The sequence below is a fragment of the Oreochromis niloticus genome, linkage group LG6, assembly GCF_001858045.2.
Source record: "Oreochromis niloticus isolate F11D_XX linkage group LG6, O_niloticus_UMD_NMBU, whole genome shotgun sequence".
Taxonomy (NCBI): Eukaryota; Metazoa; Chordata; class Actinopteri; order Cichliformes; family Cichlidae; genus Oreochromis; species Oreochromis niloticus.
Window position 1 is genome coordinate 18,070,807 of NC_031971.2, and position 106,871 is coordinate 18,177,677.

General features: G+C 41.6%; 5 protein-coding genes across 13 annotated transcripts; 2 read left to right on the forward strand and 3 right to left on the reverse strand.

Moving 5' to 3' along the window:
- The first annotated feature begins 4,541 nt into the window (after positions 1–4,541).
- Positions 4,542–47,670, forward strand: lef1 (lymphoid enhancer-binding factor 1). 6 transcript variants are annotated; one of them, XM_013275764.3, is made up of 11 exons: positions 4,543–6,118; positions 8,128–8,194; positions 9,379–9,506; positions 29,363–29,495; positions 32,290–32,380; positions 33,503–33,622; positions 34,381–34,543; positions 35,407–35,514; positions 37,398–37,440; positions 38,026–38,067; positions 45,983–47,670. In XM_013275764.3, exons 1-10 carry the CDS (start codon positions 5,918–5,920, stop codon positions 38,058–38,060), a joined length of 1,089 nt encoding a protein of 362 aa, XP_013131218.1. In that variant the 5' UTR covers positions 4,543–5,917; the 3' UTR covers positions 38,061–38,067; positions 45,983–47,670. The 6 variants fall into 6 exon arrangements, with proteins under 6 accessions (XP_025763634.1, XP_025763635.1, XP_013131218.1 ...); XM_013275765.3 differs by having other exon boundaries at positions 37,401–37,440; XM_013275763.3 differs by having other exon boundaries at positions 4,545–6,118; positions 37,392–37,440.
- Positions 47,671–58,653: 10,983 nt separating this feature from the next.
- hadh (hydroxyacyl-CoA dehydrogenase) lies at positions 58,654–64,275 on the reverse strand. Its single transcript, XM_003452225.5, has 8 exons — positions 64,072–64,275; positions 63,210–63,338; positions 62,955–63,112; positions 60,882–61,008; positions 60,487–60,576; positions 59,266–59,338; positions 59,049–59,165; positions 58,654–58,949 (listed from the first exon to the last, which is right to left on the reverse strand). Exons 1-8 carry the CDS (start codon positions 64,186–64,188, stop codon positions 58,831–58,833), a joined length of 930 nt encoding a protein of 309 aa, XP_003452273.1. The 5' UTR covers positions 64,189–64,275; the 3' UTR covers positions 58,654–58,830.
- Positions 64,276–65,319: 1,044 nt separating this feature from the next.
- On the reverse strand, positions 65,320–70,904 carry cyp2u1 (cytochrome P450, family 2, subfamily U, polypeptide 1). Of its 2 annotated transcripts, none has more exons than XM_005456985.3 (5): positions 70,371–70,904; positions 68,638–69,288; positions 67,644–67,805; positions 67,325–67,492; positions 65,320–67,243 (listed from the first exon to the last, which is right to left on the reverse strand). In XM_005456985.3, exons 1-5 carry the CDS (start codon positions 70,765–70,767, stop codon positions 67,044–67,046), a joined length of 1,578 nt encoding a protein of 525 aa, XP_005457042.1. In that variant the 5' UTR covers positions 70,768–70,904; the 3' UTR covers positions 65,320–67,043. The 2 variants fall into 2 exon arrangements, with proteins under 2 accessions (XP_005457042.1, XP_005457043.1); XM_005456986.4 differs by having other exon boundaries at positions 67,058–67,243; positions 67,325–67,428.
- A 668-nt stretch (positions 70,905–71,572) lies between these two features.
- sgms2a (sphingomyelin synthase 2a) lies at positions 71,573–83,766 on the reverse strand. 3 transcript variants are annotated; one of them, XM_005456988.4, is made up of 6 exons: positions 83,330–83,766; positions 77,386–77,889; positions 76,639–76,756; positions 74,874–75,027; positions 73,686–73,852; positions 71,573–72,288 (listed from the first exon to the last, which is right to left on the reverse strand). In XM_005456988.4, exons 2-6 carry the CDS (start codon positions 77,832–77,834, stop codon positions 72,103–72,105), a joined length of 1,074 nt encoding a protein of 357 aa, XP_005457045.1. In that variant the 5' UTR covers positions 77,835–77,889; positions 83,330–83,766; the 3' UTR covers positions 71,573–72,102. The 3 variants fall into 3 exon arrangements, with proteins under 3 accessions (XP_005457045.1, XP_005457044.1, XP_025763817.1); XM_005456987.4 differs by having other exon boundaries at positions 83,326–83,763; XM_025908032.1 differs by lacking the exon at positions 83,330–83,766 and adding an exon at positions 79,184–79,839.
- Positions 83,767–83,954: 188 nt separating this feature from the next.
- On the forward strand, positions 83,955–104,349 carry papss1 (3'-phosphoadenosine 5'-phosphosulfate synthase 1). The gene is made up of 12 exons (XM_003452227.5): positions 83,955–84,236; positions 85,726–85,840; positions 86,916–87,151; positions 87,349–87,487; positions 89,847–89,965; positions 90,206–90,319; positions 90,442–90,553; positions 92,263–92,468; positions 96,252–96,387; positions 96,801–97,069; positions 98,815–99,044; positions 103,330–104,349. The coding sequence occupies exons 1-12, from the start codon at positions 84,177–84,179 to the stop codon at positions 103,466–103,468; spliced, it is 1,875 nt and encodes a 624-aa protein (XP_003452275.1). The 5' UTR covers positions 83,955–84,176; the 3' UTR covers positions 103,469–104,349.
- The last annotated feature ends 2,522 nt before the right edge of the window (positions 104,350–106,871 follow it).

A 106,871-nucleotide genomic window follows, 5' to 3' on the forward strand; every position in this document is an offset into this window, starting at 1 on the left:
GATTTGTTAGCCAATGAGCATACCCCCATTAATAAGGAAGATTATCATTGCCAAGCTTATAATCAACAAGCTTTCATATTCAATATGACATGAAATTAACAATGAAACTCATTAAAGTCATCAGGAAAATGTTTACAGTGACATGGTAAGTGTGCCAAGAAGCTTTTTCTCACTACAAAAATAAAAAGGAAAAAAAAAAACACAACCGTAAATCTTTTTGTGGCCAGAGAAATAAACCTAACATCCTGCTGGCCCCCCGATCAAACAAAACAAACAAAAAAAACCCCAAAACAAACAACTAAGACAGCAACAGCCACAGTTCTAAAATTGAAGCTTCAAAACAAAATACATCTACATAACCTGACAAATTCCCCTTCCTTTCCATCAAGGAGATAATTTCATTTTAATGACAGTTTGTCTGAGACAAACTTCTGACAACATTGCCATAAATCAACAGATCACAGGCCTGCCTCTCACTTCCTTCACCTTACCCCCAAGACACTTTCCTTCCCTTCAAGAAGGTGACTCATCTTCCACCAATCAAAGGGCTGAACCAATAATCACTCAACCCGGACCTCCCCCAGTTTTGATTTGCACGTTTGATAAATGGTGTCTTTTCTCGGCTTTAATTGCAAGCCCTTTTCATCATAATTTAATGTTTGTTTCCTGTCGTTTTCTTGAAGGTGGCTGCGAGTGCAAGGGCTGTAATTTTTTTTTTACATGAAGGAAGTTGTTATGTGTGACTAGCAGGTGGAATAGAAGGCAGAGTAATGATTTCAGCACTGAAATCACCCGGCAAGTCATTTAAGTAACTGATAAGGACAAATGATAACACCGACTAGGCTGATTTCACACACACAGACACAGCACACATACACAGCACAGTGTGGGAACAAGAGATAATTAGGGTAATTTTTGTTTGAAGTGTTATGCATCGCAATGAAAATAGAACAGATAAAAGATGAGACAATAATAGATCTAAAGAGGACCTTGACTGAATGTTGTTCCAACAAAGAGCATTTTGTTTGACACGATTCATACTGTATGCGAAACCGAGATCCTGTCCCAACTTTACAAGAGGAGGAAAAACATCATATAAAACAAAATAAGCTAAATATGCATTATTAAGTTCATCAACACTTTGGGTCTTACCACAATGTGCAGACCATTAAAATATTTATTTCTTCCTTGAGATAGACTACCAGTCTTAAAGGAGGGAGAAAAGAAATCAGAATCCGCTGGTGATGAATTATGCCGTGTGTATAGATACATTTCTTCTTTTATATAACATGCAAAATTGAGTATCTAAAGTGAGAGACAACTGAATTCAGGTCACAGCGCTGCAGGAAATCTTCCTTTTCATGTGAGATCCAGAGGGGTCACTCTTATGAACTCATTAGGAGAGAAATGCTAATGTAGCTCTGTTTTTTTCCTCCCCTTCTTCCTTCTCTCTCTCTTTTCTTCCCACTTCAACTTTCCTGCTTGTTTTAACAACGAGGGCCGTGATGCATAGAGCCAAGCTGGAATATATAATGCAGTTTCATGTCAAGGGAAGGTGTGTTAGGTGGTTCTGACAGCAGTTCATTAGAGAGGCTGTCGCTGGTTGCCTTGTCATCAAGTCCCAAACTAGAATTATTACACAGCAAACAAAAGCTGTATGTTATTTGTTTGTTGTGTATGTATATATATATATATATATCACCCAGTGAACAAATAACCTCTCCTCTCAGGGTTGCTAATCAGGAAGATGGACTTCCTGCAGTGGTCTCTCATCATGTAGCAAAGGGTATTTAATAATGAATCTCTCCCTCACTCATGGCTTTCACAAACTAGCTTTCTTTCCAAGACCAGAATATTAAATTACAATAAACAAAAAAAATCCAAACCCAGCTGGAAACACAATTCAGCTGAGGCCAAACTAAGCTAATATGTAGCATTATGAAACATCTGCAATAACAATATAACATAAAAATATACACAGGTATTTGATAGTTGGCATTCAATTGTTTTACTGATAAATGTTTTTTATTTTTCCATAACTACTTCTGTCACTGATCCACTATGTTTCATAATTTTATTTTAAATTTTTTTTAGTCTGTCATGATGGAAAAATCTGTTTTATTTTCGTGATTCAATTGTGCAGATATTATTAGTTTTTCTTATTAGTGTTAATTTATCTTCAATCATAGTAAATGTCTTCTTGGTCTGGACTGCTTTGTTGCTGATTTATCTGCTCGCTGATAAGGGTTCCACAGATGCTGTGCTGTATATGCAAAAATCATTTTAGAAAGAAAAGTAAAGAAATTATCTCCCTAAAAATCTTTGATCTATTGCTGATTGTCTCTGTTTATTCGCACATTTAGTTTAAGAAGGTCAGAATTACCCTTTGCAAGAGACCTTTTGAGTAAAAAAAAGTTAAGCATTGTTATGGTTTTATATAATTGTTTGTTTTATGCATTTTACACATTGCATAGGCTATAATCACATCTTAATATACAAAAATTTATTTATTCTTTGGGAAGAGTTTTGCTGTGAAGAACTGTCACCATCTCCCTGCCAGTCTTACACCTGGCACTGGCACCAAAGTGTGCATTAAATCCACACTTCAATCAGTTTAAATCATGTTTGTATATAATTGTAATCAAATGGGAAACATAAAGTATGAATCTGTTGAGTGTGTTTTTAGACTGTTAAACTGGGGCCTACTGTGTCTCACTGATGCTGAAAACAGAGCATTAGGATTAAGGTTTATATGTTGCATTTTATCACGTATTTGAATGCCAATAAACCAAAAACCAAAGAATAAACATGAGTCATTTATGCTTGTGATTTATATTTAATCTGTTTCCTTTTTTTTAAACACTGTGGGATCTTTCCACTTCAGAGGCCCTGCAGGCCTGTACTCTCTCTTTTTTAGTATCTTAATAGGCCTTAATGCAACCAAAAGTCGCCCCCTCCTCTTCCCAGATTTTTCCCTTTCTACCAATTTTATCATTTAAAACCATATCCAAGGTGAATGCAGAACACATGCAGGAAAGAGAAAAAAAGAAAAATATATTTATACAAGTGTAAAAACGGTTAGGTTGCTTCTGTTAGCATGGCTTTAGGGTGTTGGTGGTGCTGTAGCATCATTTGAGATCGCGCCAGGAAAAAAAAATAGTGCCGGATAATTAAATTAAATACAATGTAATGAAGTAGAACCGACAGTTCCTACAGAGAGGGGAAGATTTCTTCTTTTTTTTTCTACCTTGTAGGCTATCACAGTTTTTGGCTGGAAACAAGAAAAAATACTGTTAAAGGGTCTTGTAAATGAAAGCTTTGCTTGTTCTTGTCTGCCTGTGTGAAATCTTTCTAATTAACTCTCTTTTTCACTGCTGTGTTTTTGTGCGCGTGTTAGTGTGCGTGTGCTGCGGTCGTGCGTAGCCTACTTGTGCGTGAATGTGTGTGCGTACGCGCGTCGCGCGTGCGGCGGCAGCAGCAGCAGCGCGCTTTCCGCTATACTCTGGAATGCAGCCAGTCTCGGCTCTTTTGAATCCACACTCGGCTTCCAAAACCCAAAAGCCTTTGATCTTTTTTTTTCCTCGCTGTCTCCTTACCCGGAAGAGAACCCCTTCTCTCTCTCTCTCTCTCACTCTCAGCTGGGATGAACGCACACGTGGAAATGTTGGCCCGACTCCACACTCAGACCAAATTTAGTCATACAAAGGCAAGGGAGAGCAGGAGGGGGAGGAGGGGATGGGGGTGGAAGAGGGAGGAAGGGAGAGAGGGAGGGAGGTGGCGGTGGAAGCGCGGGGTGGTGGGGGAGTCGGGGATGAAAGAGCCAGCCGCCGCAAGATCAAAGGCAGCCGCGGCTCCGCCCCGCTAACCCACCTCCGCGCTTTATAAAGATCTGCCTCCCCATCCCAACTTTGATTCTCACGCAATCTCTTAGTGCTCAGACAGACGCTGAAACTCAGCCACTTCCACTGCCTGTTTTGTTTACTTTCCTTTTTCTTAAAACAACAAAGCAACAACTGTATGTTCTCATTAAATACATCGGCATTAAAGTACTCTTTTTTTTTTCTTATAAATATTCTTCCGCTCGTCTGCAGCTTGATATATACGGTTTTTTTCAGTGGTAAAAGTAGCAAACAGACCAATCGCTGGTGTTTTCTATATTTTTGTTAATTTCAATGCGCATGTGCTAATAATGAATTAATATGCAAAAGGGACTTTAAATATAGGCAGGTAACCTGTGAGTACAATATGACATTTTCTTTTAACCTGGCCATTTTTGGGGGCGAAGACTTTCTGAATACGTTCTTGTTTGTTTGATGTAAGTAGAAAACACGGAAAGCACCATGTAGCCACAAATATGCCCACGGTATACCGCAAGGTAGTTTAAAGGGAGCTGAATAAATAACAGGCCTATGTCCCTTTATAGACATACACCTGATATATATATATATATATATATATATATATATATATATATATATATATAATTTTTTATTTTTCCTAACACTTGGAGCATACTTTGTGTGTTTTTCTTCCTCTAAACTTCCCTCAGCTTATTATTTTTTTGTTTCTGTTTCCAAAACAGGCCATTGCCACTTCTTGCAGATTTATTAAATCACATCTCCAGCACCAACAAAACAGGCTTAAGCTTGTCCAATATTTTTCCCTCTATATTTCAATTATCATTTTTTATTTCTCCTCATTATTTTTAACCCATCATATACACAGCAAGTTCCAGCCTCTCCGCTCATTCTCCTTTTCCTCCCCTCCTGTCTGCCCATTTGTTGTGAGCTGTGTATAAATCTCTCTCTCAGGAGGAGTGTCAATCGGTGCGGTGTCAATCAGAGCCTCGGCTTCCCTTTCATCTCTCTTTCTTCCCAGTGACTGAAGAGAGAGAAAAAGGAGGAGGAGGAGGGAGCACGGCTACATTACCAACACACACATACACACACTGGTTACATTACGCTGTGGAAGCGGTGCGGGAGCAGTGGGAAGTCGGGTCCACGGCGTTTTTCCACTCTTGCCTTCTTTTTTTGATTGTTTTCTGTGATTTTCTTCTTCTTCTTTTTTTGGTTTTTGCTTTTATCCCTCCTCATCCGAGCAGCTTCGAGGATGTATTTTTAAGCATCACGGCGTCTCGCTGCGTTGCTTGTCGCCCAAGTATTTGCTTGTTTAAAAAACCCCCAACAACAACTGCGTTTTCTTCCAGTTACGCATCCATCACTTAATTTTTTTCCTTTTCCTCGTCTTACTTTCCCCCTCCCTCCAACCTCTCCACACGCACGCTGAAGGACGCTCGCAGCTTCGTCTCCGGGACCACCGAGGAAATATCTTCTCTCACTTTTCTAAATGTACTTTTTCACGTTGAGTCGTTTTTACGGGAACGCGGCGGTCGTCGCGTGCTGACTTCAAACAGAAAAAAAGAAAGAAAGCGAGAGGGGAGGAAAAAAGATGGTGATGAGATTTTAACTCGTGGTTTGTTCCCCCTTTTTATGTTTTCCTCATGACATTGAGGCGTGCACTGGACTTCTCATTCCGACCCCTTTGCATCTCACTTTTTTTAGTGTGTGAGTTTCAAGCTTTGTAGTTAAACTCTCGTGACGGAAAAAGAGCAGAAAAGAGGGGAAAAAACAACAACAAAAGGACGCCGGCAGCAGCCTCGCGCCTCCTGTTGCTTCAGTAAAAACACACCGGCAGCGTGCTCACACGCCGCTTCCTCTCCGGGTGACTCTCCGGTGTGACACAGGGGAGGAGGTGGAGGGGGGGAAGGCAACGGTTCCCACTCCGTTTCGGTGGGAGGTTTTTTTTTTTTTTTCCTTTTTCATCTTTCCCCCTCTCTATCTCTGTGTAGTTTCGGGACAGTGGTGGCACGCGTTGTTGTCTTCGGTTTTCTCGGGGAAGCGAAACACTTTGTGAAAAAATGCCCCAGTTATCAGGCGGCGGCGGAGACCCGGAGCTTTGCGCCACAGATGAAATGATCCCGTTCAAAGACGAGGGGGACCCGCAGAAGGAGCAGATCTTCGCCGAGCTGAGCCACTCGGAAGAGGAAGGGGACCTGGCAGACATCAAGTCATCTCTGGTCAACGAGTCGGAAAGCAGCCCCAACAGCAACAGCCACGACGTGAGTAACTGCTGTGGGTTCACTGATGTGGTGGTGGGCATCTACTGAGAGCTCCCCAACAGAGAGGGAAGGTTAATAAAAATAGAAATAAAAAGCCCGCAGGAGCCTTTAAAACAAAAGTTGATCTCCTCTAATTAATAGTATAGTTTTTTACTGAGCTTTGGTTTACCTGAATGTCTTGTGCGCGAAAACGCCTCCTCTCCCTTTGCTTAGTTTTATAGACGAATCGTTTTTAGAGCTTTATTATTTATTATCATTATTAATTTACGATTTCCATTTTATTTTCCTTTTAATTGAAAATGTAACTTGAGCTGTGCCACTGATATGGCTATGATTCCTTAAACTAGAAAAAAAAGATGCTCCTATAAATGTCACAGGCCAACACTCAGCAGTCTATCCACTGTAATCAGTGCAGGCCTAAATTGTAATGTTCTATTACAGTTGTATTTTTCTCTAAATGAATGAAATTGCAGATTGAGCTAAATGCAAAAGATATTGTATGAGATGTGAGAACTGGGGCCTTGTGAAGCTGCCTGTGACAAGCAGGGCTCGGTGGCTGTGCTGGCTGTGGTACACCCTCAGCAGCTTAAACACCAGCACATGAATCCATTTAGCACACATGGCTTAAAACCTGTTTGCCAGCAATACTGTGAATTTCCTTAACATTCACAATTTTTAAAATTCTGCCTGGATGAAAGGATGCGGTCTTTTATTTCGTTTTCAAGATCTGATCTTCACACACTCCGGCTTATTCTGCTCATTATTTTTATTGCCTCTTTTAAACTGTGACTATAAATTATTCTTTTCAGTTTTTAAGGTTGGAATTGGGGGGGGGTGAGTTGTATAATAAAGATTTTTCTGCATTTGCTTTGTTCCATTTGATTAAACTGAAAGGATGCTGAGAGGCCAGATGGGTGCATGAGAAGAAATCCTTGCATGTGTGGATGTGCTGAATTTGTGGTGAATGTTAAATGGATTGAAAATCTCAGTGGAAAAATTCTTCGAGATTAATTTTTAATGATTAAAAATTATTGCAGTCGTGCTTTATATATCGCACTTGCAAGATGGCTTTTTTTTTTCTAAGCAGGGGAGAAGTGACAGAGCGTGAACCATCAGTGACTTCTTTTTTCCCCCCGCATCCATCAAGCCTACCTCAGGATGCAGGCTGCAGCATCCCCATCATTTAAGTTGGCTGTTTTGCCATTAACTGTGGTGTTAATCCATTTTCTTTCTTTCTTTCTTTTCTGATTTAAAAAAAATTCTACATGGCTACATCCTGAACGAAACTGTACGCATTCCCCGCCGAATGTCCTAGGGACACACGAGACAGAGGCTGAATGTTAATTAGGAATCTAGTGAAGTTCCCTCGCTCAGCTTGAAGCCATCCTGAGGGGTCTGAACTCTAAAAAAGAGGTCCCCTTCCCAATTCGGATTCGAAAAGAGAAAGGAAATGGGTGTTCAAAGTGCAGAGGATTTTTTTTTTCTTTCATTTTTTCATAAGCAGAAAATAGTCTGCACTGTTTCCCTTTTCGTTTTTTTATGGAGCGATTTTATTTCACTTTGCACACAGCCATTTCATTTATGACAGAAACACACTATTTGAATTTAGAAGGAGGCTCAGACTGGGAGATGAAAATGAGAGTGGACCTATGGTACTGAAAACAAGTTAATTTGTAAGCTCCTTAAGGACATGAAGCTTAATTAAGTGGTTCTTCTGAAGCTTTGATGCAGGCTGCTCCATCACTCTTCTATAGATAGTGGTGTGTGTGTGTGTGTGTGTGTGTGTCTGTCTGTCTGTCTGTAAGCTTTCTCTCCTTTGGTGACAGGCAAAGGGACGATGTTTGTCCCAGCAATGTTTGTGGCTGTCTGACCACATCAGCATGTGTGTAACTGTGTTTGGATGCCTTTCTAATTGATTCTTCTTCTTTTTTCCCCTCTCTCTCTCTCTCTCCCTCTCTCTCTCCCTCCCTCTCTCTCTCTTTTTATTTTCTTTCTTTCTTTTTTTACAGGCAGCTAGACAGTCCCAAATACCACAAGATTCATATCATGAAAAACACAGAGACCATCCGGAAGATGGTAAGAGACACAATCTGGAGCTTGTTAAATCAGCATGTGTTATAGGACAATCAGCGCTACATTTATTTGCAATAAAAGTCCTTTTTTTTTTTTCTTTTTCCTTTTGAAACATGGTTTGCTTTTGCTTTAGAAGATAAGGTGGAAGTAGTGGCCCCTCGTTTTCACCACGCAGAAGTGATGAAACTGTTGGTACTTCTCTTATCAGAGCCCCTGTTCCTGCTCATCCCAAGTCTAGTCAGGGCATGCTGTACCTTCATAAACACAGCTACCTGTTACCTCCCTCGTAGATGAGGGTACCTGCACAAATGGACATCAAAGAAAAAGGAGCAAAAATATGCACTTATGGCAGCAGCCTCAAGTTGAGCACAACCCAAAAGCAAAACTTTTGTCTGGATGTTTCGTGTCGTGTTTCCTCAAATATTTCCGTCGTATCCCTCAGCTCTCCGGTTGCATTGTCGCATGCAACATGTTGCGGCCTCTTGGGGCTTGTTGCTCTCTGGCTATTGTAGTCTGACCCCGCTGCTGCGGGTCATTATTAGGGCTTTGAAGAGGAGTATGCCTCCTCTTTGTTCCCCTTTCACTCCTGAATAGGATCCCCTTCAAATCAAACACTGGCTTTCTTCACAACAAGATCTATGTTGCTGTCGCATTGTATACCAGAAACAGCCCCAGCCCCTCCAGGCCTTATTACGCCGCGCACATTCGAGTGGCGAGTGATGCTGTATTGAAGCCTCTTGTGCAAAGCTTCCCCCCCCCTCTCAGGTCAAAGGCATAGAGGAACAGTTGGGGCGTCTCCTGTTTTGACACAGTCTGTATGTTCTTCTAATTGGTGCTAATTGGCACAGAGGGGCTCCATTGTTCCGCTGCATAATATGACCCGCCTCTGTGAGGCGGAAAGAAAAGGCACAAACAAAAGGCCGTGGCAAAATAGGGCAGGGGTTAAATCAATCGACAGCGATATCATTACTACATCAAAACAGCCAGGCCAACTTTGTGCTCGGCTTTGTTGTTGCTGCTTATCGAGTTTGTTGATTAAAATCAGCCATTTCGAAGATATGACTGTAATTAAAGCTATTGAATCTTTGGCTAATTAATCTTTTACTGGTGTTTGTGCTCTCTGTGCAAAAACACAGCGACCGACACACGTTTACTCTGTTTGTTTTTTTTTTAAATGTTTTTATTAGGAAAGCATCAAGACATGTACAGTAAAGGCCATCCGTACCCGGGCTACCCAGGTTACATCATGATGAGCAACATGAACACTGATTCCTACATGAACAATGGCTCCCTCTCGCCGCCCATGCCCAGAACGGTCAGTACCAGCTTTTTTTTTTTTTTCCTCTCCACAAGTCAGTATTGCAGTTTAACTTGTATTATTTCATGATGTGAAATGCAAACTTAAGCTTGAGGCGTGTTAGTCGGCATATCATTTGCCAGTGAGACAAAGAGTAATTTTCTAATTTTACGTCGTAAGAATATAAAAAATTATTTAGTTATGAGAAAAGTAAATAATTGACAGTCCTGAGTGATGAAATGAATACAAAAGCAGGGTGTTTTTAGAGAGAAATTCGTTTTTTTTGGATGGGTTAAAGCTTTTGGGTTTTTTTTTGTTTAGTTTTTTTTTTTTACTACTGTTAAATGATAGTAGATGTTAATAATGGTTTGGAACTTCTGTTTAATTAATTAGTGCTAGTGGGAAGGAAGGCAAAAACAAACATGATGGGTAACTTTAAAACACCAGCAGAGATTTAACTGCTGACTTTGCACCTGCTCAGATTTAGTCCAGGCTCGGGACAAAATTTCTCCTGACAAGAGAAACTAAAAAGCAAAACTGAAATTAAGTTATAGTAATGTCACATATCCTGCTAATGTAGCAAAGAGTGTGGTCAGACTGAAGGAGCTATTGCTTTACCTACCCGCAGACTGTCAAAAGGTAACCAAGAGGCAGCGGGACATGCTGTTTTTTTGGTTGCTGTTGTAGTTGTTTTGTTTTGTTTTGTTTTTTTTACTCATGACATTTTCACAGTGATCCCAGAAATAAATCAAATTTATGTGTCAGACGCTTGTTGAGGAGTGCAAGACTTAATCAAAAGTGTCACCTTAGAACAAGATTAGAGTTTTCAGGACCTTTTTTTTTTTAGTATTTACCATTTATGATGTATCAGCTAAAAATAACCTCATTGATCTTTTTGTAGCTGTGACTGCTGGTTTCTGTTTTTAACCACTGCAAATTCAGAACTTCATATTGTCGATTAGGTGAAATCTGTGGTCTCTGAGTTTTCGCTTGTGTTAAATTTAGGAGACGTATCAACACAACTAAAAAGATATTTGCTGCTCTTTGTGAGATAAATAAAAGATCCTTTGCCAATGTGGGACGCTTTTCGTGGTGTCTCTCAGGGAACGTTTAAAGATTTATTACAGAGATATCCCTCTTTAAGCTTTTGGGTAAAATTGACTCAGAGTTGGATATCAGCAGGTAAATCATTTTACAGAGTGATCTGATTGGTGGCTTTGAATTTTTTTTTTTTTTTTTTTTTTTTTTTTTAAACCATTTAGTTGCGAGAAAATAATTCCTGCTAAAAATTCAGCTCAGCCCAGAATACTTCCAAGAGTCGATTAAGAGGATTTAAGGAAAAAATCAGATTTCTCGGCTTTCTCGTTAGAGGCATAAACCTTATTTCATCATCAGAATAACCCCACAAAAATATTCCCTTTCAGTGTGTGTGATGTTTGATATTTGTCTCGCCGTTGTGTCGTGCTGATATCCGCCCCCTTGACAGCTATACGTGACCACTGAAAACCAAACGCCAGCCATACATTGCGAAAAGGTCTCTGTGAGATGTACACCATTTCTCATCTTGTTAAAATCTGAAGTGATGCATGCCTACATGACCCAAGTAAACCCTCTAATTAGCCCAGCAGAACTGAGGGAGCCAAAATCACGTCTCTGGGGCTACCCTGCAGAAGAGCTTATAGTACCGTGTTAGGGGTGGCGTGTGTTGCAGATATCGCCCCTGTGACGGTATTAATTTCAGGCCAGCTGCAGGTCTCTGACTGGCGGCTTCCTGTGTCTGTCCCGTTTGCAAATTTCTCCTCAAGACAGACATAAAACACAGGCCCACGAGCAGCTGTCCGGTCTGGCCCTGGTCTGCTCACGTCTCTGCAGCCAGCTTCAGTCTTGTCTACGGTGTGGCGTCTCTATACGGGAAACGCTCGGTTGTTGTGCTTTTGCAGTGCGTGCGAGTCGGTTTCATCAGGGTAAAGTTGTGAAATGTGAGCTCTGTGTTGTTGTAAGAATCGGTTTTTGGAAGCAGATGTGATTGTCGGGGGCAGATGCCACATGCTGTGTGTAAAGGATCTTCATTCACACGCAACTCTATCATAGAATGATGTTAAAATTGCAATGCTTCCTCCCTGCCAAAGTTGCAGAAGGTGAAAGTATGTGACATTGTGGATTGGGGGGGATCTTGATTACCTCATGCTTTTTGCTTTTTTCAGTTTACAAGCAGGATAGTGCAAAAGCGGGGTATGTTACCTTCCAAATACTGTTTTTGGCTTGTTTTGTGGTAGATTTTAGCTGTTATTTTATTGTATAGCACGAAGCTAAAAGAAAAACTCTTCTAAAATAGAAGTCTGTATGGAGACCAGCTGACTGTGTGAGAGGAAATTACCCCTCACTGCAGATGAATTAGGCCAGGCAGTTAGGCGGTATACTTGCTGCCAAAACTTCTAAAGCCACGCTTTCATTTCATTTACCATGGCTGCTTTTTTTTTTTTTTCTTCAATTTTCCTCCTTCCCTGTCTTCAATAAAACGGTAGTCATTTTATATACGTTTCTCTCACTTATCCAATAAAAAGAGCCAAGGCTTGGTGGAGGGATCACGGAACATGAGTCCTCTGGCTTTCTCACTGATGTCAGCTTGCTGCCTCTGCTGCTGGCCACCGCAGCCACAGTATCTGCAGGCCTGGGATCGGTTTTCACTGAGATCAAAGGCACATTCTCTCTTTCATTCTCTTCCATCCCCAGCCCCATCACCGCCCCCAATCCCAGTAGTTTAGATTGATTTCCATTGACCATGACATTCCTGCACATGCCGTCCAGTCACGACGGAGCTGTTGGGAGTTGCTGATTGTCAGCAGATTTTAGGACTTCCAGCTTGATAAGCTGACTCCGGCACAAGAGCTTAGAATTTGATGTGTGATGATGCCAGTTCCCCATACGTGTGGGTTTAAAACAAAGCTAGCCAACTTAAGGAGTCATTTATTTGTTAAGTGAACTCGCAGCTTTTGAAGATTTACAGTTTACAGTTCAAAGCATAAAAGTGTAAGGACTGTAATCTACACCTTGGTGATCATAAAGCAACAGAAACTTGAGTGTCTGGTAAATGCTAGTGGGAACTGCTGTCTAATTTGAAGTGTGTATTTTAAAGCCATTATCACATTTGTCCATATTGGACTGTTGCTCATTACCTTGGCTGTGATTATCAGCATACACGAAACCAGGTTAATGTGGGGGGAGTGCAAGCTTTTTTTGTCGACAAATTTGGCTGATTTACAGCTTTTGATTGACTTTTTAAGCTCAGTGCACTCTTTGATATGAACAAGTGGACATGTTTTAAAGGAATATACTGCATGTGAGGTCTTTTTCAAAGAGGTGAAGATCCTCTGTATGGCTCATCATTCTAACGCTCTTAGATGTCACTGAAACGATCTGTGACATGTCACAAGTCTAGAGGATACAGTCTTATCAGTTTCTGCTGACCCAAGGATGATGTGGATGGGAGTAAATCACACAGTATGCTTGTTTTATATCCCCGATCTAAATGTACTTAATTTTTGAATTTACAGCACAAATCTTTAACTTGTAGCACAATATTTTTTTTGTATCCTTTTGCCTAGGGATAACCAGCTCACTAGTTACCCAATGACTCCACACTGAGAAGCCCTGACTTAAGCAGACAGAAGCTAACACACATTTTTATTTGCTGTTGCCCACATCAGGATTCTGCTTTTTCTCTCCCGTGAACAGCCTTCCTGAGCATTTACAGAATCATCTGATAAGGCGAAAAGTGTTTTTCTGCCTGGAATAATTTGCATTTGTGCTATTTTAAACCTTTGCTGTGTAAAAACTAGAAGGACTGTCAAGAGCAGCAGGGACCTTCATTTGCTCAGTGTCTGCATCTGTACGTTGACAAATAAGATTTTTTTTTTTTTTTTGCAGTTTTGGTCAGAATGATCATAATACAAAGTTTGATCTTCAAAGCAGCACGGATGTCATCGCGCCAGGTTTGATGTGTGGAAGACGACGCACTCGGCGCTTGCTTATCATTGAATCGGGGGTTCTTTAGTCTCACAAAACAAGGCTGAGATTTAGAAATGACAGCTTCTAAAAAAAGATCGCAGTGCATGTGATGGGCAGCGCATATTTTTAAATGACCCAAAATCCTTTCTCGGAGCATGCTGCTGTTGTCACATAAACGCCCTCCCATTTGCAAAAACTCCTGTTCTACACGCTCTTTTTTTTTTTTTTTTAAAAGTTTAAACAAATCCCTAGAACCAATGAGCCCACGGCATTCTGCCATATCCCCTTTTTAATAAACATATGAATGCGTGCTTGACAAGATAAAAACGGTGCTGCGTGCTCTTAGTTTTAACGTGTTGATAGTGCAGACATAGAGTACCAGGTTTTTCCACCTTTTAGTTTGAAGATATGTTTGCGATCTCCAACTGTGAGAGCAGTCTCGTGAGTCTTGGGCATCAATTTGAAGAGAGAAGTGGATAGAATCACTGGGTTTTGTTGCTGCGGTTGAGGGGAGGGGAGGAGGGGGGTTTAGCGATCTCCCTCTCCATTGCCGTTCACTCCTTTTTTCCCTTTGGACCCTCAACTGCAAGATCCTCGTGGCGAGAAAGAGGGGGCGGAGGGGGTGCAGCACTGCACTTTCCTTTGATGTAGTGGGAACGTGACGGATCTGCTAGCCAGTGTCTCGCAGCGTGGAATCACTAACCCAGGCTTACCTAACGGGATTTGGTAGGACCGCTCTGGTATCCCTCAGTGCCATGTGTGTCCTAAGCTCATGCCCTCAGCACTACCGTGGAAGATCCCTGTTAAAGAGAACACTACATTTACCAGCAGCCTTCCATGTCCACACATAATGTTCTAGTTGGCAGCTTATGGCACCTTGAGTAGTTTTCTTTAAGTCTCACAACAGACTGGTCATACTTTGTGAAATTTACTAGAGCTCAATGTAGCATGTTTGCCTTTTAAGCAGCTGGCCTCCATATGATTATCTCAATGTCAGCTCATCTAATTTTCAGTATGCTGGCTTTAGTGCGTTGCTGTGCATGGTTGCATATTTAGTCTAAAAGTATAGAAAACACAACAACTGTCAGAAGACAGATACATGCCCCCACCCCTCTTTTTTTTTTTTTTTTTTTTTTTTTTTTTAACACCAATCTGGCAGCGTATGCATCAGAGCCACACTGACATTGATGTCATCTGCTGTGCAGATCCATCACGCAGTGAAATATGTGTGAACACATCAAGAACCACAGCAGGGACCTCACACAGAAGAAACACTTTTTTTTTTCGTAGTGTCATAGTGTTTTTATAAACCGTGCCATTTAATTGGCAAGGTTTCTTCCTGTTCTCAGCTCGTATGGCGATGGTGGTTGACACATTCGTTCCATATGCACGGCGCTAATGATGCCATGTGGTTGCAATCACCTTATCTGTGTTTTCATCTCATTAAATGAAGCGCAGCAGAGCAATCGTCTGTTGGACCAAGAGATATGGCCTTCTTTTTTTTTTTTTAAGATGAAAACCAAAACGAAGACAATCAAGGTTGAAGTTTCGGGATGATTTATTTTTCTTGGTAACGCGGTGGCCTGCTGGTTGATTTGTTAAGTCTCCTGTTTCTGTTTGTTTAAATTCTCAAATAAAGCTCTGGGTTGTTTTTGTGCTGTTGTATGACAATCAAAATGAACATGTTTTATGCTGCTTGACTAGCACGCAGGAGGCAGGGTCCAGGATGACCACTACACAGTGTTTACCTGCACTACACTCACACTGGCACAATCAATTGCACAATCTCACACATCACACAGACTTAGTGCTGGGGAGCTGACGGTTTATGAAACCGTTCAATGACCCATGTGGGTGCTGGACATTTGCTTTCTCACATTAACCCCCCGTTTGTTAATGTCTGGAAAAGATCAGCACTGCACTGCATCTGTTTAATTTGAAAAAGGGAAAAAAAAGTGGGCTGAGCGATCAGTAGATATAATCGCAAACTTGTGACTTCGTTCTTTATGTTTCCATTTGGAAAAAGCCCCCCAATGACAAAGGTGAAATTGTTAACTCTTTAGAACCTTGAAAAGGCGTCCGTGTCAAGAGAGGCAATCTGGGAGCGTCAAGGTCGTGAGCATCACATGCAGGCACGCTCTTGACACACCCTGTTTATGTTTATTTTGGGCACGTGTTCTTGCTCAAAGCAAAGCACTCATAGACGATGACACTTTCTTCGCTCCCGTTCGTCCCGCTGAATCGGATGAAGCTTAACCAATCAGGCAGTCCCGCCTGGAGCCAGCCAGCCAGGCTTCCATAGCCAGACTGCAGCTCAAGCCCACAGCACCTGCTCAGAGGGCTTCACTCCTCACTAACAGTCTGCCTCTGATCTCCTGGGGTCAATGGAGGGCCTCGCCAAGGTTGTCCCTCATGCCCAGTTCTGTTTGAATGGTCTGGGTGTGGATTTCCTGTAAGGGTGGATCAGAAATGTAGACTAGAGGGCAGTGTGTGTGCATGTGTGCAAGAGTTTTTGTTTTTTTGTTTTTTTTTTCTTTTTCTTCTTTTTCTCGTCAAGTTGTTTTGCAACTGTTGTCACTTTTGGTTATGACTGTGCGTAGTTAAAAGGGGTTAGTGGGAGAAGTCTCTGGGAACGGTTTTTGGAACTCAGTCTCGGCCTGAATGAGCTCGAAATGAAATAACATTTCCGAATCAGTCACCAAATCCTACTTTAGAGCTGCTTGTTTGTTACATAAAAAAGTGCGATTTATAAAACCCTACGGCACAAGTTGAGTCTTTAAAGCACTGATTGAAGCTTGGCAGAAGTTCCTTAAAAGAAAAACTGATCACAGTACCTCACTGTTGCCTGATATAGCCATAAAAAATGAGTTAAAAAAAAAACCACACATGAATAGCTTTATTGACTTCATCCTGACAGCTTGTAGGGTCTAGTTGGTGTAGGCGAACAGTGTTCCAACTAGTAAACTGCAGGAAGGGGAACAATAGGATCACAGGAGTGAAACATGGCTACAAATCCTGCCGGCTGCGTCCAGACTTCAGAGAAGCTCAAACAGCCCTCACTTTGTCCAGCTAAGAAACAGAGCTATGATCAATAGCTGCTCTGTTGTATGAAGTTGGTCAGTCCCGGGCGTGCTCTCGCCCTCCTCCCCCCTCCCTCTTTTTTTTTTTTTTTTTTTTTTTGCTGTTTCATATTTTCAGAAGCTCATTATTTCTTTCTGCTGTGGGTGTGAGTGCTAAAGAGGCTCACACATGCAATGTGTATCTGACAGCGCTGAAATATTAATGGTCCCCAGTGTAGGAGGTTGGTATAGGGCCGACATAGTTACAGTACAAAGGGTGCCTTCTTGCCACCAGGCTTTATTAGCCGAGCTATTAAATGAATAGATGGATATAGCTTGCGCTCTTTTTCTTCGTGCCTCCTTTTGTGTTTTCCGAGCTAGACATCAAACCACTTTCTTTTCGTCTTAACGGTTTCTGACGCACACTAAAGTGCTCACAGACGACACACACACACACACACACACACACGCACACGTGCTTCACTAAACTATTGAATTTTCTGTAGGAGGACAAAGAGGAGGGCTTTGCTATCAGTTCATTTTGTGTGGTCTTGGTCATAAAAAACACCCTGCTCTTTGACTGTGAAAGAGAGGAGGGGGGAAAAAGAGCCTGTCTTTAATTTTTGGGAAACCCATAAAAGTTTGTCGCTCCTTTCATATCGGCAGTGGAATTGAAAACAAATGCTACAGTCTCCCCTCCTCTCCTTTGAACTAGCCAATTATGGAGTTGTGAAAATAAAAATCAGTCTGTAGATCTCTTTACCCCCCTTTCTTTCCTCTTTGCCCCCCCACCCTTCTCTTGTTCAGGTTCTTTTTTTTTTTCTTTCCCTCTCTCCTCCCCCCCTTGTTTTTGAAGAAACCAAGGGGGATCACTGATGTCAAAGTCAAAACCAAGAGCATTAAGAAAACTGGCGAAATGCAATACAGCTGCAATCCAACATGACGCTAGAAAATAGGGCTGAGGAGCAGAAAGCCTCTCTCCCGTATTCCCAGGGCGCGCAACTGCTCCCGGCCTTGGCTTTGATCTCTTCAAAGCCTCCTGCCTCCTACTAGATGGAGAGTCTTGGCTGCCGCTCGTGAGCACTGGAGAGAGGCAGGCAGGCAGGCAGGGAGGTGGTGGGGGGTGTTTGGCTGGGGATGGGGATGCGGGGGGTGGGTGGGTGGGGGGGTCGTCTTTTCCTTTCCAGGGCTGAAATCAATCACGGTGCCGAGGCAATTATGTGTAATTCAACCCCAGCCAGATTAGTGACTCTTGTTACCTGAGCGACCAGAGCTCTGTAATCTGTGAGACACACCGGCCTCACCGGCAAAGGAGTAGCCAGGAACAGGCGAGGGCACTTGAGGGGAGAGAGGAGGGGATCGAGTTGGGGCGGGGGGGTGGTGAAAATCAGGCTGCCATGCTGCTGCCCAGCAGAGCAGAAAATCAGAGCACAATGGAGTGATTACACTTGCAGATGTAGCCGTATTTATGACGACGTGGACAGAGGGGAACGGAGAGAATGAGGAGCGCTGATTGCCATGGAGCTCGCTAGTTAGCGCGCTAACGAGCCAGGTCCCTTTTTGTGTTAAAACATGTGCGTGATGTCACCTCTGCTGTGCTTCGGAGTCCTCCCCCGCCCTACCCCACCCCCCGCTTCAGTGCCATATCTCTATCCCTCATGCCCTCCACAGTGAGCTCCGCCGAAATGCAAGCTCGGCCAAGGCTCCTGCCCCAGGCGCCCAATTTACTATGGCTGGAGAAAAACTCAGTGGCCCCAAGTCACAGAGGAAAACAGCGAAGCAATGAATGCTGTTCTTTTCCTGCTGCTGCAGTTCGTCTGATCTCTGCAACAGTTTCAGTGTCTTAACACACAGCGGTGTAACAATTTACGCCCTTCTGCTTTTTCATTTGGCTCACCGAGGAGATTTCTACCAATTACGCTTGCTCCTAGTTTAGTCAAATCTAGGGCGGGCTCCGAGTTTGAACCTTGCGACTAGTACTGCCTAACCTGCATTAAGATGTTATGTATTCCTATTTCTCTTAATAATCTGTGAGGTTTTAGAAACCATTAATTAGACACTGGGTGGAGGGCAGAAGGAAAAATTGCAGATTCACTTTTTTTTGGAGGGGGGGGGAGGCGGTTAATTGGAAATATATGATCGCCCTGGCTTTGAATCCTCCTTTGCACTCTGTCTGTAAGCGCTGATGTCACAGGGATGAGAACAAGGCTTTGTTTTTTCCCCCAGCAGTCACTTGATGCAGGATGATGAAACCCACAAAGATATCTAGCAAGAATGTGTTTGTTCATCTGATGAGCTCGCCTTGTGCTCCATGTTTCTTTTGATCATCGGACAGCTCGGCAGTGATGGAAAGCTTTTATTTTCCTCATGGGATGCGCGCATTAAATAAATTACACGTACAGTTACACAATGTAGTTGATCAGGACCGTAATGGCTGCGATCGTTTCAACCAGACCGGCTGACGGGGAAGTGGTACTGACTCTAAAAATATAAAAGGTCACGCTGAATGGATTATGTGGCAAGAATGGAGCCACCGTCCAGCTCGGCGGGAGCCCTTAAATCCACTATCAGCCATAACCCTCGGCTCAGGGGCCAGGTGACGCTTTTCATGTCCTCCAATGGACAGACATCACAGAGGCATCCTCCACTTTGAGCTGCCCGTCATCAAACAATGCATCAAAACATCAAATCAATCCACCCCCACTGTACCCCTATCTCAAGATGAAAGATGCGGGTGGGGGGTTCAGGGGGGGGTACAAGAGCACACCACACCCCCGCATGTCAGTTCTGCACTTCCACTCCTTTCGTAAGCTGTGGCACTTCCACGCAGAGGCAACAGTGCAGTGGAAAAGTGGCATTTGACTTTTATTTGGACTAGTTTAACATCAGTTATCCAAATATGTCCTTGCATCGCTTCGTTTGTTACGAATGAGTGAGAACAGCTTATTTAAATTGCGTCAATTCACTTTTGCCTGTGTTTGAAACCTTTTAGCGCTTGTTACACATTGGTTAGTTTTGTTTATTTATTTACTTGTCAGTCTAAAACAAATAGTTAATTCCACTGATTTTTCCAAAGCAAAAGACTCTTCTTTAAACCCATTACAGTGCAAAAGTTGTCTGTTAAGTAGATGAAAAAATGAAATCACTCTTGCTAGTTATTCATATTTTATTGTTTGTTGATCAAATAAAATCAAAGTTGCAGCTCATTCAAATGAGACAAATGAGATTATATTAAGCATGTGAGAAGCCCAGTATTAATAAATCCAGCTAAGAGCTGAATTACAACCTTGTTGTGTTCATTATATGACTAATCATCCAGATTTGAGGCATCAGGTGCACAAGCGTGCTGTATGTCGCTGTAACCATATGCCCTGAGCCTAAGAAGTCCCTTTTGTGCCCCAGAAATTCCCCATTACCATTTCTTTAGGCATATCAAGGGATAAGCAGACGTTGTCCATTGCCATGTTGTACATGGTCATTGTTTTGTTTGTATTAAAGCCCACTAAACCCTGCCACAAAGCTAATTGACGGGGTGGAGTTTTCTTGTGACCGTTCAGATCCTTGGAGAGGTTCTTTAAGTGTTCCCGGCTTCTGTGGGGATGGAGAAAAGCCATTTGTTCGGAGGGGATCAGATTTGAATAGCTTTGTGCTTGCCATTCAGATCTTAGCAGGGGCGTGTGCACCCAGCTAGGAGAAAAAAAAAACCTAAAATGTGTGGTTTTGATTAATGACTAATTCCACCCTGAAAGGCAGTTGTTGGTAGTCTTTACCAGTTAATCCCTTAAAACGTGGAATCACACCCAAACAGTGGGCTGCTGGTATTGTTGCACGGCCCATAATGCGAATGAGAGGAAAGGTTTGCAATGGGATCCACAGCCGTGAATGCTCCCCCTAGCTCTGCAGCACGATGCCTTATACCCTGTTCGCACAGGTTGTGACATAATGAAAAACAGGATGGGGAAATAGATGGATCGCGCACATCTTCAAAGGCAAAGGTGCACTAAGGTGAAAAGGGTAGTGATGATGATGTGATGGCGGGGTCAGAAGTTCAGATCGATGCCTGAACTCAGGTGTCGTGGCACCCGAGGCAAAAAGGGTTTCTTGTGGTCTGCGCTTTAAAGATTACATAACCTCACTGAACCCTCTTACTAGAAACTGAATCCATACCTCTTTTTCCCTATTAATTTTCCTTCTTTGTTCCATTAAGTCATCAGTGTTACTCACTAAGCCATCAATATTTTTATTCTTTCTTTTCTTACGCACCATGTGGGTGGGTGTGCATCAGTCTGAGTGAAATACAGAAGGAAAACTAGGTCAGTCCTCTCTTCAGCTCAGGCAGAAGCGGCTCACATTCAAATCGCCTCCCCATCCACATTTTTCCTGGTGTGTGTGCCACTGAAAACCTTCCCAGCAAAAACACATCAGCGCCTCTACGCCCGGCCACCGCCTGACTTCGCCCATCTCTCTTTGGCTAGTTCGCAAGGCTAATGTTAACCTCCTCCTGTCTGCAATGTGAAATCCTGTATCGCCGCTCCTTTCTGTGCTCTTCTCTGCTAGCTGCGGCTTAGCGAGAAGAGCACTGTCTTTCGCGCTCGTCTCCACAAGTAGAGACACACAAAGACCCCCACCAGACTCTATTTTCCCCCCTCAACGCTGAGCTCCCAAATCCAAACTGACAGCCATTCATGCCCAGAATACCTGGGCGAAAGCTGAGGGGGGGAAACACTATCTAGGTGTAGCAGGCAAATCCGCTCTTGTTCGACGGATCTATGAAGCCTCCTGCATAAGGCAACTCATCAGCACTTTTCCTCCTATTCTGCACCTCGTTTTCTCTCCTCCCTTTCTCGCCTACTGTCGTATTGTACGGAGGCTAAGGTTTTAGCCCACTAGCCGCACAGAGTTAGCTTGTGCTGCGATTTTATTTGTGTACATGTCTTGGGGCCTTCGAGTGTTGTTGTTGAATGTGGATGTTGGCACCAACGCGTTGCCTGGCATGAATGTAGCTACTCAGCAGACCAGAGCCTGTTTCTAATGATAAATCATGCAGTGTGTTAATGCAGCAGTGGGATTTCTATAAATAGTTGCAGAGGGAGGGATGCTGATTGATTCAGAAGGGTGTGGGGGGAGGACTCCAAACATTTTTGTTGTATTCAAACACAGGGCTCCAAGATCTTCGTTCACCATGTGTGGTTTTTAAGTGCACAGCTGATCAGGTAGATGCATCATCAACACTTTTTTTTTCTTTTTTCTTTTTTTTTCCCACAGTCATTACACAAATCCACTGCTATACTAGCTGATTGGATTTTAAGGTAGCGCATCTCTAGAGTTTCGAAGCAAGTGATGGTTTTAGAAAAGCTGCCATGTTCTTTGTGAGGGGATAGATGCCTAGTGTGTGCTCGAGTGTGTGTGCGGTCTGTCTTTTTGTGTATGTGTTTGCAAGTGCGCTCGCAGGCCTGCTGACAGTGGCACTTCAGCAGAATGTTTGCCCTTTCCTTAGTCCTTTGATGTGACCAGGTCCCGCTGTGATAATGAGCCCTGTGCCCCGCCGCAAGGTGAACATCCTGCAGTTCGCCCGGGGCTCTGCCAGAGCAGCAGCCCAACCCCCCACCACCACCACACCGCACCACCACCACACACACAGAGGCACAGAAGAATGGAGAAGCCGATCTCTGCTCAGCTTCCACACAGTGCATCATATGAACACACTGACAGCATTGGCTTGACACAGAAGCATCTTATGTAAAAATTCCAATGACTACTTAAATAATCTATAGGATGAGTGTGGTGACTTATATATAGTTTTTCTTCTATATCAGTAAATGTATTGAAAAATCTACAGCCTGCTACTACCTAGAGATGCATTGATTGCAATTTTTCTCAGCGAATGCAGATATTTTATTTTTTATTTTATTTTTTTTAAGTGAGGCCTTGCGTACCAGCTTTCTTTCTAAGAACTATAATTGACAGCATAGCCAAACAAAAATCTACTTTTCTTCTTTATAGTCAAATAAATTATTAAACTTTACTCAAAGCTGCAGTAAATTGTAGGATCTTTTCTCATTTAAACAACTAAAAATAAGGTGCTCTGTTGCAGTAAGGAGTTACAGATAAAGAAAATGTGTTGCTGTATGCTCACCTTTACCTATCATATTTTACCTTAAACAAAAGCAAGTGCAAGAGATTTGTATAACAAAACAAATGCCAGTTACTGAAATTGTTTTCCAGGATCACCAAATCACCAGATAAGTCTGAACAGGATATCAACCCTTTGAGTTGATTTTCTGAGTGAGTTTAGTGTTTAGGTTTGTTGTTACATTTGTTTTCTTTTTTCTGTTCTTTTTTTTTTTTTTAACTTTTTACTGTCTGCAGTTTTTTTTTCTCCTTTATCTGCTTTGATCTGTTGCTCATATCGAGGCTGCTAGCTTGTGACTGGCTCTGAGCTCTGGATAGCTTTAGCCACTTTCCCTCTGTTAGCTTCTTTAAAATGTCCGTCTTAAGTGACTGAGGGTGAGTTAAATGTTTAGGTTTGCTTTTACATACGTTTTCACGGTCTTTTTTCACTCACACTGAAAAACTCTCAAATGACCATATCCACTCGCTTACAACATGTGACTGTGCATGGCACGTGCCTGTGTGTGTGTGTGTGTGTGTGTGTGGTGTGTGTGTGAGCTGTGCCTGAGCTGTGCCTGTACCACTGTGTGCGTGTTCTGCATACATGGTGAGAGCCGGTTCGTAATCAGACATATATGACATTGGCTGATTTTGGTCCCTGGACAGTCGATGTCTGCTGCTAACAATGGTCTATAAAGCCTGTTCCTCTGCGCTTCATTTTTCTATTGTTGTCCAACATTTGTTAAAAACACAAACCAGTTGGTAATCAAGCAAATACGGACATTATACTTTATTGAGTACACCCAATGCTATCTTGTTGCATTAAATGGGTTCCAAGAGGTAGAGGTGTAACTGAGGCCTTCATAGTTCAAATGTGTTCCCAGTGGGAATTCTGGCTGATAGTCTGAAACAGGGTTGCCATCTTTACCTCTCATCTCAAGCATGACATGTCTTAATGTGCTTTTTTTATTCTTTCACCACAGCAATCTGACCAGATCAGATCTACACACACCTGATGTATCGCTTTCAACATGACAGAAGTCACAGTAGTGGGTAGTGGCCTTGTGCCTTTGTGAGCTTCTTTAAATAAAAGATTGCCCTACACAGCATAAATAAGAGAGATTTCTCCCAGAACGCTTTCGTCATTCGCCTACCATTGTTGTAGCAATACCGCTCTGACCTCATCGACTACAAACTGCGTGATGTACTTACCCAGGGCTTGATACCTATTCTGGAATATCTTGCATCACAGTCACGTCTGACTGAACCTGTGAAGAACATGATTGATGGTACATATGTCATGTCTGAAAAGGTTTTAGCACGTTGCTTGTTGTTGTTCAGAGAAAAAATGCAATACAAAGAGTCTCATTCTTTATTTATCTGATGAAACCCTATAAAATAAAACCCTGATTTTGCTTCAGTTACAGGAAGGAATTTGGACTACAGTTACCGTAAAACATAGTTTCACAATATGGAATAGATCACATGGCCCTATTCAAACCCTCTTCACCTCCTGTGTGCACCTTTTTACAGCCAGAGCTCTTTAAAAACAGACTCCCTGTCGTCACATCACTTCCATCCTACTTTCTGTGGCTTAACGTGTAAGGAGCAAAATGGCACCTGGATCATTTCTAATGTTCTGTTCCTTTTCCACTCTGTTTTTTTTTTTTTTAATAGCACCGCAACATATAGAAATTAAGAGTTGAACACTTTAAAAAGCGGATAAAGTCTTTTCATGTGAGGCAGGCACATTTCACACAAATTATCATCTTTGCTTGTTGAGAATGTCAGCGCGAGAGCCAGCTGCGATTGGTTTGCTCGGAGCGCACGCTTTTCATGCCAGCTGAGGGATGATGGGTAATCCATCTCGTCCTATTCTGACGCGGTGAGGAAAGAGACACTTGGCTGTTATTAGCTCTTTTGTGTTCACGTGCAGCATTTGTGTATTTAAGTTATTAAACGTGTGGTTAACACAACCTTCATGTAGCTTGAAATATTTTAACGCACGTCGTGTGTGTGTAGGTGGGGTTACTTAAAGTGTTTGACATCAGCTATAGCTGTCATGTCTGTGGGTGCAGTGTCGGTATTTAGAGGGCAGCATGACAAGTTTCCTTGCCTGATACATTTACGCTGCAACTTGGCCACTAAAGCCGTGAAATTGAACATATGGAGCGTGGCTATTTTTGCGCTAAACTCCACTCAGCTGCAAGTATAGGTTACCCTTTATATACCTCCTCTTTATTTTTAGTAACAGCCTTTAGTGTCACTGCACGTCTTCAACTACAGGAACCCTCAGCAGCGCTAAGAGAGAATACGGGATTTTTTTGATTGGAATATAATGAGGAGAGGGCAAAGGAGACATTTGGGAGGGCATCGCAGATGTATACTTCTCTCTGGGGCATGCTTTTCCTGTTATTCGTAGCCTCGTCCGCTGCTGTCCCTGTGGTTAGCTTCGCTTGTTCGTCTCATTACCCTCGGCACGTGGCGCTCCTTCACTCGCCGCCGGCCCGGCTTTCTTCTCCATTAATTGGGTTTCGTTACATTAAGCCCCCTGGCCAAGGGGCCATCCTGCCAATAAAACATCCCATTTTTAGCGCTCCTCTCAAAGCTGGTGGGGTTCAACCTGCTCTGCGAATGGTAATTGGTTATTTACTTAAGCTTCCTCAGGTTGGTCTCTGCTGATTTTTTCTTTTTTTTTTTCTTTTTTTGCTACAAGGGGGAGGTACAGTGCCTTTTCATTCCCGTGCTGTAAAGCTACTACAGGAGAATGTTTGCTCACTTTTGTTGGGTAAAGGTTGCACAGCTTGCGCACAAACACACCTGAGAGTGAACACCTGGTTATGAGGGCGACTCTGTAGGATTTCAGTAGTGGACACACCCTCGCTTCATACTCCCAACTACTGACATTTACAGAGCCTTTGTGTCTGTAATCTTGTCTTCTTCTTTGAGCCCATTATCAGTGGAAACAGTAGCTAAAGATGTACTTAAACAGTCAAAGGAGGGTGTGGAGGACCTGTGATTCACTGTTGCTGAGAATCATATGTTCTTCTTTTAAAAACTTTTTAAGTGAAAATTTTCCTGCAAATCTTTGTTGATGGGGTTTATAATTACAGGCCAGTCCCATGTTGCATTTTCTCTCTGTGTTTCATTCACATCCTCGGCCCTCGCCTGCAAACCCTTTCCCTCCAGAGTGCAGAAAATCCTGCGAGGTGAGGTTGGGTTTTGTGGTGAGGAGGGCTTCTCAGCGAATAGACTTAGCAGCATGAGAATCCATAGCCGCCGTTTGAGCTGACATCTCCCCAGCTGTTTGTGAAACACCTCACACGGTTTCTACACACTTGATTGTAGCTGCGGGCGCAGAGAGTCCTCATTGCATATAAATTACAGAAGTGGGAAGTGATTATTATAAAATTCCCGCTTTCCCTTTTTTCCACTCCACTCTGCAGAAGTGGTATAATTGAGTGGAGTACAAAAGCTGTGCTGTGAGGGGAGAGAGATGCTTTAAAAAGGCAATATTGCAGGGATGGCTGTTCCGTACACCACGCAGACACACGTATAAACGTGCAAATTCTTGTTTTACCGACCGTGACACGATGTTGGTGGAATATGACAGAATACAAGATCACAGACGTCGGCGTGTCGTCAGAAAAATCAAGGCGGGAGGGTGGGGGACAAAAAAACAACCCCAACAAAAACAAAACAAAAGTGAAACGTCCCATTTTTCTTCCCCACCCCCAATTTCAGACGGCACGCCAAGTCACTGGCTCCCCTTGCTGAAACACACTGGAGTGTCTCCTCCATGGAGGGCTTCCTGCCAGCTCCAGTTCCGCACAATGAATTTCTCTTAAAACCACATCTGAAGGGTTTTTATAAAAAAAAAAAAAAAAAAAAAAAAAAGAGGGCCGGCCAAGCCTGGATATGAAATTCCAAATGGAACGTTTTTCTTTTCAATCCTCGCCGCCTCTCTTCTTTCACTCTGCCTGAAAAATATGAATAGAAAGATCTTAAGCCTATTATTTCTCCTGTACAATAAAAGGGACCTCCAAAATGGATGCCCTCCATTGCAACAGTGCCGCTACTGCTGCAGCCAGTATGGCTTCATGAAGGGTATGAGAAGGAATCAGATTAGGACATGGCATGACCCTCATGGCTGTTGTCAGGAGTTGGGTGTCTCCAGCTCCTTTATTCAGGAAATTGATAATGGTGTCAGTTTTTAATATGTTTTTAAAAAAAAATTTTTTTATGGTGGTAAAATGTTGCCCCAGTGATGCCTCTTTGCATGTAATCAAATAAAAAACCATCTAAACCAGGATTTGGCTTGACCCTGATACGGTTTGCACAATCAAATTTTATGTATATCTAGAGTATAATGAAGCTGTTGGAAGCCTGAAGGACAATTTATTTCCTTTCCTTTTCGAAAGTAAACTACGGTTAGGCCATGCAATTTGCGTAAACTGTGCACCCGAAATGGGCATAAATTTGCTATTGGTCACATAGGCCTGCAGGTTTTTCCCTGGTGGATCTTTTTTTTTTTTTTTTTTCTTTCCCCCCACAATGGAAGCAGTTTATTAAGAAGTTGAGAAAAATGGGATTTGACAGCTGTAACTGGGAAGAGCACAAAAGAGGGCTTCTCCACTGTGGCAGTAAAACTCAAGCTTTCTTAGGTGCTAAGAAGTTAGTCGCCCTGCTTTAAAAGGCTGTTTTAAATGTTTGTTTTTTTTATCGTAGTTCTGTGTGTACGAACAAACATGAACTTTTTTTTTGTTTCCAGCTGGCTTGTCTTTCAATATTGGGGAGCATGGCAGGTTTTAAAGATAGCCTTCCAGGTTCTTATCTCATTCCCACAGCGTAACAAATGGGAGTGGAGAGGCGTAAAATAATATGTGTGAGAATGCTGTCATTTAGCCCCTGGTGGAGGCATGTCTCAGCCACTGTAGGCCTAGTTAGTCCCCTCTTTTTAGGCTTAGCAGCCTTGCTAATAAGCCTAACCTTCTTAAGGATGAGGCTGGACACTAACCTTTGGCTCTTTGTTGACCAGGGTCAAAGAATGCAACACACCTGGGCTGGTGTGAGAAAATTACACCTCTACATCCTTGGCTTAGTTTTCAGGCAGGGCTTCTCTTGTGTGAGAACAAACTTTACCACATGTGCAGTGCAACCTGTGCTTTATGGTGCCGTAACAGCCCCGTCTCCAAACCGGGAACTGAATTGGCCTGAGGAGATGAGATTCCCGGCATGATTTGGGACCCTGATGAGAATGGTTCATGCAGCTGGACACGTGCACACACATACCACACGTACTGCTCTTTGAGGACATTCCCAAAAGGTGGTGAGATGGGGGGAGGATGGCTGGGTTCTTAAGTTGAAGCTGGTGCCAGTCTGCGAGAGGTTCAGAAAAACTCAGACATTCCAGCCACCCCTGTGTCCGAGGGGTTTTTCTGTGTGTGTGTAAGTGGGTGAGGCGGGGCACCAGTCACCACTTAGCACTGCAGGAATGTCACCTTGGCACACATGTCGCTAGACAACAAAGCGAGGGCTAATAAAGAACAGTCCATTTATTATTATCATCCTGTCATAATTTGATTCTTATCCTAAATTTAGATGGGTATCTTTAACAACGCTGCTAATCATGTGACTGTTTCTGGGAACGAAATCGATTTGAGTTTCCTAAAAACTCGGGAGAGCTCATTGGGAGCCGCCCGGTGTAAGTGGCGTCTCACCCATCGGTGCACCGCCGTCTCTCCCGATTAGCCATATATCCTGTGGAGGTGATATTTTGACTTCAGCTCAGCTCTGGGCTCAGATTGTAAATAGTAGATTTAGCATGGCTAAGCATTACCATGTGTTCAGTGCAGCTGAAGCATGTAAGCGCTGTTGGCTGGGGGTTGGGGGGTTTTCGGGCCTGGTTCGATCTATTTTAGTTTTCCAGAGGAAGCTCTCTCTCACTCTTTCTCTCGCTCTCCGTCTCTCTGAGTCAGCCTGGGATGAGGGGTCTGTGGCCAGGCCACTGTTGACGTGATTACCCCTGCATTAAGTACCGCTGCAGACATCTGTCTCACTCACGCTCTCTCTCCATAGCCAGAACCCCCACCCGCACCCCACCCCACCCACCTTTCTCCTCCTCCTCCATCCCTCATCTCTTCTTCCCCCGGCTCTTGGTCTGTAATGAACTCCCCTTATTCACCAGCTAATGACTGCCTTTGATCTCCCGCCTAAGACCTCTGCTCTGACTCTACCCTGCAAGTCTCTCTTTTCTCTCCCTTCCCTTTGCTCTATCGCTTGCTCGCTTCTATTCGCTCCACCTCTGTTTGCATCTTTCTCCCCTTTTCTGTCTCAGACATGCTCGCGCACCTCTTTTGACTTGTTTCTTTTTTTTTTTCTCCTTTGGGGGATGTGGGGATTTTCAAACCTGCTGACCTAAGCTAAACAAAGTTTTGAGCTGCTGTGCCCAGGATAGTAAAAAGAGAAGAAATTCAAGGGATGCTTTTAAAAATATATATATTTTTAGTAACTTCTTGACCATCCAATTAAAATCAAGAAGGCACTGTGCTGCTGCAGAGCAGACCACCTGTACTGTATGAATCATGTGTGAGGGAACAGGGCCCCTTTTTCAGATGGAATAACGTAATAAAAGGCATCATCTTTTCACAGCATTTAAAAAAAAAAAAAAAAATCTTTTTGCATTTTTCTCCACAGTCCAACAAAGTCCCGGTGGTGCAGCCGTCTCATGCAGTCCACCCGCTCACCCCCCTGATCACGTACAGCGACGAACACTTCGCTCCAGTGTCCCATTCTGGCCATCACCCCCAGGATGCCAACAACAAACAAGGTAAGACACCAAAGAAATGCCACAGCAGTATCTGCTGTTCTTATCCCACATTTGAAATCCTTTTATCACACTGCGTGGAACTAAAAGGGATCATTTCTTTATATATGTCTATGTAAAAGTGAGCACAAAAACCGGGGTTTGCTGTGGCACTGAACACTTTGTTGTCAGCAAGCTTTTACTGACTGAAAGAGTGAAAACTGTAGAAGGATATGATGAAGAAAGCCGTCACCAGTGCTCCTAATGAGGTCACAGACACATTATAGGTCACCTGTACTTCTTAATGCAATAAAATGTGACATTGAAATGGATTTTTGCACCGTATTCGCTTCCAGATGATCACATGGCAGCTTGATATGGAGGCATCGATGAACCCTGACTGCATTTAGTTCTTTTTGCATACATGTCTGGATAGACAGGAATCAGGAGAGAGAGGGGGAAAAAAGTGTCGCAGTAAAGTCATCCTTCCTATCATCTCAAAGTGTGAGCTCATTTGAAGCAGCCTGTGGGATGGCACACTGAGCTCTGCTGCCCTCTCCCTCTGCACTCTTTGCCTCTCAGTTATAACATCAAGCTGCAGCTCTGACAGCTGCGGAGGAGCTCCTGAGCCATTTGGGAGCAAGCTCCTCAGCCCTGCACAGCTGGAGACTTTGGCAGCTTCTCGCTAATGCAAGGAAGAAAGGAAACAAAAAAAGACGTGGCCCATCCGCAGTTTTGTCCCGCACCTTGTCTCTTTTCCCTGCTTTCTTCTCCTGCGGCTGGCAGTTGAAAAAAAAGAGGAGGAGGGATCAGACAAGATGTGGGCGATGATGATGATGACGATGATGATGTTGAGGCTCGGAGGTTCTGAGGGACCAGCTATAAATAACAATGTGGAAATGAGCACAGGAGTACACAGAGTAGCAGAGATGAAGGGAGCGGGGACATTTAACGAAACGGTGCTCCACATATGTCAGAAAAATCACACGTCTGACATGTTTTGTCGAGGCAGGAGAGGATAAACAGGTAGCAGAATGAAATAATGAAGGCGCCGAAGATTTAACAGTTGTGTTGTCACGTTGTACAGTCTGAGGAAAAACGCTTCACACCCGTTTCACTGTTCACGTTGGGTCTCTGACAATCAAGAGCTGAAAAGAGCCCTGGAGGTCCTTCTTCTCCTTCTTTTTTTTTTTCGTACTATTTGATCTTTTTGCACCCGCAGCCCAACAGAAATCCATGTCCAAGCGATCCGGTTGCAGAATTAGCAGCAAATGATTTCCCTAGGCATATTCATGTGTGTGGATATCAGAAGAGCTAAGCCAAAATGCTTAAAACGAAATCTCTCTTATTCTTTTTTTTCCCCTCTCTCTCTCTCACTCTCTCTCTCTCTCTCTCTCTCTCTCTCTCTCTCTTTCTCTCACACATATCGACCAATTGCCGCTCTGCACTCCTTAGTGGGCTCAGACTTTGATCTGCTCGTTAATTATGAAAAACAATCATGGATTTTCTCATTATGAGCCCTAATATGCACAAGGCCTGCAATGAGGGATGGAAGGTCGAGCGGAGGGGAAGAGGAGGGTAGCGGGAGGTGTGGGGGTGGGGTGGGGGGGTAAAGACATATAACATGAATTTGATTAGTGAATACTTTTTTAAAATCCTCTTTTTATTTGTTTGTTTTGTTTTTTATGGTGACAGTCACATCGGTGTCACATGTTCAGAGTGGAAACGGGAGCGTGAAGCTTTGTTGGGATGTCAACGGGAACTGAAAAGGGGGGAGTGAGTAATTAGGCACCTTAGGGGTGTGAGTGACAAGGTTAACACGCCGGGGCGCTCTCTTCTTCCCCTGCTGCTTCAGCTATCGCCTGCTTCTCTTCTGCCCTCAGGAGAGCCCTAAAGGAGTGTTAGGTGGTGGATTAGTAGGCAGGGGAGTAGCGCTATCCGTGCTATGAATCCAGCGTTGCAACACTGGCTTTGGAGATATAAGCCTCCCACTCGGGCAGCCTCTCTGAGGAGGGAGGCCCCCTTCAGACCCCAGCCTGGAGAGAGAGAGAAGGAGGAAGAGAAAAGATAGAGGCAGGGAGAAAAGGCTGGCTCCAGCAGGGATTAGAAGATGGTGTTAATCTGGAGGCATTTGCCCTCTTTTCTTTGTGTGTGTGTCTGCGTGAGCACACATGTAGGCACATTCCAGTTGCCTGTGTATAAACCGTATTTGCTGATATCTTCAGATTTTTAAGTCTTATTGTTACTTGCACAACTGTGAAATAAGAAGGGGGGAAAAAATGTGTGTTAAGACAAGAAAGCGTGAAACCTTACAGATGTTAAGCGTTCGTCGCCCTGCAGCCCATTTCTCACTAAATCTTCTCACAGAAAGATACCCCTTGACCTTGAAGCCCAGCAAGAGCAGGCGAGCTGGAGATAGAGGAGCTTAGTCCTGGAGATCCACAGACAGCTAGTCGGTGTCAATCCTGTGTCTACAGGGAGAGCCACAGCCTCTGTCATAAAGATGAAGCCTCAATTATCCAGCTTAAAGATGCTGAAACACACTGGAAGGAGTCGAGCTTAAGCGGGGAAAATATTATCCCCCCTTTCACGGGTTGATAATGTGAGGTCAAGAAGCCATGCTGATGCCCCGGTGTGTGCCCTGTTCTGAAATTGGCAGTTCATGACTTTAACCAGAATGTGTAGCTGAGGAATATGCAAACCTGATGTTAATCCTAACTTTAGGTTTTTGCTAACCTGCTGCTGGTGTTGTTTCCTTCTTATCTGCATTCTGTCTATCTAATAGTTGTGTGTTGCTTTTTTTCTTTTGTTTGACCAGGAATGCCCAGGCATCACCCCGGACCAGACATGCCCAACTTCTACTCCTTGTCTCCTGGAGGAGTTGGGCAGCTCACATCACAGCTGGGATGGTGAGTCACAGGCAGATTAAAGCAAAAGCCTGCACGACTGATTCATGCAAACAGGGACCAGAAACTATGCAGCGTTTATACATCTTATGGACAGTGACACTGTACCAGCTTTGTGTACTGAATAGAGAAGTACTGGCCTGGAACAGCAGCTTCCTCTGGGAGGTCCGCCTCCGGTGGTTTGTGCTGCGCTGCTGCGGCCACAGCCACACCACTCGACTGTGTGCCCAGCACATGTCAAACACATCACCGCATTCGTGCCCCTGCATAGCCATATGGCTGCTTAACCATCATCAAAGCTTTCTGGAAGCGCTTCTCTCTCTTTCTTTCTCTCTGAGACTTACTTTAAGTGCTTTTCTTCAGCCCTGTTCCACTGCATCCTTGTTACTTCCTGTGCTTTTTTTTTTTTCTATCCCCCAAACATATCTCTCTCACTTTCGCCACTATCTCTTTCTCTGCTGGCTTTAGGGCAAACACTGAGTGAAGACAGATGTAAAGTCCAGGATCAGGACACTTGATCACACATGACCAGAAGTCTCCACCGCCTTTCCTCCTCATGCCCTTGTAAATCTGACTAACCCACTTTTAATTTAAGAAGTTAGGCTAAGGACACGCGGCTGTTTAATTTAAAAACAAATTCACGTTTTTCTACACCCACTGATTTTTGGTTTCTTAGGCAGAGGCTATACCTAGCAACAAGTCTGTTGGAGTGAGGGAGTGGTGCATTTGCACTTTAGAACCATGTTGTTTGACACTTCACTTTAATTTTTTTATTCATTCATTAAAGAGAAGCTATAGCCATGTTGTTAAAATCTAACAATATTATAAACTGATAGAAATTGATAGAAAAGTTTGAAAAGTGAGATCTAATCACAAATTCTGAAATATGACAGTAAAAACACGGTGCTTGATCTTGAGGTGCAACCAATCATTGGCTATAGTCATGCAATTGTCACACACACCATATGCAGTCATGCATATGGTGTGTGTGACAATTTCTAAAGTCATATAAAACAGTTCCCAATCTTTTTTTTTTTTTCTCACTTTAATGCCATTTGGAACATATTTTCCACTCCTCTGATCCTCTTCTTAGTCTTTAATAATCAAAATCTCCTGTTATTGCAGGTTCCCACACCACATGGTGCCAGGTCCCCCAGGTCCTCACGCCACAGGAATCCCTCACCCGGCTATCGTCAACCCACAGGTCAAACAGGAGCCGCCTCATGACGGTGACATCATGCACATGTGAGCCCTGCAAACACAAAAAAAAATGCCTTAAAGCTCATGTTGTCACTCCTCTATCAGCAGTTTTTGAAACAACAAACTTCCAGGTATTTGTGTTCTCCTCCACCCGCTACAGGAGGGTGATGTAGCGCCTCGTTCTCATTCTCTTGATGCGAGCAGATAAATGGCGAGGGCCCACGCTCTGCTGATAACAGGCCTATGCTTCATTTGGCCTCTGGGATCACAACACTCTTAGCCGACAACAGATACAGGTCCTAGATTAGTGCTCAGAATTCACATCCCCAGCATGTGCAGTGGGAAGTGCTGTGAGAGCCCTGAAGTGGTTATCACTGATATTTCCATTATTCATGGACATCCTACCAAGACTGTACTGGTATCAAAAAGGTTGTTAGAAAGTAAGTCGAGCAGTGTTTTCTTTTAGCGCGAGAGCATTTGGTTTTAAGCATTCACCAGTGTGCTGCGGACAAGAAAGTTTGGTTGCCATTACTGGTGAAGTAATCTCTCTGCATGAAGGGCTGCAACTGTACAACTGCACATGATTAAAGAGGCCGGGGCCCATGGCGTGGCAGCCCCTCTCACGCTGCCTTGCCATTGGTTGAGAGCAGCCAGACCCTCACTGCTTTTGTCGCCAAGGCGGCACCATAATTTCCTTCTTCCGTTGCTTTGCATTTTTATTTATTTTGCTTATTTTCTAACTTTTTTAGCGTTTTCTTTTTCTCACCTCCTCCACGTTGTTGTCGTATTCCGTTTCTCTACAGGAAGCCGCAGCACGAGCAGAGAAAGGAGCAGGAGCCCAAAAGACCGCACATCAAAAAGCCGCTAAACGCCTTCATGCTCTACATGAAAGAGATGCGTGCAAACGTGGTTGCCGAGTGCACGCTGAAGGAGAGCGCCGCCATCAATCAGATCCTGGGACGAAGGGTGGGTCGCGCAGTATACCGATACGCCGATCTCGGGCTTTCTTTCTTTTTTTCCCCTAGTTTATCTTTGCTGATTGAGTTGAATCGTGGTGAGATCATAGTTTATGTCATGTTCTCTGAGGAGGCTGCCCGATTAGCTGAAAAAGTGAAAAGATTTCTCCCCTTTATTGACAGTCTTTATAAACTGGTTGTGATTATTGTCCTGATGATTGCCCAAGCCAATTACTTCCCCTTTCCCCCTAAAGCCCCACACCCACCTCTCTCTGTCTTTCAACAGCACAGACACAGGCTGCCTGTCTAACTGACATTTAATCAGATTGGCTTTAATAAAATATGCCTGGATAATGGCACGGTTGGAAATGACAAAATTTGTTCCTTTTGAGGATTGGGAAAAGAGTGGAACCACAGAGCCATGTTAAAAGCCTTAACGAATAGGCCTGGCGGTTGGGGCAGCCAGCCACAGCAAAGCCTAGTTTGTGGCCTGCGTAGGGTAATTGCTTGCTGACATAGTTTGAATAAAAAGCACTGCTAAATTGGAAGCAGTGTTTTGATATGAAATCAAAGTTTTTTTTTTCCCCCTTCTTGTCTCCACCCCCCTCCCCCCTACTTTTTTTCCTCTCTTTCCCTCACTCTTGCGCATGTTAATCTCTTCATCATGTCCCCCCCCCCCCCTCTTCTTTGTGTCTTTCATCCCCCGCTTTTTTTTTCTTTTATACACATGTGGAAGTTGAAAAGTTTTTTTTTTCCCCTTCTATACCAAAACACCAGCGCACGCCTCTACGCAGAGAACATGCAAGTGCATGCCAGTAATTGACTGTATGCTATTTTTTTTCCTCCCCCTTAATCTCCTTTGTACTGAAACAGTGGCATGCTTTATCTCGAGAAGAGCAAGCTAAGTATTACGAGTTAGCCCGCAAGGAACGGCAGCTCCACATGCAGCTCTACCCAGGCTGGTCCGCTCGAGACAACTATGTGAGTATCAACAGAACAGACTGGCAGAGGTGCGCGTGCGTGCGTGTGTGAACGTATTTGTGTTGATTCATGTTTGTTTATGTCAGCGTTGCATGACTTGTTCTTAAAATGCCACACAGGAATGACACACACACACACACACACCAACACACTAATTTGCACCAGTCCTCCTCCATGCTAATGGGGTCCATTTGTAGACCCTTTGTTTCAGCCTAATGTGTAATTCATAACGCTGTGATTCACTGTTATAGTGCCATCCACACTAAAATGGATTGTAGTATCACGGACACTATTATTGCCATTGTGAGTGAAAATTGCCTGGTAATGGTTACGGCGCTCTTTGATGTTCCATATCGGCTTCGGATGTAGAAAGCAACTGTTAGACTGAGTCGAGGAGGCTGGATTATACATGCAGCGTTCAGCAGTAGCAACCTCTGCTCCCCCAGCTGCCCGTTTTGTTTGGTTTTTTTTGTTTATTTTTTTGTTTGTGAATCTGGGCGGTTCAGCTGGATTTTTAGGATGAAGCCTGTGTTTATTATTACAGCATTTATGTGTGCTTACGTGCTGCTGGATGAGAGTCTAAATGTGTTATTGAGTGACGTGTGACGTGTATGAATCTTTGTGATTGTGTGTGTTTGGGAGAGAGAGAGAGAGAGAGAGAGAGAGAGAGAGAGAGAGAGAGAGAGAGAGCGAGCACCAGCCTTTATTTAAAAGTGTGGCTCCAGCACTCACATTCACTCCACCACCAAAGTGCTTTGTGGTGTTTATCTGCCTCCCCTCGGACACCGACAGCATCCCTCCTCCTTCTGCCTCCACGGCTCCACTGCCAAAATGCCTCGCTGAGGTGGGGTGTGTGTATGTGTGTGTGTGGGGCGGGGGATTGTTCATAGCTCTGCTCCCAGTGAAGCACAGCAGAGTTAAAGATGCGCATCATCGCTGCATTGGTGACATTTGGGCCGGATCCTGTTGAATTTCCTGTTTTCTCAGTAGTTTTGATGTTTAGAAGGGGTTTAGAGGAATGGCTTTGTATGTGGCACACGACGAAGGTAAAGATAATGGGTAGTGCAAAGTAAATGGTGTATCCTGGTGGAATTAGTTATTCTGTGACCGCTCCCACAATCAGTGTCTTACAGACAGAGCATCGTGCCTGGAAACACCCAAAATAGGTAACACACTGGTGTGGAAAAATCGCGTATCATTCATAGTTTTGCCGTGCACCCCCTCCCATCTCTCCCCACCCTTTCTCTCACCCACACTCACTCAGCTTCTCTTCTTCCCTGTCTGCCGCAGCAGTAGAAGGCAGATTAGCTCATGAATAAGTGGATTAGCAGACTTTGCAGCAGGAAACCAAAGTGCTGCTCATATTTGACTAGAACGACTCTACACTGCTATCTATACCTATAGTCTCCCCCCTGGGGATTTAGCATAAGCTAAAAAATCCTTACGCACTCCCACCACCTCACTGGAAAAACGAGTGCCACTCTTCACAGCCTAATTGCAGTGAGCGTTTTTAATTGCACTTCATGTTAATGTTTGTCATTTAAAAATTACGAGGGGGGGGGACTTCAAAGGTAGACGCGGAGCTGTCATAACAGCAGAACTTTCACTCGGCCGGGGATGGCCACACTTCAACAGGCCTGAAAACTATGGAAAGGCGGTCGAGAGGAGGTAGAGCACACTCGATACGAGATCAGGCTCTCCATCAGCCCGTCCCTCAGTGTCGCAGTTTGTGGTGGAGTCCAGAGTCTGGGTTGATGCTGGTTGGATGCCCAGCAGGGGATGAGTGAACATGGCAGTCAGCAGCAGGATATCAAGAGTGGTCTAGTGAGCGTGAGTGCTGGAGCCACACTTTATGCGTTCCTCTGTATATTTTTTAGGGAAAGAAGAAGAAGCGGAAGAGGGAGAAGATGCAGGAATCGGCCACAGGTAAGAGATGCTTCCAACTCCTGCCTCCTCGCTCATTTGGGAAACGCCGTTGTTTGTTGGTTTCATTGTGCAGTTGGGAATCACTTCCACCATCTTTCTGTGGGGTCGTGTTTTACAGCAAATTGCCGCATTTGCAGTAATGTTCGCCCTGTGAAACAAACCACTAACCTTCCATTGACTGACAGCTAGTAGAATCAGACTAACCAAACTAACCCACTTACTATGCTCATTCTAGCCTCAGACTTGACTTGTGTACACCCCTTCATTTATATGTCTCTATCCCCGTCTTCTCATATTACACCTACTTTGGGATTAGTCTGTCCATTCTATACGACTGCTTACGGATTTCTGGGCTTTGCATTATTTGTTTGCCTGCTGCTCCACAGTGTGTCTTTCTGCTGACCTTGTTTAGCTGCGCTTCTGAGCCTCTTCCTTACCACTGCAACTGTAATCCACTGAGAATTACTTCTTAAGTAAAATGTCAGTACTTCCTTTTGGTCTGTACAACTGTATAGGCCAGATGGACGGTTATGATCTTTTGCCGTCCGGATACCCTTTTTTAAAAAAAGATGCAATTTTCTGCAGGTACAGGCCAGAGAATGAAAACGGCGTACATCTGAGAATATGGTAAGACAACCCCCCCACCTCTATGCCCTCCCTGTCTGGTCCAGTTTGATATATGTCAAGCTTTTTCTTTATCCTTCTTTTTGTTCTTTAAAAAAACTGCTAAACACTGACTTTGAGAGAGTATGTGCTCACAGACTAATCCTAAAAAGGTCCACCCTAACCATAGTCATTGTGTCAGCTGTGTTAAGGCCTGAAGAGGGATTGTGGTGTGTGTGTTTGTGTGTGCGTGTGTGTGGTTTGCTCAATGGCCTCAACACAATATACATTGAATTTTCTGCATGCAAGCGTATGTATGTACTGGTCAGTTCAGTGTCTTTGTGTTGGAGCTGGTTGGATGAGAACTCGTACGCTGTTCGGGGGTAAAAGTGTCCAAATAAAGTAAAAATATTGCTTAATAAATCATGCAGCTCATGAACTCAGTGTTTTCTAAACATGGCATAAATAATACATCTGAAACTTTTTTCTTTTTTTTTTTTGCTCTGGTGGAGGCTAGGATATCAGCTCAGCCCCATATGGGCTACATGTGTTGTCTTTCTCTGCGTCTTTGTGAAGCAGGGCAGGATCCAGCAGCTTGTCTGGCAGGAACTTAATGAGATGCTATACCTTTAATAAGATTTCATGGTATCTGGGCTTTCAGGGTGTCTATAATGCTCTCATAACAAAGGCACAATGTAGTCTCTCGCTCCCTTGCTTTTTCAACACGTTATCAATACGTAGAGAGATATCGATCCACACCAAATGTCAAAAAAGGCCTCACTGAATTGTCACCTGTCCTTTTTTCTTCCTTTTTTCTTTTTCTTAAGAGGAGGATTACTAGTCCCAGTATGTGGTAAAGGCAACTCTATTCCCCCCTCTCGATCTTCCTGACTCTCCTTGAGTCGTTCCTCTGCTTCCCTGTCTCTCCCTCCCTGAGAGTCTGGTAGCATCCTGTTATTCCGCTTCCTTTTGGCAGCAGAAAAAGCCGGGCAGATGTGACAAATCTGGTCTTACGTCGAAATCACCCCTAACCAGACAAAGGTTTTCCACTTGATCGATTCCTGACCCAGTGGCTCTGCGAACCCAAAATTGGGCTTCTTTTCTTTCTCTGTCTCTCTCCTTTTTTTGTGACCACAGCCAGTTTTCAAAGAACAGAGAGCGCAAGCGCTAAAAAGCACTTTATCTCTGATCCAATAATTAGCAGTGCCTAGCCGCAGCGGGATGGACACCCTTGCTGATTCTCAGTGACAGCCTTAAACTAATATGCATAATACCAAGGATACTGCCACAACTCCCCAAGCCCTCAATTTATGCAGATCCCAAAGAGCTGGATTGAGGTTAGCTTGCTGTAGACGCCAAAAAGCATCTTTAAATGAACTCGTTTGTCTATTCCTTTTCATCTGTCCGCGCCTCTAACCCATCTGTCTCTCCCCCGTTATGCAGAATCTGCAAAGAAATCTGTTAACGAGTTAATTTTGGGGACTCTGTTGTGAACACCTCTATTGTACGGAGGTTCAAGCAAACGTTTGCTTTGTCAGATTTTATTTTTAGCATTCGGACAGTCGTGATGAAGAATATTCTGGTGACTTGCTGCACTGACTTTGTGCATTTTCATATTAAATGACTTTTTTTAAAGGCCTGGCCAGCCAGGAGTTGAGCCTCAGAGCAGCATTTTATGGCGTGATGTCGGTTCCCTTTGTTATCTTTAGCATGTCAAACAGTGGGTCCACCACACAGCTGGCTCTCACCACAGTACAGCAGCTCTTAGAGAAGTCATTACTCTGACATTGTGAAATTAGAGTTTCCGCCCGTCTCTCTTGCCGCTCTACACTGAGTGGAAATTACTCTTTTTGCACTTTTTTAAACTCCTCTCCTCTTCGCTGTTTCTACACCTCTTTATTTTGGTTCTGTCCATCTTGCTTCCTCTCGTGCTGTTAGCCTTTTGTCTGACTAAGCCCTCTGATTCACAGCCTTTGAGATAGTTATCTGGCTGAGACCCCTACATGCCCCCGAGGCTTTCTCCCGTTTCAGCCACTGCACATTTTTTTCACATGGGGGAGACACTCCTAACAAAGGTGGCTTTTTAATCTGGCTAACAAGGGCCCCCAGAGTCGCCGTAAAGCTGCATGCAAGTTCACAGTTTTTGTTTGTTTGGGAGTTGCCACAAACTAGGCACGAGGTGGTATTTTTTTTTTTTTTTTAATCAGGTGGTCCTGGATATGCATTATGAACATCTGCAGAGTGTATCAAAGGTCATTTGGAACCACACGCCCTGCTCCAGAAGCATAAAAAAAAGTGTTGTTTAAGCAGAAGCTTTGGTGGCCACTCTCGCTCATCTCCTCTTGTCCGTCTCGGTCGTGCTCCAGCTCTGCTCCCTCTGATGTGTGCAGCAAGAAGTCAGCTGTCAAAAGACTTTGATGAGCGAGGAGGGAGCGAGCGCGTTAGGGGAGAGCGAGGGCTAGAAAAGGCCCAGAAGAAAATCCCCCAGCAGACCCCATTCTCCAGAGTTCGGAGTTTACCCAATCTCAGTCAACCGCCACTCATCCTTCAGTCTCTGTTCCTCATTTTCTGCCCCCCCTCCCCTCTGTCTTTATTTGTCGCCTCTCATCTTCTCCCTCTCTCAGACCCTCATCACTCTCAACACATTGCACAAAATCTGAGCAGCCAGCCACACACTCAGGCTGCAATTAGGCAAGATTCAGCGTCTGCCTCCATTTCCAGAGTCATTTCAATTTGGCAGCGAGCCTCTAGGCCACTGCGGCACAGCCCAGTGCCTCCACACCCTGCCTTATTAGTGACCTGGGATAATTGGGGAAGGAATCCGGATTGCGAAACTGACTGTGGGTCTCGCTCTGAGCAGCACGCGGGAGATCAGAGGATGTTTTTAAAACTGTACCCAGAAAAAAAAAAAAAAGTGGTGGGGGGATAGTTATGTGTAGGAGGTGGAGGAGAGATTTTAAATCAGAGTGACGCCCCAGCTAATGTTACTTTAGGTAGGAAATGGAATCGGAAATGTCTGCCCCCCTCCACCCCCACCTCCACAAAGCATACACTGTGAAGTAAAACTACTCTCTCAGCACTTAGCATGTGAAGCCTCAGTTAAGTGTGTGGTTTTCACTCAGAAGTAAAAAAATCTTTCACCCTGACATAGTTGTCTTATCCTGGCTTGGCAGCCTTATTTCACACCTTTTTCTTTTCTCTTGGGGGGTCGGGTGGGGTGGGACAGGGGACGGAGTAGAAGGCTTCACATGGGAATAAATGAAGCTGTACTTCTCCTGTTGTTTAGACTGGGGCCTGGAATTTGTTTTGATTGAGTCACGGGCCTATTGTGTCGTGGTTTGGCCAGCTGCGGTAACAGCATGAGGGTCCAGTCTCATGGCTTTTTTGTGATGACTTCTCTACTTCCTCTCCTCCACCCCCCTCCATCATTCCCCCTCCGGGGCTCCTCGAGGCATTGCAGCCTCTCGGAAGAGGCAAAAAATATGTGACCTCCATAAAACGCTCCCCTTGTGAGATGCTTATCTGTGAATTATCAGAATGAAAGAGCCCCAGGTAACACGGCGCAGGCAGGAAAAGGACGGAGTCGTGTTTATTTTTATTCTTCTCCAGTCAGTTTTGGTTGTTAAGGAGGCTAAATGACTATCCCAGCTCTTCTTCCACTCGTTTTCGCTGCCTCGTTTCGCACTACTCCACCTCTTCCTGCTCCACTCCTCTGTCCTGATGCTGAATATAAGTGGCGGCGGAGGCCCTTTGAAGCGAGACCACAGCAGAGGGAACAGTCATTGTGCAGGCTCTTTGAATGTGCCGCACCACCACCACCCTCCTCCCTGACGTCCCCCGGCCTGCAGTGGCTCAGACTGAGCTGTGCGGGGGCACATGGCCAGACTTCACCCCCCAGCAATGCCTCCTCAGATGTGGGCAACACCTCACCACTCCTCCCCACACCCTCCTGTGCTCCCCCCTAGTCTCACCCACACATGCCTGAGGTTTGGGCTTTTGGGTGACTCCCCCTCTTCCTATTCCCCCATTTGACCACAGCCAGACCCCACCCTTCCTCACACTCCAATATTTTATGCAGGCACTTTTTTTGCTTCTCATATTCCTTTTTAAACTGTTAGTTTCTGATAACGCTTGTGAAACCAATACAAACCAATGTTTTCACTTTTTCCCCTTTTTTAATGGGTATTTTCTTTCATGTCGAATGTCTCAGAGCTGAACATAGTGCTGACCGTGCAGACCCTTTTGTTCATAGAATTGCCATCTTCCAGGTGTTTCTTCTAATGGGCCGTCTATTACAGTTTCTCCCTTTCTCCCCCCCTTTTTTTTTTTCAAACATTTTTTTTGTCATTAAGAGCGTCACTGTAACACTTTTTATAGAGCTGTGGCTCCTTTGAAAAGCTGCCACCAAAGCTGGTTGTGCGATACAAGGCCAAGGTCATAGCCGAGACACTCCAGCACACCAGGCTCGAGTCTGGGCCTGAGAAACAAAGCAGCTTAGGTAATCTGCCTGCACTGCTGGCTTGTTTACAGCCTAAAATCATCCAACTGTACTTGTTTCTCCCCTGTCAGAGAGCAATACAAGAAAAGTTTAAAAAGGTGATTCCTGCTCAGTAGCATCAGTGGACACATCTCCCAGCCACAGAGTCTTTCCTCTCATGGTAGAGTCTGCACCTTGGCATGCTCTGGAGACACCCCTCTCCTGTTGACTTATTTTTAGAGTAATTTAGCAATTCAGCAATGTTTTCCTCCTTAATGGCACTGAAAAGAAACCCCAGCGCTTGTGTGCTGGGATTGAGGGGAGTGGGGTGGGGTGACGGGATGGAGGTCAGGGGGCTATAAGGCGTGTGGGCCCCAGCTGCGGGTGCTTTGATTCGGCCCGAGAGGTGAAAGCGGCGATTGAGGCGCGAGGCCGTGCCAGTTATCTTAACCTCCCACACTTCAAAAGCCGGGCGAGGGCTCGTCCCACTCCTTCCTCCCTCCCTCCCTCACATAGAGGCAAAGGAATTGGGGGAGAGTGAGAGAGAGAGAGAAAGGGGGGAGACTAAACCTTCACTCACCCTCTGAACAGAGGAGCGTTTCATTTCCTGCAAAAAAGACCGGCCAACATTCCTGAGCACTAATGTGGACGGAGGCGGAGGAGGAGATGGAGGGAGGCGAGAAGAGAGGAGGGGTCAAGTTGCTCCTGAATCCAAGTGTTTGTGTCGGCTGGACCTTGTGAAACACTGGCCTGGTGCCCCCTATAACCAACCACCACCACGCAAGCACACACCCCTGCTGTTAGCACTAGCTCTTTTTGAAAGACTCACACACACACAGGCACACACACTCTTCTCGCCCGCCGCCCCTCAGGACTCTTCCCCAGGCAGGAAGGCCAGCGCTTTTCATGTCTGCGGTGGGGGGAAGGAAAAATGCTCCCCAGGAAACTGGGTGCAGGGCCGGGCGTGCGGGTCCGCTTTGAGATCTTAGGATGAAAAGAGGGAGGGCGGCGGAGGTAAATAAAAGCGACAGGAGCTCTCTCTTTTTCTCCGAGCCCTGTGTTCCTTTCAGTTTCTGTCCTGTGCCGCTCGCAGGTCAGCTCTTTTTGGCAAAGGTGGCCTCTGTCCCGTTCTCTTTTATCCACATGTGGTGAAGCAGTCAGCGTGGTGGCGCATATTTGTGTGTTTGTGTGTGCTTAAGACAGTTTTAAGTGTTAAGATGCAGCGAACAGCAGTAGCACTCACCTGACTTCTCGCCTACAAAAACACACTCTGCTTTGCCACAAGGGAGAAGCAAACTAATACCGTTTCTCTTCCTCTTTTCGTCTTCACAAAACATCCATCTTTTTAGTCGCAGGAGACATCCATCCACCTCTGTCTATGCCTCTCCACTTTGATCACTGATTCTATTTGATGCTGCTTGGGTCCAAAATAACTCCTTGGCTTGTCAATAACTGAAGCTAACTTTGTTATGTTAGCCCAAGCTTGGATCACGAAAGGGGAAAAGAACACTTTTGCAGCTTGACAAACAATTTTCCCTCGTCAGGGAACCGGGGCCGATTTCATGAAGGTCTTGTGAAGTGGAGTCGCGCAACATTTTTACACCCTTGTGTCGACCTCTGTCTGAACCACGCAGGTTTGGGTAATTAACAACATAGCTACATGAACTATGGCAGTCTCCTGTGCAGGATAGTGCATCTGTGAGTCAAGTGCCTGTTGTGCGACATAGTTTACATGATAGACACAGTTCTCACGTGCCTCTTAAGACTGCAGGCCCTGTGGAGGTTTATCCAAGCTCATAGGGACACAGCTGGGGTGATGAGTACATCCTGTCGCTTTTGAAATTACAAATAGACAAATGTTCAGGATTATTCACATTGAGAAGAAAAGACTACTGTTATTATGTGATAAAGTTCTGCTATAACTCTGATTGGACACAAATATAAATATTCAAGCTGTCATCAGCTTCACTGTCATCTGGTCGGTCGATTAATATCAGCTGTAGCAATACACGGGCACTAAATATGTATAATCTTTAAAAGTACGCAAGTGCTCTTAATAGGTTGTCCTAACAGAGGGGGATACTGAAAGAAAATTCAACACAGTCAGGCTTTCTTTGCAGAGGTGATGGGCTTTATGGCAGTGGTTATCAGCTTTCTTTGTTAAGCCCAGTTCTCTGCTTCGGGCTCTGTACTCGCTCACATACAAAGGGGGCGTTTCACATGTCATGCGATGGGTTTTTTTTTTCCCCCCACAAAATGATCCCTGTGAGTGTCCCCTACTCAGATTGGAGACGTTATCAGATGATTATGATGATAACACACAGAGCAACCAAAATAACCAAATTTACTCAAGTTAATGTATTTTATCACAGCTGTTTGTTTCTGGAGCTCTGCAACTTTATGCATTGGCACCAGATAAAAAAATCTTGCTTCACAGTACACTCTTTAAGCTGAGCTACTAGAGGTACTACTTTCTGAGTCTGGTAACTGTCTGTAAAGTAGAAGAAACGCACTGTAGCAAAATGACTTGCAGTGGTGGAAGCCAATTAGATGAAGCAACACATTAAAAGTTAATAATGATCCATATAATACACTAATCCTTCTTCAATCACAGATATCTAGTAATGTATTCTGCATAAACCTGTGATTCCTTGCCTATTGTCAAAAACAGATTGATGTGGCACACTAGACCGGGGTCAGTCATAGGCTACACTTGCTTATAAATGCCACTTTGAAGCTATTACAAATATGCTGCAAGCGTGGGATCAAATAATAGTACCTGCTGGCATTTTTCTAATGTGGGATATGCTCGTCTACCACCTATAGAACCATGAATGCGCTCTTATGTTGTCCCAAGACCAGAAGCGTGGGTGTTCAGACAGACCCAGAATTTCCTTTTTCTTGTTTTCCCATCGCCCACCTGCAACGGCAGCATAAATGTCAACCAGAAGCAACACAATTGGGCGCTCACCCTCAGAGTGAGAGAGAGAGAAAGAGAGGGAGCGTGAGAGGAGGAATGAGCAAAGAAGAGCACAGCACTGCCAGCTGGGTCAAGGCAACCCCCACGTTACATGAGATCAAAGCTAGACCGGCCCACATCCTGCCACTGACCTATAAGGCCTCTGTAGCTCAGAGGCTCCACACTGCTGCAAAGAGTTGCATTCAACCAGCTTTGACACCAAGAACTGAAAGCAAATGATTGATTATGTAGATGCTGATGACAGATAATTTGTTCCCACCCCCTTGAACTAAGGGGAGCATGCTTGCATGGTGAGACACATGGGAGTCACCCCGAGTCATCTTGATTTGTCTTGTCTGGTTTTTGATGAATAGTGTGGATATAACTCATGTTTTGGCATGTGTTGTTCACAATGCAGCAGTTTTTTTTTTTTGTTGTTTGTTTTTTTGGGTTTCTTTTTCGTGTAACGATGCAGTCATTTCTTTTATTCCCTTTTCTTCTAGGAGGAAAACGCAACAGTTTCTCCACATGCAAAGCAAAGGCAGCAGCTTCAGGCCCTCTGCTAGAAATGGAGGCCTGTTAGATCCCATGAAGACCCTTAAATCTCCAAAACTGAAGCCTCCAGTTCTCAGAGAAACCCCCACAGCACCCCTACACCCCCCCATTGCTACCCTGCCTAACCCTACCCGCTTTCCTTCGCCTCCCTCACATGCCACCACCGTCACCAGAATCACTGTTTGACTCTACTTCCCTCCCTAAAGGCGCCTGCTGTAGAGACACTGAACCGAACTGACCGAGACAATCATGATTATAGTAGGAGCACCCTCACGTAACCGTGCCGTCTCACTCTGAAAGCATCAAGTTAACATCTGTGTGGTTATTTTCATTTTAATGTTTTTTTTATTTTTGTTTTGTCAGTTTTCCTTTTCACTGTCAGCTTTACTGCAAATCCGCAGCACTGCACTGAAAAATAGCAGCAATTGTGATGTGTGCACAAACGCCCCCTCCCCCACCCTGCACTGCCCGTAACAGTCAAAACACCCGCTACTAAGTTATTCTAAGTTATTTTACCACCTCTTTTTCCCCTTTGTGTAGTTCATTAGGCTGTAATTTACTTCCCCAGCCCCTTGTGTTTCTCTCACTGGATATTTTTTTTTTTGAGACCATTTTGGGGGTTTGCCACCACCCCCCACCCCTCCATCCCTGACTGACCAAACACCTCTTTCTAGACTGCACTAAGGAAGATGGAGGGATCTCATCTTGTCCAAGAAACGCCCTCAAGATTTCTAGTTTGTTGCTGACGACCAGTTGGTGCAAAAAAAGGATCAACATTTTGGATTTGCTTTTCATTTTAGACTGAATATTATTTTTGAATGCCTTTTTTCTTTTTTTTCTTTTTCTTTTTTTTTTTTTGTATCTTGAACCCTTGTTCAGTTTCTTGGTGTATATTTCCGTGATTATTTTTCCCCCTTTGTTTAATATTGTTTTTGTTTTGTTTTTTTGTTTTTTATATATATATAGTGGTATATATGAAAATAAGCTTTGGACACAGGAAAGCCATTTTTCTTGTTGAAGCGTCTTGCAGAAAATTGAAACTTAAGGCTTCTTTTGATAACTATTTGTAACAAATAGTGACCTCGAGTCTTGCTCAGATGTAAAATAATGCTCAGTATGTGTACTTTTTAAACTGTCAGGATTATGTCAATTTTCTTGGTATTTTTGCAGGCAACATTAGGACAAAGGCGAGAGTGACAGCTCAGAGGCCTATATTTTATTGTTCTAAAACATGACATATGAAGCAGAAATATATATTTACCCCAGCACTTGACAGTCTGTCTTTTATTGCAATGGACCTTTTTGTCTTTTCTCTCTGGTAGCTAATAGTGTGGTCTTTAGCCATGTTGTTTATTCCATGCAAACATCTCTGTAACATCTTGATTTTAATGCTCTTTTTTAGTATTACTTGATGAATTCCTTTTTTTTTCTTTCTTCTAAAGTCTCATGTTTTAGGTCACTGTCATCTTGGTATAGCATTTTTTTTTTTGCTTCCCAAGTGGTCATATTTGAACCGTTTCAACATGTTTTGTTTTTTTGTTTTGTTTTTTTAAAGAAAAACAATAAAAAGGCACCATTGGCTCATTTGATCACTTGTGTGGTGGAAAGACCAGAGCTAGATGTGCCAGATGTAACATTCTGTGTGTCGTCATTGGAGCGTGCAGTTTTAGTAGGCAGCAGTGACACTCGGTGGTGTGACATGGATAAAACATGACATTGCTTTGCTTTTCCGTTGGAGGAAACTTATTAAAAAGCTTAAAGAAGCTGACAAGCAACAATGTTGGGACTAAATTTATGCAGAATTGCAGTGCTGTGTAAAAGAACAACTCCTTAATTTCTTTGTATTGTGATAGGAAAATGGGGAAAGACGTTTAGAGACTTACTGAAAGTTGTGCAAAGAAACATGGAAATGTAGTATATAAGTTAAGCAAAGTTTGTACAGTTCTAACAAGCTTGAAAGTTAATATGTGGCATGGCCATCTTTATACTTCAATACTGGCTTAACTGTTCCTTTTTCCTGACCTTAAAATGTGGCATACCTCAGCATTTTATTCCCATTTCCCCTAATAGCTGCTCTTCCACTGAGCCCATTTCTGAAGAGAGTTCAGCAAACAGTAAACGGATCAGCTGTAGGGCTAGATGCATCTCTCAAGTCTTTGCTGGATTTTTTTTTTTTTTCTGTTTCTTAAGGAAGTGGACGTTCATCTGCTCTAGTATTTTTTTTTTTTTTAATATTTTTTTATTATTGCCACTGCCACTTCTTTTGTTCTTCCTAAAATCACACTGCACACCATGCTGTGATATGCCAGGTTTTTGGCTAACAGCTCTCTGGCTAAGAAATCACCTTGTTAGTGCAAAAATTCTATTTCTTGTCTGTCAAACTTTGTCATCTTTGTCATTTTTTTATCTTTTTTTGTAGATCTGACTAAAAATAATGGTAACAAATTATGTGTTGTTTTTTTTTCCAACAAGCTGCTGATAACAGCATAAAAAGATGCCTAAAAATAGTATTTTAAATTGGTAATTTGCCAACTATAACAGGGACCTCTCTTGACTTAAGATGCCATTTATCGTTGAATGACTCAATAGTCAGTGTTAAGTCACTTAACAAACAAAGAAAAACATTGCTTCGAAAATGACCAAGTACAAAGATTGGATCAAAAATGGCTGAAAACGCAACCAATGTTCAAAGAAAAACTTTGAAAGACCTTCAGAAAGCCTGAACTATTGTCCAAGACCACTTAAAAAACAAACAAATTAGAAGATTCTTGGAAGCTAAATATAAAGAAATGAGACAAGACTTTTGACCAGTATTGTATATTAAAGTAGTAGTGCTAGCATAGCTGCTGTGAAAATATAATCTTGGAGTATCTGAGCCTTTAAGGAAGAAAAAAACTACAGTTGAGTAACAAGTTTCCAGATGTAAAAATTGCACAGTTATCAAATTTAACAGTCTTCAGTTAAAACTGTTATGGTGATAAAATTCATTTTTAAAGTAAACCGATCCCTTTGATTAATTTGAAATGTCTTAAATCCAAAGAACCGAATTGTGACCCTGCAGCCCCATCAAGGACCATTTCAAGTAAAACGGCACCACCTTGTGTTTGTGTTGGGTTAACAAGACATGGAAAATATTGAGAATGTGTGAAGTGCTTTATGACAGCATCTGCAAAGTATTCATTTTGTGCTCACAATTAATTTGAGTTTAAAAGGGGGAAAAACGTCCACAGGTTTATGTGAAAATAGTCTTTTATTTGTACAGCACTTTTCAAAACATAGCTACAAGATTAAAACAGGTATGAACAAAAGATGTGAATGACAGAATACCTGAATACAATAAAAATACATTTGTGAATAATAAAAATAAGGGAATGACAGCTATGACAGCAAACCCACGTAATCAATAAAAGCCTAAAAACAGTTCAGTGTGTAAGATGTAGCCAGTGTAGTCTGGCAGCTGAACCATAACAAAGTCACTGGCCACTTTGTTAGGTACACCTGTTCAACTGCTTATTAACACAAACTTGCACATTTATAATCAGCCAATCACATGGCAGCAACTCAGTGCGTTTAACCATGTAGACACGGTCAAGTTGACCTACCGTCGCTCATACCGAGCATCAAAATACAGAAGAAAAGTGATTCGATTCTAGAGTCTCCCTGAGTGTTGCTGCTGACACTGTTAGTATACCCATCTTTGGATGGCCATTTCCAACATGATGATAGGCCAGATAATCTCAAGCTAGTTTCTTCAACATGACAATGAAGTCACCAGGTCTCAGTTTAGTAGAGCACCTTTGGGTTGTGGTGGAGCAGTAATACAGCCCCCAGGTTCTGGTCGAATTTACCAACATTTACTTTGTATTCTGATAGCATAATTTGTGCCTCGATTCTTTTAAAATACACTGTAGATAATCATTTCTTGCAAAAATACTGTCATTTATTTCTCCTTTGAAAACAGTTATCACTCTGTTCCACTGTACTTACATTTATAGGTATGAATGGGAATTGCTGTATTATAAAACACTAATAAATTTCTTAGTAAAGCAATTAAATGATGAGTGAATTATTTACTAAGTGAATTATTTAAATTCACTAGAAGAACCATACCCCCCCACCCCTTTTTAATTTTTTTTTTTTTAAATCTAATATGTTTGTTTGCATATGTGATGTTCTCCAAGTGTAAAAAAAACAAGCAAACAAACATCCAGATACAAATTGGATAGCATAATGTCGCAGTGGATTTAATCTAAACTATCAATATTTGCTCCTTCACTTTCTCCTTCACCTAAAGCCCGTACTATGAATGAGAATTAAGTGCTTAGCAAGGTAACTTCAGGATTAACTGGGTTTTCAGGGCTGGGAAGGTGGTTAGTGGGATATATTTCCATGGTAACTTATGCCGCAAACCTAACCTTAAGTTTAAGAGATCAGCACTACAAACCCACAAATCATTTCACCATCCTGGAATATCTGTCAGATCCCCTGCGCTAGCAAAAGCTGCTTTTTAGAGCAACGCGCCCCCCCCCCTGTTTTGGTTGCATCAGCAGTGTATTATGCAGTTTTCCTATAATATGGCCATTGTTGCCATATTTAACGCTCAAAAAGAAAAGACACCACATTTTCTTATTCTATTATGGTTTAATTGCTGAATTCATAACAGGTGTCATTGGGTTGATTTCTGACAGATAAAGCTGCTTCTTCTTTAAGTACATGGAACACTATGCTAATTTAAAAATCACCAATTAACCTGACCGTAGCTGTTTGGACAGTTAACTGAGGGTTATAATGGCTAACTCGTGTAACTAATCCTACCTCATCATCAAGTTTGCAAGGTCAGTGTTCCACACGCTTTGTTTACTCCATGGTAAATGGACTAACTTATACAGTTACAGTTATACAGTTTTATTCTCACCTAACACTCAGAGGACTCTCTACGCTGGGATCTGAGCCACACACATTTTTAAGACCGAGCACACAAACAAACTGAGGTGGATAGCTCAGTGGATATTTGGGTTTCAGCATCTTTCCCAAGGACTCTGCAACAAATTAAGGAGGTGGGGATCGAATCACCGACCTTCTGAATCATAAACAACCTGCTTTAAATCCTGAACCACATAAACAACAAGATTTTCGAGAGCCATAGCTGTGAGCTGGGTAACCAGCGAGGAGTATGGTATCAAATGGTTAATGGGTTTAAATTAAAAAAAATAAAGATACAAGAATTCATTTTGCTACTGTGAATGAGTTCCCTGTGATGTTATCTGCAGCACTAATATTCTCGCCTGGATTCTTTCCAATATCACACAGACTTTACACTATAACGCTGGCAGGGTCAAAACCATTAATGGCCAACTGGGTCAAGTTCTCACATAAATGAGGTGCCATCATATTATTCTTCAGCTTCATCCATAAAAATCTAAAACTGTGCCCACTTTATATTTATCACTCTGTAAGAGCCTCATTTCAACAACTTGTCTTCTGGATCTTATCACATGGTCCAAATTGTCAACCCTTCAAACCAGATTTCATTTTGGTGAGGAAGGATAAGGAAACCAAAACTGGTGAGGGTTGTGAGTGAAGTGTCTTTTCAGTGTGGAGAAAACCAAAAAAGAAAACCAAAACCCTCAACCCTCCTCACAAAATATCTGCATTTTCCAGGTGTTTTGAAGTCATGGAGAAGATCTTCAATGATCAGACCCTATCACACCTTAAAGACCTCACAGTATCAAATTTTCCAGATAGAGTGCTTCGCTCTCAGACTGCAGGCTCACATTGTGGTTCCTGGAGTTTCCAAAAGCAGAATGAGAGCCTTCAGTAGCTTACTCATATTACAACTACTACACATCTTTAACTTTTGTCTTTTCTCTCTTATGCTCTTCTTCATTTCCCCCTCATGCACTAAATTATACTAGATATGGATTTCTTCCTTTGACGTCACCTAGTGCTAGCTCGTAGGGGATTGTCTAAATCTTAGGGCTTTTTCTAATATTCTAGGGTCCATACCCTACAGTGTAAAGAGCCTTGAGGCAACTTCTTTTGAGTGTCCTTTTACATCCTGAACATAAAGGCCATGCAAGTTGACGATTGCGGTCTGTAAAACTTTTAAGTGGGAAAAAGAAAAAAAATCAAAGAAGTGCACTTGCAAGTAGCCAGAACTAAAATGGTAACGGTCCAAAGTTACACTTTATGATCATGTCTTTTAACTATTGGAGCAGGACCACGCCTCCAAACACGCTCCTTCCGGTTGTCATCTATGTAGGTTCCCCCAGTTCTGCAAGCTGTTCATTCTCATTTACGTGCCCCACCCTCCCTCCCTCCTTGTTCTCAATTCTTTAACTTCTTCACTCCTATTTAGTACATGGGGATCTGCCAGACCCGGGAGCCGTTGCCAGTCCCCTTCGAGGCCTTCCCCAAACTGCAGCTCAATTCATGTCCAAGCATTCACCTTTACCTACTAAAACGCTGTCAAACCTAAAATGAGGACGTGGGCCCCGCTAGTGAATTGTAGGTAACACTTCGTCTAACACACAGACACACCAAGTGAACCAACTGCCACTCAGACCTTAACATCTATAGTATGCCTGGGTACCGAGGCTACTTTACCCAATACAGATGGTTCTGACTCTTTTCCCACATAAAATTATTCAAACTCTAAATAGTTGGTTTAGCTCCTTTGTTTGGGCAGGGAGGAAACCTCGTCTTAAAATATCCACGTTATGTCTTCCATCTTCAAAAGGGGGCCTTGATCTCCCAGATATAAGGAAGTATCAGCTGAGCACTCATATGCGTATAGCTGCTGACTGGGTACAACAGCCTTCTCCTGTCTGGTTGGATATTGAGAGCTCTATGTCTAACTTCCCTCTGAAAAGTTTGCTTTTTGTGGGGAAACTTAAGACCTTAACGACGCTCTGTAGCAACCCACTCACATTAGCTACTGTTAAAGTTCGGCGAATGGTTCAAAAACTAGAAGGAAGGTCTCACTTAACATCTCTTTTCACTCCCCTATCCGATTATCCTCTTTTGCCTGGGACCACTGACCCTGGCTTTTGGAAATGGGCTGCGAATGGTATTTCTACCTTTTCTGACTTAATGGACGGGTCTAATCTTATGTCCTTTAACCAGCTAATCGATAAATACAACATTCATAGGCATGACTTTTTTAGATATTTACAAGTGAGGGACCATATACAAAGGGCTACAACGATACTCACTAATCAGACCGTCTCTAAATGTGAAAAGCAGATATTTCAGCCAAATCTTAGAACTTCTATAAAAATTTGCTATGGCCTGTTAACAAAATTTGGGGTCACTGACACAACCTATTTGAAGAGGACTTGGGAAAAAGAATTACATATAGGGATCAGTGACGAGGTATGGGACGAAGTCTGGGAGAATGCTAAATCTCTGACCATCTGTAATAAAGTAAAGGCAATCCAACTTAAAATCCTACACAGAGTTCACATATCACCTTCTCAACGCCATAAATACAATTCAGACCTTTCTCCGCTGTGCCCTAAATGTAAAATAGAGGTGGGCAACCTAACGTACTGTCTATGGTCCTGCCGGAAAAAACAACAATTCTGGTTTCTCATAAAGCGCAAACTGGATAAGATCTTCACCACTGACACTGAATGTAATCCACTGTGCATGCTGCTTGGAGTGGCAAATGACAAAATCAGGGGAAGTTTGGAAAGCAGCTCTATGCGCTGTTAACATTCTGTGCAAGGAAATGTGTCCTCTTGAACTGGATCACGGACACGGCCCCATCTAAAACTCAATGGCACCGGACGGTATTGGAATATGTGTCATTAGATTTCTTAACATGTAGGCTACATAGTAGGGACAAAAAGTTTCATAAAATATGGGACCCATTTATGGCGTATGTTGGTCTGGATATCTCTGCTATTTTCTCACGGGCCTTGGTATAATGCAAGCAGATCACTGCTATTTTACATATATGTATTGTTAATCATATCTTATAATTAAAATGTCTGGATTTTCTATTTATTTCTTTGTATTCATGAGCCGGGTTGTTTGTTTGTCTGTTTGTTTTGTTTTGTTCTATTATGTTGGTTTTGTCTTGTTTAATTTTGGTGTCAGTGTAAAGTTTAAAATTCAATAAACACACAGTTACAAAAACATCTATAGTATGTCCTCACCTTGCAGGACGCTGGTGTTTATGGCAGAGGGAATCTAAAGTCTCTCGGCTTGTTTCTGGTGTTCCAATCACCTGAGGATGGTTAACACTTTAGCAACTCTAAGACTTTAAGTGTAATTCCCATTGTGCAGTTTTTTTTCAGGTTATATTAACTTGTACTTTAAGAATCTCACTGTGACAGATTCACAGTGACTCATCGGTCTGTGTTGCACTTTTTTTCCCAACGGATGGCATGAAACAAATTCCTGCCTCCTAGAACTGAAAGAGTACACCTAAAAAAATGAGATTCTTGAGTTACTGTGTTTCTTTTCAAACTAAACATGCAACAGTAGTAAAAGACAGAGATGTTAATTAAAAAAACACTAAAACACCTACAGAATCTTGTTTCTGCCACTTCAAAAAATGACTGACTTTTGACTAAAACTTGTGAGAAAACTTGAAACTTGAGCCAATTCAATTACTTTTCCTCATAACATTAAGTTGGTTTAAATTTTAAGATACCCAACCTGAAATTTGACTCATTTGAAGACTGACAATAAAGCACAAGTAGAGTCCGATTAGGTTGAAACTCTTGCTTTACAATACACACACTGCAATCATAATGCTTGCAGACCTTTGTGGGGCACCACCTCTGACCCTAAGCTGCCACAGTAATCATGGAAACTGGATATTTCATTAAACAGCTGGACTACAGGCCCATCTGCAACTTTGCAACAGTCCATATATCTCATGTGTTCATTTCTCACTTCTGCAACGACATTTCTTGATGAACCCTTCACCTGCCTGAAACAAACCAAACCCAACGTTATCCAGATATTGCACACATTTCACAGGATTAATGATCTGGTTGTTCATGTTGCCTGTTAACTGCGCCTCTGCCTTATCTGCAAACTTCTTCTTCACCACTCTTGAGGCTGCCTTCAATTGTTTTAATGGACTTTTTGAGGATGTTGTCACACGCATCAAGCAGTGTGACAGAGTGGCCCGCTGATGTGGCAACCTTTAAAGAAAACGGTTCAAGATCGTTTCAAAGCCATCGCTGCTTGTTATTTTTGGTAGGAGACGTGATCAACATAAATATTAATATAACATTAACCATAAAACTTTGAAGAAAAGTGACCTTGATGATAAGTTCATGGCTCCTTTACATTAAATCTGTCTTAGTTGTTTTTACATAACCTTGCTGACAGATGGCACTGATCAGATATACAAAGATTGCTGTGCATTTTGAGCAAACATAGCATGCAGAGAACTCAACTGAAGCACCGTGTGGAGTGTTTACTTTAGGCAACGCATAAGAACACAAGAGTAAACACTGAAAAATTATGTAGATTAAATTCTGTAGATTGCAGAGGAAGCACTGAAGAGGAAAAAATATCGTCATTTTTCTTAAAAAAGAAAGCAACAGGAACTGCAAAGACATAAGTTGTACACTGCCAGTTCATTCTTGTGTACATATTTACCAGTGTTGCTTACTCGGTAAACAACAATAGAAAGTGCCTACCTGGAAACAAAAAACCCTCGAAGTGAACCATCATCTTGGACGAAGAAATGTGGTCTGAAAAACAAATGCTGATCATGATTGGGGATCAGAGAAACATTTGGTGAAATCAAATAATAAAATAAATCTATAGTACAACTCAAAGCTGTTTAGTGGTGAAAACCTTCACATGTACAACAGGAAGAAAACTCAAGTGACTGGGACTAGCTGTAAGAAAAAAGTTACTACTGAACTGCTGTGTTCAAAGCTTTCTTCTATTCTTAACACCTTTCTCACCAGAGGATGGCTTTGAACTTATCAGTGACTCACGCTCCCAGAATATTTTTTGTTGTAGGAATAGCCTATACAGTACTGTGCAAAAGTCTTGAGCTGTCTTTCAAGCATGTTTTATTAAATTATTCAAAAATAATTTAATAGTTCTTTCACACAAAATGTCACCTCTGTGAATAGTTTATTTTATTCATCCAACTTCCAAAACAAAAGTAGAATTAAAAAGTCAGATGTCTTTCTCTCATCAGTGTGCATGATGTAATTCCTGTGTGCGCAGAGCAAAGTCGCACATTATGAGCATTTATTTCTAATGAGAGTTGGCCGGTGTCATAACAGCAAATGTCTGAAAGCATCTCAGATACCTGTTTCTGTTCCCAAAGTTGCTGTGAAAAAAGTAAATCACACTATAAATGAGAATCCAAGGATCCAAAAGTATGAATTCATATGAATTCTGCATCAGTCAGGGCAGACACAGTCAGACTCTGCTCAAAAGTTGAGTGGCTTTATGTCCGTTACTAAAACAAACCACAAAACCTAAAAAAAGAGAATACATTAAAAGCAGTGTTACTGTAATCATTATAATAATAATCATTCTATAATTTATTTCATTGTTCTGTGCACAAAGCAACCACTTTCTGCAGAAAGAAAAAAACAAAACAAAAGACTTGCCAGGATGCGTTGATGTTTTCAATCTTAAATAATAAGGGATCCTTTTTCAGTTCTCCGGTGAAACCATATTAAATAATTTTTAACTATCAATTATGCCTGCCAGCAAATTTTCTGACACTTCAAGGAACACTACATTACCAAAAGTATTCATTTGCCTGCCTTCACACCCATATGAACTTGAATGACATCACATTTTTAATCTATAGGGATTAAATTTGGTTTTATGATCTCAGCCCAGTCCTTGTAGCTATAATAGATTAATCTCTTCCGGGAATTTTTCCACAAGGTTTGTCTGTCATTTCATTGATGTTGTTCCTAATTGCTTCCACTTTGTTTTAATACCACTTAATAGTTGTCTGTGGAATATTTATTAGCAAAGACATTTCCTGACTGGACTTGTTGCACGAGTACCAACCCACTGCGCTCCTCAGAGCGACTCATTCTTTCACAAATGTTTGTGGAAGCAGTCTGGATGCCAGTGCACGCCTACTGCACACCTGTGGCCATGGATGTGATTGCAACACCTGAATTTAATGATTTAGAAGGGTGAGTGAATATTTTGGGCAATAGTGTCAAAGACCGTGTGAAAACAACACTTTCATGCTATCAAATTTTAAAATGATATTATGAACTTTTTAGCAAACAAAGCTTTATTTTAAACCTTTGTCTTTTGGATACATCATGAAAGTTCTGACGGAAAAACCTGAGTCAGCTGGGATCTGTAACAGCATCACGAACACCACCACGCTGAGCACTGGAGTCCCTCAGGGCTGTGTGCTCAGCCCACTGCTGTTCACTTTGCTGACTTACGACTGTGCAGCAACGCCGATCACAAGACTGTGGTGGGTGTCATCAGCAAGAGCAATGAGTCAGCATACAGAGAGGAGGTGCAACAGCTAACGGACTGGTGTAGAGTCAACAACCTGTCTCTGAACATGGACAAAACAAAAGGGATGACTGTTGACTTCAGGAGAGCACGGAGAGATCACTGTCCACTTAACATCGATGGATCCTCTGTGGAGGTCGTGAAGAGCACCAAATTCCTTGGTGTTCACCTGGAGGAGAACCTCTCCTGGTCCCTCAACACCAGATCCATAATTAAGAAAGTGCAATTTTGTCTACTTTCTGCAGAAGCTGAGAAAATTTCCCAACACCCATTCTCACCACCATCTGCAGAGGGACTATCAAGAGCATCCTGAGCAGCTGCATCACTGTCTGGTATGGTAACTGCACCGTACTGGATTGCAGGACCCTACAGTGGATAGTGAGAACAGCTAAGGAGCTCATTGGAGCCCCTCAACCCTCAATGACAGACACTTATCACACCCGCTGCACCCCTCACACACACTCTCCATCCTGCTGCCTACTGGCAAGAGGTACCAGGGCTTTCAGGCCCTCACTGCCAAACTGCGAAACAGTTTCTTTCCCCAAGCCGTCAGACTCCTGAACACTCAATGACTGAACTGACACACACACACACACACACACACACCCCTTCATACACATCACTACCTCAAGCAATTACCTGCACAATGTCACACACACACCTCCATACATTAAGTTACTTTTTGCACAATCCACTGTCTTGTGTCTGTATTGTTCTGTTCTGTCCGATGTTGCACTGTTTTGTTTTTTTTTGCAGTTTGCAATTTTTGCACACTTGCACTTTATGTTGTCCTGTGTTGATTGTCTGTTATATGTAACATCATGGTCTTGGAGGAAGGCTGTCTTGCTTCACTGTACCACTGCACGTGGCTGAAATGACAATAAAGTCACTTGAGTTGACTTGAAAGTCCAGTATGAAAGAATCCATCATAGCAACTTCACAAGTTTAGTCTGAGTGGCCACTTTCAACTGAAAAGTATGGTAATAAACATTTTAGTCTTCATCTTAACAATATCATCATTCTTCAATTACCATTAAAATGTTTTCCTTTTTGAACTGATGCTCATAAATATGAGACATGCACATCCAATAAGTCATCGATATCTCTCACTCTAAAAATAACAACAGACAGCAAGTTTTTAAAAATCTATTTATTCAGCTTTAAAATTCGCTGGACACTGAAAGGAAACTGACAGGCTGACTTAGAAAACAGTTGCTCTTTAATGCACACGGCAAAGGCACTTATCTATACCAGTGTCTGATCAGTTGTTGAGCCAGGTTCAGTGATGAATGCACACATTCACAGGAGATCACTTGTACTTGTAGAATCCCTCTCCTGTCTTTATGCCAAGTTTGCCCTCTGCAACCAGCTTGTTCAGCAGGTCACTCGAGTCAAAGAGGGGGTTGTTAGGATCCTTTGTCTTGAAGGCTAAAGACATACAGACAGACGGTCCCATCTCATCACAGGTCGTCACATGTTTAATCAAAATCACATAAACAACTACAGTGTCTATGGATTTTTACTCACCTTCAATAACAGCCTTTACTATGTCTAGTCCTACATAATCAGCAAGTTCAAATGGCCCCATGGGATAACCAGCGCCGAGTTTCATACCAATGTCAATGTCTTCTTTGGATGCATCGCCTGAGAGGTTAGAAAAACAGAATGTCAACAAAGTTACAGGAATCAATGAAAAGCTTGAAGGATGTTCATTTGGAGCTGTAGAAACAACAGGCATACACACCTCTCTCATACAACCGGACGGCCTCCATCATGCATGGAACAAGTAGACGGTTTACAATGAATCCAGAGGTATCCTGAATAAAGACAGGTTCAACATGATTAAAGTTTTAGTTCCACACTAAAGACAGGAAGCAGAGTTGTTCACACGTGTACTCTGTTAAATCACTAATGTGTGCAGAAAAAGGAAGACTAAAAGTCTCCATTAAGACTTTTGTGACCTGCGGCTCAGGGAGTAGAGGAGGTCATCTACAATCGGTGGATCAATTCCTGGCTCGATGTATCCTTTTATTTATGCCCCAAGTGTGAGTGTGTGTGTGAATGTTAGACAAAGCACTTAGGTATAGCTAAACCTATGAATGAACATGCTTGGTGATGGTGAATAAGACTTGTAGTAACAAAAAGAAAAAGAAAAAAAAGACTTTTTGAGTTTTCTTGAGTAGACAAGCCCTACAAAAGTCCACGAAATAAGTGTGCATGTTAAATTCAGCCTTGGATTCATGAAACATGCACATTACTACAGTGTGCATGTCAACAAATGGCTTGACATGATTTAATCCCTTATTGTTATTTACTGAATTTTAACCACATTTTGTTTTACAGTATTTTGGGAAACTATAAATTCTGCACCACTTCCAGCTGCTGCTGTCGGCACTTGTGTGTCTGCTATGCATGCTGGATTTGGTTCAACTTGAATTTCACCGTGGCGATGAGGCTGAAGTAACAGGAAGCCAAAGCTGTGCGAGCAGGGAGGGTGGTGAGTGAAGCTTTGCTTCTGGAGAGGCGAAAACACAGTGGCACACACCACAGCTCAGGTTGTGTGGGCCAAATGTTCTCTGTCAGGAGCTGCATGAAGTTACAGTAGTGCTGACAGTCTGAATATTTTCATTTTTTTTTAATGGGTGGAGTCGAAGAATGTTATGATCAAACCTCATAGCTCTGTGGGTAATATTGGGCAAGGTTTAGTGCAGTGTAGTGAAAACAGGTTATGTTTCTTGTGTCAACACAGCAGCTCAGAACCAACCTCCGAAGCAGACATGCAGTATCTGGTACCAAGACTTTAAGATTTAACACAGACGGCCCCAGCAATCCAATACATTGAGCATGTGCAAGCCGTTTGGTTACCATCTAATACAGCACATCCCAGACCTTAACATGAGCCACTGATACAAAATGATGAACTTTATTGCGTCAGCTATATGTGCGTCAGTCAAAAACTCCTCACCTTGCAGGACACTGGTGTTTTTCCAAGCACTTTGCTGAAGTCCAGGAGGGAATCCAAAGTGTCTTGGCTTGTTGCTGGAGTTCCAATCACCTGTGGAAGATGGAGACTTTAGCAGCTTTTGCTTTAATAATGCAATTCTAATTCTAATTTCCCCAAGTTATAGTGATCCTATAACTATGGTAAAGTTAAAGGATCACTACTAGATCAAACACTCCTGTTATTGGCTGTTTTAGTGTTCTTGCAAACAAGTTTCAGCTATATGATCCAATTATACATTATATAAATGTATAAGAGTGTTACAGTGTTCCTGGTATTTGAAGATGTTTATTTGTGTTGTATCTTGGTAAATAAAGAAAATGAGCATGCTAATTATTATTCTTTTTTTAAGACCCTACCTCTACCAGCTTCATCATAGCAACTGGGTTGAAGAAGTGAAGGCCACCGAATCTGTCTTGCCTGTTGGTGGAGCTGGCGATGTCACAGATAGACAGCGAGGACGTGTTACTGGCAAAGATGGTGTGCCTAAAGAAAGAAATCAACACATATCACAGACATCAGTTAATAAAGCAGAAATGTGCCCTTTTATTGCCATCATCAATTTCCCCTTCAGAGTGGTGCTTAACTTACTTTATCTGAAACATGGTCACTACAAGGAAGGCATGCAGTGTCTGGGCGTGATGCCTGTTGGTGTCCATTATGCACATTACTGCCATCTTGTGGCTACAGCTGGGTACTGTCTCTGGACAATGGCTTCACTACAAGCCATTGGAGTCTAAAGTTTGTCATTTTTTGAGCATTTTCAAGTCTTCTTAACAAAAGTAGACCCTTGCAAGCTGGGAGACAAGCATTTATTGACTGATTACACAGTATGGATAAACAAACAGCTGTCTGTGAAGTTACTCCTGCTTCTTACACTAATGGAGAATATTTTTCTCTTTTAATTTTTATACTTTATTTAAAATCTGCTTATAATATTTACAACATTTTATTTACAGTGGGGTGTCTCTTTATAAGGTGGTACTGCTGCTTTTCCTAAAGCATACATCTGAATAATTCCTCCTTCACTGGCCGTTGTGATGGTTAATGGTAAACACTTTAATGATCACTATCCTACAACTCTTTCTGACTGTGCTGAAAGGTGTTCACATTCAGGCAGAGTGTGCAAGCTGATGCTGCACTCTGAGAGATAAGTCAGCATAGAAAAGACAGGCAGCACACAACCATGAAAAAGTCTGGTCACACAATCTTAAATCAGTCTGGTCCAATTTGTTTTGCTGGATTTGGGTGTGAAGTGTCATCAGGTTTGCTTGCGTAATTGCCTTTGGGACTTGAAAATAGATCCAAACTTGCTATATATTTAATAAAAAAAAAAAAAACTGCCATGAAAGTACATTTGTGCCACCAAAAGTCTTCATACGTGCATACACTACTTGTCATTTCTTTAAGTATTCTTCAGGAACAGCTCTTCAGGCTTCTTGAAGGAAACTCAAAACTCATCTTTGGAGGTTTGCTGCCTTTTGTTCTGTACCCTCCTGAGATGATCCCACACTGCTACAGTAATATGTGGCTGGTCGATGACAGTGTTTCACTGTGCATTTTTCTATCCAGGTATGCTTTTACTGCACGGCAGTGTATTTGGGATCATTGCCATGCAGAAAAATGAAGTTGGTGCCAGTCAGGTACTTTTCTGCATTCATAATTCCATCATTTTGACAAGATCTCCAACACCACTAGCTGAAATGCAAATCATGACCTCTCCGACCTTGAGGTCAAAGGCACTTATAGTATGAATCTGAAAACCCTACGTCTCCTTGTTCTTGGGTTCGCAGTAGGGCTGCCACAAACGATTATTTTGATAGTCGACTAGTCACCGATTATTTTTGCGATTAGTCGACTAATCAGATCATGCATCCATTGGACGTAAAATGTACACCTGAAAATATGTTAAACGTTTATTTTGTGACCCAGAAAGAATAATAATTGTAATATTAAAACTAACTAGCTGCCGCCATTGTTGACAACTGCGCTGGGCCGCGCTATGAATTCTGGAACACAGTTTCTTCTTCTTCGGGGTTTAACGGCAGCTGGCATCCTTGTACATGCAGTGCTGCCATCTTCTGTTTCAGTCCGTTATTACACTCTTAAATACTACTACTTATTCCTGCGTCTTTTGGGATCTTACAAAGCTTCAAACGACGCGTCGACTATTAAATCAGTCGTCGACGATTTTAATAGTCGACGTAATCGTGACTAGTCGACTAATCGTGGCAGCCCTAGTTCGCAGGGTTAGTTGAACACCAGACTGAGAGTTTAATAAATGACAGGAAAGTCTGGCTCCTTAGAAGCAACATATAAAGAAATGAGGGGTGGCTCAAGACTTTTGCAGATCATTGTATGTTAGGTGATCTAAGCCAAGAGCTAAAAGCTTTACACTTTACACAAATAAACAGAACTGAAGTAGAGCTTACGGTGGTGCCAACTTGTCGAGCCTACTGAAAAGATCCTGCTTGATCTTTAGATTTTCAACAATGGCCTCCACCACAAGATCCGAGCCCTGAACGGCAGACTCGGCGTCTGTCGAGGTCGACACCTTCTGCACAACTTTCTTGATGAACTCTTCACCTGCCTGAAACAAACCAAACAACATTCTTTAGAAACTGCTCACATTTCATGGCGTGGCTGATTTGGCTGCTCATTTTGTCAGTAAATCTAAAGCCTCTCACTTCCGGCTTATCGGAAAACTTCTTCTTCGTCACTCGTTTAAGGCTCCCTTCAATCATTTTAATGGACTTTTTGAGGATGTCGCCAGATGTGTCCACCAGTGTCACAGAGTGGCCCGTTGATGCGGCAACCTTAAAGAAAGAAAACATTTCAAGATTGTTCCAAACGCTGCCACTAACGTGGGATCATTTTTGGTTGAATCTAACACATTCAAACTCTTTGTGTGTTAGTTTGACTAGGCTAGGCAGACATACTTGAACACCTGTCAACTAGACCCAAATATAAAGTTTACTTAATGGCCACCAGGATCCTTTATATGGTAACTTTACTGACCTTGATGTGTAATTTAAAAATGAAAAATCGTCAAAAACCATCACCAAAGTACACATACAGAGTCTAAAAGGAAAGTGATCAAACAAAAACGTAATAGGGTCTTTGCATGCTCTCCACCAAGTTGTATTTAATCTGTCTAAACAGTTTATGAACAATCTTGCTAACAGGGGGCACTGAGCCCAATACCTTATTTTAAGATATATAACTACAGCGCAGCTAAGAGTAAACATGAGAGAATGCAAAAACACTCTAATGCACAGAGTCAAAGTCCACTTTGATTTTTATATTTTCAACCAGCTTAAATTCAAAGCGGTGTGTTTACTCTGCATGCACTAGTGTCCTGTAAGCGTAAGTGGCGATAAAAGAGCACGATAAAAAGTTCTGAATAACTAGTGCTAGACAACCTGCACAGTGCCACTATACGATTAAGACGTAAGTATAACGCAGACAGCCAAATTGGCCTTGACCCATTGAACTTAACTAGCAGCTTAGCTAAACACTGGCCAGACTGCTCCTTTTTCGCTTACTCACTTGTGCAATCCCCGCACCCATCTGTCCACCACCGATGATCGTTACATTTTTAATAACAACATTTCGGACAGCTGAAGACGAGAAGCCTCTGACGATCTGAGGAGCTGCGAAAGCCATGTTGACCGGTGTCAGCTCGGGTCCAAAGTGAAGGACACACTAATATCAGCGCACAGGAGCCCCCTAGCTGGACTAGTGAGATCCGTCTGCACCGCCGCCATCTTGCTCCGGGGTCAGACTGTGGATTTCAGAAGTTTGATGTCAAATTTTTGTGCGTTTGCTGGTTGTTTTTTTAAATAAAAAAATGCGAAACCTAAGCAACAGTTAATACATTTCACAAGTCTATTGAGTATATTAGCACATTTTAGTCTTCAATTAGATTTATTAGGGTAAGTAACCCATTACAGTAAGTAAAGATCATTTCTGTTAAGGGACACACACACACGCACACAAAACTGCCAGGACGCTATTCATTTTTATTTATTTTTTCTATTTGTTATTTTTTTTGTTAATTATTTGCCAACTTAATTCGGAAATTGCGAGTTAATGACTCAAAATTTCGAGTTAGGTATCCTATTCAACTAGTTAGAGACACTGTAATTTCAATGAACTTGGTAACTCGAAATTTTGACCTAAAATTTTAAACTTTTGATTTAACTTAAATTTCAACTATATTAATTCAAGATTTAAAAAACTAGGTAATAACAACAAATAGTTTTGGGGGTTTTCTTGGTGGAAACGGGCCTCCGTATAAAGTTGCGTTATGCCATAAAAAATAAATTGTGCATTTTAATTAAAGTTATCTGTCAGAAAAAAAAATACTGAAAATTATATTGTGTTAATCAGTAATAGTCCCTGCCCTAATATGGCGACTGTGTTGACGCGGCGTCTTTCCAAAGAGCTTTGCGGTAAGCGGAAGTACTGGCGGTCACGTGATCACAGCCGGTTCCGCTTGCAATCGTTGAGTTGAATTACTGCCATCTACTGGGTTTATTCACACTAGAAATGATCTCGGTCTGTATCATTCATTCATAATTTCTACATTTTGTTTATCAGTATATGGGTGAAATTTCTCAATTTATGCAAACGAAAAACACACAAAAGAAGGCACCAGCTAGCAATTTAATATGTAATGAACTATAATGCAGTGAGGCTTGCAGCCATTATCCCTGCTGAAGAAACACATTGTGTTTTACTGAGTCCAGACTTAAATTCAGCGTAACAAGTTGACATATTCAACTGACATCAGGCTACCGTTGTCTTGTCCTTTATTAAGCGCATCTGTCATTCGTTCATGTGAATGACGACATTATTTACTTAAACATTGTAATATATCATATGTTTCATGATTTGTTCTTAAGATTTTTCAAAACATTGCAACAAAAATAAAACAGTATTTCTTTTAATAATTATTTAGATAAATACAATACATTGCAAAAGTCTTGAGGCAGCCCTCTTTTCTTTGTATTTTGCTTCCAAGGAGCTAGAGTTTGTGGTTTTCAAGCAAACAGTTCCTATACCCGACCTTTTTCAGTGGAATGTGTGTTTTTCTTTGTTTGTTAAGCCACCTAACACTCACCTATGTATCATTAAATTATAAAAGACAGCATCTAACTTGTTTAACGAACCAGTGTTCTAGCTACATGTAATAGACGACTTATTACAAAGACATTTTAAATTGGTTCTCTCCTAAGTTTAGGCACTTTGTTACTAACAATACATAATTTTTTCACATTTCTTTAGCTGAATCTATGAAAAATGGAAAAGGTAAAAGAGTTTGACAGATATTAGAAATAGTATTTTCCATCAATAAGGTGATTCCCAAAGAGCCATCAGCTTAAAATTTGACATATCTTAGCATGGTGTGCAGCGTGTTCTTAAAAACAAAATAAGGCAAATGAACACACTGAGGACAAACGATAAAGCAGCAGGTCTAAAAACATCTGATGAACAGTATCTGAAAGTCATGTTTTTAAGAACTAGGAAACAAATCCAGCTAAGACCTGACACAGGACCTGAGAGATGGATGCGGCACATCAGTTATTTCATCCACTGTTTGCCATAGTCTCATCAGAAATGTTCTCAGTGGAATGCTGGTTGTCGAGAAGCCATTCTTACGAAATAGAAACAAAGGAAACAGGCTCACGTATGCCAAATCACACAAGAACTGGACTGGAAATCAGTGGCAACAAATCTGAAATATTTAGTTCAAACCGTCACCACTACGGCGTTGTCGAAAGAGATGTACAACTTTACAGAGAACGGAACAAAAGGCAAAAACATCCAAAGAAGAGCTCTGAATGTCGTTCAAGGAGCCTGGAGAAGACTGGTGAAGACTACTTAAAGAAATAACTAGAAAGCTGCCAAAGAGAGTTCAGACTGTGTTGAAGAATAAATGTGGTCCTGTCAATTATTGACTTTCAAGGATGCTAGAAGTGTACAAATTACATTACATTATTACATATAAACAGCTGTTCCATGTACTTTATTTTTACATATTTCATTAAATCTCTGCATCCATTTCCCTACCAAAATATAATGAAATGGGGGGTGGCTCAAGACCTTTGCACATTGCTTTATGCTTGCTAATTTCTATGAAGCAAATCAAATCATACAATAAAAAGATAAATATTAATACTGTTATTATCTTATAACTATTAAAATTAGAGTCATCTGGCAATACTGACCTTATTTATATGTTTGAGGTATGAGTAATGAGGTAAGCCATCACTTAGTACTGCAGTCTCAATATCAGTTATTACTTTTCAAATTTCTGTTCACTCAGCAACAGCTTAAATCATCCGCATAATCCAGATGGTAATGAAAAAATAAATTATCTGGGATTTCAGTCAAACAGGAGAATCCTTCTCTAATAAAAAAATATGTCTATAAACTTCCTAAATATTCAGGTTTCTCCAGGAGAATAAGATCAAAATGTTTTCTACTTTTTGTAAAGTCCTTCATCAGTTTCCTTGTTACAGGACGTCAGTTTCGCTGTTGCGAGCAGTCACGCACACAGTGAATGGGCAAGGTGCCAGTGTCAGTCCGAACCGTCCGTGCAGGGGAGGTGGACGCTTTCCCTCTGGGAGCCTGAATTTGAAGGCCTGCAGTAAGCTGGTGACCGTCAGAAACAGCTCCATCTTTGCCAGCTGTTCACCCATGCATACCCTGCGACCTGAGACACAACAGAGAAATCAAATTTATGGATCAGTGTTTATGTTTCACTCATATGCATCATATAAGTAAGAATGCATACCAATCCCAAATGGTATGAAGCACTCTTTCCTGAGCAGCTTTCCCTCATTGTCCAAGAAGCGTTCTGGGTTGAAACTGTCTGCATCATCCCACACAGTGGGATCTCTATGGACAGACCACAGGTTGGGCAAAATGACAGTTCCTTTAGGAATAGTGTAGCCTCTAAACTCTGAAAAAGGAAAGAACACTTTGTCTAGAGCTTGGGAATTAGACAAATTTGACAACAGGCATCTGCTAGGGTGGATCCAGGGGGCTTGAACAGTTATGTGCAGATCTGTATGAAGGTTATGTGGAGGTTAAGGGTCACAGTTACTGTTTACCTGTTGTTTCTGAGGCCATGTGAGGAATAGCCAGGGGAACGGCCACAGTCATTCTCTGCACTTCCATGATGGTGGCTTCAGTAAAAGGCAAACTTCCCTTATCAGTCAGAGACGGCACCCGATGTTTGCCCACTACTTCATCAATCTCTGCCTGGACCTTGTCTTGAATCAACACAGCAGGAGAAAAGAAGGATTAAGGATGAAGTCCACATCACATCAAAGCAGGAAAAAAATCTGTCTGATTCCGCAGAACTTGAAGACAATCAGATTCATTTAAAAGTAGTGAAATGCAGCAGTAAATGCATATTTTCACATGCCAATCTATGTGCACGTGAAACAATTGGAGAAGTGGTTAAATACGCAATGAGGCCAGACATGTTCATGTCTTGAAACCAAGAAGTGTCCCAGACGTGGGTTCCCGCGGAAGATTCCCAATGCCCCCACATAAAAGTTTATTTGGCAACCTAAAATTTAGTCACAATACTTACATATGTTGTCACTGTCAATATCTCAACAGTAAATCTAAAAGGTCTAAAAAACAGGTGTCAAACTCAAGGCCTCGAGGGCCGGTGTCCTGCAGGTTTTAGATGTGTCCTTGATCCAACACAGCTGATTTAAATGGCTAAATTACCTCCTCAACATGTCTTGAAGTTCTCCAGAAGCCTGTTAATGAACTAATCATTTGATTCAGGTGTATTGACCCAGGCTGATATCTAAAACCTGCAGGACACCAGCCCTCGAGGCCTGGAGTTCGACATCCCTGGTCTAAAAGGTTTTACCTCTGCAATTATGTTCCGGACAAATTGCAGTGTGTGCATGCTGTCATTTATCAAAATCCACATCTTTCAAATCAGTGAAATCAGACTTAAAACTATATTTCTGACACTGAATGTGATGGTCCCAAAACTGCTGTGGAGTGTAAATGAAATGATTTGATTTCACAAACACATGCACTTTGCAAAGGATGCACTTAACTGATTGTTGCCGATTTTACCTTGGATATCAGGGTATATGACCATATAAAGCAGAGTCCACAAAACCGAATTGGTGGTGGTGTCAGTGCCAGCAATGAAGAGGTCTCCTATGATATAAAAGAGATAATCCTCTGTGAAGCTGCTGTCCTCCTCTCTAGCATCTTGCTGGGCCTGCATCTCCATCAAGTACATGTCTGTGAGATCCCTTGGATTGTCGGCATCTAGTGTTGCACGGTGCTTTGTAATAATCCTCTTAAGAAACACGGTGATGTCTCTTTCCACCTGACGCAACTCTCTGAAAACTCCAAAAGGCAACCAGTAGAACAACGGGAAAACGTTAATGAGGACTGCCGGGCTGTTCATGCAGATCTCCAGCCCTCGCGCCATCAGGTCCAGCATGGTGCGGAACTCGCGATCCTCGTGATGGAAACGCTGACCCAGGATCAGTGTGCAAATGACGTTTGACACAGCGTTGCCAATCAGTGGACTCGGGTCCACACCAGCGCCACCACACTCCTCATTCAGCCGCAGCAGCTCTGTTTTGATTGTAGCAAGGCCTTCCTTGATGCAAGGCTCCAGACTTAGCTTCCCCAGACCAAAGCTGCGGAGCGTGGTGTGGCAGAACTTGCGCTGCTTTCGCCATACTGGCCCGTAAGGTGCAAAGACGATCCCTGAAGTTCAGTTATACCAAGAAAAAAAGGACAACTTATGTCAGCGTGTATGTCATTGTTATTTTAGCTACTTAACTAGACGCATCTCGTAAGTTATGGAGGAGACTATCAAATCTACTGCTTAGACTGACCCTCAATCCTGCTTGTAGAATTTAGGGTGGTAAATAGCGCCTGTTTAAGTCACAGGCTTATCAAGTTCAAATGTGCATTCATGCATATTAATTGTAGATTTGCAGTAAATGCAATAGACTTCCAGTGAATCCTAAAGGTTAAAGAGAAACTTCAATTTGAACACAACTGTTCAGCTATATTCTATCATTCTCTGAATAAAGCAACTAGCACCCAATCTCACGGGATGTAATTACTTTTTTGTTAGGCGTAATGTAATAACACTGAGGAGGAGACATTACAGTTGTGCTCAGAAGTTTACATACCCATATGAACGTGACAGTGAGGCTTTCCAACACTGTACCAGCTGTCAAACATGGTGGTGGTAGTATCATGCTCTGTGGCTGTTTTATTGTCAGTGGTACTGTTACATTGCACAAAGTGGATGGAATAATGAAAAAGGAGGCTTATCTCCAAATTTTTAAACTCCACATCAAATCAACAGGTAGATGGTTGAAACTTGGACAGATTTGGGCATTCCAAAAAACTCAATGTGTTTGGGATCTCCAAAAGAAGATCATAAACACACCTCAAAACTGGTTTTGGACTAAAATAAACAGGCTAACATTAAGACTCTGGAATGACCTTCACAAATCCCTCCACCCTATTGAAAATTTGTGGACTTTGCAAGTTTAAGTATACAGTAATTTTAAAAAATTAGTCTCTGTGATCATTATTCAAGTATCCGCATGCACAGTGGGCATATGAATAATTCTTTTGAACTGGGATTCTCTCAAATTAAAAACAACAACAACAACAACCTTTATTACACTAACCAAAGGCAGTGAAACCTCTCTATTCTAATGCTTATCTGATTACTAGATTTTACGAGAGTTTTTTTATGGGTTATTACACGGTTATAGCCTTACTCGATACGATAACAGTTGTTTAATTTAATACAAAAACTTGCTTACCTTTGCGCTTAGTCAGGATAGTGACGGTAGGGATGTCTGGCCTGTCGGAGAACACCTCCGGATGGTTTGAGAGGGCATCCCTGACCGCTTCATAGCCATTGAGCACCACCATAAGTTGACTCCCTACAAAAAGACTGTATATGTTACCATAATCTTTAGCCAATTCTGCCAAACCGTCAGTGGGGTTTATGATCCGTTTTCTGAGGATACAAGACGGTACGAGAAAGCCACCGAAGTTTCCGACCACTGGCCATGGCTTCGGACCTGGCGGAATGTTTTTATATCTTAAATTCCGTTGTTTTTGATAAAGAGCAACCAGCGCCAACGCGATTATTATTAAAGCCGCAACGTTTGCGTTTAACAGCACGGAGTCGTTCAGGCCTGAGAGCGAAACCATGACGTCAGCATTCAAATAAGCTCTGTTAGTTGATAATGCATGTCCAGGACTAAGCGCTCGGACACCACGAAGCTGCTATTTATTTGTTTTACCGACAGACGCACACGCTCTTCCTGTGTTGTTGTGGCAGGCCAAGAACAACGTGGTACTGCTACTGGCTTCCTATTGGCTGACAGTGCTTCCTCCTATTTTGATTGGTGGCCAGCGGTCATTGGCCTTTAGAGCCATTAATTCTGTCTTTCAGGTTTGGCAGTGGCACAATTCTGGGTTTTATCCAGTTTGAGGCTTTATTTTTATTTATTGTATTTTACTTTTAAAAAAAAATACTTTTTGACTTATTTGGCCAGTAAATCAAATGTATACAAAGAGTTGCACTGCGCTGTCAACACTTATATACAATGCATCTAGAAAGTAGCTCCAGTCTCATGTTTCAGCCATACTCCATAGTTGGTTCAATTCATTTTCCACCTCAAAATTCTACACACAGTACCTCATCATGAAAAAGTAAAAAAAGTAATTCTTGTAATTCAAATGTATTAAAAAAAAATAATTATTAAAAGATAAAAACATAACATGTACTTAAGTATTCGCAGCCTTTGTCTGACAGTAACATTTTTATTTTTTCATCAGTAAGAAAGCTGAACTTCAAATTTTGTATGTTTGCAAAAACAAGAGAGTTTTTGTTTTTAATGTGAATTTGATTTAATTTTCATGTGTCCAGAGGAAGTATTTTCTGTTAATCTGGAGTTTTTCAACAATCTACTCTGATGAAGTGTTCAGTGAAATAAAAGCAACACTCTTATGCTTTGGTAAGGGTACATTTTAATACAAAGTTACATTGATAAGACTACAGCTGGGATACACAGTCAATGCTACTGAAATTAACACAAAATTAATAATAATAGAGAAAAACCCCAATCATACCTAGACTGATAATGGCAGCTTTGGTACACCTATAGACATTTAACAAACTAAGGCACCTTGTGACTTGAGCACATTAATATCACATTGAGAGAAACCCTGACAAAATGTACATATACAAATGAAATACTGCAACAAAACTGCAAGTAGGCATAATAAAACTGTTCATTTATCAAAAGAAATTGACCAGGAGCAAAATCAACTTTATCATTTACGGAAAAAAAGAACAACTTGCAGGACTTTATCTTATAAATAAATCACAGTGACAACAAACAGAGATGGTATGATTATCTTCCTAGACACACTCATATCTACACATTTGGTATCAATGTTTCTGCCCAGTAGGCAAGACTTGATGAATGAATACCACCTCGGTGGATTATCGAGCAACACTGCCGCCGTATCAGGGTCATATTACTCCTCTCGTGTGCTCTGTACCATGGAGTACTTCTTACAGGGATTCTTCAGGCAGGAAGGAGGCCAGGCGATGGGCCAACTGTATGAACACGGCACTGCGGTCTGGACGTTCCTCTCCAAGAAGTTAAACAGTGGGTTCCACCAGGTGTTGGTGAGGTAGTTATTGGGTGAGCATTTCAGGGTCTGGAAAGAAGACCAAAAAAAGTTTCATTAGAGTATTATCATTATGCCACCAAAATGTCTGTAACACAAGATTGTCTGATGTCTTTAAGATTGTTGGGGGTTGAGCGTGAGTTCAAACGAGAAATATTAGAATAAACTTCAAAACAAGAAATCAGCAGATAGATTTTTTTTACAAGTCTCTACTATTGTTGAAGAATTATAAAATAACGAGGGATTTCTTAAAGGCTGCCCTTCAGAATAAAACTGTTTGATTTGTGTAACTCAGATTGCTCCATATTCGCTGCAAATCACCGTATCTATATATATCTATATATATATATCCATCCATCCATTCGCTTCCGCTTATCCTTTCCAGGGTCGCGGGGGGCGCTGGAGCCTATCCCAGCTGTCATAGGGCGAGAGGCGGGGTACACCCTGGACAGGTCGCCAGTCTGTCGCAGGGCCAACACACAGGGACAGACAACCATTCACGCTCACATTCACTCACACATTCACACCTAGTGACAATTTGGATTATCCAATTAACCTATCCCCTCAAAGAGATATATATATAGATATATATATACATATATATTCAGGGATGCACATAAGTGGTCCGCAGGTGCGCATTAACTATCAAAATAAAAGACGCGCACCAGATAAGAATTTGCAACGCATGTTTACGTACATAAGATTTTCTGGAGGACAGACATTTGTTTAGAACTCTTAAAGATGTCGAAGAAGCAAGCTCCTTTAAACAATTACTTTGGTGTTCCTCCACCTCCAAAGAAATGTCAGAAGGAGTCCGAACCGCAAAAGAAGCGCGTATTCTCAGAAAAGTGGTTGCAGGAGGTGAGCTGGCTTCAAACAAATGATGGATGCACAGAGATGTGGTGCAGAATATGTCGTGAAAATCCCACTCTAGCGGACAAAAACAGTGCCTTTTATATGTATGCAAACGCGCGTTGCAACTTCTTATCTGGTGCGCGTCTTTTATTTTGACAGCGAATGCGCACCTGGGGACCACTTATGTGCACCCCTGTATATATTCTTATTTTAAATGAATGAAGGACCTGAAGGGAGAAAGCATATTGCTGAAGCCAACAATAAATTGTGGTCAGTGTGCCAAGCATATTAATCAATTCCATCAACAGTGCTTAAAATTTGTCCATTAGAGGGTGTAATGTATCATTGTAATGGTGCAGTGACATAGAATTACACCCAGATGCCTTTGACACAGTTTAAAAATACTTGAGGAATTGTAAGCATACATAATAATATAATAATATAGATCATTTCCTATAAACAAAAGCAGTAATAACTAATAACTCCCCACTGCCCCCCACAACAAAGTGGACTCAGTGCCATTAGTAAAACAGTCCTCCATGCTTGAGGAGTCCTGTGTCTTTTGCTCAAACCTGTAAGTTAGCCATGGTGTGGTACCACCAGAACAGACGGGAGGTGATAAAATATGCCACAACCACATCCACACTGTAGTGCTCATGAGCCACCAAGATGCACACCACGCCCACAGCACTCAGGAGCCAGCAAACGAGATGGTACCACCAAAAGGACCGCGGTGAGTCTTCGGGGAAAGCAGGAAAGATAAGATTGCTGTCAGTATTTATTTGTAAAATGTTGTTTTTTAATTTAATGAAGTCTTATTAAAGATAATGTAGGAAAACATTACAGAGCCAAGGATGATGGATAATATTCTGTTAAAAAGATCTCTCATATTCTGTGAATTTAAAGCAATTAACTTGGGAGAAACCTTTGTTTTCCACCCACCAAAGAACATCTTTGCTTCATTTTGCAAGGCTGAATCAACATCATCACGCCACAAAGGTACAGCATGTTGTGCATTTTGCTTACAGCAGAATGAAATAATGGTCCTTTAAACCGGAATCACCATATTATCATACACATCCAGAGCCTGAAGAGAGATTACTATTCAGAATAATATACTGAGATGGATGAGATGGTAGCTTTTTGTTCATTAGGAAGCAAATTGCAATGGACAAGTGCCAAGATACCACTGTTTACATCTAGCATACTGTTGCACCTCCTCACTAATGTCTTTGAATGTAATGATGTTGATCTGCTCTTGCAAAGTGCTGAAAAGTATGGTTGCAGTTTTTTCTTGTGACTTTAATCTCAGAACAGCTTCTTTATTTTCCTGCTAAAATTATGACTTTATGATGTGTGAACATTGTTATTTTTATTTATTTTTCTTCCATAAGTAAAATCTTAGTAACAGTAAAAACTATGACACATGCTATTTTGAAACATTTGACTTTTTTTTCCTTTTTTTGGCCAAACACATTTTTATATAACCTTTAGTTACCAATACAGTACATATCCAGAAATACGCTGCTTTAAAATAAAACATATATTGATTGTTTTTGTGGTCAAACTTTTTAATAAAACACTAAAGCAAGCAACAAATCAGCACGTGTCAGTTATATGTAGCCTGTTAGCTCCTGCTAAGAGAGCGCTCTATTTCATAAAAACTGAATGAGTACAATCTAGTTCATGTATTATTCATAGAGAAATCCCATAAATTCTCCCACACACGGAAGCAAACAAGCATTACTTTGAATACTTACACTCCTTAATGAACAAATAGGTGAGCGTGAGCATCACAGTGTGCCCACTGTAAAGAAAGTCTCCACACAGGAGATGGGAGTTTGTAATGGAAAGCCCTCCACCTGACATCAGCCGCAGGACTCGCTGAATTTTTGCATGGGAGTCTCCGTGAAGCTGATGATGTAATGAGAGGGATAAACACTGGATCAGAGGCAACACTGAGACAGAGGAATTATTTTCACTGCAAAATAAATGTGAAATGGATTTTAAAAATAAGCTAATCTTCACATTTGAGAATCTAGAAAAAGAGAGTTATTATTAGTATTAATATATGCTCACTATTCACTATGTTAGGTACACATGTTCAGTTGCTCGTTAACGTCAATGTATAATCTTCTAATGACACAGAGGCAACCCAGTGCATTTAGCCATAGACATGTTTAAGACAACCTGCTGAAGTTCAAACTGAGCATCAGAATGGGGAAGAAAGGTGATTAAATGATAGGACTAAATGGTGTGGTGATCTTGCTGATCTACTGGAATTTTTCCACACAACTATCTATAGGATTTTTTTGAAAATGGGAGGAGAATGGCCAGACTGCTTCTGGCTAATAGTAACTTAAATAACCGCCTTCTACAACCAAAGACTGCAAATGAGCATCTCCGAACGCACAACAACTTGATTGGCTACTGCGCTAAAGACCATTGTTCTCGTAGTGCTGTAGCTCATCCTGTTTGTAACAACAGGAAACTGAGACTACAGAAGATTGGAAAACTCTTGCCTGGTCTGTGAGTCTAAATTTCTCAGATAGTAGGTTCAGAATTTGGCGTAAGCAACAAGAAAATATGGATCCATCCTGCCTTTTTTTAACGATTCAGGCTGCTGCTGGCACACTTTTCTTGGCACACTTTGTGGCCCTTAGTACCAGCATTTAACCACCACAGCCTACCCGGGTATTGTTGCTGACCATGTCCACCCCTTTATGTAACATGCCATGTCACAAGACTCAAACAATTTCAAACTGATCTCTTGAACATGACTAATGACTTGCTCCACAGTCACCAGATCTCAATCCAGTAGAGTACCTTTGGGATGTGGCGGAACACAAGATTCACAAATCTGCAGCATCTGTGTGAGGTTATCTAGTCCACGTGGACGAAAATCTGTGAGGAATGTTTCCAGCACCAAAGGCAAAACAGGGTCCAACCTGATACTAGCTAGGTGTACCCAACAAAGTTACCAATGAGAGTATATTTTCTGATGGATAAAATATTGGATAAATTCTCCAAAACCAACCCAAGCAAACGCACTTAACTGATCATCACAAACATTGGCTATTCTCCATTGGAGACCTGTCAATCACTATCAGGCAATAAAGTATCATCAACCACACCTAAATAAATACAAAAATGTAAATTTGATTTTTCTGTTAGACCTGCTGCTCAAGTTATGCAGGATGTTTCCCTTCCTACAGACAGCTGACAGCTTTGACACTCAATCCACAACATTCCCAATTCTTAAGAAAAGAACAACTACTAAATTGTCTAACCTGCAAACCTTTTTGCAGTATCCAACCTAAACGACTGCCAGGAGCAGATGTTTTTGTTCAGACACTAATGCACCTCAGTATTGTTGATGTCCCAAGGCAATAAAAAGCTAAAATGACTTCTTTTTTTTATAGCTGCTTTTCCAGAGTGGCTGTGCAAGACAACTAGTCCCAGAGCGCATCAGAGTGCACAGGCGAGAAATGACGAGTAACACTCTGATGTTTGCATGCTTCTTACCTTCGGAGCGCAGGTCATGTGCATGCCAGGTACAGGCAAGGTGGTAATATACATAGTGACACAGCGGTACAAATACAGGGTGCCAATGAGGAAGAAGAACCGTCTACACGCTATTGACCTACAAGAATAGAGTGTAACACAGAGGGATAAATGATGGTGTCTGCGTGATACATACAGTTTTTACAGTCACTGGGATTAATTGTGAAAAGGTAAACTTCACTGATAAAAAATGAAAAATCTATCAGAGTATACAAAATGCTGATGACTGGAGGCAATTTAACTCCGTATGATCAGTCAACGCATCAAATATGATAGCTCCTGTTCAGCCAATTGAACTGAGGTTAAGCCGTGACGGTAAAACTTGTGATTTTACTTGCACTGTCAATTTAATTATGTCTTAGTTCCCACAAGTAATTTCATGTAGAAGACTACATGATGTAAATTCATCATTTTTATAGCCTGGTACTCAGCCTGTACTCAGTTTTAAATAACAAAGACTGCTTTCTAAATGAACAGCCATACAAGAGGACAGTCCAGTGTAGAAAAGGCCGGAAAATGATTTTGATTTGATCAGAAGGCTCAGTAATATGATGAACTTCCTGAGTTCATCACACATGCAGACGCGCAGATCACTGACGAGTTTCAGTGGTTAGTTATCACATGCAGTTTACGCAGCAATCATGAACAAACTGAAAAGAAAAAACAAAGAAAAGAAAACAACATACAGGTAATGCTGTTGGTTCTTACTTGTATCTAAAGAAGAACAGCTGTATCAACCAAATGGTCAGCAGTACCATCCCATTGATCTCTGTTACTGTAAATGCCCAATTGACTCTGTCAACATAGTCAAAGAACTTATCAGGGAGGGGCGGGCTGCTTTCTTTGGGTGGAACCCTCTCGTGGACCACTGTGATTACAACTGTTGTCAGGACCAAATTAAAACCAGCATAAAAGAAAGCGATTATTGTCTTCCACCACTCCATAGGCAGACGATTGACCTTGGACTCCGGCAGGGAGATCTTCACGTAATCATTATGCCTGCCTATGCCTTTCCGAAAGCCCCTCTTTGTATCCTCTCCACCCGCTGCATGGACGGGGCAAGTTTTACCGCCGCTGGGCACGGCGGCAGCCTCCATTCCTGGGTTCGTATTATCAACGGCTGAGTCTCTCGCATCCACAAGCTCCTGTGATGCCATGGGTGCCTGCACTGTCCATGCACAGACAATGTGGCTCTGGGCTGAGGCTTTATAGCTGTGATGAGAGAAAACAAAAGGATTACACTGACAAGCGGTTAGGTTTGGAAAGTGTGCGCAACTGTCATTTGTACAAGGTAGAAAAGTACAAACAAGTAACGAGAGCTGGAAAACACTCGGGTTTACGTTTATTTTTGCTCTTCCTTATTTTAGGAGTAATCAATGAAGACATGAAGGTTTTATTGACACAAAGTCTTGGATTCCACAGGAGAAAACGTCCATTTTAATCTTGAAAAGCTATTTTGGAGTTTGTGACACAAAGCCAAATGTGGTTGTATGAGTTAATGCTGTGAGTTATACTTTCCATTTATTGGACATTCACCAGAAGCACTCAGGCAGTTTTCTGTTTGGACATTCAATCATCCTCTTTTTTTAGTACTTCCAAAGTCTTTCCATTACACTGCTGTAGATTTTTTTTTCTCAGCGAGCAACTGCTACGGTCATTCCAGTCAGTGTATGGTCAAACATCACCTTGTTGTTTGCAAAACTGGAGAAGAGTTAGTGAAGTGTTTGTTGTTGGGCTATTTTCACTTAATGACTGTGAGACTACAGCACTGATCATCTTCATCCTTTGACATCCAAAAGGTAACAACTCCTTTAATGGACGTGGAGATTATTGCAATCAGCCCTGAAATGCATCACAATAAAAGCCATCTGGGATACATACATGATGTTATGTTTACTTAGAAACCTATCAGTAGGATAAAACATGGGATAGAAATAGAGCGTGGCTAGATACACGAGGCCTACCGAACGTATCAGTTTCCTCGGATCAATTTTGAGGAAAACATTACTGCTGGAGAGAAAGCATTAGAGCAGAATGCCCTCTGACTAACCCACACAGGATTCAGTCTGTGTTATGTAACTGATGGAGGTCTGAAGAACACAAAGTCTGACAGGCTTTAATGGTTTATAATAAAGGCTTATAGTGGGATTTAACAGTTGGGGGGGGTGTAAGTTCTGGTGTTGCTGTGCAGCACAAAAAAGTCACATAAAAATCTATATTATGAGCTCCAGTAGATTTGTGATCTTCATGGACCGGCTTTGCTCAGCTGACTTCTCTTTGTGGATTTAGCCAACTGGATGCTGCTCTACATAAGCAGATGTTACCTGAGCTATCACAGCTGCTTTCCAGCCCCTAGCTGGTGTAAAGCTAGCATAAATGTGGAATTTGGCAAGTCTCAGTAAAGAATATCATCTGCTTAAATTCAAAGGATTAAAGTCCTGCTAGAAGTAAGCGCTACTAAAACAAAGCATCCACATTTAAAGTTTAAACACAGGAATTCACTTACAGCTAAATTTACTGTCATTTCAGTGGTTAACTGGAACATAAAACAACATGTCTTGAAAAAACTTTCACCCTCTGGAAGTCATATTTTTCCACCATCTTTGGTTCTTAAAAAATTCTCCCATATATTTCAGCTCGGAATTCTTTCAGTGCCGTCTCTTTCTCCCTCACAATATGTCAGCTGCTACCCAGGACCTAAGATAGCAGCGTCCACAAATATAAGAGTCCAGAGTCCATCACGGTTATGCAAACTACCCAGTTTAATCTGTGGTCATTGTCCTGGATTAACATTTCATGTGTTTTTAATCATTTTACTGCATTTTTCAGTGTGAAATAACCAAGTCACGTTGGCGACACACGATGTATGAATTCACCGCCTGATTAAAGCCAGAATTTCAATGACACAGTGACTCATCTGGTTCATGATCCGTCACACTTCACAAGATATTGTAATGTGTGAAGTACAGAAAGGAAGTTATAAGTTTCTTTGTCATTGGCTGGTTGTACTGCACAAACTAATGACGATTAAAAGCCGCTGAGAGGTCAAGGAGACTCGCTCACTGCTCCTCAGACAGATAAACTAAATTGAACTTTACATGTAAAGTTAATTAGCCACAGTAGCACTATAATTTCCCCGGATCACTCATTACCTCCCCTGTTCTCTCTTTCTTGCATTTTTTTTTCTAAGTGAAGTCAACTCTACCTTTAGCCATATGGCCTGTCTGGTGATATTCACTAAACACTGCACTAAAAATAACCTGCAACTTAAAATGTGGACTCTGGACAAGATCAACAGGAGAAAGCAAACGTTATAAGACCATTATAAGGCTTTATGTATCTTTTGGTTTGGTATAATGTAAGATGTGATTCACTGAATCATTTAGAGGCAGCCTCAAGTGTCAATAAACAACAATGTAAACACATGAAATGTTGCTCTTCTTGTTAAGACAATGAAAGTCGAGTTTGCAGTTCAGAGTTGTTGGATGATAATGGTTTTATGTTTCCTACACGACTGTACTATATACACTGCACACGGGTGTCAGCGGACCCGTTTTCCTGTCCCCTTCCCTCCCCAGTGTACCAAGGACAGTATTTTCCCACTGGCCAGAGCACCAGTACACTCATGGGATGGGTGGTGATGGAAACCTGGCATAAAAAAACTATTCCACATGGTCACAAGCCATGATGGATAACTTGGCCGCCAGTACTCACCCAAGCTATTTCAAGACAAGTCACTCAGTTGCCTCAAAGGCTGTATTTTACTCCAGGGGAACCAGGGTTTCAACTCCATTTTGGGCCCGTGGTAATGATATGCTTGTCTTGCTGTCCCCTCATTTCTGTCTGTGCATCATGTAGCTAGCCTTCATTAAAGGAAAGCGGCTGCCCTGCCTTGTAGGAAGGGATGAGACCAGGGAGTTAACTTTATGTTATGAAGTTACTAAAACCAGCTAGGTTTCTCTTTGTTCAGAAGTAAAGCATTTTTGGAGTTTTAGCATTACTGTTTCAGGGCGTTAACACAAAACACAAAAATGTGTTAAAGAAGTATCTGATATAGTTGCGATTTTGTCATGATCTGTGTGTAGTAGTAATCTATGATAAAAAAAGAAGAAATGTCCAGATAGGTTTGCAATGATAGGAAAAAAGCTAATAATTCACACAGGAGTCACTATAGCAAGCTCTACATATTATATTTGTTGTTTTTATTTTCATGCCAGTTGCCCTTCTTGATGAAATTCCCAAGGAATTTGCTGATGTATGATGACAATAAAAACAACAATAACAATACAGCAATAATAATTAATATTAACATAAGTTAGTACTGGTAGAATGAATAGTAAGCATTCATTGCTTTATTTTAGGAAGAGTAGATATGCTACAGACTCAGAGTGAAGATACAACACTGGAAGTCAAATAAATACTGCCATCAACATCGTGCCCAGATAAAAACAGATAAATATTATGAGCAAACTGTCCTAATGTTTAAATGCTAGCTCTTTAAGTATTTACTCACTCTCAAATCTCAAGTCTTTGCTGTTCCAGATAAATGATCCCAAATTGTTAAGTATTAATATTAACATTTATCTGATTGTAAGTACTGATGCATTAATGGGTGACTGGGGATCTTCAGCTTCAGAGGTACCTGTGTCCCTAAACAAATTCACTTAGCAACAGTCAATATATAAATTCATAATGTGTGAAGTAAGAAAAAGTGTAACATAAAATCTGATTAGCTAAATTAATTTGACTAAAAATAATAAAGTAAAAACAACTCAGTTGTCTGTTGCTGAAATGTCTAACGTCAAGTAAGAGGGAATAAGTAAAGTACTGGATTGGTTCGGATTGGGTAGATAGACACCCTCTCTTCTTCTTAAATTAGCCTTAAAAAAGTCCTCTTGACACAGTTTATAGTTAAGTCTGGATCCGATGACCATCCTTAGTTGTGCTCTTATAGGGTGAGACTGCTGGGGGACTTTCCATGATGCACTGAACATTTCTTCTCCTCTTTTTTTTCTCTTCCCTTTCAGCCTGTCACAGCAGATTGCTGCACCTCTCTGAGCCTTCTTCTGCTTAAAAGGAGTTCTTCCTCCCCACTGTTGCTGAATGCTTACTCACAGGGGAATGTAGAAATTTTACTTTATAGTACAAAAAACCTTAAGATGACTGTTGTTGGGAAGTAAGAGGAATACAAATAAAATGAAGGGAAAATGAAAGTTTGCAAAAACTTAAGGATGCTTCTTTAGAATAAACTATGTTATTTAAACTATTAGTTATTAGCAACAATATAATGAGCTGGAGATAACACACGTTGATCATACACTAGCAGTAGTTTAATTAACTTTGCTATTCTTGTGTCTTCCTTTGTAACGGGTAAACATTAGATGTAGGAATCACCAGAGACCCGACGCTACACAATCCTATTAAAAACATTATCACAATACTTCACTCATGATATCTTATTACTGCCATTTGTTTTTAAATTTTTCAATACGCTGAGAATCGCAGTAGCCTTTATTGCAATTTATCACCTTTTGTCAACTGCAAATAACGTCCTTAAAGATAAGCTTGACAGTATTTACTTCATCCAAAAAGATAAATATTGTGACACTATGCCGTATCTTTTCCCCTCACTCCTAAACATGGCATCCCAATACTGTTAATCACGGACAAATGTTTGAAACATTTCTGTCCTGTAATAGATCTCATGACTACTAAACAGCACTAGTTTAACTTCTCATGTTGCTCACCGAGACACATAAGTATTAATTTCTTACTAACAGAACAAGCCATTGTTGTTTTACTTCTGGTATAACACATCCTATTCCACAGAGCACATGTAAAAATAGCCTCAGAATACTTTTCTGGCTTGCTTGACCACATTTGGGGTGGATACTGGCAGTAATGTCAGGTTTGGGACTGGGTGTCTCCCACGCCTCCCATATATATTAGAGGGTGGCAGTCTGTCACATCTGATGTGTGCGGCACAGCTGGTTTTTGAAGTTTACTTTTGGGGTGTAGCACAGTGGCCCCACACACAGTTTGAAACACTAGGTTAAAACACTAGGCTACTGGGTGGGGCAACAGGTCATTACACGTCCTGTAATTAAGCCTTATCGTTTCAAGTCAAAGCTAATGCATCTTGGAACAGAGAAGTGAATTATTAAAAATAGACTTAAAGCAAGGCCAAGGGTGCAAGGAGGCCAAAGCTACATTTTATACTTCAAAAATAGGCCGCCTAACTTGCATTGTGTGAACTTGGTTTTATCGCTGCAGCCCATGTCACCTGATGTTTCATCGTCATATAAAAACGTAGCCTTTCAGCTCATGCAAAACGATCTACGGAAAAGAACTTTTTGCATGAATTTATGCAAATAAATGAAATCCATACTACATACAACATCAAAGACAGTCTAAGTACGTGTACTAGGAGTCATACCTACAGTACATTTCAATATCTGTAAACAAGAATAAGGGGAAAGTTAAATGTCACCACCAAAGCAATAGTCATTTGTTCCATCAGCACATAGCTTGTTATTATCACAATTACTGTAGCCTTTTAGACACATGTAAGCCAGCATATAGGCTAACGATGAGAATGCGGTCTCTCTGTATTTAGATTCACATGTTGCACAATTCATAGCATCATACCTGCCTTGCTCGGGCCTCTTCCCGGAGTTGCAGTTCCTTAAATCCCCGTCGCTGTCTGCTCGCTGCTCCTCTCAGTCTGGTCTGTTACATTACGCCACAGAGCCGCTCGCTTTTGAGGGAGCGCTCCTCCCTGATGCTGCGCGTATTTCTCACACTGATTCAGCCTCTGTAAGCAGCTTCCCGACCAGCATCCCTTTCAAATCACAGGAGCAGTCCTGTAATCAGCACACGCACCACCCTGTAGCTGATTGCAACTCCAAATAGCGGTTCTATTTTTATTAAGTCCACCTTTCTAATTACAAACCCCTCTTTTTTTACCCAGTTGCCAGCGCTGTTATTTGTATAATTACACACATGACCAGGTTAGTAATAATATCCCACAGATTGGATTGTGTTTTAAACAAAAATATTTAAAATTACTCCTCGAAAGCATCTATTTACTTATTTAATTGTTTATTTGTTTATTTATTTATTTTTACAGTGATTTAAAAAAATGTATTTTCACACTTGCAGGTTGCGGATCAGTTAAGTATCTGAGTCATCTATTGCGCGAGAGGAGACGATGATGAAGCAGAACTGACACCAGGTCAGTTTTTCTGGAACCAACCAACGACGGAGGAAACGCGTCACTTCTTCGATGGTGACGTGGCAGCTTGGAAAAATACCTCTTCCCGGTTGTTGTGCCAAATAGGCTGCTCAGCTCCGGTCTCCTCCATCCGCTAGACACACCTGACCCACCACGAACAGATACCTGTAAAAGTAAATAAACCGGGTTAGGTGTTGTATGTGTATTGTTTTGGTTGTTTTCCCAAAGAGGTGCCGTTTGAATTAGCTGCTGACTGCTGCCAGGCATGGAGACTTTCGGCAACTCGAACAAGAAACAGAAGCTAACCAACACTGCCGAAAGCTGGGTAAGTTTCCCCCCTCAAGTTGTGTTAATTCAGCGTACCGTTTCATCATATCCGTCCACATCCACAAACAAGTTGCTTCTGAGCTAACTGGCTAACCAGGCTCAGTAAGCTAGTTAGCGACACTTTTGTTACACGTTAGTTGCAAGCTAAAGCTAGCTTTGGGTAATAAAAGTAATCACGAATGAGCTGCTACCGCCCCCGGCAATGATGGCAAGGGCTTTGACTGATTTTGGTTACAGCGTTTCCATGTGTGAAGACATTACCTGGTGGTTCAGTCAGATTATGCTGTGCTTCTTTGTGTAACTGCTCTGCTACATAACGCTGCAGCACAGTATTGCCATTCATCACCGTCTTCCACATTTGAAGACACAATGTAATTTCAGAAAAATACAACAACCTGAAATTTTCTATTAAATCCTTCTGAACTGTTAAATGATTGCCTAAATAATCTTTCATCTGTAATCTACTATTTGTCAAACATGTCCCAAACGTATCTCTCAAAGTCATTTTGAGCTAGAAAGAACATTCTTAACACATTTTTTTATTATTTATTTTATTTTATTTTATTTTTCCTGAGTGATCTAGCCGAAAGGGCAGCAGAAATTGCAACAAGTATAAAATGTCACAGTCGTGTAGAGATATTTGAAGTGGCTGAAAAGGACTGGATTGATTGACAACCCAGGACATAAATCGCAGCATGAATATTTCATCTTTAATAATGTCTGATGTATTGAACATGAAACAAGACGTTTTGAGAGGAAATGTGGCCAAAATGAAGCGAGGTGGAGGTGTGTCACAGGTTTATCTAGTTTGAATGTCACACACTGTTTCAGCTCTGTCACTGCAGGACACTAGCAGAGTGTACTCTGTAGCTGCAGCTTAACATGTGGGAACAATAATAATGGATAAACAAGAACAGTTCAACCCTGGGAGAGTATTGACACACATCAGCGCAGTCGCCTGTATTGTTCTTTATAGCTGTAGTGTGGGAATGTCACCACACCACAATGTTGTGTTTAAAAAAAAAAGCAAAAAAGTGAAGAAATTCATTTTAAAGGGGAAACTTTCACTTTTGTTTCCTGGGTTTGTTGGTAGCAGCTCCTTTTTTTTTTTTCTCTCCTCCCAACCATCTCCTTCAGCTTACCCTGGGTCTACCCTGGAGTTGACCCTCAACCAGGAGTTGCACAGCCAACTCAGCTGGCTTACTTTGATTTGAACTCCTTCCTACTCTGACTGACTCCCTCCCAAATGGGTGAAGTGCTCTCCCTGTCTCTAAGGGAGAGGCTAGCTACCCTTTGGAAAAAGCTCATTTACACTGTTTTTAGTAAATTAGGAAAGTTGTTGCATTAATAAATAATGTAAATAATCCTTAGCTCCTGCTCTGCAGAGATAAAATCAATTATTAGTAGTAGTAGTTGATGTTGATGTTGTTGTTTTTTTTAATTTGTATTAACTGGGCTGACTTTACATTAAATCTGTATTATTTCAGGGAATGCAACGGGCAACTAATGTCACCTATCAAGCTCATCATGTAAGCCGAAACAAGCGTGGGCAGGTTGTGGGCACAAGAGGAGGCTTTAGAGGATGCACTGTTTGGCTGACTGGTAGGTTGAAAGATGGTATTTTTAGACATTTTAAGTTGGACTTAATGAAGTTCTATTTTTCAGACTGTAAGGCGCACTTAATATCTTTAAATTTTCAAAAAAAATCGACAGTGTGCCTTATAATCCTGTGGGCTTTATGTATGAATTCTGGTTGTGCTTACTGACCTCGAACTGATTTTATGTGGTACATGGCGCTCAAAAATCTGTCAAAAAATGCTTTTGTATGACTTTGGTAAGCTACAAAGCTGCACCCCTTGATGGATTGTCGGAGCATACCGTAGTCAGGAGCCTCGCGGAGTAATCTGGGTCCAAAACTCTGCTTCAGGTCCCAAAGTCAAATGAACACTGCGGCATTACTGAGAGTGAAAAACTGTCTAAATTCTTTCATCTTTTATAAAATGATCAGCGTTGCTGCTTGATCAGGTGTAACAATTAAGTTTAACATCCAGGCATCTTGCTAACATCCAGAAGTTAGCAGGAAGTTAGCTCGCTAGTTTCCACCTAAACATGATAAAACATGTTCTGACTGAGAGATTTCTGAAAAATGAAAACGTACAGCTCTGCTGTCACTTCAAACATAAATGAAGACAGAAAACTAAACAGCAGTGACTTTTGTAGGGTTACTGAAGTTGGACTAGCTGGTATATAATGATATGCTACGTGATCGCTAGTGAAGCTAGCCAGTGAAGCTGGATGATGAACGCTAACTTTTTTCCATTCGATAAAAGTTCACGCGAGGGTTCCCGATGGTTAGGGACAAATGCAATTGCATGGCAGGATGCTGTAAACGAACCAAACTTCAGTCAGGAGAACAACTGAGATAATCCATCCACAATACGAGGTTAGTCATTAATATACTGCAACAACACGGGAATAGAGCAGCTGTGAGAGAATTTAACATTAATGAATCAATGGTACAGAAGTGGAGGAAGCAAGAAGAATGAGTTGAGTAAAATTTGATTTATCTGACTGTTTTGTTTCACTTAAGGCGCCTTATAATCTGGTGTGCCTTATGGTCCAAAAAATACGGTAATTGTTTTCTTAGTTTAACCCTGTGTTTTTCTTCTGTGTAAAGGTTTGTCTGGTGCAGGGAAGACCACAGTGAGCATGGCTCTGGAGGAGTACCTTGTGTGTCATGGTATCCCTTGCTACACGCTTGATGGGGACAACATCCGTCAGGGACTTAACAAAAACCTGGGGTTCAGTCCGGAGGACCGTGAAGAGAACATTAGACGTATTGCTGAAGTGGCCCGGCTTTTTGCTGATGCAGGGCTCGTCTGCATTGCCAGTTTCATCTCTCCGTACAGCAGGGTGAGTGGCTCAAAGACAGCATCAGCTGAATGAGACAAAGAGATGATGACAAGGAGAAGTGTGCCTAGATCTCAGTGGTATTTCAGTAAATTAGGCTCTTAATTTGTCACCATAATCAGTACACCAAGCTAAGTTTGGCTCCCACTTTTTGTCTTTCATGGTTACACTTAGTTTTGTATGTTATTATCATCCATCAGGATCGCCTCAATGCCAGAAAGATCCATGAGGCTGCCGGGCTACCTTTCTTTGAGGTGTTTGTGGATGCCCCACTGGACGTATGTGAGCAGAGGGATGTAAAGGGGCTTTACAAGAGAGCCAGAGCAGGGGAGATAACAGGTACAGTATGATTACCACTGCCAAGAAGTTCTTTTTTTTCTTGGGTTGCGTTTGAATATGTGTATTACTGTCTCTCAACATGAACAGTGAAATGTTTTGGATTAGTTCTGAAAAAACTTGCAGATGCTGTGTCATGTGAAGAGTCCATTAAATTTTGGTCAATACAATTAAAATTAATTTAAGTTAAGGTCATTTATGGTTAAGGTTACATTTATGTATTTTTACCTGCCTGTATGAGTGTATGTTATGTGTACGGTTGGTGTGAAAGACTTAATCCATGTACCTTTTTAGAGGTAAAATGTTGGGTCAAAATGTGCTCTCAACTATTCTTTAGCACAGCAGGCAAGCATGCAACATATTTCAACAGTCTGACTACTGGTTGTGAAATACATGTTGAATCTACCTCATTTCCTTGCTTTTGCATTTTGTTTGTACCGAGTCTTATCTCTTCTGATTACACCGAAATAAGAAACGATCTCATCGTTGTGAGAGGAAGTGCTTCTTTTGTATGCATGAGATCTTAACTCGATTTAAGCAAAGTCGTTTTCTAGAGCTGACAACCTCACTTTTTTTGTCACTTACACCACCCTTGTCTCACATTTTATTCTCGTAGATACTATTTGGATGTTTATTTGTAGCCTTCATCAGGCTCCTCAGAGTTTTCATATTTTCTGTTAAGAAAGCATTTTTTCCCCCAGAAATGATATTTAAAAGACAGGATGTGTGGATATTACATTTGTAATGAGATGTAAGAAACAAGGATTTGCTTTTAATTAAAGCTAACTTCAACCATGGCTCGAAACAGACGTTACCCTGATGAAATGGTTTCCTTATCAGTGGATATTTTCTGGCTCGATCTCTCTGAAACACATCTGTTTGACAGCTTAACTATCACACAGATTAGGGATGCACCGATACCGATACTGGTATCGGGTATCGGGGCCGATACTGTAAAATGTGTGCGTACTCGTACTCGTAAAAGTTAACCGATACCATGAACCGATACTAATGTAGCCCGGAGTGGATACTCATAATTCCTATGGACTTAAACGCCACGGTAACATAAGGTGTTCACAGTTGATGTTATGTGATGTAACTCTACCCTGAATGTAATTTGCCCTGTAATATGTCGCAAGGTAAATACAGGTAATTAGAGCAATCAAACTGTTATGTTAATCATAAAAGTATTATTTTATGGTATGTAACTCTGAAGGGAGTTAAAATATTGTTCAGAGTTCTCATTTTCTGGAGGCCCGTGAAGGTAGCATAAAACGGACCCGTGTATCTGTTGCAATGGAGGAGGAGAACAGAACGGCATGGAGAGAGAGGTTAGCTGAACCAAAGTGAGAGACTCAGCTAGTTTTACTGAGGTTAACCAGCACAAAAGAGTGTGTGACTAGAAAGCTGACCGTGTGAGAGCTTCACAACAGAGTGTGGGTGAAGTGACTTTTTGTTTCAATGGTCGCACCACCGTGCTGTGTTTCCAGCTACGACCGCGGAGGCTAAAGGCTAGCCCGGACTGCTTGGCTTCGCCAAGGAGGCAGCCGCTATGGACTGTCGGAGAGCTGGACAGTGACTCGCTAACGCGCTGTAGCAGAGACAGCATCGGGTCCGCAGGGAGTGGATTTAGTGTGGGACTGGTGAACGGCGATCTACCGGGCAACGGAACTGTAAGTCAGACTTTTGTGCTTTTACTGGGGAGAAGAGGATTTTTCTCCATCGTCCGGCGTGAGCAGCAAACAGGCCTGCAACAAGTGTGAATGTGAGTGTGTGGAGCCGATGTGTGAATATTGTGTGTTTAGTGGATTTATATAACGTGTTTTGGAGTGTATATTAGTGAGTCACTTACCAAAAGGTGATAAAATAAGTTGGGTTGTTTAATATAATTTGAAAGGGAATTATGTCATTTATACAGTGTATTTCATTTGGTTAAGGAATTGGAATATCATTTGAGTTTAAAAAAGGGATGTGTTGTACAGTATTTGTCTCTGCCCTTACGATCAGTAAACGTTTCGTTTGGGTTAAAGAGTTGTCTGGGGTCGTTTCTTTACTACTGGTTAAGTTTAACTTGTGTGTGGTAGAAGTATCGGATTTTGTACTCGGTATCGGCAAGTACTCAGATCCAAGTATCGGTATCGGATCGGTTTGAAAAAATTGGTATCGTTGCATCCCTAACACAGATGTGTTTAATAGTGTGAATTTAAAATTGGAACCCTGTATTTCATATTGCGTTCATCTCAAAGATAAAAAAAAATACAAAAATAGGAAAAAATAAAGTGTTGCTTTGGTGTAAATATTTTTTAATTTAAAAACAAAACAGAGTTCAGACTGTGCTTTTCTGTTTCTTTTTGGTAATCAGGTTTTACTGGCATTGACTCAGAGTATGAGAAGCCAGAGGCCCCAGAGCTGGTGCTGAAGACCGACTCCTGCAACGTGAACGAGTGCATACAGCAGCTTGTTGACCTTCTTCAGGAGAGGGTGAGGAGAGGAAATATGTGGTGCTGACGCTATTTTTTTTCCTACTAATTAGCTCCCTCCTCTTGTACACCACCATCACAGGTTAAGCTGGAGCCTATAAGTTCAGACTTAATGCATTACAGTGCTGTTGTTTTTCTGTTAGCCACTAGATGGCAGAAAACTATCACATTTGTATGGATGTTGATGCTAATACATCTCCACTTTTTATTTAATTTGACGTCCTGATTTTAAACTTTGCAGGATATAGTTCCTGTTGATGCTTCGTATGAAGTGAAAGAGCTGTACGTTCAAGAGAACAAACTGGACCTGGCCAAAGCTGATGCAGAGACACTTCCTGCTGTACAGATTGGGAAGGTGAATATCTCAATATCACAAAGCGTTTTAATAAGTAAAGCTAAATGATAGTCGTTTTGTTATCTGAGTATCCTCTGATAGAGTTACCTGTTCTCTGCTGTATGTGACTGTTTAATCCTCAGGTGGACATGCAGTGGGTGCAGGTGCTGGCTGAAGGCTGGGCCACTCCTCTCAATGGTTTCATGAGAGAGAGAGAGTTTTTGCAATGTCTTCATTTTGACTGCCTGTTGGATGGTAAGATTATTATATATTCACAGGAAACGAATTAAACATTTGGTTGGACATTAGGTGGAGTTTAATGCCGACAACAGTAATTACCGAAAACAGCAAATGGCTTTCTGTTTGAACTGAAATAGAGAAAATATCCAGTGAGTGGCAGTTCTCTGGGTCAGGAGCTGATAGGAGGGCACCAGTAATTTAAATAATTACTCATTACAACCAAAGTGTGCAGAAGAGCATCTCTGAATGCACAACATGTGGAAACCTGAAGCAGATGTGCTCAGAATTTTGTATAAACAACATGAAGTTGTCTACTCATCAGTTCATACTGGTGGTGGTGTTGTAATGGTCTGAGGGATGTTTTCTTGGCACACTTTAGGCCCCTTTGTAACAACAACTAAGCATCATTTAAACACCATCATTTAAACGCCACAGCCTGAATGTTGTTGCTGACCATAACTATCCTGTTATGACCAGTCAAACTGGTTTCTTGAACATGGCAGTGAGATCACTGTACTCAGATGTCCTTTGCAGTCACCAGATCTCAATTCAAATCTTTGGGATGAGGTGGAAGAGGAAATCTGCAGCAACAGCGTGATGCTATCATGTCAACAAAATCTCTGAGGAATGTTTCCAGCTCCTTGTTAAACCTGTGCCACAAAGAATTAAGGCATTTCTGAAGGCGTATGTAATAAGGTGGATAGTAAATGTATTTATGCGTGCCACACATATTTTAAGCATGCTGTATAAGTTTGTGTATAGATTAGAAGTTATGAGTCACTTTGCTGTTAGTCCTGAGGACTGGAATGTGGAGGAGAAAGCTTGTGCATTGATCAACACTACACACAGCCATTTCCCATTGTCACCATGTTCCAGAGGTTTGACAGTTGGAGGATTGATTGCACACAATTTATGCTAAAACTGGTCAGGAAGCATAGAACTGCAAGTTCTGCTAATCAAGTAGTTGACAAAACAGAAACCCCAATATATTCATTTTGTGTCTCCCTCGTTTGGACATTTGGCAGGCTTGTGTGTGCATTTTATTGGAACCAGCTGCTCTACTTTGTGACAGAGGGGACCAGAGGAGGGTCCAGGGAGAGTTGGGGCTAGCAGCAGTTCCACAGTTTTTTATTTTTATTTATTTTATATTTTTTTAACTGATCTGTGAAAAGCGTTCATGTTGAAATAAATGCAGCAAAAGACTGCTGTGACTAACCAGATTAACTCATGAGTGAGAGAGGGTCCGGCTTCAGTGTAGAGTAAGGATATTTATTCTCCAGCATCTTAAATTGCAGCCTTGAACACTCACTGTATTCTGTGGTTGAGACATATATTCCACATTTAGCCTGAAGCCGTACAACGTTATACTTTACAAGAATGGTCGGGCTATTTTGTTGCACATTCCTAGTCTCTGGACATTTTAACCTGCCTTTTGTATGTTGCCTAATCTTAGTATCTTTGGACTTAAAAAAAAAAAAAAAAATTAAAACAGATACAATTTATATTTTTTGGCAATTTAAAAATATTTTTAGAATTTTTGTTCAAAATTGATCAAAAACCCAAAGTAAAGTCCCTCAGGACACTGTTACCACTCATAATTTCACCAATTATTCACTTGACCATGACACACCTGAACTCCTTGATGAGCAAATGATCTAAAATGTCTGAAATTTTTTTTTTCAGATTCTTTCCTTTTCCATAAATCAGCATTTTTCACCCCGTAGGTGGCGTGATCAACCTCTCTGTGCCTATCGTGCTGCCAGTGTCAACTGCAGATAAAGAGCGTTTGGATGGCGCAACAGCTATGGCCCTGGTCTACGAGGGTAGGCGAGTGGCCATCCTTCGTAATCCCGAGTTTTACGAACATCGAAAAGAAGAGCGCTGTGCTCGGCAGTGGGGAACCACCTGCAAGGACCACCCTTACATAAAGGTCAGTGCCTGTGAGGAGTGGTGCATTCAACCTTCCAATTTTTGTTCAGTGAAGCAGGGCGGGATATTGGCAATGATCTCCCGTCTAGAATTCATTTGAATTGTGGTGTTGTAGTGGCTGTTTATTTGGCTAACTCTGTGTTCACATGTGAAATTATGGGGCAGTTAAGAGGGTTAAACAGAGTGGATACGTATGTATATGTTGGCCTCCTCCTTTGATTTATCCACATTGACATCATGTTTTCCATTCACTTTTGTTAGGAAAATCAATACGGACTTTCCTATGCTGTTGATCTCTCCGGAGAATAAGGCTGTTAAGCATCATTCGTGACTCTTATCGGGTCAGCAGTGGACAGGTTGGAGTAATTAAAGTGTGGAAAACAAATCACAACATGATCCTGAAAACATCTTAGAACAGAGCCAAGTGGTTATTGATCGCCTCACGTAGACACCCGTGCTGCTGACAACATTCAGATTTGTATGTATAGTTTGCCAGACCAAATTGAAATCAGGGTGTTTGCAAAGTACGGATATCAAAGCATATTCACATGATAAATTACATATCAACAAAATAAGCAACATGGATTTCTCTTTGTCATCTTCAGCTTTTCATTTGTGGCCTTTCTGTTTTGGTTCTCTCTGTCTCGGCACGGGAGCTTTGCTGTGTTTGCTGCTTAGTCTGTAGAAAATTGTCTCTTTGTATCACATCAACATTGCACAGCCCAGTCAGTAAGTCCAGGGGCTGTCTCATAAATGCCAGTGGAGACAGGTGAAACGCATCTCCAATAGCAGCCAGAATTAATTCGATTTACTTCTTGATGTTTATAGCAGTTCTCAAAATTTATTGTGGAACTTCAGTTTCTTCCATCGTCAGGCACTCAACACTGTTTCCTTGGAAGTGAAATAGTGTAATATGCACACGGTAAAAGCATTCGCTATTTGTAACTGTTGATATTTTTCAGGGCCTGTGCCAATAGATTGCACCTGTACTATTCGTGCAGGTATCCTCATGTTGCACACAGTCAAAAGAAAAAAAGACTACCCCATGAAGCTTGGGTTGCCACTACCAGGTGCTTTAGCTTAGGAAGGCATCACTTTAAAGAAAAGCAAGTGTGACCTCTGTTTGTGTAAAGAGGACATAAGCAAAATATCCAAAATATCCGGAACAATGTGGGATACACACCCTGTTCACTTGACTTCCACAGTTTCTTATCTCACAGCCAAAAGTAATATCCCATCAATAAACAAAAGCAGAGCTCAGATTAGCGTGCGGTCTTTTTTTAGCTTGTCCGTCTGGATTGAATGATAGACTGCAAAATCTAAGCATTCTGACTGAGAGCTCTACAGTAGGCTAACCATCCTGTAAGCTTTAGTGTGTAACTATTCATATTATAGATGAAGAGACTTTCATAATTCAATCCAGAATTATTTTACACCCCATGAGCCACTCAACTATTAAATGCATACACGTAACATTTAGTACATGTTTCATGAAAAAAAGGCACAAATGCAAAGATTACTCCTTGGCTGTTTGTGCTTTTTTTTTTTTTTTTGAAAAAAAAAAAAGAATTCTCTCCTGCTGGGAAGATTGAATTTACAATATGGGCTAGTATGTTAGAAATGGTATGGAAGCTGAGCCTTGGCGAAACTACTGAAGACCATCTGCAGAGCTCCAGACTGTCTGTCTCAGAGTTCTGTGTGATAAACATGCTGCATGTGAAAGCAAACTGCCTCCCTGGATTCGGCACTGATAGAACACAGATCCCAGCTGGCCTTTGCGCATTGCTTATGGAAAGACTGAATAGGCGGAGGAGTGGAGTTTTTCTCAGTCTGTCAGGACGCCCAGTGTAATCACTTGATCTTTTTGGTCCACCCTCGTATTGCAGGTGTTATATTTGGATCCAGAGTCTCTTGCTCAGCCTCCAACTAAATGTGTTTGAGATTGTACTGCTCAATTGCCAGCTTCCACCTTTTTGCTCACCCAGCCCATCTCCAAGTAGATCCAGGAATTGTTTCCATGTGTCTCTTATCGACCGCTGTGGGGCTCAGGTAGACACTGTGGTGTTTTAATGTCCTAAAATGATCTGGTTTAAAGTGTCAGTGGGTTGATGGAAAGCAGCAGAACTTTTTGGTGTTGGTGACACAGTTTGTTTTTAATTTCACCTTAGTAAACTTTTAAAAGTGGCTGTTTTGTGGATTAGTGCAGTCTCCTTATTGGCAAGGGTTTAAGTCAAAATTAATAATCTTTGTGGTATCTAGTGATTTCGCACTCTTGGGTCAGACTTACTTTTAACCTCTGGCTTAACAGCTCTCTTAGTATTGCACCACTATTGGCAGTGTTTTTTAATTTTCAAAGATTTCCTTCTTTCACCTTATTCTTGATGGAGTCTGACATGGTAATGTGTTTTGAGATGTATTAGAACCTGCAGGCTTCATGAATTGATACCATGACTCCTTAGTGTCAACACCTGATGTCTCATTTCTGGATTTAGGCACATGCCACATGCTCTGTGTTTCCCGAACCGTCATTCTTTATCCACTTTAACTTATCATGTGTTCAGCCTGCTCTAATTAAGCTCTCACTCATTAGAGTGTATGTATGTTTACACGAGTGAATGTTTAATTCCCAACACTAGAACCAATCTGTCAGCACACCCCTTCATTCATGACTACAACGTTCTGATCCAGGCTCTTTTCTGCTCCACAAAACATGTTGTTAATCCACACGTTTCCTGTTTACCTGTCTGTCACTCAGACATGAAATCCGCGGCACTGGAAGCTATGGTGTGGTTTATTTGGCTAGGGCCCCCTTTCACAAGTGAAGTCATAGAGAAATTATAATGGGTAAATATTGCGGATTTAGGCCTCCTGCTTTCATACAGCCTTGTAGACGTTTTGTTTTCTGTTGACTTATTTTGGTAAATTCAGTGGTGATTTGCCTATCCTATTGTTCAGCGCTGTCCGTGCTGTAAAGCGTATGTCGTGACTTTTATCGGGTGAGCAGCAGACAAGCTGGAGCGCATGAGGGCAAGTGGTTATTGATCGCATCACGTAGACACCTCCTCTGCTGACAAGATTCAGATTTCTATATATAGCTTGCCAGCTCAAACTGGAATCAGTGTGTTTGTAAAGTATGGATATCAAAGAGTATTCAGATGATAAATTACATATCAACAAAGTAATGACATAGACAGTTTTTTTTTTTTATCCACTTATTGTTTTCATTTTTATTTTTGGCCTTATTTGAGTTCACAGTCTAAATGCTGGAGCTGTGATGCGTTTGCTGCTTGGTCTGAAATTTGTCACTTTGTATCACATTAACAATGTGCAGGCCAGTGTTTTCAGTAACTCTAGCTACAGTCTCAAAAGTGCCACAGGAAGCAGGCGGAAGATATTGCCTGAAACAATAGCAGCCTTTGCCTGGATCCTTCCTGAGCACTTTGGTGACATTGTTGGATGAATCTCACGAGGGGAAAATTTCCCTGCGCTGTGGTCATGAGCTCATCCCCAGGTTTCGTTGCGGAATGCAATCTGATTTAGTCTGTTATTGAAATTAACAAATGCTGAGGGGAAGCACAGCAGAGTTTTGTTGGCTGTTTAACAACTCACCAAGACTTTGATTTATTTCGTTTTGTCCTTTTGCAACTGGGTAATAACTCAGGGGTTTATTTGAATTCACTCTGGACTGGTTCCAACAGAGTGAGACTTTTAAAGAGCGGTGTCTTAAATCTGGTTTATGTTTGTGTTGCGTTCACCGTCACGATCACTGTGGCTCCTATTTCAGATGGTGATGGAAAGCGGGGACTGGCTGGTCGGTGGTGACCTGCAGGTTCTGGACAGGATCTGTTGGAATGACGGTCTTGACCAATACCGACTGACACCCACTGAGCTCAAACAGAAGTTCAAAGAAATGAATGCAGGTATTGGGACAATTTCTGTTGGTTTATTTTCTGTCAGAGCTAAATTAACCCAGTGATGAAATTCTGAACCAGGGAGAGTGATGGTAATGTCCCAGTATTTATAAACAGCTACCTTCTTTTTCTTTTAAATCGAGAGGAAAACTTTAAGCAGTCTGTTGCCTTCAGTCCACTCACTTGTTTGTTTATTTGGTAAATAAATAAGAGAATCACAGTAGGACGGTCCCAAGAGAAAAGACTACAGTGTTATTCAACACTTCATCAATAATACACAGACTGTATGTGGTTCATGTGCATGAAGCAGCTAGATGATTTCTGTGTGTAGATGGATTTTCTTTTGTTTGCTTTGCGCAGATGTGCGCAGATGTGTTTGGTTGCCGTTTAACAAACTTGTTTTCTCCTTTTTCTCTGTTTAGATGCTGTATTTGCCTTTCAGCTGCGTAACCCTGTCCACAACGGGCATGCTCTCCTGATGCAGGACACCCACAAGCGTCTGATCGAGCGAGGCTACCGTCGGCCTGTTCTGCTGCTCCACCCACTAGGAGGTTGGACCAAAGATGATGACGTGCCACTGCCTTGGAGAATGAAGCAGCATGCTGCTGTGCTGGAGGAGGGCGTTCTGAATCCAGAATCTACCATTGTTGCCATTTTTCCCTCACCCATGATGTATGCAGGGCCAACTGAGGTAATGATTATCAAGAATGTTTGAGGTTTCTTCAAACAAGGCATCAGGTTCACTTCAAAAGTGATAGAGAACAAAAGCGTGGCTGCAGCTCTGAATAATAACAACAGGCAGAAAAGGAAGTGGGCTGTCGCATGACTTCTTTGCAAATTTCTGAGAGTGAAAAATGGCAGGAAAGGAAATTTACAGTTGTCTTGAGGCGCTCTGTTTAACGTTTTCATGCCATACACAAACCTCTGTGTGTGACTGATCGTAGCTGAGAATCTTTTAATCACTCATGATAATCAGAAAGATATGTTACAAATTATTGAGAGCAGATTGCAGGATGGTGGATCTCAGCCTGTGAATTCAATCAGTTTCTAATTCTGAAAGGGAGATTTTTGAAAAGTATGCACGGTCGCAACTCGAGTATAGCTTTTCTGACTTGGTTTTCCACAGAGAAATAGAACCTCCTCTTCATTATTACAATTTTTAAAGTATTCTTTATCCCATTAAAGGCTTGCTGTGAGCTCAGTCTTATCTAAAAATCATGGGCAACATGTAGAAACCTCATGGCAGTAGTAACAGTAATTTTCAAGGCATAAAGTCCAGTTTTTGATGTTATTGATAATGAAAAACAGCAACAGCTTAAGAGAAAAGCAAGTCCTAAGAGGAGTGATTATTGCAGGCTGGCTGAACTTGTGTGGAGTTGATGTCTTCCTAAAGGTGAAAATGTTTTTCTTTTTTGTTTTTTTTGTTTTTTTACTTTCCCAGATATATCAGACATATTTGGGAAAGTAATTATTGCTAATTGGTAGACACTGAAGATGTGCACATTATATTCTGTTATGCTACGGTCACACTCTAGGGAAAAACAGTGGAACAACCAAAGCTAATGTGACCGTGTGCAATAAACGTGCAGTTTCATCACCTTTGAAATGGTTGCCAGGTTTGTGATCACTTGCAGTCAGTTTCCACCTTCAAAGTAACTGTGGTGCATCAAGGCAGCGATAAAATGGCAATGTGTTGCACTCAGTCTGCTTTCAGTGGGTTAGTGAATGGGGTCAAGTTGGCAATTACATGCAATCTGTTTGTGATAATATACCAATTAAGCGTGATAAATCAGTGAAAACCACCAATTGTTGCTGTCTACATACACAGAAATTTGTTACATTCACAGTCTAGCCAGAACCTCACAGATCTGAAATGATAATTTAGAAATTCCTCCAAATGGTGCTCTGCAGCATTGCTTTTGTATGAGAATATAACCAAAATCTTCAGCTTGTTGAGTTGAGCACCCTAAAACAAAGAGAGTCGAGTTGTGCTCATTGGTGTTGACTAACTCGGATTGAAATGTGTTGGCAGTCTGTCTGCATTTATAAATGAGATAGCAGATATTTGCAAACCTTCATCAACCTGCATGAGAGTGATTGCAGTCAGTCTCTGTCAGATTGAGACCATTTGGAGACATGTTGCAGTCCTCCAACCAGGCATCCCGCACCTTGCGATGGAGGATTTTGGTTGCCAGAATCACCTGGCAACCACCAGTTTTTCCTAGTTGCAGAAAGGTTGCCGTGCTATTTTCACTCTAGTGTGATTGAGCTATTAGCAGTGTCATTGTTGCTGCTTTCATTACCCAGATTGCTGTGTTTAAGTACAGTCTTGCACACTTGTCATAAAGACTTATTGTGTGTCTTTATAAATCCCACACAAGTGGAGCAGTGTTAGTTTCACAGCTATAGCTTTTTCTTTTTTCTCTTTGTCCACAGGTTCAGTGGCATTGCAGAGCACGAATGGTGGCCGGTGCCAATTTCTACATTGTGGGTCGTGACCCTGCAGGCATGCCTCACCCTGCCACAGGAAAGGACCTGTACGAGCCCACTCACGGAGCCAAGGTGCTCACCATGGCTCCGGGCCTCATCACCCTTGAAATTGTTCCATTTAAGGTTGCTGCTTACAACAAGGTCAAAAGGGCAATGGATTTTTATGATCCGAAAAAGTGAGTACTTATGTTGAAAGTTTTTCATTTAAGAAAAAACTTTTCCATTTTGTTTTCCTTTGTTTTAAATCAATTTATTACAGAGATGGTTCACAGGCAGCGCTCACTCACATTAAATTACATTTGTAGATTTTGTCCAGAGTAATACTTCACATTTAGGCCAATTAGAGTGAGCAGCCTAAACAGAAATTATATTCCCTAAATTAATTACTCATTAGGCCTGTCTTGTATGCAAAAAAACCCTCAGTTTTCTTTCTTGCTTTCTTCTTCTCTCTGTGCCCTAAAAAGCTGAGCCAAGAATAACAGCAATTGTTTTTCATTCGTATACAGTTAAAAGCTTTTGTGCAACACTACGAGCTTTGATGTTGCTCAAAATTACAGAGACCTGCCATTAATTACAGTCTGTATATGGACACTGCACATTGTGACTAACAACAATCATGCAATTTGTTTGCCTTTCCTGCAGTCTGATGCAGCCTGCTCCATCAGGTTGTGCAACTTGGGTTGTGTTCAGCCAGCAGCGTTAAAACTAAATATTGCAGCACTAATCAAAAGATTTGCTTTGTTTTCCATGATGCATGTTTGTGATGTAAAGTCCAAAGTGACGTGCCGATCAGGCACATCTAGTTCTTCTGTGAATCGAAGTACGCCGCCTCCTTGAAGTAGTTTGTTTTAAAATGTTATCAGCAGATTTCGTTTAGCAATCGTTGGCTCTGAAGTGACACCACTGACTTGGTGCTCTGCGTGTGAAACATTTACTTGACAGAAAATTTCTGTTGTCTGATTATCTAAATAGGATGTGAGGTTTTGTTTTAAAATGGAATGTGTGCTTGAATTATTTAAAGCAACTGACAGTTTAGATTATAACCTAAACAGAAAAAATAACTTGCCATATACACAAGTGTTAAATGAACATGTATGAAAACAGTTCCCTACACGTCATCATGTGTCAAAGTTTGCATGGAAGAGGCTGCAAACTTTGACGCTGCCTGCAGAAAAATTGTACTTTCTGAAATGTGGAACTTTTACTTTGAAGGAACTGTTTGAGTGAGTGAGTAGCTGGCGGGTGTTTGCAGAAACGTGTGCATCTTCCATGCAAACTATGTGGGACTGCAGCAAACTGTTAGCGAGCAGTGCAAGGACGAGGAGGTTTTTGGAGTAGCACTGTGTATTTGTTTACGAGCATTTTTACCTAATGACTGTCAGGAACCTCCAGCAACCATACTGCTGACTGTTCTCTGAAGCCTCGAGCAAACTGACTTTATTTTATTTATTTTTTTCAAATATTACCTCATATTTTATATTTTGTCCGTTTTAATATTAATGCTAATGCCAGACATTCAATACAACTAAGCTTCTAAAATCTGCAGTCGTCACTCAGTTAGATTTATGATCTTCTACTCTTTCAAGCACGGTGCCCTTGCCACATTTTAGGTTTAATATGGGCGCTCATTTTAATCACAGCACCCCTCAGTCTTTCTCTGAAGCATAATGGCTCAGACCACGGAAGGCTGTTTCTAATTTGACACTGTATAACTTGTTCTCTGAAGAATTTGCCTGGAGCTCCTTTTTACCTTACTTTCACTGTTTCTCAATGTTTCAGAGCCACAAGATGTGCGCTTTCATGTGATAACAATTTAGCATTTTAAATAGCACGACTTTGACCCTCTCTGAATGTGAGCCCAGTTCAGATAAGTGTGAATGTCTGCTAACAAGATGTTTAAAGTCTTGATTATCCCTCAGAGTAATTTATAAATGAGGATAGCCTGGGCTACACTTAGCACTGGTCTAAGATGAAGACTGTCCTTGGCTGACTGGTTCACACGGCGCTGTTCAGAACTTTTCATGTGACCTCAAATGTACAGTGAGAAACCATCGATCATAAAAATATAAAGCATAGGATCTCAGAACGTGTGAAAGATACTTAAAAAAAACATAGGGAGAGGAGAATTCAGTCTGAATATTAGAAAGCATTTCTGTTGTGCAGACAGTGAGTCTGACAGTTTGATTGTATTGTGTGTTACCCAAAAGTGGTGATGCTTATTTTTTTATTATCCATCCATTTTCTTAACCGCTCGTCCAATTCAGGGTCATGAGGGGACTGGAGCTCATCCCAACTGTGATGGGGCAAAAGGAGGGCTACACCCTGGACTGGTTGTCTGTCAGTGTTCATACCTACAGCCAATTTAGAGTCACCCTAACACGCATAACAGTCTTTGGACTGAAATATGGGAACGCTTAAGCAGGCTCTGGATTCCAGGACCAGTGACTATATTGCTGTGAGGTGACGGTGCTAACCATTGAAACACTGTGCCGCCCTCCTGTTTGTTTAATTGTTATAATTTAAATCTGTATTAGAATCAGCCAAGGTTGCATTAAACTGCCAACCGTAAAATGTTTCACAACCGTCATTTTAGGATGCCACAAATCAAGATTATTGTAGTTAACTGAAACTAAAACTAGGAGAAAAAAAATCATTTTAGTTAACTAAAATAAAAATAAAAACTTGACTACTGAAAAAGATAAAAAATGATTTTGTGAACTTGGAAGACTCAATAAAATTATAGAGGTAAAACGGTTAGTTTTATTAGAACTTGCCTGATGAAGCACTGATACGCATTTATTGAGACGTCTACAACACTCTGAGTCTACTGCTTTCCAAAAGTTATGTTTTATTGTAACACTTACGTCCTGACTTTTCTATATCTTGCCTCTGACATATAAACTGCAACAATAATAATTAAAAAAAACTAAAACTAGTGCTGAAACTAATAAAAACTAAACTAAAACTTTTTTTAAACAATAAAAACTGAACTGCAACTCAACTGAATTAAAAAGATAAAAGTCAAAATGAAATAAAAATTTTTTTAAACTAATTACAAAATCATACGTAATATAAACCATAAATCAGATGTTTTCTTGACAGGTTTGTTTTTAAAAAACTATACCTTTTGCTCTTGAATGGGAAGAACAAACCAACAAAAGGGTTTCTGAATTAAATCCACCAGCCGACTGATCTTTATGTGTGGGTTCTCTCAGGATCCTCCATTTTCCTCTAAAAGTCCAAAAACATGCATGTTAGGTTAACACCAAGACCTCCTTATTTATTTAGCTTACTGAAATACTTGTTTATTTAGGATTTTTGAAGGTTTTATGCAGTGCTTCCCTTCAAGGCGGTCTCAGGGGAAACACTGTTAATACTGTTCATGTAGCGTCTAGCTCTAGAACCTCAGTAAGCACAGTTTGCCCTGTGACAGAAGGAAATGCATTTGAGGTCTGTGAGTTCACTCAGAAGATGCTTCAATTAAAATCAAATCACTGAAGAATTTTGCATGATCACAAATACAGGGTCTATCAAACCTGATTACAAAATATAAAATGTGTCCCTTGCCGGACGCACGGCATTTGTCCATACAATAGTCAAGAGAGTTCCCACCAGAAGCCTCAGCTCCTCCTGGCTTCAGCTGTTTTTATTCATTCTCTCTGGTCTCATATGGAGCTCTCTGACTGTAGAAAACAACTGTTTTCACTGTGACTGGCTTAGCTGCAAATATCAAATCGTCTAGCCGATGAACACAATAGGCCAGGCGGACACAAACATGACTCCAAATAAAAGCCACCGTTTCTCAGTTACTGCTGTTATCAAGGAGCTGCACGTTAACTCAAAAAGTGATAATATGTTGGTATTTGTTGCAAAGCTTCCCCAACATAGCTGCCTTTTTCCAGTTTAAAACCAGGATTAAAGAAATGCAGATTCTCTCATTTCCTTGTGGTTTGCAGCAACAGCTATCGTGAGGCAGACAGCAGCACAACACAGGCGCATAAATCACAGCGCAACATGTTGACAGTCAGCTGCACCGGCCTCCTTTTCCAGCCACCACTGCTGTGGCATGCTGGTGCTTGCCGGATTGTGTGACATTATCTCTCCTGCCACAGAGTGATTTTGCAGGAATGTCATGCTGTGAGAAATGGTCAGCATATGAAATGTCATTCATAAATATATTCTCATATGCAAACAATCATCATGTCAAATTTCACAGGGTGGGATGTGTCATAAGAGAGTGTCATAAAAGCTTCATTTTGGTTTGCAGAAATGTTAACTGGCCTGCTCCTTGATCCAACTGATTGTAAAAGAGCAGCTGGCTCTGTTGGGCGTGCAGGCTCGTATTGGCCGTGCCATTGATAGGCATCTTTTCACTGATTGAAGTAGGTCTGTTATTCAAAGCTCCCCTTCTTTTTGTGTGTGTCTCTCTCACACTCTCTGTCGTTTTGTTTTTAATTACAGCCATCAAGATTACGATTTCATCTCGGGCACACGCATGCGTAAAATGGCTCGCGAGGGAGAGAACCCTCCCGATGGCTTCATGGCGCCCAAAGCCTGGGCCGTGTTGAAAGAGTACTACAAGTCACTGGAGAAGGCCTAAAGGTCGGGTCTCAGCTGGGGGGCAGGAAAAACATGGGAACACAGTGGTGGTTTCTACTGAGGTTTGGGACCCCTCACTCATTTCTATCACAAACTTCACTCACTCTGGCTTCTGTCATGGTTTTAGTCTTATCTGTGTTTTAGCTGTATGTGCTTTATTTAACCAAACCTCTCCTCTGACTATGAAATGTAGAAGCACAGGTCAGTATACTAAAAAGCTCAAGAGAACAAAGTAGATATTCTTCACTAACACGATAACTGTATGTTCTGATCAGTGGGTAAGAGTGTTGTTTTTTTAAACACCCAAAATGATGTTGAAGAGTCACTGTTGACCAGTACTCGAATATTCAGGAGAAGTTGTTAGAAATTGACCCAGTATTTAAAATGTTACTGAACTCGGTAGAGTCGACTTAACGCTGTACTTTTGTTACTGTATGCGTACACGCAGGTGTGGTAGTGGTTCAAATGTTACTGTACACAAGTGTTTAAAGTAAAAGTTGAGTGCCTTGGTCCTCAAAGTCAGTTCACATGTTCACATTGAAGTTGGACAGCTGCCTCTTCTATCACTGGTTGTATTTTTACATTGAAATGGTCCAGTTGGTCAAGAAATTTGTGAAAAACAGATCAGCAGTTATGTTTTGTTTCTGTTTTTTTATTACCGTATAGTGCAGTCTTTCTTAAACTTGTAAAAAAACTTATCACTCCGTTATAATATTGCTTTTTTGTGTGTTGTGTTTGTAGTTTTGCTGCTTTGAGATCTTTTTACTTTTTTTCCTCCCATGTCATGTATTGCTAATATTTTCCATGTGGTTTATTGTGCTTTACCATGGGATCAGATTTGTAATCTTTCCTTGTCCAATAAATCATTTTTAGCCAAAAGAACAATTTGTGTACGTTTTCCTTTCTCTAAACTTAAGTTGTTAGGTACACACGTTTTAAGGCTCACCAAAGAGATTTATATACATAATATATTCTCAAAGAATTCTTTTTTTTTTTTAATTGACAGCTGGGAATTTGGTTTATTCTAGAGATCAACTGTTATCTCACTGTGGCGGTTTATATTTTGGCAGCTAAATACGTCCACTTGCTTTTAATTGACTCTGTCATCTGAATGAACAATGAACTCTGGAGACTTACATTTCTCCACATTAGTGAGCATTGTCTGCTGGAACGTCAGTTCACCCCCCACCCCCCAGTTGGTCATTTTGTATATTGAATAAGAGAGACCTTCTAGTGGCCCCAATCAAACTTAAACACACTTCCACGCTGTATACAATGAGCTGCAGCTGGCTCCCAGATGCAGTGAAAGTGGAACCTGCAGGGTTAAGTCCAGACCCGGGAAGAGTAGATCTGTCAGAAAAACCCTGGATATTTCATCTAACCCAGCTCCAAGATGTAATGAAGAGACCTGTCAGCAGCAAATTTTTCCACCTTTCACCAGATCGTGTTTAATCTCAAATGGTAATCAAGCTGGGACTTTGGGGCAGCTTCAAAAGCAGAGCTGTTTTTTCACATGGAAAATGATCAAATGATATATTTTTTTTCTCTCTTAAGGAGATTGTCTTATGATTTCTGTTGTCCTTTTAACTGTCTGGAGAGGATCAGTGCTCTCTGGGTGATGCAGGTGTCTGTTACTGTGTGTATCTGTAACCTCTTGATGTTATCTCAGTTGTAGCATGCTCAGTCTATTTTACTTCTGGGTCCATTTTCACCTTGCTTGCACCATAATCAGATCTTGCTTTGAAATTTTTCACCCTTTTGAAGGTGCGTTACTACATGGCAAACTGCCAGAGAGACTTGCTGTTTGTATGACTTGGAGGACTGTTGTACAACTTTTTTTTTCTTTTAAACCACACAGTGTCATCTTCAAAAGTGGTGTAGATTTTACAATACATATACTTAAGTTTAATGTGCTAAAGCATACTTTCATATATTCTTTGATTCGAGGTAAGCATTTTTAACTGCTGTATAAATATGAAACGTGTTTGCAGTGTAGTGATCATGTATGGTTGTATCATTTCAGCAGTTTTTAATATGCCGAAACTATTTTACATGTATAAAAGTTCAGAACACTAAATGTTCTTAAATTACTGCTGAAAAAACACTGAGAACAACACATGCAAAAAGCCCTTTCACACTCTCTCTCTCACACACACAGACACAAATTCCCTCTGAGCCCACTATATAAAACATTAAAAACTTAAAGGAGGAAGCACTATCAATGACCAAAAACCATAAAAGAAAAATGTTAAATAAATACATGAGATAACAAAGCACAATGTATAAATTAAACCGTTTTAACAGAATAAAGAATAAAAAACTGAAACCAAGATAAAAGGTGTGAGCAGAAGTAAAAGGGTGGAATCATTTCAATTAAAAGCTGTTTCAAAGAGATGGGTCTTTGGTTAGTCTGCTGTCCTTAGGTCTTCAGGAAAGCTGGAAAGTTGTCTCACCATAAGTTTTAGTTCTGACCTTAGGGACCTGAAGACCTGAGGGTTCTAATAAGCTCAAAGTTAAAAAGCAGTTCTGATAAATAGTCAGGATTGAAACCATTAAGAGCCTTAAAAACCAGTATAACAATCTTAAAATCTATTATGACAGGAAACCAGTGCAGGTATTATATGTGCTCTCTTTATGGCCTTGGTCAGAACCCATACAGCTAACTACTGGAGTAGCTGTATGAGGACTACAGTTTATTCAGGGAGGCCACAAAGTAGAGCGTTACAGTAATCAATCCTACGGAAATAAAAGTGTGTAATAATGTCTCTGCATTGGCTCAAGAGAGAAACTGTTGTACTCTGGCGATATTCTCACAGTGATTAAAATTCAGACTTAGTTATACTTTTGATATATTGCTTGGGACAAAGATGACAACTGAATTGTTGTTACTGTTTTGGGGGGAATCAGTACCAGTAAGTGCAAATGTGCTGATAGTTACACTCATGATGTCAATCTCCAACTTCACCACATCCCAAAGGTGCTCTGCTGGATTGAGATCTGGTGACTGTGGAGGCCATTTGAGTACAGGGAAGTCCAAGAAAACAGTTTGAGACGATTTGAGCTTTGTAACATGGTGTGTTATACTTATAGAAGCATCTATTAGAAGATGGATGATGCTCAGTTGGTACTAGGAGGCCCAAAGTGTCTTAAGAAAATATATGCAACTCATTAGATCAGTAAACATATTTCTCTTTGTCTATTGTCCAATATTGGTCTGTGTGAATTGTAGCATCAGTTCCCTTTTCCTGGGTGATACCTTGTGTGGTCTTCTGCTTCAAGGTCTGATGTGTAGTGCATTCAGAGATGCTCTTCTGCATACCTTGGATGCAACAAGTAGTTATTTTGAGTTTCTGTTGCCTTTCTATCAGCTTGAAACACTCTGGCCATTCTCCACTAACCTCTGG

What these genes read in the sequence shown, in the direction of transcription:
- lef1 (XM_025907848.1), top strand. Translation starts at nt 5,918, where the DNA reads ATGCCCCAGTTATCAGGCGGCGGCGGAGACCCGGAGCTTTGCGCCACA. An exon ending in GGATGCCAACAACAAACAAG is followed by an intron (nt 29,496 to 32,289) that starts GTAAGACACCAA and finishes TTGTTTGACCAG; the next exon opens with GAATGCCCAGGCATCACCCC. An exon ending in GGTCCGCTCGAGACAACTAT is followed by an intron (nt 35,515 to 37,391) that starts GTGAGTATCAAC and finishes TATATTTTTTAG; the next exon opens with GGAAAGAAGAAGAAGCGGAA.
- hadh (XM_003452225.5), bottom strand. Translation starts at nt 64,188, where the DNA reads ATGGCTTTCGCAGCTCCTCAGATCGTCAGAGGCTTCTCGTCTTCAGCT. An exon ending in TGGGTGCGGGGATTGCACAA is followed by an intron (nt 63,339 to 64,071) that starts GTGAGTAAGCGA and finishes TCTTTCTTTAAG; the next exon opens with GTTGCCGCATCAACGGGCCA. An exon ending in AGTTTTCCGATAAGCCGGAA is followed by an intron (nt 63,113 to 63,209) that starts GTGAGAGGCTTT and finishes GGTTTGTTTCAG; the next exon opens with GCAGGTGAAGAGTTCATCAA.
- cyp2u1 (XM_005456985.3), bottom strand. Translation starts at nt 70,767, where the DNA reads ATGGTTTCGCTCTCAGGCCTGAACGACTCCGTGCTGTTAAACGCAAAC. An exon ending in TATCCTGACTAAGCGCAAAG is followed by an intron (nt 69,289 to 70,370) that starts GTAAGCAAGTTT and finishes ACTGAACTTCAG; the next exon opens with GGATCGTCTTTGCACCTTAC. An exon ending in CTTCATACCATTTGGGATTG is followed by an intron (nt 67,244 to 67,324) that starts GTATGCATTCTT and finishes GTTGTGTCTCAG; the next exon opens with GTCGCAGGGTATGCATGGGT.
- sgms2a (XM_005456988.4), bottom strand. Translation starts at nt 77,834, where the DNA reads ATGGCATCACAGGAGCTTGTGGATGCGAGAGACTCAGCCGTTGATAAT. An exon ending in CTGTTCTTCTTTAGATACAA is followed by an intron (nt 76,757 to 77,385) that starts GTAAGAACCAAC and finishes CTATTCTTGTAG; the next exon opens with GTCAATAGCGTGTAGACGGT. An exon ending in ACATGACCTGCGCTCCGAAG is followed by an intron (nt 75,028 to 76,638) that starts GTAAGAAGCATG and finishes TTACATCATCAG; the next exon opens with CTTCACGGAGACTCCCATGC.
- papss1 (XM_003452227.5), top strand. Translation starts at nt 84,177, where the DNA reads ATGGAGACTTTCGGCAACTCGAACAAGAAACAGAAGCTAACCAACACT. An exon ending in ATGCACTGTTTGGCTGACTG is followed by an intron (nt 85,841 to 86,915) that starts GTAGGTTGAAAG and finishes TTCTGTGTAAAG; the next exon opens with GTTTGTCTGGTGCAGGGAAG. An exon ending in GTTCAAAGAAATGAATGCAG is followed by an intron (nt 96,388 to 96,800) that starts GTATTGGGACAA and finishes TTCTCTGTTTAG; the next exon opens with ATGCTGTATTTGCCTTTCAG.